The sequence below is a fragment of the Macaca thibetana genome, chromosome 1 (assembly GCF_024542745.1).
Source record: "Macaca thibetana thibetana isolate TM-01 chromosome 1, ASM2454274v1, whole genome shotgun sequence".
NCBI lineage: Eukaryota > Metazoa > Chordata > Mammalia > Primates > Cercopithecidae > Macaca > Macaca thibetana.
Window position 1 is genome coordinate 156160121 of NC_065578.1, and position 142445 is coordinate 156302565.

General features: G+C 44.8%; 5 protein-coding genes and 1 pseudogene across 13 annotated transcripts; 2 read left to right on the forward strand and 4 right to left on the reverse strand.

Annotated features, from left to right (window-relative positions):
• The first annotated feature begins 6220 nt into the window (after positions 1–6220).
• Positions 6221–24119, forward strand: PIGR (polymeric immunoglobulin receptor). Its single transcript, XM_050782108.1, has 11 exons — positions 6221–6351; positions 12028–12123; positions 13134–13478; positions 14862–15518; positions 16798–17130; positions 17888–18214; positions 19487–19667; positions 20080–20201; positions 20859–20990; positions 21106–21164; positions 22247–24119. The coding sequence occupies exons 2-11, from the start codon at positions 12081–12083 to the stop codon at positions 22340–22342; spliced, it is 2295 nt and encodes a 764-aa protein (XP_050638065.1). The 5' UTR covers positions 6221–6351; positions 12028–12080; the 3' UTR covers positions 22343–24119.
• Positions 24120–31714: 7595 nt separating this feature from the next.
• FCMR (Fc mu receptor) lies at positions 31715–67488 on the forward strand. 5 transcript variants are annotated; one of them, XM_050782118.1, is made up of 8 exons: positions 31715–32013; positions 39909–40244; positions 40966–41079; positions 42058–42280; positions 43714–43844; positions 44186–44329; positions 44510–44568; positions 48856–49614. In XM_050782118.1, exons 1-8 carry the CDS (start codon positions 31977–31979, stop codon positions 48982–48984), a joined length of 1173 nt encoding a protein of 390 aa, XP_050638075.1. In that variant the 5' UTR covers positions 31715–31976; the 3' UTR covers positions 48985–49614. The 5 variants fall into 5 exon arrangements, with proteins under 5 accessions (XP_050638075.1, XP_050638081.1, XP_050638089.1 ...); XM_050782140.1 differs by lacking the exon at positions 31715–32013 and adding an exon at positions 32027–32501; XM_050782124.1 differs by lacking the exons at positions 44510–44568; positions 48856–49614 and adding an exon at positions 67193–67488 and having other exon boundaries at positions 31821–32013.
• Positions 45780–46380, reverse strand: LOC126949366 (60S ribosomal protein L13a-like; annotated as a pseudogene).
• IL24 (interleukin 24) lies at positions 50123–54823 on the reverse strand. Its single transcript, XM_050782145.1, has 5 exons — positions 54496–54823; positions 53640–53702; positions 52338–52496; positions 51926–52000; positions 50123–51010 (listed from the first exon to the last, which is right to left on the reverse strand). Exons 1-5 carry the CDS (start codon positions 54745–54747, stop codon positions 50927–50929), a joined length of 633 nt encoding a protein of 210 aa, XP_050638102.1. The 5' UTR covers positions 54748–54823; the 3' UTR covers positions 50123–50926.
• Positions 67489–83622: 16134 nt separating the features above from the next.
• On the reverse strand, positions 83623–89517 carry IL20 (interleukin 20). Of its 4 annotated transcripts, XM_050785973.1 has the most exons (8): positions 89237–89517; positions 87426–87506; positions 87166–87305; positions 86845–87033; positions 86462–86527; positions 86186–86338; positions 85375–85449; positions 83623–84347 (listed from the first exon to the last, which is right to left on the reverse strand). In XM_050785973.1, the coding sequence occupies exons 4-8, from the start codon at positions 87001–87003 to the stop codon at positions 84270–84272; spliced, it is 531 nt and encodes a 176-aa protein (XP_050641930.1). In that variant the 5' UTR covers positions 87004–87033; positions 87166–87305; positions 87426–87506; positions 89237–89517; the 3' UTR covers positions 83623–84269. The 4 variants fall into 4 exon arrangements, with proteins under 4 accessions (XP_050641930.1, XP_050642563.1, XP_050643321.1 ...); XM_050786606.1 differs by lacking the exon at positions 87426–87506; XM_050785245.1 differs by lacking the exons at positions 87166–87305; positions 87426–87506 and having other exon boundaries at positions 84176–84347.
• Positions 89518–110438: 20921 nt separating this feature from the next.
• On the reverse strand, positions 110439–119085 carry IL19 (interleukin 19). 2 transcript variants are annotated; one of them, XM_050782147.1, is made up of 6 exons: positions 119047–119085; positions 116635–116780; positions 116418–116483; positions 113413–113565; positions 112342–112416; positions 110439–110893 (listed from the first exon to the last, which is right to left on the reverse strand). In XM_050782147.1, the coding sequence occupies exons 2-6, from the start codon at positions 116776–116778 to the stop codon at positions 110798–110800; spliced, it is 534 nt and encodes a 177-aa protein (XP_050638104.1). In that variant the 5' UTR covers positions 116779–116780; positions 119047–119085; the 3' UTR covers positions 110439–110797. The 2 variants fall into 2 exon arrangements, with proteins under 2 accessions (XP_050638104.1, XP_050638103.1); XM_050782146.1 differs by lacking the exons at positions 110439–110893; positions 112342–112416; positions 119047–119085 and having other exon boundaries at positions 112803–113565; positions 116635–116778.
• Positions 119086–142445: the final 23360 nt, after the last annotated feature.

Genomic DNA, 142445 nt, shown 5'->3' on the forward strand with positions numbered 1-142445 from the left:
ATGTTCCACTTCACTCCCCACTCCCCAGGGCAGGCTCCTTAGGGCTGGACACAGGCAATCTCAGGGGGCTCTTACCACAGTTTCCACCTTCACTCCTTCACCAGCCAAAACGAGAAAGGGCACCAACAACCTCCCCACGCCGGGAGCCCCAGAAGAAATGTTGTTTTCACTCTCTGACTGGGAGGCACCTGAGCTGGGAAAACAGGTGAAGGATGGGACATCAGGGCAGTGACACAGGGAAGCAGGTGGTCAAGGAGAAGGAGGCGCTTCAGTGTGTTCACAGAGGAGAGTGAAAAGATTTGAGCATTGCATGCATACGTTTGGCCAGTGAGTCACCTCTCCAACACCAACTGAAGACTAGAGCTGCTAATCTGACAGCAGCCTTCCTTCCCTCTTCACGTCCCTGCACCCCACCACCCAGCTTGCCATCCTTTGACTTCCCTGACTAAGGTTGTTCTTAGAATTGACATAATGCTGCCCATTTGTAGATGCCATGTGCCCTGAGCTCCTTAGGAAGGACCCTAGGAAGCCCCCAGAGAATCACCAATAGTCAGGGTCTTTCTAATGAACTCTTCCCTCTCCCACCTGCTCCTTAACAGGGAGACTCACCTGGGGAAAGGTTTAGGCCTTTAGACATAAATCTGGGCTCAGAAACTCCCAGAAAACATGCCTAAATGCAGCCAACCAGAACATTCAAGTTCCAGCTCCCCTAGTGGGATTCCAAGTAGCAGCCTCACAAGGAAGCATGTTACCAGCCAGCAGCATTGCCAACTGGGTAACAAGGGCAGTGGTCCCCACCCAGTGCTCTTCTCCCCCAGCCCAAAAGGAAGAACTGAAACAGGAAGAATAAACGCTGTGCTCGTGCCACTGAGTGACAGCTAGGGTCAGCACACTCCATATCACTATCTGCTAATGGGAACAGATGGCATGAATAATTCCAAACAGTCAGTATCCTTTAAAAGTGGGGAGAGTCTATTTAGCTTTGGCAGATTCAGTCACAATTTTATTCTTCAGTGGTTGATTCTAAAATAACTCGATATTTTAGGCTTGATGAGGAATGCTGGATTGCAGGGCTGGCTGGCCTGGGATTAAACATTGACTCCAGACAGGGGTTAAACATTGACTCAGCTGAAGATCTGTACACAGGAGCAGAGAGTTGGCAGTAAACAGCATTTCCTCTGTTCCTCTTATCTCATTTTTATGGCAAAAGCCACACTCAGAGGAACCATCCATGCAGAGGGATGCCCGCTGATCAGTGGAGAGTGAAGAAGGGCTATCTAGTCTCCCTTTCTCTGTTGGTGATTGTGTCAACCCATGGTCATGGAGCATGAAGCTAATGACAGTCTGAAGAGTTGGATTTGTGTCAGCCTGTGGGCTTGATCATCTCCAATATTCTCTGGCTAAACCAAGGGTATAAATGGACATCCCTTGCCGTCTGTAGAAATATCATCCTGACAGCAAAAGTTTTGGGAAGTGGAGGAAAATGCTTTCTGGAAAACCTTGGTTCTAGACCCATCTATGCAATGACCTGTGCAAACTGGGGCAAGTCATTTTCACTTTTCTGTTCTTGGTCCTTCATCATTCAGTGGATAATCACTCTGGTTACTCCACCATGTACTGGTACATGCTCCCAGTAGTCTCCAAAACTGCCTTAGCAGACAGTGTCAGACATGTATGCATGTACACACACACACACACACACACACACACTTGCCTTTTGCTGTCCCATTTATTTGATGCTGAATCATAAGCACCTATTAGATGCTAGTCACTGAACATATTATAGCTAATCTTTTTTTAGATTTGTATTTTGGGGAGATAGGGTCTTGCTCTGTCACCCAGGCTGGAGTGCAATGGTGCAATCATAGCTCATTTCAGACTGCAACTCCTGGGTTCAAGCAATCCTCCCACCTCAGCCTCCCAAGTAGCTGGGACCACAGGGGAGTGCCACCACACCTGGCTAATTTTTCTGTTTTTGTAGAGATAAGGTCTTGCTATCTGACCCAGGCTAGTCTCTAACTCTTGACCTCAAGTGATCATCCCACCTTGGCCTCCCAAAGTGCTGGGACTAGAGGTGTGAACCACTGAGCCTGGCCTATACTTAATCTTTATTACATACTTATACAGTATGTATAATTTTCCCCAGAGACATGAAATAATTTGTTCAAGGTCCCTTGGCTGGCAGGTGGTAAGACTTGGATGTGAACCCAGGGCAGTCGAGTTCCAGAGCCCCTGCTGTTTCCCCAAGGCTACACAGGTTCTCCATGCTTGCTACCTCCTGGCTTGTGTTGTTCGTTGACAGTGTTGCATGTGAGTGGTGACTCCTCAATTGTACTACTTGCCCTTGGGGAACAAGGGTGCATGCTCCTGCATGTCTCAAATCTCCCTGGACCTTGAGCTGGTCATGGTCAATAGGCTGAGAAATAACCCCCACCCCCCATCCCCCACTCCCCAAGGTTTGTCTATGTCTCAATCTGTGAAGCCTAGAAATGTAACATTTGGGAAAGAGTCTTTGAAGATGAGATTAAGTTCAGGATTTTGAGATGAGGACATCACCCTGGATTAGCTGGGTGGACCCTAAATGCTATCCATATAACAGAGAAACAGAGAGATATTTGAGACGTACGCAGAAGCCAACGTGACTATGAAGGCAGAGGTTGGAGTGACGCAGCTATGTGCCAAAGAACACTAAGGATGTCAGCCACAACCAGAAGCTAGAAGAGCCAAGCAACGGATTATCCTCTGGAGCCTGGAGGGTGGCCCTGCTGGCACCTTGATTTCAGGCTTCTGGTCTCCAGAACAGTAAGCACACATTTCTGTTGTCTTAAGCCACTAAAGTTGTGTTAATTTGTTATAGCAGCTGTTGGAAACTAATACAGTGCTCAACCAAAACACAGAATCCTAGAACTGAAAGAGCCTGGAGAAGCATTTGGCACTGTCCTCTGATGAAACAAACAATCCTGCAGACCTACAGGATGAAGTGATCTGGCAAAGGTCACTCAGCAATTAGAGGCAGAATCAGGAACAAAACAAAGGTGTTCCACAGTGACTTATGCTGAGTCCCAGAGTCAGGAAAGTCCAATGAGAAGCTGTCCTTCTGCTGGTGTATTTTCTTGTATGATTACTTTGAAAGAAGTGGGGAGGGTTGAGCAGATGAAGTGTTGTAAGTTTGGAAAGCATAATCACTGCTGTTATCATCATTATTATTGATTTGGGCAATAGACTCTCTTGGCCTGTTCCTTCTCCCACAGAGCTGGGAAATAGCACTATTTTAGGGCCACTGGGTTCCAGATGGGGAAACCACAGTGTGAGAGGGGAAGCGAGTGAGTCCAATCACACCACCGGCGTGTGGCTCAGCCCAAAATAGGACATAGGATTTTGACTCCCTGCCTTTTCCCGGGGCTCTACTTCTCATTTTCCCCTTTCTGTAAACTGGATCAGTAGGATCAGTGGGCTCCAGGTGTGTGTGTGTGTGTGTGTGTGTGTGTGTGTGTGTGTACGTGTGTGTCTGACATGGGTCAGCTAAAACAGTTTTGGAGACTATTGAAAACATGCAGCAGTACATGATCTAGTAAATTACCCACCGTCATGAAATAGCAAAGCAGGGAAGGAAATCTGCCGCCTGCCCTCCACCCCCACCAAGGCAGCATGAGAAGCAATGATTTAATGAGTGTTCTCCCCTTCCTCCCTGCAAGGCTTCACTCGTCAAATTTCTACGCTAGCGTTCTGTGAACCTGCCTTGACTTCTACTCCAGCCAGGACAACTGGATGCAACTTATTTCTTGCTTTGGGAAGGAAGAAACAAACCCTACAAATATTTTCACTACTGAGTTCAAATGGAGAGAGGTGTAAACCGGGAACCCTTTGAAGGGAGTTATAATCTGACAGAACTAGGCTTGTCTCATCGCTGGACCTGTACATCTTGTCTCCCCTCACATCCTCCCCCTAGACATTAACCCCAGAACTGGGGAGGAGAAAGACTGCTGACGAGTAAGAAGGAGAGCTTAGTTACTGATGTGTCTTGGTGCCCTCCCAGACACCACCATGGGGCAGAGTCCAGGCTACAGTAGGGGAGAGGGGATTAACAATGATAGAGTTATCCAGGTGGCCTTGGAAATTCCAGATTGAGGGGCCTTCACCTTTGCCCATCCTGTGTAGAACTTTGGTGGTCCACAATCTTGCTGATATCCATTGCACCCTCAATTGTACGGGAACACTGGCACACAGGAGGCCACAAGAGTGTTGAGGAAAATGCACCTCTGCCGCACAGGATCTTCCAAAGGCCTCAGGAGCCTGCGATCTGCCAAGCTCACCCTGCACCCACAAGGAGAGCAAGGAGAGGCTCAGGGCCTGGAAGACCCACCCCAGAGAGCTCAGAGCATGCACTAGGAGGGCACAGTGTGGACCACAGAGCCCTCAGGATGAGCAGGGATAAAGCCCACTGACCAAGCAGGGCAAGTCACATCTCAGTAGACAAAACAATTTCCTTCTGGAGCCCAAGGCCAGCAAAGCATCGTGACAAGGCAAGACCAAAATAATGGGCCACCCCCTTTCACTGCCTCAGCAGTAACATTGACCACCTCCTCGCCCAAGACCATTCTCCCCAGACTGGACCCCAGAGCAGAGAAGGGAGACAAAAAGGAAGGGAACTCCATAATGAGGCTAAATTTTAAATCTGGAGTGAAGTGACTGAGAGATCATTGAATTGGGCTGAGCTTGCCTAGAAGTGACTAGGTAACTTGTTTTCTTTTATCGGATTATGGGTTTAGGGTTTGAAATTAAGCCACATCTGGAAGCCATCATCCTCAGCAAACTAACACAGAACAGAAAACCAAACACCACATGTTCTCACTCATAAGTGGGAGCTGAACAATGCGAACACAGGGACACAGGGGGGGAAACATCACACACCGGGGCTTGTGGTAGGGGCCGGGGGAGGGAGAACATCGAGACTAATAGCTAATGCATGTGGGGCTTAATACCTAGGCGATGGGTTGATGGGTGCAGCAAACCACCACAGCACACGTTTACCTGTGTAACAAACCTGCACGTTCTGCACACGTATCCCGGAACCTAAAATAAAAAAAGAAAATCCAAATGTGCAAACTACAAAAAAAGAAAGAAACTAAGCTACATAAAGAAATTATGGGTTGTTTTGCTTGCCATTGAAATCTGTGATTAATACCCACAAGTGAGCCAGTGGTTAGCTAAAATAAGACCCAGGGGTCTGGCTGCCTTGTGTTTCTCCAGTGCTCTATTTCTCTATTTTTCCTTCCCCTTCTGGTGTTTGGCCTGTAGGACTCTGTAGTGAGAGCCTGGGTCAGCCCTGCACTGGTAGGATGGGGCAGCATTTCAGTGGGGGTTTACAGTGAGGGGTTGGGGGGCATACGTGTGTGTGTTGGGGAGTGGGCTTCACTTTTGTCACAGGACTGCCACGATCATTTGGGGAACACCTGGGAGTCCCAACCAGGTCATGTCTTGGCAACCCCCATGGACTGACTGACATAGGGAAGGAGGTGCTACTTCAACTCAGCAGGTCGGCACCCTCCTTGCTGTGGAGCCAAGCCCAGGTCCTAACAAGACTCTGAGGTCAGCCATGTTCAGGGGAGCCCAGAAGCAGCGAGAGTCTTTCATGACTCCGGGGAGAGAAACAGGAAGGGCGACAGTCCTGCCAGTTCCTGGAGCTCTGGGACTGGTAAAAGGGGCTTGGCAGGAGGTGTGTAAAGGGCATTTTTAGTCCAGGCTAAGTGACCTAGGGAGTCGGAGGGGGTTCCCGAGCAACTGGGGATATGAGACCAAGGATTACGAGAGCCACTCCTGCCACCTGTGCCCCGTCAGATGATGTCAACTTCAAATCAAGCATTGGTCCGGGTTTTTTGCAGCTAATATCTGGCTATATCCTCTACCTGTAGATTTGGTATTACCATCCCTCTTTTCCAGATGAAAAGAAATAGGAAGGTGACTTGCCTAAGGTCTTGCAGCTAGAAAGTGACAGAACAGCATCTTCACACTTGACATTCTGTCCCTCATCCTGAAGCTGCAATGATGGAGGATTCCCAAGTAATAGAGTCTCCCCAAGGTCAAAGGAAACCAAATGGAGCCAGCCAGGGAAGCTAAAATGAAAGGAAAGCAAGGGATCTGTGAAAGTCACGTGACCCTGGCTGGCCACGGTGCCTGTGGGAGAGTGGCCCTTTAAGAGCCCAGGTGTGGGTCAAACACTGAGCAGAGTTTCAGTTTTGGCAGCAGCGTCCAGTGCCCTGCCAGTAGCTCCTAGAGAGGCAGGGGTTACCAACTGGCCAGCAGGCTGTGTCCCTGAAATCAGATCAACGGGAGAGAAGGAAGTGGCTAAAAGTAAGTGTTACTGCTCTGGGATCCCCAGACGGGATGCTATCTGGAAAGGGCTCAGGACGATGGCTCAGGCAACCCCCTCCATTCCCAACTCCCAGTCTCCCAGATAGTGGGGTGAGAAGGACAAGGAGGCAGACTGTGACTGTGTGTGGTTGGGGAGTAAGCGTGCATATCCCAGTGGGATGAGTAGGGATACAAGTGTGTGGAAGCCCCCCATCCTTTTCTGAGAAATATCAGCAAGTGGGAAGGGACCGCTGTGGTCAGCATATGTAGCTGCATTCTTTCAGCTTGGTCTGTGCCTGGATTTCCTAACTCCTCACAGTTGATTAACTGTGTGGCCTTAGGCAAGCCACCTAACCTCTCTGATCCTCAGTTTCTTAATCTATAAAACAAAGACAGAAATAACACCTATCATTCAGGGTCAATGTGGGTTCAAATGAGAAAATACGTGTGAAATAGCTTTGTCACCTCTAGAATGAAATAGGAATTGTTTCATATTTTTCAGATTAGTTTAATTAATCAAGGATGTATTGAACACCAGACAGACCTGGGATTAGATAATGCGCATAAAGTATGGCACCTAGCAAGTCCTCTTCCAGTCTTTGAGGTTTCCCGCTTGTGGCTTTCTGGCAAAGGCATGTTCAGCTCCTTTTACTGGGCTTCCAAGAACCCCTGCAATCCTTTCCAATTCCACCTCGCTTTGCTCTAGCAGATTCCTGCCAGGGGAGACATAAGTGTGTGTCATCGCATCATCCTGCCCTTCCTAGAGGTAGAAAAAATGAGGTCCTCACGGGGTCACTGAGTGAGGTAGGGCTGAGCCCCACAGGCAGTATACTCAACTCCTGCTGCTCCTCCTGGCTCTGCAGCCAGCAGATCTCAGACATGGGCTACCCTCCCTTTGCCCATCCTGACAGCATCCCAAGCCAGCAGTGAGACCGTCCGGCACAAGGGCAGCAGCTGGTCAAGCTCTGTCCCCGACCCCCAGTTCCCTTTGTGCAACTGCCACAGTGCCTGGGGCCATTGAAGCTGCTCCTATTTTGTGCCATCACTTTCCCCCTTCACTAGGAGAATTATAGATCCCTTAACATCTGGAGAGGAGATGCCACTTTCAGGGGTTTAGGGGTCTGGTGCCTGGACGTAGGTCTTCCCAGAGCCAGATCTGGAATTCTCTCTCCATCCTTCTCTCTGCCCCTGGATGTGCTAATGTAACAGAAAGAACACTGAGCCAGGAGTCAGGAAAGCAACTCTCTCTGCCTATCTCCTAGCGCCTCTAGACCTCTGTGGCTTTAGGTGATAAAAAGTGGGGTCACACAGGCTTCCATTTAGTAAACCCACTTGCCCTGGGCTTTCACAGCTTCATCTCATTCTCCCCTGATACAAACGAGGAGGTAGGCAGGGCTGGTTTTGTGATACCATTCCCTAGTTGAGGAAACCAAGACAGCATGAGTCTATGTGAGTGGTGTAAAGTCACCAGCAAGTTTGAACAGTGAGGTTTTGGTGCAGCCATTTTGATACGGTCATGAGGACATTTTGATGTCACCTACAAAGCAAACTATCCAACTTAAAAAAAAATACCTATGCACTGTGCTCAGCAGAGACCTTCGCTTATGTCTTCCCTCTCTCTGGAGGGGCTAGGGCTGGGGTCCCAATGCCACTCCATGGTATGGTGGAGTGGAAAGAGGCTTTGGCGTCAACATGCCTGGTTATACACATGGTTATGTAACATATCCTACACGTGGCAGGTGCTAAATAAATAGCAGCTAATATTTTCCAGGAAGAAATTTCTCTGTTGGCACCTACCCCTGGGTCCAGGTGTCTCTTCATTTTTTAATTTTTTGGAGTCTTACTCTGTCACCCAGGCTGGAATGCAGCGGCGTGATCTCAGCTCACTGCAGCCTCCATCTCCTGGGTTCAAGCGATTCTCCTGCCTCAGCCTCCCGAGTAGCTGGGATTACAGACCCGTGCCACCACACCCAGCTAATTTTTACACTTTTAGTAGAGACAGGGTTTTACCATGTTGGCCAGGCTGGTCTTGAACTCCTGACCTCGTGATCCACCCACCTCGGCCTCCCAAAGTGCTGGGATTACAGGCGTGAGCCACCACGCCCGGCCCCAGGTATCTATAAGAACTGCCTTTTCTGTGAAAGGCAGAGAGGAAAGAACTGAACAAATTCTCTTCTCTAAGATTGGATATCCTGCTCCTTCCTCTCCCACTGCTTCCTCTCAACAGCAAGACCCTCCGAGGTACAGCAGAGTGGCTAAGGGCCTATGCTCTTGATCCAGAATCCCATCTAAGTCACTTACCAACTGTGCAACCTTGGGCAAATGTCTCACCTCTCTGTGCCTCAATTATCTCACTCATGAAATGGGGTTGCCCATTTTGTCCTATCTCCTAGGGTGGCTGTAAGAATGAAACACATTAACACATGTAAAGCAACTGGAAAGGACTCAGTATACGTTCTTCTAGCCTAGCCCATAGTGCTTGTCTCCTCTCTTATCCACATGGGTCCAACCTAAGTAGCTCACTCTATCTTTGAACGATGCCCAGCAAGCAGACTTCTACTCTCATATCAAGTCCAGGGGACCTTTCTTCCTCTGAAAAAGAGGGAAACCTGAGATTAGATGGACAAAGGTTTGGACTCCACACCATGAGAGCTGAAGTGCAGTCACTTTAACTGAATAGGAGCTTGTTAAATACATTTTATAAAAAGAAAAACTATTCTTCGGCACAGCTTACACCCCTGCCCCAATCCACAATTGTGGGGCCATATATTACAAATATGTTGGGACACTAACTTAGTAAACTGAAAACGATCTAGCACATCCTAGCCTCAGCAGTGAAAAAACAACTGCTAGTTTAAGGACCAGAAAACGTGCCCTCATGCATGATATAATGTCATATATATAAAACTCAATAAAGGAGGCCCCTCTGCTCATTTAAAGCGTGATAATGGGGTAGAGACCTCAAATTCGGATTCTGCTGTGAGTCTTGGGGTCAAGAATCCCTACAACCCTTAGATTTCCGACCTGTGTCATGAGGATAACAACATCTACCTCTTGGGTTGTTGTGCTGATGGATGAAGTCATACAAGAAAAGAACCTAGCAAAGCATTTGGCACAAAGTGGGTGCCCAACATTATGTTCTTTTTCTTCCGTCCTTAAGCAAATCCTTTAAATCCAGCCCCGGCCACCCAGTGGGGTGGGTCTCCCTGAGATTTGAATCCCCCAGGTTTGGAAGAAAGTCTCTGGTTTTGAGAGGAAGGGGTCTCTAATGATTCTGAAAGCTCGGGATCCTTCCAACTGTTACTAGAGAAATTGTGCTTCAAGTTTTAGCTTTGGGCAAAGAAGAGCTCCTGTTCCTGCAAGCAGGGGTATCCTCTCCTGCCAATCATCCCGTCTAGGACTGGACTGTGTGCATCCCGCCCATGTTGCCATCTGCCCGACCTGCCTGTGCATGCCTGATGCTCTCATCCCTGGCTTGAGACCATGCAGAGGGTAATGGGTGCACACACATGTCCCCTCTCCACACGAACATGCACAGTCACCCAAACATGTCACAAAATGAGAAGTCTGGGACAGAGGTCAGGGTCTTCACCTTGGAGAAGCTGGCATCTGACTCTCTGCAACCCAGGCCAAGTCCAGAAGAGGGCTGCTCAGCTTGTAGGAAGACCACTCCTGTCTCCCACAAATATTAGGCAGTTGCTTATCTAGAGGTGAGGACAGGAACAAGAAGCAAGGACAGCTGCTGCTGGTGTGGGTTCTTAAAAGCAGGCAGCATTTTGTCCTCCCACCTGTGACTGCACCCACCCTGTGCCAGCACAAGTAGCAAATGGTAGATCTCTCAAGTCTTTGCAGCCAGCCCATCCCAACTGTTGCCGAGACTTCCTGGCCTCCTGAAAGCTGCTCCCACCTGGGAGCATCTCCCATGGCAGCTTGCAGTGCTTACGCAGGTGATGACACCCCAGCCAACGTCCCCTGATTGCTTTCACGTTGGAGCTGACTGGTATTTGGCTAAGGCCCCACTCCAGGGATTAATCATTGACCTGGTAAGAAAGGTCTGGGGCAATTAACCGGACTCAAGAGAGCCTCGTCGTTGCCATCTGACACCCATATCTGTTCCCACTCCCTCCCCTTACTCTTCCAAAGAACTGTAGAAACAAAATACCTTTATATTCACAAGGAAATAAAAGGTTCCTTGCTGGGAAATTCCCCTGCAACAAAGAAATAACCAAGATAAACAACTCTATTGCCTTTGGCTCAAGCTGAAGGGAGTCTGGGAGCAGGAGCAGGGGCCAGGGTGGTGAGGGAGGTCTGGGAGATAATGCCCAGCTTCCTCCTGCTTACAGCATCCTTATCTTTATGGCACTCATTACTGCCCAAACTTAGGATCATTTAACACTCTCTTTGTCAAGATAACTCCAAAGTTTAAAGTCTGTCAAACTCTGGGAAAGTGGGAACTCCTCTCTCCTCCTCTAGGCTGTAGTTGGGGCCTTGATGACAGCTGCTGTCAGGCAGGCCCCTGGGACCCTCAGCTCTCCTCAGCCCTGGGCTTTGTCCACGGTGGTGACAAAGTCCACATGGGCTGCTCCATCTGAGTGGTCTTATCTTTGATTCTTCATCTTTGTCTGCCAGGTCTTACCAGGCAGGATTACAAAGACCCTACCACCTAAGTTTTTAAACCCCAATTCCATAACCAAGTTGCTGGGAAAACGTAAGCCTATCATTCAGCATCTCAAGATCTCAATGTTTTATCCATAAAATGGTTGGATTATACCTCTCTGTCTTATTTCAAGGGAACATACAAAGCTCAAATGAAATAATGTAAATGATAGTGCTTTCATAAGCAACAGGGTCTCTAAAAATAACATAAATAAGCATAAGGTAAAAGCATGCTCTTGTATTTGGGGTGCCATACAGCAGTGGAGAGGTTAAGCACATGGACTTTGCAGTCAGACAAAGATGGGCCTAAATATTCTGCACCCCCATTCTGTGTACCCCCACACACTTAACCCCTGTGTGCTACTTAACCTTTAAGCCTTCATTTCCTCCAATGTGAATGTGAATAAGAATACTAACCTTATAGGGTTGATATCAAGTCCATATGAGATAATACACATAAATTATTCAACACAGTGCCTGAGACAGAATAAGGGAGCAATCAATGGGGTTAGGACCATCATAATTACATTTACAGCCTTAATAACCATGACACCTCCTCTGTGGGTCTCAGTTTCCTCATCTGAACACACCGTGAAATATGTCAGCCTGCTTCACCTCCCAGGAATGTCAGGAATGTAGGGAGGGCAGCTGAAACAGAAAGATGGGGCCACATATTGGTAGGAACCAATCACCCAGCAAGCCGTTCCTGAGATCTTACAGCGTGCCTGGGACTGTGTCTCATGGGCAGGGAAACAGAACAAATGACACAATATCTCTATCCCAAAGGAGCTTGCAGCTTAGTTGAGAAGACAAAAGCTACTTATAGCTATTAAGGAAATGTAAGTGTTGAAGGATGATAAGACTTTGAGTTGTTATAGAAAAGGTGGAGGCACTGATTCATTCAACAGGATTTATGTCAATTGCTGGAGATACAAAGTCAAACAGATGTCACAGAAACTCTAAGGTCAACAGTCTTGGAAGACAAGGGGAGCTTCATCTCCTTGTGATTATTGTTTTCAGCATTGCACACGAGAAGTCGGCCTGAGTGGTGCGGCGCTCAGGACACACCAGCAATGCTGCTCTTCGTGCTCACCTGCCTGCTGGCGGTCTTCCCAGGTATGTCTGCCAGGTCCCTACTCCCCAAGCTCTACCCCTCCAGCCTGCCCGACTCCAGGGTTCATCTCCCTGGGGACACTAAAATCAGACTCATCCCCAGGGATGTCCCTCTCAAAGTTGGCACTCCCTTGAGGAAGAGTCATACAGAGACCATGTCTGTGAGCGTTGGAAATCAGGGACAGGAATGGCACTTCCTAATCTCAAGGCCAGGGGTCTGTGAAAGATCTTATTTGAGAATAACAAAGACCTTAACTTCAACCAAGCATCTCTATAACCCGCTGTGAAATCTGAGGGAAATCACTTATCCTTCCTGGCTCTCAATATTTTTATCTGGGGAAAAAAAAGACAAGAAAATCATCTACAAAGTGTTTTTAGAAATATAAGGAAATAACACATGGCAAGTGCAAACTTGTAACACCTTACGAAAGTGGTGTTATTGTTTGAAAAAACAAAGGATGGCTGGATGCTGGCTCACCGCTGTAATGCCAGCACTTTGGCAGGCTGAAGCGGGTGGACTGCTTGAGGTCAGTAGTTCAAGACCAGCCTGGCCAACATGGAGAAACCTTGTCTCTACTAAATAGAAATCAAAATTTGCCAGCATGTGCCTGTAGTCCCAGCTACTCAGGAGGCTGAGGCATGAGAATCACTTGAACCTGGGAAGTGGAGGTTGCACTGAGCCGAGATCGTGCCACTGCACACCAGCTTGGGCGACAGAGTGAGACTTTGTCTCAAAAAATATATATATATAAAATAAAAAACAAGGAATATCATAAATTTGTCATTCTCTTGTCCTTGAAATGGTTTTCATTAATGAATTACAATTAGAATTTAATCATGATTAAAACAGTCACTTTATATAATCTCAGCAATTTTCCAGCTGTAATATATGATAAATTATCAACAGAGGGCCTATGTGTCAGGTAGAAAACCACATCTCCTCACAGTGGATTATCTGGAACAGGCTGTGCCTCCCAAGGGCCTCAGAAAACCTCTCACTTCTGTACCCACAGCCATCTCCACGAAGAGTCCCGTATTTGGTCCCCAGGAGGTGAGTAGTGTGGAAGGTAACTCAGTGTCCATCAAGTGCTACTACCCACCCACCTCTGTCAACCGGCACACCCGGAAGTACTGGTGCCGGAAGGGAGCCAGTGGCCGCTGCATAACCCTCGTCTCCTCAGAGGGCTACGTCTCCAGCAACTATGCAGGCAGGGCTAACCTGACCAACTTCCCGGAGAACGGCACATTTGTGGTGAACATTGCCCAGCTGAGCCGGGATGACTCCGGGCACTACAAGTGTGGCCTGGGCATCAACAGCCGAGGCCTGTCCTTTGATGTCAGCCTGGAGGTCAGCCAGGGTAAGGATCCAGGCTCCTTGGGTTTCTGGGGGAATGTTAGAGGGAATTCTCTAAGGTGCATGGAGGGTTGGAGGAGGAACTTCCTGACAAGGATGCGTAGCCCGGCCGGGGGTCAGAAGGCTCCCCTCTACCCAGGCAAAGACTTCTTAGAACAGGAGGAGGAGACAGATAGGGCCTACTTGGGGGTGATAAGTGAACCCTTCTAGGACTTGGTGGCCTATAACATTTTAGGCTTTCTGGAGACCCCAGCTTAGAAGGGTATCAGGAGGACAAGTTTTCTCGTGTTTGCTACAGGTAGAAAGGGAAATCTGACATCAGGCTAAGGAGATAGAAAAGGCAGGGAGAGATTTACAGGGATCCTTAAATTCCTATCATTAATGCACCTTTCCATCAAGGTTTGGGCTGCCAAAAGGCTTCTTGTAAAATGTATATATATTTTTTTTAACCCAGGAACCCTTAGTCTTTCAGTATTATCAGGATAAACTAGATTATTAGTTCTTGACCAAAGACCAAGATCCTGAAAGGATGGGTTGCTAACAAGCCTATTCTAGTTGGAGAAAGAGAAAAAAAGAAAAGCTCTTTCTGACAAGGGTTTAACAATGAGGCCATTTTAGATAGTCAAGGACAACTCAAAAGAGAGGTCTTACAGAGGAAAGAAATTCAGGGGGACTCCCGAAGACATGTTCTGCTCCTTTGGAATATGCATACTATTGTCTGTGGACTAAATGAGGAGGTCATTCAGGTGGGGATGGAGATTCGAAACCACAGAATCTTAAGAGGTGAAGAGGGCTTAGAGTTTACCCTGTCCAGATGCTTAGAAGAACTTGCCGATGGTGGGTATGCAGCCTCTGATTAAGCACTTTAGCAGAAACTCACTGCTCCTCAAGACAGCCCATTTCACATTTACACTGTTGTAGTTTTTAGAAACTTCTATTGTATGCATTGAAATCCATCACCCTGCGTTTACATTCGTTCTGTTCATTTCAACACACATTAATTTGGCCACCTACTATGCAGAGGCATTGTGCTTGTCACAGCAGAGGGGTCAAACATGAGAAAAACATGCTCCTGCCTTCAAGGTACTTCCAGTCCATGGAGAACATAATTAACCATACACCAGATTGGATGTAATAAGCGATGCGGATGTATCAAGAAAGCATAGGGCAGGGAGAGATTAGTGTCAGCTTGGGGAAGGTTTCATGGAGGAGACGGCCGTCAAGCTGGGCCTTGGAAGACATATTCTGACAGAGTTCCTCTGGGAAGGAGGGCATTCCAGGTTATAAGTCCACCCACACCCTAATTAGGAATAGCAAATAGTCCTATGTTGCAAGAAAGTAGAATCACAGTTTGCCCGCCCCCTACCCTGCACCCCTCATCCTGCAGGTCCTGAGCTCCCAAATGGCACTGAAGTCTACACGGTGGACGTGGGCAGAACAGTGACCATCAAATGCCCTTTTAAGACTGAGAATGCTCCGAAGACGAAGGCCTTGTACAAGAAGATAGGCCAGTCCTCTGTGCTGGTCATTGACTCCAGAAATTATGTGAATCCCAACTATAAGGACAGAATACGCCTTCGTATTCCAGGTACTGGCCAGTTAATTTTCACCGTTGTCATCGACCGACTCAGGCTCAGCGATCATGGACTGTATCTCTGCCAGGCCGGGGATGGTTCCAATCGTGATGAGAAGAATGCTGACCTCCAAGTGCTAGAGCCCGAGCCCGAACTGGTTTATGAAGACCTGAGGGGCTCAGTGACCTTCCACTGTGCCCTGGGCCTTGAGGTGGCAAATGTGGCCAAATTTCTGTGCCGAGTGAACAGTAGGGAAACCTGTGACGTGGTCATCAACACACTGGGGAAGAGGGACTCAGCCTTTGAGGGCAGGATCCTGCTCAACCCCCAGGACAAGGATGGCTCATTCAGTGTGGTGATCACGGGCCTGAGGAAGGAGGATGAAGGGCGCTACCTGTGTGGAGCCCACTCGGATGGTCAGCTACAGGAAGGCTGGCCCATCCAGGCCTGGCAACTCTTCGTCAATGAGGGTAAGACCCTAGACAAGGAGAGGGAGGAGGTGGGGCAGTCTTGCAGGTGAGAGCCAAGCTCAGCTCCCTCTGAGTCTATTTATCAATAGTCATCAATCAGCCAATAGCATCCACTCACTGACCAGCCCCAAAGTGGAGGCTGTGTGGGCTGCTGCACAGGACAGCCAGAAAAAGCAGCCTCTGCCTGGTGGCAGCTCCTAATTACTCTTCTGTTATTAAAGTCCTTTTGATGGCTGTCCCTGCTTAACAAGTAAGAGGTGAGTAAAGCTCTTGATTGAGGCAGGACTTATAGACTGTGTTTCAGGGCTGTGGCAGGCTCTGCAGGGGTCCTCTGTCCCCTCCCCTGACCCCTGAACAAGAGGGGTGCCTCATCCCTCACATTCAGATGGAAAAAGGATTGGCTAATCTTGGTATCAATGCGTTCCCAGGAGTGCCCCAGCTTCTAAATGTTTCACTCCCACATTTTGTAGGGTTATTTGTGAATTTCAGCACCATCTGGCCCACTCAGCCCTACTCTAGTGAGCCATCAGCATAATGAAAGAATTAAATCCCAGCTCCGTCTCACCCCAGAGCACCCTGCATAGAGTTGCCCTCGCGAGAAGCAGCAAACCCGTACTTGCAGTTCCAAGTATCTGTGCTTGTGACTTTTTTTTTTAAAGGGGCTTATGTTCCCTGCACGCCATGTTCATGTCCAACTTAGGGTCCTCACCAGGACCCCCTGCATCTTTGGTCACCTGGTTCTCTCTGGACCTCGGCTTTAGCTGCCTGGAAAATGGCTATCGTCTTTGAGATGCCCCTTGGGGCCCCAACAATTAAGCTCACCTTTGCTACATACTTTATATTTTACATAATACCTTTCTAAATATATTTTCTTGATTTGGACATAATCCCATTTGGCCACTTTTGTGGAATACCCTTGTTAGTGTATAAAACAGACAAAACCTTATACAGAGGGAGAGTTTGTAAGAAGCCAAAGAAGAAGAGCTGATATTCTCTCCTTCAACTCCTTCCATTCTCTGCTCAGAATAATGTGGAGGAAAAGAACAACATGCCCAGGTTGACGGGGAGACTCCATGTCCCCGGAGTCTGGCCCTGGTGGCTCCAGCTGCAGGCTTTGTGACATTAGGAAAGTTCCTTTTCATTTTCTGAGGAGGGTAAGGTGATGCATGTAAACTTCTCTCCCTATCCTGGCTGAGACCCCAGGAAGAAGGCTTCTCAGGCCACGCAAGATTCTTCCTGCGTGGCCATCCTCCCATCCCATCTCTGTCTGTGCTTTCAGAGTCCACGATTCCCCGCAGCCCTACTGTGGTGAAGGGGGTGGCAGGAGGCTCTGTGGCGGTGCTCTGCCCCTACAACCCTAAGGAAAGCCAGAGCCTCAAGTACTGGTGTCTCTGGGAAGGGGCCCAGAATGGCCGCTGCCCCCTGCTGGTGGAGAGCCAGGGGCTGGTTCAGGAGCAGTATGAGGGCCGCCTCTCCCTGCTCCAGGAGCCAGGCAACGGCACCTTCACTGTCATCCTCAACCAGCTCACCACCCAGGACGCCGGCTTCTACTGGTGTCTGACCAACGGCGATACTCGCTGGAGGACCACCGTGGAGATCAAGATTATCGAAGGTAAGAGTTGAACAGGAAGGGAGAAAGCTCTAAGACCTCTCCAGCCAGCAGCAGCATCCCCAGCCACTCTTCCTCCTTTTTCACCCACCTCCACCCTGATGGGCCAGACCTCAGGAGGGAGCCCACCTATTCAGAGGTCACATTTTCATATCTGTAACACGCACCCTACACTCTGAATTACCATACATGGTACCTCCTACCATCAAGAACATGGGCCTCTTTCGCAGTGTGCAGGCATCAGCTGAAGTTGAGGATTGCAGATACCTCTTTGTATGGAGTCTAGAAGAGAAGGAAGAGTGAGGAAAGCAAACTGAAGTCCATGTGCAAAGATCTATGGGTTATGGTAGACTCTGGATTGATCATGGTGCTCATCAATAATAATTATTACCTAGGCACACAATTACATTTCTTATGTAGACAAAATAACATACTTATTTCTAATGCTATACGAAGAGGAAATGTCGACTGAGCATGGTGGTACATGCCTGTAATCCCAGCACCTTGGGAGGCCAAGACAGGAAGATCGCTTGAGCCCAGGAGACGGAGGCTGCAGTGAGCTATGATTGCACCACTAGCCTCCAGCCTGGGTGACAGAGAGAGACCGTGTCTCAAAAAAAAAAAAAAAAAAAGGAAAAAGGTTGAGATACATACATACATACGTATATATGACATGTGGACAGCGACACCAGAGTCACTTTCCTGCAGCATCTCCAAGTACCAGCTTCTGTGCTTATTTCTACCTCCCTCCCTCCTCCAGGAGAACCAAACCTCAAGGTACCAGGGAATGTCACGGCTGTGCTGGGAGAGACTCTCAACATCCCCTGCCACTTCCCATGCAAATTCTCCTCGTATGAGAAATACTGGTGCAAGTGGAGTAACACAGGCTGCCAGACCCTGCCCAGCCAAGACGAAGGCCCCAGCGAGGCCTTCGTAAACTGTGACGAGAACAGCCGGCTTGTCTCCCTGACCCTGAACCCAGTGACCAGGGCAGACGAGGGCTGGTACTGGTGTGGAGTGAAGCAGGGCCACTTCTATGGAGAGACTGCAGCTGTCTATGTGGCAGTTGAAGAGAAGAAGGTAGCAGGTGAGTCTCCAAGGGCAGGGCCTGCGCCCCTCAGACCCAGAGGCAGGACTTCCTGAAGGCCCCTGCCTAAGAGCTTCTCAATCAGTGCTGGCCCGTATGTTTGGCTGTAAGAGGCTGAAAGTGGAGGGCGGGAAGGGAGGGGATGTTTAGGTCCTATATAGCCTCATTAAGCCTTTCAAAAGGGACATCTCAAATAAACATACCAACTAAATAAAAATAGTGGGTTTGCAATTTAACCTTGGCATTAAGACAACTCCCAGCTGAATGTGGTGGCTCACACCTGTAATCCCAGCACTTTGGGAGGCCAAGGTAGGCAGATCACTTGAGGCCAGGAGTTCAACACCAGCCTGGCCGACATGGAGAAAACTCATCTCAACTAAAAATACAAAAATTAGCTGAGCATGGTGGTGTAATCCCAGCTATCTGGGTAGCTGAGGCATGAGAATTGCTTGAACCCAGGAGGTGGGGGTTGCAGTGAATGAGATGGTGCCACCGCACTCTAGCCTGGACAACAGAGCTAGATTCCATTTCAAAAAAAAAAAAAAAAAGACAAGTCCCATAGTTGCCACTTCAACCCAGATTGAAGTCTCTTCTCTATCTGGAAATATTCTTCTCTGTATAGAAGAATAATATGCATACATCACTGTCATATACAATATGTTCATCTCCCTTCCCCCTGCCAAAGCTTGCCCTCAAAAGAGGGCCGGGTACCTTCGTTTACAAGGTCTGATCAAGAAAATTAGGAAACATCTAGTAAATTTGCATTTCAAGTCCTCTTTTAAAATTTCACATGAAATGTTTCAGCCCTAATAAGGGTATTTCGTAGTCCCTCAAGAAATCCTATTGTGTCTGGACCCTGCCGTTGGGACTCACTGAGGGGCCCTTCGCCAGGCTACCTCCAGGGGGCAGCACTATCGCACCCAGTTGGGCAGTCCGGAAGCCTGGGGCCAGCGTCTCAGAGCCTTGAAAATCTCCCCAGCCTAAGTGATGGGTCAGCCTTAATGATAGGTCAGCCTTTATAGCTGATCTATGACACGAAGGCTTGAAGGTCCCCACCAGACGTTTGGTAGTAATGGGGCAGAGATCATCTGTGACAGCTGAAGAAGGCCATCACGCTCTGTTTCTAATGCCATCCTGGGTCCTACCCCAACAGCCTTGAGATTGAACCCTGACCCTGTGATTCCTCATGAAATCTCCCCAGACTCCTTCACCTCGAGGAGTAAGAGCATAGAGAAAAAACCACAACCCAGGCCCCACTCTTCCCTGTGGCAGGGTCCCGCGATGTCAGCCCAGCGAAGGCAGACGCTGCTCCTGATGAGAAGGTGCTAGACTCTGGTGTCCGGGAGATTGAGAACAAAGCCATTCAGGATCCCAGGCTTTTTGCAGAGGAAAAGGTCGTGGCAGATACGGGAGATCAAGCTGGTGGGAGCAGAGCATCTGTGGATTCCAGCAGGTGAGGAAGGATTCAAGGCTCCCCACTCGGAGAACACCCCAGAGCTGAGCACCTGAGGCTGGGCCACCAGGTCAAGGAGGAAAGCCTGTCTGTCTCTTGAGCACTGGGGCAGCCCTTACTACCTTGCTTATACAATAAGTGGAAGGGTCCCATGGTACCCTCTGCCCTTCTCCCACGGCTGGGGAGGTGTTTACAAGTCAGTTCAGTCTTCCGGGCCTGGGATGCAACAAGGCCCAGTGCTTGCCTTTGCCAGTCTGGGAAGGCTTCTTAGAAGAACAGAGCTAGGGAGCTGCATCAGCAGGATGAGGTGGATAAACCTGGGAGGACAAAGTAGCCGAGTCAACCCTGGCAGCACATCCTCGGGCCCCCAGATCTCCTTTCCAGGGATGAACTAACTTAAGCCTTCTTCCAGCTCTGAGGAACAAGGTGGGAGCTCCAAAGCGCTGGTCTCCACTCTGGTGCCCCTGGGCCTGGTGCTGGCACTGGGAGCCGTGGTTGTGGGGGTGGCCAGAGCCCGGCACAGGAAGAATGTCGGTGAGTCCCTGGGATACTCCCTGCCTCCACCTCCAACCCGAGCCCTCAGTCCTGAATCATCTACCCATAGAGGAAGCTGCCATTGTCTCTCCTTTTTCACGGGCTAAAACAAAGGATCCTGAGAAAGCAGGATGGGGAAAGATAAACCCACACATACTCGAAACTTAAATTCGGAGCTGCTGTCCAAATACTAACTCTGGAAAATCATCTGCAATTACCCAGGGTCTAGGTTCAGAGGCAGGGCAGCCAGGAAGAGAAGACTGGGCTTCAGGAGACCCTGGGCTTGGACTAATTGGATAACTAATGAGCTGTGTGACATTGGGCCATCCTTATGCCATGCCTTAGTTTCCTCATGGCTCAAGACAAGGATGATAATCACTACCTCACAGAGCTGATGTGAGGACCAAAGGAGATATTGTTCATTGAAAGATCCCAGAGTGACAAACAAAGATCAGGGATTACCAAGTCCTGATTACCCAGGAAAAGGGACTGGGGAGGAGACTCGGATCATTTCCATCCCCCTGGGTCATAGTCAGAGGTGCACCACCTCAGCTGTCCTGCAGGGCTACAGTGGATCTGCCTAGAGACAAGCAGCCCAACCTGGCCTTCTAGGTCCCAGCCCCTGTCCCTACACCAACTCCTCTTCCTCCTGGACAGACCGAGTTTCAATCAGAAGCTACAGGACAGACATTAGCATGTCAGACTTCGAGAACTCCAGGGAATTTGGAGCCAATGACAACATGGGAGCCTCTTCGATCACTCAGGAGACATCCCTCGGAGGAAAAGATGGTATGACCCTCACTCAAGGGAATGCACAGCCCCTAGGGAGAGCAAGAATTGGCCCCACATCTGGGTTGGGAAAAGGAGGCTAGTAAGGGCTCACCTACCCTCTTTCTTCACACAGAGTTTGTTGCCACCCCTGAGAGCACCACGGAGACCAAAGAACCCAAGAAGGCAAAACGGGTGAGGAGGAAGAAGGAAGGCCCACTATGTGCCAAGGAAATGCAGCATGAGGGGCTGCAGTTAGACTTCAGGAAGAACTACCTTAATATGGGGGCTGATCCCAAAATAGGGAGGATGGTATAAATAGTCCTTAGGAGTCCTCAGGACTTTTTGAGGAAGAACTGTATCTTACTGGTGGTGGAATGCTGATGTGGATAAGACCCAGGAAGGAGGTGAGCTATATGATTAGGCTGTAAAATGGCAAGAGGGAGGCAGGCCGGGAGATGAGAAAAGCAGGTACATAAAAGATGGGAAGCTCCAATGCCAAATCCTGGTGATTAAATGGATGCTCTTCCTGGGTTGGGGGATCCAAAGACCTTAGGCCACCCATCCTCCCTTAAGGGTTTGCTCAGGACCAGCTTTTTGCCTGGTCCTAGGAGACATTTGCTCGCTGTGGGCAGTTTGAGGCTAGAAGCCCCTGCTCACTTCTCTTGAAGCCCCAGTAGAGGCAACTCCTGCCTTTGGGTGCCATATACCATCCCCGCAATCTTCCCTAGGACTCAGGGGACCCAGAAAAATAACATCTCGTGCCTCTAATCCCGAGGTGATAGTTTTTGTTGTGGTGGTTGTTTTTATCATATCTACTTTTTCTTGAAACATCTCTGGCATTTAGCAAAGTTAGAACAAGTTATTCCTGGAGACAGCCTTCCCCTTTAACTCTGTGGTGCCAAAAAGCTACCTCTCTGGGCTGGTAGAGAAAGAAAAACATACACCACCGTGGTTGACCCCAGCCTAGGCCACCTTGCCCGTGGACTGTGTGGGCAGCTTCCGGGGACAGGCCCAGGCAACAGAGGCGGTTCCACTCCACGTATTAGAAGGAGGTAGTGAGACAGAAGGAGATATTTTTAGAGGCTGCAACTTTCCATTTCTCAAAATGCGTCCTGTTTGGTGAACATGGGGGCTGGGATGAGAACAGTGGGCCCCACAGGCTTGTGTTGCTTGGACCAAGATCATGAATTCAGGATATTGAGTACTTCCCCTCCCCCGACTCCACCCACTGAGCCAGTGCCCCCCACACTGACGCTTCTCCTCTTGTGCCTTAGTCATCCAAGGAGGAAGCCGAGATGGCCTACAAAGACTTCCTGCTCCAGTCCAGCACTATGGCCACCGAGGCTCAGGAAGGCCCCCAGGAAGCCTAGATGGTGTCGCCACCTGCCTCCTGCACCCATGACAATCACCTTCAGAATCATGTCGATCCTGGGGCCCTCAGCTCCTGGGGACCCCATTGCCTGCTCTAACACCTGCCTAGGTTTTTCTTACTGTCCTCAGAGGTGTGCTGGTCCCCTACTCAGTGACATCGAAGCCTGGCCTAATTGTTCCTATTGGGGATGAGGGTGGCATGAGGAGGTCCCACTTGCAACTTCTTTCTGTTGAGAGAACCTCAGGTATGGAGAAGAATAGAAGTCCTCACGGGTCCCTTGAAGGAAGAGGGACAGGGGTGGGAGAGCTGATTGCAGAAAGGACAGACGTGTAATGCCCCTCTGCACCCTTATCATGGGATGTCAACAGAAGTTTCCCTCCACTCCATCCCTCCCTCCCGTCCTCTCTCTCTTCTTCTTTCCTTCCATCAAAAGACGTATTTGAATACATACTAGAATTCAGGTGCTCTGCTAGATGCTGTGACAGGTATGCCACCAACACCGCTCACAGCCTTTCTGAGGACACCAGTGAAAGAAGCCACAGCTCCTCTTGGCGTATTTATACTCACTGAGTCTTAACTTTTCACCAGGTGTGCTCACCTCTGCCCCTGTTGGGAGAGGTCATAAAATTTCTCGAGTCCTAAAGCCTCAGGGGTCATGTATGATGAGCGCACATACAGGTAATTATAAACCCACATTCTTACCATTTCGCACATGAGAAAATTAGGGTTTGGAAGAGTGAAGCATTTTTCCTCTTTCTTTTTTTTTTTTTTTTGAGATGTAGTTTCGCTCTGTCGCCCAGGCTGGAGTGCAGTGGCACGGTCTCAGCTCACTGCAACCTCCGCCTCTCGGGTTGACACCATTCTCCTGCCTCAGCCTCCCAAGTAGTTGGGACTACAGGCACCCACCACCACGCCTGGCTAATTTTTTATATTTTTAGTAGAGACAGCGTTTCACTGTGTTAGCCAGGATGGTCTCAATCTCCTGACCTCGTGATCTGCCCGCCTCGGTCTCCCAGAGTGCTGGGATTACAGCCGTGAGCCACCATGCCCGGCCTCTTTTTTTCTTTTCTTTTTTTTTTTTAAGACGTAGCCTCACTGTGTCACCCAGACTGGAATGCAGTGACACAATCTCGGCTCACTGAAACCTCTGCCTTCCAGGTTCAAGCGATTCTCGTGCCTCAGTCTCCCAAGTAGCTGGGACTACAGATGTGGGCCACCACGCCTGGCTTTTTTTTTTTTTTTTTTTTTTTTAGAGACAGGGTTTCACCATGTTGACCAGACTGGTCTCGAACTCCTGGCCTCAAGTGATCAGCCCACTTTAGCCTCTCAAAGTGCTGTGATTACAGGCATGAACCACTGTGCCCGGCCCTGAAGCATTTTTCTCAAAGGCCGCCAGTGAGATAAACTAGATTTGGCGTCTTCTCTCCTGGGCCAGGGATCTCTCTACAAGAGCCCCTGCCCCTCTGTAAGGAGGAGGAGGGAGAAGAGAAAATGTAAAGGAGGGAGATCTTTCCCAGGCCCCACCATTTCTGTCACTCACATGGACCTAAGATAAAAGAATGGCCAAACCCTCACAATCCCTGGTGTTTGAAGAGTTCCAAGTTGAAGGGAAACAAAGAAGTGTTTGATGGTATCAGAGAGGGGCTGCTCTCCAGAAAACTAACATTAATTTCTTTTTCCCTCTGAGTTCTGTACTTCAATCAGCCTACAAGCTGGCACCTGCTAACAAATCAGAAATATGACAATTAATAATTAAAGACTGTGATTGCCACCAATGAGGCTCAGACTGTATTTGTCCCCAATACCTTCTGTCTCCCAGACAGCCCTTTCATGGCTTTCTTTTCTTTTTCTTTTTCTTTTTTAAGACAGGGCACTCTGTTGCCCAGGCTGGAGTGCAGTGGTGCAATCACGGCTCACTGCAGCCTCTACCTCCTGGTTTCAAGTGATCCTCCCACCTCAGCCTCCAGAGTAGCTGGGACTGCAGGCATCCACCACCACACTGGCTAACTTTTTGTATTTTTTTTTTGTAGAGACAGAATTTCGCTATGTTGCCAATGCAGGTCTTGAATTCATGGGCTCAATTGATCCTCCCACCTCTGCCTCCCAAAGTTCTGGGATCACATACACTAGCCACTGCATCTGGCTGCCTTTTGCTTTGGTCCCGCTTTTAGGCACCCCGGGACCCCCTTGTCTGTCAAGATCATTCCTAAGTTCTGGTGCTAAACCATGTCATATCCTATAAGGACTGCCCAAGCTGTCTGTTGGCAGCTAGCCCCCCCATCTCATCCCTAGACTCTTCCACAGGGCTTCTGTGTGTGGAGGGTTCTCTCTGCAAGAAAGTTCTCCCCAGTCTGCCATCCTGCCTGATGTGAACCTTTGCCTCCACCCAGGCCTTAAACATAATGCTGTGGATGCTATGAGCTTCCCAAGTCTACACTTTCCTGGACTCAGACTTCAGTCCTCTTTTGGTCTCCCCTCCAGTCCCACTAACCGCAGTACTCAGTCTCAGTTCCCAGGCCCTGACCTGGGTCAGAGCCTTGGGCTTCTATCCAGCCAGAAGAGGGGGAATCAGAAATGTTTATTTCTCTCTTCTGTGATGGGGATGCATAGCTTCTGGAATGACAGCAAATCGTTCCAGGAGGATCAAAATGACAAGATGTGTCAGAACCTACCACTGTCTTACCCTTTCAGGAAGCTGTTCTTTGACTCACCAAAGGGCCATGTTTATGGTAGAGGATTAAGGTGCAACTTCTGTATGAATGCCAATAACCAGCGAGCCAGTCCTGAGCTCGTGTAGCCTATCCCAGTCCTGAGCTCGTGTAGCCTATCCCAGTCCTTTGAAGCAAAGGTCAAGAAATGTCACTATAGCCAAAGGCGATCTTATATTATTCCTAAGTGATATTGTCAATACAGCCCAAAGTCCATCTGCTCCTCGTGTAGCATGAGAAACCCTTTTAAATAAGGAAGCTGGTTCATAGGTTCTGGTGGACATGAGTTTGGAGAAGATATGATTCATCTTAGTACAGGGGAGTGACAATAAACTGCAAGATTGATGATGATAAACCAATTAGCAATGGTCAGTGGCCCCGAGCATTCAAGGAACTATTTAAACATTTGATGACAAGGAAATCTTCCCCAAGTTCTTGAATTATCTTCATGTTTATTTTTTTTTAAAGTCCAATATGTAAAGATAGAACTATTATTAAGGCCCAACTATTATTAATGCTCAACCACTGCTGGGCATTATTAAGGCCCAAGAGTGGTTAGGAATTGGTTTTTTTTGTTTTGTTTTGTTTTTGTAGAGACAGGGTCTTGTTTGTTGCCCAGGCTGGTCTGGAACTCCTGGCCTCAAGCAATCCTTCTGCCTCTGCCTCCCAAAGGACAGGAACTACAGGCGTGAGCCAGTGCACCCAGCCAGGAATTCGTTTCTAGCAACTGATTTGTTTGTAAAGCTAAAAAATAGATCTCTGATTTAGACTTTCCCAAAACTCAAGACAGAACATCTCTCCTAAGAACATTAAACAGCAGCGAGAGGAACTGACTGTGCTATGGTCTATGAAACTGGCCCCCCAGGCAGAGAAACAAGTAGTTTCCCACCCCATCCCTCCCAGCTTTCCTAAAATAATTATCTCTCCTAAGGAGTCTGCACAACAAAAAATAAGAGATCATCTCAAAAAGGCTACCTGTCTAAGTGGACAGTGGACACGCTGAGAGGCAGGCTGTGAGACTGAGACCAAAGGTCCCAGCAGGCTGTGGAGCAAGGCAGGCACGGAGAGAAGATCATCGGTATAGGAGCCAAGCAGCTCTGGAGTTTCTCTTCCAAGGCTGATTCTCAAAAGGGCAGCCAAGCCACTCTCCCTAGAGCCAAAAATCTTTGGCCTAGATACAGGAACATGAATATTCTAAAATCCAGGTGGTTGCTGTTATGTCACATTGAAGTTGAACCAAAAGTCCAGCATGTTTGGGGTTTTAACCTCAGAACTCCAATAGGAATATGGCCCTAGTCAGGAAAGAAATCTTAGTTACCAAAATCCTACCATTTATTATCTTCAAAAAGTCACATGGCTGGGTGCGGTGGCTCACACCTGCAATCCCAGCACTAGCACTTTAGGAGGCCGAGGCAGGCAGATCACAAGGTTGGGAGATCAAGACCATCCTGGCCAACATGGTGAAACCCCGTCTCTACTAAAAATACAAAAATTAGCTGGGCGTGGTGGTGGGCGCCTGTAATCCGAGCTACTTGGGAGTCTGGGACACGAGAATCACCTGAACCCGGGAGGCAGAGGTTGCAGTGAGCCTAGATCGCGCCACTGCACTCCAGCCTGGGGACAAAATGAGACTCTGTCCAAAAAAAAAAAAAGTCACAAATGGGCTTATTGTTGTAAAGGTAAATCCTCCAAGGCCCTACTGCTGTGGAGTGGCTCACTCTGGGACAGGCAAGCCTGGGATCCTTTGGTGCTTGGAAGGACGGGACTACAGGGTGCCTGAGTCAGGTACCTCTACCTGGGGCGGGGGCTTGTTCTTGGTGAGTCCACCAGACAAGGAGATTTTTGTGATCTGTCATTGCAGAGAACAGCATTGGGTCAGGGAGAGGACCACCTGAGGATGGAGACCCTCAGTTTGGGAAGGCCCTGGAAATGGCCCTTCTAACTCAGCTATGTGGAGATGAAAGCAGAGAAATGCAATAACCAAGCAGAACCCATGACAACAACCTCCCCGCAGTGGCGGTGGCTAATGTCCACTGCACTCTGACCACATTGCAGGCTGTGTGTTGAGTCCCTTGTAACACTTACCTCATGTGATCCTCACAACGGCCTTACGAGAAATGTTCTTCTTAGCCCATCTGTAACACAGGGAGGATGGCAGAGCCCAAGCTAAAAGGTCATCATAGAGAGTGAATGAACACACCTCAAGGACTTACACTTTCCAATGAGGCATTATTTATTCCCTCCACCCGCTGTTGGGGGGCTGTGAATGTTTTCCATCAGGTTCACCCCTTCTGGCCTCTAGAGGGTGTTGGGCCATTGACTCCCTTGCCCCATGGTGTGCTCCAGCCTGGCAGACGCTCCCCTGGGAGTAGGAGTGCCAGGGCACCATGGCAGCCCTGTGAGTCAGAAAGGAGAAATTGAGTTTAGACGAGAAAAAAAGAGGAGAAAATAAGGATGTAAGAAATGTAAACTTCACAATTTCACCAGCAGTCAGTCTTCCCTTGGGCCCCAACCCCCATCACCCAAGGGCAACAACGGTAGGTAGATGGAACAGGCCCGGTTCTGGGGGTTTTGATCCCCTCAAACTCCAAACATTCAGCTCCTGCCCAGCAGTCCTCAGACCCTAACTCTTAGTCTTAACACCCTAACGGGATGTTTTCAAGGTTTCACTTCCGCCACACATGATGCAAAAGCTCCTCCCCACTCCCATCCCACACACCTTCCGCCGTGTCTGGCAGGCCCCAGCCTCAGCACAGCCACACACCACACACTCACACACTCATAATCACACACCACACACTCACACACTCATAATCACACACCACACACTCACACACTCATAATCACACACCACACACTCACACACTCCACAGAGCACACTCATGGACACACACCACACACACATAACCAGACACCACACACTAGACAATGCACACACACACTCATAGCCACATACCACACACTCACACACTCCACAGAGCACACACACTCATAGCCACACACCACACACACTCAACCAGACACCACACACACTCCACAGAGCACACACACACTCATGGACACATAGCACACACACACACATAACCACACACCACACACTCACACTCTAGGCAGGGCACACACACACACTCATAGCCACACACCACACACACTCCACAGAGGGCACACACACTCATACTCACCACACACACACTCAACCAGACACCACACACACACTACACAGAGCACACACACACTCATGGACACACACCACACACACACATAACCACACACCACACACTCACACACTAGACAGCACACACATACTCATAGCCACACACCACACACACACTAGACAGAGCACACACACACTAATAGCCACACACCACATACAACCAGGCACCCCACACACACACACACACATAACCACACACCACACACTCACACACTAGACAGAGCACACACACACTCATAGCCACACACCACATACATTCAACCAGACACCACACACACACACACACACACAACCACACACCACACACACACTAGACAGAGCACACACACACTCATAGCCACACACCACATACATTCAACCAGACACCACACACACACACATAACCACATACCACACACTCACACACTAGACAGTGCACACACACACTCATAGCCACACACCACACACTGACACACATAACCACATACCACACACACAACACAGAGCACACACACACAGCCACACACCACACATTTACATACACATAACCACACACCACACAATCACATGCTCCACAGAGCACATACACACTCACACACTCCACAGAACACACACACACTCATAGCCACATACCACACATTTACACACACTCATAACCACACACCACACACTCACTCCACAGAACACACACACACTTATAGCCACACACCACACATTCATACACACTCATAGTCACACACCACACACACTCCACAGAGCACACACACAGCCACACACCACACATTCACACACACTCATAGCCACACACCACACATTCAAACTTACATACAACACACAGTGCACACTCGTACTCATAGCCACACTAGAGCCAAAAATCTTTGTCCTAAATACAGGGACATTAGTAAGTTTTTGCTGATGTATCACATTCACACACACACACACACTCCACATGGCACACACTCACACACTCAGCCACACACCACATTCACACTCACACACAGCACACAGCACTAACACTCACATACTCATAGCCACACACCACACACTCACACTCATACACTTAGCCACACACCACACACACACTCTCATAGCCACACACCACACATTCACACTCACACACTCCACACAGCACACTCATAGCTACACATCACACATTCACACACACTACAAACAGCGCACACTCATAGCCACATACCACACATTCACACACGCACATACTATGCACAGGGCACACTCACACACTCACAGCCACACACCACACGTTCACACACACACTACACACATCACACACTCACAGCCACACATCCTACATTCACACACACATTACACAACACATACACACTAAGCCACACATCATACATTCACACACTCACACACCACACATCACACACTCACCGCCACACATCATACATTCACACAGACACACTACACATACCACATTCACACACTCATAGCCACACACCACACATTCACACACACTACACACATCACACACTCACAGCCACATACCACACATTCACAGACTCACATACTGTACACTCACACACTCCACAGGACACACTCACATAGAGCCACACACCACATATTCACACACACACACTACACACATCACACACTCACAGCCACACATCCTACATTCACACACACTACACAGCACATACACACTCATAGCCACACATCATACATTTGCACACTCACACACTACACACATCACACACTTACTGCCACACATCAAACATTCACACACGCTACACATAATACACTCACACACTCTTAGCCACCCACTACATGTTCACACTCTCACTACACACACACTATAGACACACCACACACACACACCACACAACACACATTGCACCCTCACACACCACACCTCAGTCACATACCACCCATACTTCACACGCTCAAACATCAGTCATACAACACACACCACACACTCACACATTCACACATATATTCATACTCACACACTCTTGCCCCCACACACATCATGTCCATTCATTCATATTCTCCTTCTCTGTCTCTCCAAGACAGCCCCAGGCCTCGAGCCCAGTTCAGGGTGAAGCCCAGCTGTGTGACAGCTCTGGGGCATTGGGAAGAGCCCACTAAGTAGGGCAGAGTGGGACTGATCCCAGCTCGGAGCTCTGGCACTCACTAAGCAGAGGCCCGAGGCTGCCCTCGGCCATCTTGGCCCATTTCGGGGCTGGAGGACATCACAACCACAGCTTCTCTGGGCCAGGGGAGACTCAGATAGGGATGGGGCAGGGCATGCTGCCCGCCCCCACACACACTTCCTCTGCACCTGCTCTGAGCCTCACATTCAACTTCCACCGCGGATGTTGTTGTTTTGGAGAACATGTGACAAGTCTGCTGTGTGGGGGCGAGCAGGGAGTGGCTTACATGACCACTGTGGAATCGGCTCTGTCAGTCACACCCTCCCCAGAAACAGTATGAGAATAACCTGGATCCTCCAGGGGCACAAGAGGTCCTTGCACCTGAGATTGGGCCCTGGGAACTGACCTCCAGGGATGAAACTTCCAGAAACAGAGCCCTGGGAATGCCCTTATAAGTAACACCCCTGCGCAGCTCACAATGAAGGCTGCTTAAACCACTTCCATGCCTGTGGGTTCTGCTGGGCCTCAGAAAAGCCATGTGAGGTGGGCAGGGCAGGGGCAATCCCTACTTTATCAAGGAAAAAACCGAGGCCCAGGGAAATTTGCCCAAAGCTAGAAAGTGCCAAGGCAGGACAAGACCTGAGGTCTTCTGACTTGCATCCAAAACTCTTCCCAAGATGCCCTGTGGCCTCAGCATCTCTCTCCATCAGTCATGGGCCTTACCCTTGGGCCCTTGGGGTCCTGGAGGAGGGCTCTACCAGGCTGCCGTGACTTCAGGCAAAGTGGCTGGATGACCTGTCATAGCCCAGTTCTTGTATTGCCCTGGTGGTCACTGGACAGAGGCCTGAGCCCTTGCCACAGGGCAGCACCTTGTGGGGACAGTTGGGGGAGACGAAGGGTGAGGGATGGCTGAGGTGCTGCGGAGCTATGGTAAAGTCCCCAGGAACTATGTTCTGCAGGAGGGAATGCCAGGGACCATCTAGTCCCAGCTTCATTTATTTCCTAGATTGAAGAAATTGAGGCTCAGAGAAAAGTAATGGATTGCTCAAAGTCCATAGTTAGTATCCCCACATAGTAGGTGCTCAAAAACGTTTGTAAAGATGAGTTAACTGGTGACTGGTAAGGACTACAGTCAGCATCTTCTGACTTCAGGCCCAAGCATCTGCCCATACAGCCTTTCTCAGGTGGGGAAAATTGGTGATAAGGCTCTTTTATCCTGAAGGCCAAATGAAAGCAAATGACCCCAGCTCGGAAACCAATGAGTATAAGGAAAGCATGGGAGGCCCTGCTAAGAAAAAGCACCAAGACAAAGGAATATCTGCTAATAGTCTGGAGGAACTTCCTAGATGCCTTCTGAGCAGGGTGACCCTTTCTTACTCCACATAACATGTTTTCTCAGCTCCTGACTTCCTCTGCGGTTTGTCAGCACTCTCTTTTTAGCCTAAGACTAGTTAGCAAACAAGGGAGGTTGTCATTTCCTCATCGTGAAGCTTTGTTCCTCGTGGGGGCTAGAAATCTCTTTCTAGCTCCAGATTGTGAAGGCTTCCTGAGTAAGCAGCGTGTCTCCATCCCCCTCTCTAGGGGCTCTTGGGTGGATCTTGCACTCTAGAAGGAACAATGGACCTCTGGCTTTGGTCACTTTACTTCCTGCCAGGTAAGTACTATGGGGAAACACTTCAGACCTCTGAATGAGGTTTGAATTGGCCACAAGTAGAAGAGTTGCCTGGTAGCTCTAGCTCTGATGTTTCTGGATGGATTCAGTTGCAAACCAACACCTAGGGTAGGACAAGAATGGAGGCCACGTGAGGTGTTGGATGCCCTCCTCACTCATTCCCAGGGCTCTGCTAATGCTCCTTTCTCCACTCCAGACACTCTCCTGTTTCAGTCAGGTGTTAACTCTGTCACCCAGGCTGGAATGCAGTGGTGTGATCACAGCTAACTGCAGTCTTATACTCCTGGGCTCGAGTGATCCTGTCACCCCAGACTCTCTAGTAGCTAGGACTACAAGTGCATGCCACCATGCCCAGCTAATTTTTAATTTTTTTGTAGAGTTGGGGTCTTGCTATGTTGCCCAGGATGGTCTTGAACTTCTGGCCTTAAGTGATCCTCCTGGCTCAGCTTCACAAAGCTCTGGGATTACAGGTGTGAGCCACTGTGCCCAGCCAGGTGTTAACTCTTAAGAGTTGAAGATGTCATCTCTCCTAAACGTATTGCGTATTATTATGGGATCTTGAAGCAAGTGTCTCCATACTTCTTTCTTCTTACCTCTATGCTCTTTCTATAGATCTTTTTCAGTCCTGAATTTCCAGCTTTCAACCCTAAATGAAAACTCTGTAATCCATTCAGTAGCTCTAATCTATTTCCTGAATTCCATATCTCAATTTACAGCTGTCTCCTGGGCAACCCCTACTTCAATATTCCACTGAGATTTGAAATGTAGCCCACCTAACCTTACCTCAAACTCCTCATTGATCACCATCTGAACCAGCTATTTCACCTGTCTGAAGTATCTCTGATCATCAGCCACAAAATGCCAGAATGGCTAATTACCACCTCTTCCGATTTATCCTCATTCAGACCTTGATCCAATCAATGGCCAAATCGTGCAGTTTCTAGATCCGTATCTACCGGGATAAGAAGCAGCAGCAATTGACATTAGGAAGGTAACAGAGGAAATGAACAGGAAAAGAACACACAACCCCCTCTTAACTATCTTTCCCACTTCTTCTAACTCAGGATGCCTGCAGCACCAGATTAATTTTCCTAAACTTGACTTCTAATCACAGGATTACCTCTCCCAAGAACCTCTAATGACTTCTACTGCCTACTGAAGTCAATGTACACTCCTCCCTGTACCCCCCTTTCATACTCTGAGCCTACCACACTCCCCAACACTTTCTTAACCTCCGGCCAATAGGACTTCTCCTTGAACACAAGCCATACACTCCTGCCACCATGCCCTTGCCCATGCTGTGCCTTCTGCCAGGACCAGGAACACCCTTCCTCTCACCTTCACCATTCTTTTTTTTTTTTTTTTTTTGAGACAGAGTCTCTCTCTGTCGCCCCAGCTGGAGTGCAGTGGCATGATCTTGTCACACTGCAACCTCCGCCTCCTGGGTTCAAGCGATTCTCCTGCCTCAGCTTCCCAAGTAGCTGGATTACAGGTGTGCGCCATCGTGCCTGGCTAAATTTGTATTTTTAGTAGAGATGGGGTTTCACCATGTTGGCCAGGCTGGTCTTGAACTCCTGACCTCAGATGATCCACCCATCTTGACCTCCCAGTGTGCTGGCATTACAGGCTTGAGCCACCACACCTGGCCACCTTCACTTTTTATGGGTTCTTCAAAGTTCATCTCAAACTTCACCTCCTTCTTGTAGACATTCCTGAGGCCCCTCTTCTGAGCCCAATAGCTGCCTTGTATTATGTTTAATGTGTGTCCATCTTAATTTGGTTTATTCAGTGACAAGTTCCTTGTGGGTTGAAATGGCTTCCTATTGATGTCTGCTTTCTTTGCGATGTCTTGAGTATGAAAGAAACGCAGGTATTTGTTGAGCTGAAGATTGAAAATCTCTAAAAGTCCAGTGGAATGGAGTTTACATGAAACATCAAACACTGTGAGAGGCCGTAGGACATAGGAGGGTATGGTGGATGGTTAACTAAACTTAGGCCTGAGGAGGAAGAGGGGATTTGGTGGGGAGTGGAAGACCTAAAGGCATGAAGGATCCTCAAATTGCACGACTTCAGTCTGTCCTGAGAAGTACCCCCATTCTAGGTGGGCCAAAAGGGATCTCACTATGGGCCCCACCCTCCTCCAGTCATGCCCATGCCCACAGGGTGAGGAGTTCACAGGCCAGGGAGATGCATACGCCCCAAGCCCACACCCAACCCCACTTTTTTGAGACAGGATCTCACTCCTGTCACCCAGGCTGGAATGCAGTGGTGCAATCACGGCTCACTGTAACCTCAACTTCCCAGACTCAAGTGATCCTCCCACCTCAGCCTTCTGAGTAGCTGGGACTACAGGCACATGCCACCACTCTTGGCTAATTTTTGTATTTTTAATAGAGATAGGGTCTCACCATGTTGCCCAGGCTGGTCTCAAACTCCTGGACTCAAGTGATCAGCCTGCCTCAGCCTCCCAAAGTGCTGGGATTACAGGCCCCAGCCAGCATGCCCTACCCAAACTCTCTTTTAGAACTAGAATTCCCTGTCCACATGACTGTGGGCCCCTTTTCAATGATGGTGCAAGCTTCTATCCTGGGTCTTCCTCTTGAGATTGACCCCTGGCCTATAAAAGGTGGCCACAGGTGGCTATTTGGGAAGAAGGTGGGGAGTGGACAAAGACTGTACTTGCAAGCTGAGGTATCTACTATGTATATACCAGGACCCCTGTGCTGTGGGCAGGAGGAAGGGATGAGAAGGAAGGTGGGCAGAGGCTGGGGGCAGGAAGCTTGGGGTTGTTTTCCCTGCATGGCCACGGAGTAGAGTGAACATCCAAAGAGGGTGCATTTGTCAAGCTAGGTAAGTAAAGCGAATTTTATTTAACAGTTCATTCACTTGATTTATAACTTAAAAATATTCAGATATACGGTATTTGGGCCTTAATTTGTACTCCTACCCCAGGTCCTGCAAATGCTGGGGTGGGCCTCCCTAGGGCCTAGTACATGAGGCACAAACTGTAGGCCACTTTGCCTGGAGCCCTGTCTAGAGCTCTTTAATAAAGCAAGGCAGTGTCATGCAGTGTGAGCTTTCAAACCTTTTTACCTTGACCAATACTACATACATACACACATACATACATACAAACATATATACATACATACATTTGATGCTGGGACCCAGCGCACGCGCGCGCGCGCACACACACACACACTTAAAATTTATTCTTTATTCTTTGACATGAAGGTGAGTTCTAGGCTTCAGCAGTTGGGTGGATGATGGGATCATTGGAAGAGTATGTGAGGGTTTTGGAAGAGAAATCAGTTCTTTCTTGGCTGTCCTAAGTTTGGCATATATCGTACACATTCAAGTAGGGTCCGAGTGGAGACGTCAGAGGCAAGTCTGGAGCTCAGAGGTAAAACTGGAGATCATGTTTTGATGGAATCTATAGCATTAGCCATAAAAGCCATGGGAGTCAATGAGCGAGTGAGGGCAGAGAGGGAGGGAGGACAGAGAAAAGAACAGGTGCAAGGCACAGGCCCTAGGCTAGCCCAGTATGGAGAGGTGGGAGAGAAGGAGAGGAAGAACGCAGGTTGACAGGGAGCCACCACTGAGGGTGTGCACTGGGGAAGCCACACCAAGGGTGTGTTTCAAGATGGGCCGGCTCCATTCTGTCAACCGCTGCTGAGAGGATGAGGGGAAACAAAGATAAAGAGGCAACCATTACATGTGGCAACAGGAGAACTTCAGTGACTTGACAAGAGCAGTTTCAGCGGAACACTGGACACGAAATTCTGATAGGAGTGGATTGAAGAGAAATTGGGAGGTGTGGAAGTGAATCTGATTTAGCAAATTTGATGACTGGTTTGATAAAGAGAATAAAGAGGTGTGTTGGCAGGTGAAGGGGAGGCAAAGGTCAACTGGGGAGTTTTTAAAGATGGGCAAAGTCAGGCACGGAGGCTCATGCCTGCAATCCCAACACTTTGGGAGGCCGAGGTGGATGGATCATTTGAGCTGGGATTCAAGACCAGCCTGGGCAACATGGTGAAAGCCCATCTCTACCAAAAATTTAGCCACGTGTGGTGGCAGGTGCTGTAATCCCATCCATCTACTCAGGAGGCTGAAGTGGGAGCCTCAATTGAGCCCAGGAAGTGGAGACTGCAGTGAGCCAAGATTGCACCACTGCACTCCAGCCTGGGCGACAGAGAAAGACCCTGTCTTAAAAAAAGAAGAAGAAGAAAAGATGGGCAATAGCAGGACATGTGTGTAAGCTATGGCAATGCTAGATGAGAAGGCCATTTTTCTCCAATAGCCAGAGAAAGAAACAGGATCATTGCAGACAAGAAGAACTAAAAGCTATGTGAATGATGGACTCAGGATACAGGTGCAGGGGCTGGCCTTTGAAAGGAGATGGACACTTCATTCGTTGTGACAGGCTGCAGGCCTGGACACACCCAGGCTACTGTATTTGGAAATAAGAAGCTGAGTGGGATGTTTCTCATCCTTTTAAAAAAAATCCATGCCCCTTTTGATAAACATAAAAATCACAGGCCAACTCTCCTCTTCCTGAGATCTGCTCTGATTTGAGTTGACTAGGTCCTCATTTGCACTTCCACTGGAAAATCACCCCTAAGTGGGTGCCAGAGTCCCTCTCCAGAGCTCCCCAGCCACCAAGGACCTATGAACCTTGACCTTATTTTGTATGGTGAAAATGTTTTCCCATTTTCCAATCATGTATTTACATCCACTTATATATTGAGAGTGATTCTTAAGCCACATTTCTCCCTCTTCCCTATCATAACCACTGAAAATCAAGTCACCAATTTAGAGATTAATGTCACTTAGCAGCCTCTCAAAAATATTACTATTGAACAGGTTGGTTCCTTTCGAAGCCTTCTCCAATTCCTCCTTTTCTTCTCCGGAATCATTTGTAAATGTTATATAGCCCAGGATTGCAGAAATGCAAGGGCACCTGGGACACTTGTTGAAAAACACATATTTCTAGACCATGCCACAGATACATGTAATCACCATTCCCAAGCACAGGATCAGGTCGTCTGCATTGTAGCCATTCTCCTCAGATGAGTCTCATGCACACTGTGCTACTTTAGATGCCTAAACCAGTAGCTTATATCTGTCTTTTCTCTGTTTTCAAAATCTGCTTTACTAAGTCTTGGGAATAGGTTAGAAGCTACCATGAACTTGAGGAGAACTAGTTTCTTTTTCTTGGGGTCTGGTCATTTTCACATCACCAGCTACTGCTTCCTTGTGGACCAGAGCTCAGCCTAGCCAGTAGCTTTCCTTGCACTTCATCCATCCAGGGTCTGCACAAGGAGCTGAACAGGCAAGCCAGGGATTTACCGAAAGCTCAACCCTGGGTAGCCTGAGGCTGCTGGAGGTTGCTACATAAGTGATGACCCCATTTCTGCTATCCTCCCCCTGCCCATTTTGTACCATCTTGCTCTGGGGAAAGTGGCATTCACACCTCCTTCCTGGCTGGGTTAGTCTCATTCAAACACTTCCATGTGCTTCCACCCTCGGCGTTCAGCTTCCCACATAGGTGGGGGCTGTCTGGATGCAAAAGGTGATTCCTCCAGACCTCCCTTTGATTGTATCTTTGTCTGTTGATTGACACTTTGTGACAGGTCACCTTTCCATTGCAATGTCTAGTCGTGAAGCTACCTCATGACTCGATTTCCAGTGGGTTTAAAGCTGTGCTGGGTTTTTCATGTGAGGGTTTCCATGTCAGAGTTCATGTTTTTGGCTGGTCCATCTGCCTTAGTTGGCTATTAATCAGACATGGCCTTACCCTCTTCTGTAGTCTTTACCACGTTTATGTCAGCTACACTTTTAGATCTCAACATGCTCCCGTACATCCTCCCTCTCTAACCCTCCCCACCCTTCCCAACCCCCTTTTCTGCTCCCACAATTGTTTTTACCTCTTTACCATTGTCAGAATTCTTCCCTTTGCCCAGCATGTCTTTATCCCAAAGTCTCAATCCCCACCTGTTTCCTAAGCTTCCCCTGACTCTCATTTGACTAAACTCCCTAGTGCTCTTCTTAATGCATGCCCTGTGGATAAATCTCAGTACGTTTGCAAACTTCTCTCCGCCCATGGACATGCTATGTTCTCTCTCATATCCTGGTCTTTTAGGGGACTGTTCTGGCTGTTTGGAAGACTCTCTTCTCTTCCACTTCAGCCTTCCAGCCCCACCTCACCACACACGCACACGCTTTACCCTATGAACTTTCTTCCCAGAAATATGCAGACACTTACGGGATCCACTTAGTTGGCAATTACTCAGGCATGGCCTTACCCTCTTCTGCAGCTGACTCAAGTGCATTAGACCTGACCTCTCTCACTCAAAGCATAAGCTTTATGATGTCAGGGACTCATGAACCATATCTTTTATCCCTCCCCATCACACATACAGTGTGTGCACACCTATGCACACATGCACACACACCCTCAATTCCCCTTCTATGTCCCCCGCCTCTGTGATGAGCATCGTCACTCTCAGTTGCCCTCCATACCCATTCCTTCAGGTCACAACTCAGACATCGCTTATTCCAGAAAGCCTTCCTCCAACCACGCCACCCCCTGCAACAGCCTACATCAGGTGCCCGGGTTCGCTCCTTCCAGGGAACCCCGTGCGATCTCTCTCATGGGATGTATTACACTGCTCACTGGCCATTGATTGGTATCACTCACTAAATGATTTGTTCCTGAGGGAGGAATGCCGGCTGGTTTACTGTCACAGGAAAGACATTCAATAAACGCTTGTTGAATGATTTAATAAATAGAGCTGCAGACGAATGGTTGGATGGATGCGGCTGAGCGAAACCAAACTGGAAAGGAAAACCTGTTGCAACACAACCGCACCATGCTGCCAGCACCACGCTGAGGTCACATGGGGGCTGTATGCTGTTTGGGGTCACCTGAGGCATATTATGTCTCCTTGGAGTGGGAGATATACTTTTGATTATCATCTCAAGAGTTTCGTGTCTGGCTCCTTATGGGTTTGGGTTTGGTGGTGAGGCCACAGTTGAGGGTTAAATTAAGGTAACACTAGGGCATAGGATTGGGGGTGAACATAGAGCTGGCTTGAGGTTGTGGGTAGGGTGGGGGATGGGACGAGGCTGAAGTTGAGACTAAGGGTAGAAATGAGAATAAGGGTCGGGCACAGTGGCTCAATCCCAGCATTTTGGGAGGCCGAGGCAGGCAGATCACTTGAGGCCATGAGTTCGAGACCAGCTTGGGCAACATAATGAAAACCCATCTCTACAAAAAAGACAAAAATTAGCCAAGCATGGCAGCATGCACCTGTAGTCCCTGCTACTTGGGAGGCTGAGTTGGGAGGATTGCTTGAGCCCAGGAGGTTGAGGCTGTAGTGAGTCATGATCACACCACTGCTCTCCAGCCTGGGTGACAGAGTGAGATCCTATAAGAGGGAGGGAGGGGGAGAGAGAGAGAGAGAGAGAGAGAAGAAAGAGAGAGAGAGAGAGGGAAGGAGGGAGGAAGGGAGGGGAAAAGAAAAGAAAGAGAGAGGAAGGAAGGAAGGAAGGAAGGAAGGAAGGAAGGAAGGAAGGAAGGAAGGAAGGAAGGAAGGAAGGAGGGAAGGAAGGAAGGAAAAGAAAGAAAGAAAGAGAGAAAGAAAGAAAGAAGAAAAGAAAGAAAAGAAAAAGAAAAAAGAAATGAGGATAAGGCTGTGGCTAAGGATAGGCTGAGGCAAGGCTAATAATGGGGACAGGGCTAGATCTGGGGATGAATGTGAGATTAGGCTGGGTCTTGGGCTATGGTTGGCGAGAGAGCTGGAGCTGGGAAATGGATGGGGCTGGGATATAGCTAGAGATGGGGCTCCCTCTGCATTAATCTCTTCTCCCTGCAGTATCAGGGGCCCTGAGGATCCTCCCAGAAGTAAAGGTAGAGGGAGAGCTGGGCGGATCAGTTACCATCAAGTGCCCACTTCCTGAAATGCATGTGAGGATGTATCTGTGCCGGGAGATGGTTGAATCTGGAACATGTGGTACTGTGGTATCTACCACCAACTTCATCAAGGTGGAATACAAGGGCCGAGTCACTCTGAAGCAATACCCACGCAAGAATCTGTTCCTAGTGGAGGTAACACAGCTGACCGAAAGTGACAGCGGAGTCTATGCCTGTGGAGCGGGCAGGAACACAGACAGGGGGAAGACCCAGAAAGTCACCCTGAATGTCCACAGTGGTAGGTTCCTCTGCTGATTGGAGGCTCAGACTACCCAGAAAATGGGAAGACTGGGACAGTCATCTAACTGTAACAGTCCCCTAGACTCTGACACTGTTGCCATATAAGCCACATAATGATTGAGATCCATATGAAACCTCGTAGTCAATTAACTTCATGGTCCACAGAATTTTCTACCCAACATGGACGTAAGGAACAAGATAGGCACTCTCTTTGTATTGTCCATCCTACCCAGGGCATGAGGGGAGTGGGGGCTTGAGATTGAGGAGACGCTCTGAGATGGAGGAAATTGGAAGCAAAGTGACATAACTATCCTATGTAATTGTCCCATGAGAAATAAAGGAAAGACACTAATTTACCCAGCCACACTTATAGACCAATCTTATTACTCTATGACCTGATCCTTTATTTCTCTGGAATCCTGCCTTTCTCCTTTCCTCCACCGAGTTCCCCACACATATGCAACAGTAATTTAACAGCCTAGAATCCCAATGACCTCTGCTGATTTTGCAGGGAATGTTGACTGGACTAGGGGAACCAGTATTTCCTCCAGGGAAGCCCCCAACCCAGCTCCTGTTCTGCTTCTTTCAGTGGACCCTGCCCTCATCCCCTCACTGTCATCCACTTTGGCTGAATTAGCTTCAGTTTACACCAACAGACCCTTCCCCAAGCCTCAGTCTCCTCCTAGAGATCACCAACACATTCTGCTTCCCTCCAATAGAATACGAGCCCTCATGGGAAGAGCAGCCAATGCCTGAGACTCCAAAATGGTTTCATCTGCCCTATTTGTTCCAGATGCCTCCATATGCCAGTTCTTCCAAAGTCGTAACCAGAGGTCAGTTCATCATAGCGAGGGTAGGAGAGGTGGGTGAGATGCTGTGGCAGTGTGAAAATGGAGGAGGGGGTCTATGTTCAGTTCATAGAGTGGCTGGCAGAGCTGAGCTGAGTCTTAGGTGTGTATTCCCTGCCTTTAGAGAGGGTACATACCTCCCTGAGATCTGCTGTCCATATCCTTCAAGCCTGTCCGACAGTCAGGTCACCTGGTCCTAGCTGCAGAATTTATGTACTACCACCAGGTGGCACCACAAGCAATGACGTTTGTGCTCCACTCACAAAATCCAGCTCTTTTATGAATGACTGCGGAAACCAAGACTGGGCAGACATTTCCCAGCTGGAGATCATCATGTCTCGTGCTCCCCGTAGGGCTGTCTTCTACCTGCTGGCATCTAATGATTTTTAACTCTATTTTGCAACTAAAAGATTAAGGATGTTCATACTAATGATACCTTTACATTTTGATATCATTGTCCAGTTTTAAATGCATTTTGACATGCAATATTTCCATCATATTATCCCATATGCCGATGAAGTGGATACATTAATTGAACAACATTACACTAGGTAACCGCACTGAGAGCCAAGAGGGATAGTGTAATTGAACAGATCGTGTAGCCAAGGTTGTGACTGATAGGTGTGAGATGGGGGAGAACAGATTAGCACACAAATACAGCACAAGGCACAGTGGGAATAGAACTACAAAAAAGCTTCTCCCTCTGCTCAGAGGGGGGCAAGCTCTTCTACCTCAGAAGTCAGGGAAGGCTTCCTGGAAGAAATGGTATTTGAAGCAAATATACTTGGAATTGACTAGGCCTGGATAGCATGTTAAGAAGGATTTTAGTCCACGAGGACTGCAAGAACAAAAGTAGTCTGCATAAAAGGGAAGGGTATGTTGTGGAAAGAAGTGGTGACCTAATCCTGTTGGAGAATAGAGTATATAAAAGGAACATCATTTTTTTCCTGCTACCTCCTGCAGTTACCACACCAGCTCAAAGGACCAAGGTTCCTCCAGTCCACCACTCCTCCCCCACCACCCAAATCACCCACCACCCTCGAGTGTCCAGAGCATCTTCAGTAGTAGGTGACGAGCCCCCAACCTTCCTGCCATCCACTACAGCCTCAAAGATCTCAGCTCTGGAGAAGCTGCTCAAGCCTCGGACAGCCAGCTACAACCACCACACCAGGCTGCACAGGCAGAGGTAAGAGAACACTGTCCAGGATCTAGATGTAGGCTGGAATTAGGAGATCCACTGAAACCCACTGCAATGCCCATTATTAGACACCCTCCTTGGCTTTGTCTCTAGGCCACTGTGAAATATACCACCTATGAATATAGCTCATTAACTCATTAGCTCTTTTAACAAAAACACACTTGTCAATGCCCCAGCATTGATCCTGTAGCAACTAGTGAGACCCAGCTCTTCCTGTCACTCAGATTCATTCAAATCTATTTTGATGGGGAAGAACTAAATGAGAATAAAAATAAACTTAACTATTAAACTAGTAATATAAAATTACTTTCACTCATTTCCTTTTACTGTTTTAATGTGGCTACTAGGAAATTTAAAATTACATATGTGACTCACATGTCTCCTGGACAGCACTGGTCTAAAGGCTGGGGTGCAGTCCAGGGAAGTACTGCAATATACCACTAGGGGGAAGCATTATAGCAGACTCAAAAAAAAAAAAAAAAAAAAAAAAAAAAAAAAAAAAAAAACCCTACAATAATCAAAACTGGTTTTGCATAAGCAAAGACAAAGGTGTTAGTGAGAAACAGGACCTCCAAAATCATTTGGGCTCTATAGGTATGAGAAACTGGGGTCATGAGAACCAAGTGGTTTCAAATAGAACCAGGACTCCTGATTCCTAACCTATTAGTAGGGAAAACATCAAGTCCAACCAGCATTTTCTTACTCTCTACTATGTGGCGGGCATTGTGCTATGTCCTGAAGATACAAGAAGATGACAGTATGCAATATCCAGATCTTACTAACATAAGTCTGACTGTGATAAAGCCTGAAACAGCCATGACCACAGAATTGGAAACCCAAAGCACACACACACACAGACACACACACACACACAGAGTCTGGCTTACCACAATTAGGAAGAAAAGAGGACTTACACAACGTCTTTTAAGAAAAGTAAGATTTCAATATGTAGAGAAAATTGAGGGGAGAATTTCTAGGCAGAAGGAGCACTATGAGAAAAACATCCTTTTCCCCACCATTATAAGGAACTAGCCCAGTCAATATCTGCAATAATCTCGTGAAGAAACTGACGTGCTGAACATTGGAAGGTGCGTTAAATTCCTTATATCCACTCTTATTTCATCCTCATAACAGTTCTGCAAAATAGATTTTACTATACCTATTTACGAAGAGATAAGGCTCAGAGAGATTAGGAGACTCATTCAAGATCACACAACCAGTAAAAGGCATAATATGAATTTGAATTCAAGTTTCGTGACTCCATAGGCAAGTCTTTTTGAGCGGGGAGTGGAGTGAATTCTGTTAACAAAAGGACAAATCTGTAAGTCATCTCCAAAAACGCTGGCCACACAGAAGCACGCCCTGAACCTACCTCCTTTAATAATCTCTTCCTCCCTCTCTACCTTTCCTTCCCTCCCCAGAACATTGGACTATGGCTCACGGTCTGGGAGGGAAGGCCAAGGATTTCACATTCTGATCTCGACCATCCTGGGCCTTTTCCTGCTGGCACTTCTGGGGCTGGTGGTGAAAAGCGCTGTTGAAAGGAGGAAAGGTGAGTGGCTGGGCTGGGGGCTTGGGGAGGGAGAGCTGAGCTGCCCAAAGAGCCCAGAGCATTCGGAACCCTCTTTTGAACTTCCATGGGAAACTCAGAGAGCTTTTGATGAGCAGCCTGGGGTGTAGGGAAGTGGAGGCCACTGGTCTGAGGAGGACAGCGCCCCGGGCCCTTTGGTCTTCAGGGCAGGGCGAGGCGGTGCCTCGTACATTCCCCACGCTTGGAGCATCTCCAGGTCAGACACTGCCAAGCCCGAGGGAGGAGGCAGCCTTTCGTTTGGGGAAGGTGGCACGGGCCTCTGATGCCATTTTCCTCCCTCTTCCTGTGACTTTGCGGGGAAGCCCTCTCCAGGCGGGCCCGCCGACTGGCCGTGATGATGCGCGTACTGGAGAGCTCCCAGAGGACTCGCGGGTCGCCGCGACCGCGCTCCCAAAACAACATCTACAGCGCCTGCCCGCGGCGCGCTCGTGGGGCGGACGCTGCAGGTGAGCGGCCGGGCGGGCCACGGGGAGAAGCGGAAAGAGTGCGCTGGCACCGGGAAGGCCGGGCGCCTCGGGTCACGCTCCTAGTGTCAGGGCTTCCCGCAGGGTGGAGCTGGGGGCGGTAGCACGAGAGTGGGGCGAGAGCCTCGGCCACCGCCTCACCCCGCCCTCGCTGTTCCCTAGGCAAGGGAGAGGCCCCCGTTCCAGGCCCCGGAGCGCCGTTGCCCCCCGCCCCGCTGCAGGTAAGCTCTGCTCCTTCTGGGATTGGCAGCCGCAGCCCGACTGGGCGGCCCCAGCCCTGGGGTGGGACCCGAGTGCGGCTTCCCGCGCCGCCCCCGCGATCCGGAGAGCGGGTTTCCCAGCAGCTCCTGGGCCCTGAGCCCAACAAGTTGTTTTAGTTTCGTCTTTCTTTGGTGTCAGGAGGTTGAATACCGGGAACTGTGGAAGACCTGGTTCCGTGGCTTCTAGCCAAGCAGTTGTCATGGGATACGTGCGTGCTGGATGCCGCTGGCTTAGCTCCACAGTTCTGTGAAAGGCTTTCTAGTGGAGGAGATTAGATTTCTAGGAGGTCCTAGGGAGGTGGAAGCTACCTAGACAGTTTCACCTTCCTGTGCGCGAGAACTTTCTAGTAAACTTTCGAAGGTGAGAGGAAGTAATTTACCCTTCACTGGAGGCGGTTAGGCCTGGTCTAGAGGAGACTTGGGAGAGATGTAGACAAGGTTCAACACATTGAGTGAGGAGGATTCATCTTTAAATCTAGACTGGACGGAAACTCGCGTTTCCATTCATGGCCACTGATGGTTGGGTGGAAAGCCTTTGTCCATTCATCTTTGTTTAAGAATTGAGATGAGAAAGCTTTTTATTCTCTAAAGCAGCCTACAGTGTCCAAAACACGCAGAACCCAGAATAAAGTTTTTTTTAAAAGGGTGTGGTAAAATCCCTGTTTTTTTTTTTTTCTTTAAAAATAATTTATTTGATTCTGATTACAAAATACAGGTGAGGAGCACGGGCAATGCCTGTAACCCCTTGGTCGCACATCTTCCCAGTCTATGCTGCTGTAAATACCCATCGTACAACAGCAAGCTCGTGTTGTCCCCAAGCACTTGCACATTCTAACAGCTGCAGAGTTATATGACCAGGTGGAAAGTTAAACAGATGCTCCACTCACAAGGTAGGGCCCCTCCAATTAGTCTTCCGGCTCCCTTTTGCTAATAGTAACTGGTTGCTCTTCCTATTGGTCATAGATATATGACACCTGCACAATTCTCCGCGTGCTTTCAAGTAACCTCAGAAAGCAGTGACTAAGCCCCCTTTCCTTGCTTCCAGCTTCCTATGTCCCAGGCTGCCTGTGGCACCTGGACTGCTGCTGCCCCTGGGTCCCGCACATTCCAGGGCCACGATGGAGGAAGGGCAGGCCAGGCCAAGCATGAAGAATTAACTGTCTTTATTGGGCTCAGACCAGGAGGCTGTGGGTCTTGACCACTGTGTGTCAGTTTTCTTCTCCACGTTCTCGGCCTGTTTCCGCAGCTTCATGAGCTGTTTCTTCTTCCGTAGTGAATCTTGACCTTCTCCTTCCTCTTCTCCTCCAGCGTGGCTGTCATTGCCTGGTACTTCCAGCCAACCTCGTGAGCCAGGCGCCCCAGATAGGCAAACTTTCTTGTGAGCTTCAGACGCACGACCTTGAGGGCAGCAGGAACCACCATCCGCTTTTTCTTGTCGTGGGGTGGTGGGAGGCCGTCAAACACCTTGAGGTGGTCCGGAGCCGCCTGGCCTCACTTGGTCTCCTGGGGCAGCAAGCCTTGCACGGTCTGCCAGAAGATGAGACTGGGGGCCGGAAAGTAGAAAGGGCCTCGGGAAGGGTTGGTGTTCATCCACTTGCAGGGGAAAGCCAAGTACTTCAACTTGTTTCTGTAGAAATTGCCAGAAATGTTGATGCCCTCGCAGCGTACGACCACCACTTTCCGGCCCAACAGTACCTAGTTAGCCATGATGGTCGCCAGGGGTTCCAGGAGATGGCCTCGACCATCAGGCACCAGGACCTGCACTTCCGCCATCTTCGGCAGCCGCCTGGGAAAAGAAAATCCCTGTTTTAATTCGAGCGTAGACTAAGCTAATGCAGCACAGACTCCAAAAGATAGGGCCCACACGGTGGAAGCCTACTTCCCCTCCCCAAGTAAAGGCTCAGACACAAAGGGACAGGAAGAGGTGGCCCGAGCCAGTGAGCCAAGAGGTCGTCTCGGGACTGAAATTCCCTCCGTCTGGTTGCTGCACCATCCTCTGGAGTCTTATCAGCTCCATGGTCAGTACTTAGGCACCAGGACCGTGTGCACGTCCCAGCTTACAGGAGAGAGGAAGAGAATGCTGCTTCTTAAGCCCATGACCCTGACGTTTCCCACCATTTCCACTTGCATCCTACAGGCTGAAATTTAACCATGTAGTGACCCTCCCTTCAGGCAGGCTGAGAAATTTAATCCCCAGCTGGTCAATCGTGGGCCTGGCTACAAAGGGAACAGTAGTACCCAGCAACAAGAGGCAGTTCTGTGCAGTCCCCTCCGGCTTCTCCAACTTGCCCTTCCCCACTCCCGCTAGAGAAGGTTCACACCTGCATGGCAGTGTTCAGCAGCCTGAACGTAGTAGGCATTCAGTAAGTACTCATTGAAAGGAACTTCGGTATATTTTGTACTTTACTAAAGAGGGAAGCAGCAGCAGCTTGCTTCAGAAATATGTGCGCACGGTCCTAGTACCTATGTACTGACCGTTGAGCGGGCAAGACTCCAGAGGATGGTGCAGCAACCAGTCCGAGGGACAGACAGGCGCGACACTGTCTGTCTACTCCATCTTTCCAGCAGCTCTTTTCTCTAAAACTGCCCTATGACCACACAGACCCTCACCTGGGCCTGCACTTTGTTCCAAGCTGACCCTGCCTTTTTACTTGAAACTCTCATTCCCACTATTAGGGGCAAAAAACTTGATGGAACAAATTTACAACAAGGTGCCTATGCTTAGTGACTCATTATTATAGCCTTTAATAATGGGGAGCGTTTCCATTTCTTAAGCCAAATAAGTTAATCTCAAATTATGAACTATAACAGGCAGTGAAAGATAAATTTTTGGGGTTTTTTTAAGCAAATCTAAAACCATCTCTATTATCAGACAAAGAAAGTTAGTTAAAACATAATAGAAGAGATAGTGTGAGAAACTAACAAAGGGTTTGCTCACTTTTTTCAAAGTTCATTTAATTTAACAAAAACAAAAAACCATGTCATACATCGAGGATTCCCTCTGCCTCATCCTCTTGCCCATCCTCAGCCTCATCTTCTTCCCCATCCTCAGCCTCTTCTTTGGCCTCTAAAGGAAGCTCGGATATTACTGCCTTCCTTCTCACCCTGGAAACTTCATCTTGATCATCTCTCTTTTTACTCTGTGTCACCTCCAACTTCATGTATCATTTCTCCTATTGTTATGTGCTGGTTAATTTGCTTCAGGTTGACATCTTGAGCTGTTCTGGGATCCAGGCCTTTCTTGACCAGTCTTACATCATCTAAGTTTTAGGAGTGCTACCCATGTGTGCTTTTTAGCTCTTTCATTGATTACTTGACTGAGTTTCATCCTCACTGACATTTACACCAGGACCATCTAATTTTGTTTCTTAGTTTTCTTTGCTCTCACTGTTACTTTTCTTTTCAACCTTCTCTTTTTTCTTCTTTTCTGTTTTGTGACTTCCTACTTCCTTGACTGATGGAAGACGTATTTTCAAAGCAAGCTGCTGCTGCTGCTTCCCTCTTTAGTAAAGTACAAAATATATAAAAGTTTCTTTCAATGAGTGCTTCCTGAATGCCTACTATATTCAGGCTGCTGGAAGTCTAATTCTCAGAGCTTGTGTTTAAATACATTACCGTCCCCCTTGTGGCCTTCTTCAGTGGATGCAATAGTAACTATGCCATGTGGGGGTCATTGGCACAGTCCTGTCCTCTAAGAACTGACCATCCTCAAGGTGGATGATCCTGAAGTTTCCCTCTGGGGAAAAGGAGCACCAGTGTGCCCTGTGGGCTGCCATCTTATCCCCTTCACCACCCATCCCCTTCCTGAATGCACTGTCACGACCCCACATCACAGCATCTCTGAGCCCTTACAGAGGTGCTGAGGGTGACTCACTCTATTTCTGAATAACTCCCTAAGAAGATGCATATTTATTCCATAAGTCACAGCATCTTATCCCCGAGGGGATACTTCTCTGGCAGCTGGATCTCTTTCAGGCCCATGCTTAGCCACATGATTTTACTCTGAGCCCTATTTAAGGCATTTCCTGCCCACGTTAGGTCTCAGTGTTTTCCAGTTATCTCGGGTGAGGCACTACCCTGAAAATCCCCAGGGCTGCTCCACTTGATGGAGCTGAGCCATCTCTGTGTCTTTGCCTTCTGGAACTCAGCAGCCATGCCCATGCTCCATTGCCCACTATGAAAATCCACCTGGGGAGATATTAAAATCTCCCTACCCAGATCCAGTGATGCTTCTTTCATTGTCCCCAGGTGTCTGAATCTCCCTGGTTCCATGCCCCATCTCTGAAGAGCAGCTGTGAATATGTGAGTCTCTACCACCAGCCTGCCGCCAAGATGGAGGACAGTAATTCAGATGACTACATCAATGTTCCTGCCTGACAACTCCCCAGCTGTCCCCCGACCCCAGGCTCAGACTGTGGTGCCAAGGAGTCTCATCTGTCTGCTGATATCCAATACCTGCTTCGTGTGTTCTTAGAGCCCTCATCACTTCCCATGCCCCATCTTGACTCCCATCCCCGTCTATCTGTGCCCTGAGCATGGCTCTGCCCTCAGGTCCTCTTGCACACCTTGGCAGCCTCCTGTAGTTGACAGGTAAGCTGTAGGCATGCAGAGCAATTGTCCCAATGCCACTTGCTTCTTTTCCAATCTAACAGGCTGTGGGATTTGCAAAGCATTTCTTCCATGTCTTTGACCACAGGGTTGTTGCTGCCCAGATTCTAGACCACATGGCATCAGGCTGGGGCAGAGGCATAGCTATTGTCTTGGGCATCCTTCCCATGCTTGGGTCTTACACAAGTAGAAGGCTGTTGCTCTGAATTATGTGGACATGCCTCAGCCCCATGGACTAGGCAGGGGTCTAGTATAAAAACACTCCCGGAAACGCCTTTGCCCTGATCCAAAAGTTAGCACTTCTAGTGAACCTCTACTTATCTCAAGTTCTATGGTAAAGGCAATTTATCTTGATGTGATGAGGTATTCTAAATTTCAGAACCAAGCTTGTTAGCGAGATATGCATATATATCCATAAACTCTCTTTACTTTGTCTCCATCACTTGATGCACGTAAGTGCCCTGACCTCAGCATCTCTCCTCAAAAAAAAAAGTATTTGTCATCTCTTTATCTTTCTTCCATAGCCTGACACTGATGTTTGTGCACTTACCTTAACTTTTATCTATTTTAGTCATCCAAAACTATTACATTTCTTGGCTTTCACAAATGTTGCCCATTTCTTAGGCAGTTCCAGACAATGTGGGGAAGGAAAGCAATAAGAAATTCCTGGGTAGCACTTATGTCATGGAAGAAGAGATATCCCACCTCCTACATATACTATTTGTCTAAGTTTTTGGAACAAGGTCATAGTCAGACATTATATCTTTAGATTGATGTCGACCACAAAGTTCAGCCAGAGCTTGAGGCTAGATGCCGAGCTTTGCTGCTGGGAAGAAGGCCTCTTCTGGCTATACTGCACAGTCTCACTGGGCATTCATCCAGAAATAGAGAAGAAAGGCTGCCAGACTTGAGTTGTGTTGTCTTTTATTAGCAGGGAATGTCATCACAGATTGGATGGTACATCCAAGTGCAATGTCACCATCAGCAAGGTCAGCTTGACACTCAAGTGGCACATTAGGGAAGAATGACTAGGACAAAAAAAAAAAGGAGGGCACCAAGGGAAAGGGATGATGGGGTGGGTTGGTGAGTGTGGGTGGGAAATGAAATGTTTAGTGAGGATCTGCTTTGTGCTGGGCACTTTAATCCACATTTTATCATTTGCTTTTCAAACCGATGCACCTTACCCCCACCCCAATGCTCTGTCCCTGCAGATATCAGAAGACAGTGTGATTTTCACACTCTAAAGTTCAGTTTTACATGCCATCATCCCTCTCTGTTTTTTAACAATCCAAAGACAGACCAAAAAAACCACCACAGTTTATTAAGTACTTACTGAGCACCCATCCACTGCCCCACATTGTGGCAAGGATTGTGAGGGGTAAAGAAGCATGGGGCACAATATTCTGCTGCCTTCATGTAACTTACAGTCTCACAAATAAATAGAACTTCAGTTGAAATACTGACATTAATTAAATAGAGTTGTAATAAATACAGGAATCTTCTTTGTAGACTCTTCACAGCATCCAGAGGCACCTTCCCTGACTGTCACTGGGGCTGCTTAAAGAATGACTTCTTTGACAATAATCCTGGGCCAAAAATGGGACCCATGGCCAAGGGTATGAAGTGTCCAGTGAACAGCATAGGAAGGGAGACTGTTTGAAATGACACAGGGAATGAACCAGTGGGGGAAGGGGGGTCCTGATCTAGACATTCAGAGCTTGTAGAATTGCTGCATCCAGGTCAGAAGAATGTCCACTTCCCCAAGGGCTTTGGTCAGAGCTGCTTCTATGTCCAACTAAAGGGAAAAGAGGGTTGAAGGTCAACCATGTTAGCTATGAGAATAGTCTTTCTTCTAACCCGCCATGGCTAAAATAGACCTGACTCCAATCCATGGGATGGGTCACCTTTGGGATGGCCTCTGATGAGCTCACCTGCTTGTCACTTTTCCTCCATCTACATGTGTTTGTCTGCTTCAGGGGTGAGGACAAACAGGCTAGTGAGTATCAGTGGGCAAGGAACAAGGAAAAGGCACATGGCACGCCTAACAACAGGAACCACAAACTCCAGTATAAGGTGGATGTGTCCCACCACCTGAATCCACTGCACAGGTGAAATGAGCCCAGGTGGCCAGTCTCCATCAGATGTTATTGCTCTTCACCATTTATTTATAGGCTGATGCATCTCTTCCTCAAATAAAAAGTGATCAAAATCATTTATGTTCTGAGGGGAGCTGGGAATGGTATTTGGGTTTTCTTTGTTGTCATAATTTTGGAAAAGCAAATATTTTTCTTTGTTGTCATAATTTTGGAAAAGCAAATATAATTTCCCGTAATTGTTTTTCACAACTAGACCAGTTGAGCATCATGGAAAATACATGGAAAATATGGGGTAGGGATGGGGTGTCTCCCTCTCTTCTGACTTCAGTTGCCCAGCTCAAGTACCCACAAAACACAGGGAAATTTCCTCTAGCAAAATCATCTTGTAGGAAAATATAAAAGCACTTTAACTTGAAAACTGGAAGAAAAAAGACCACTTAGTTTATGATGCTTCTGCAAATATACCTGTGCTCGTGCTAAGTCAGGGGGCTTTGGGGGCAAAGCTGATGCGTCCCCTGCATTACATTCTGCATTGGGTCTCTGAGGCGCCCTCATGTGATGGTTCAGAATAGTCTATTCTACTGGATGGGCAAGCTCTCAGCTCTTGGCCTTACCTGTTTGAATGCTCTCCGGAATAGCAGAAACCGCCTGTGTGCACTGTCTCTGATGGAAAACATCTCATTTTCCTGCTGCATAACATGGGAAAAGAAGTTGTGCCAAGTTTTAGGTAGGAGCAGATGCAAGCTCCCTCTCACTTTTCCCTCTCACTTTTCCCAAAAGCCTGAGAGCCCAAGGCTGAATCCTGCACCTCCAAGGTAGCCAATTCCAAACTCCCACCTTGTGAAAGGGGCTGCCTCCTTTAATTCTCGCAGCAATCCTGCCAGGCAGGAGTGGTCATCCCCATTTTACAGATAACAAACTGAAGCCCAGGAAAGTGGAGGACTTTGCAGAGGGCCACCCAGCAGACTGGAAGCAGACCTAGACTTGAACCCAGAGTTGCCAGTATCCAGAGCCTGTGCTACTCACACTGGGTTGCAGTTGTGACGCGATGAGAACAAAGTTGTTGGCCAGAGTAGAGAATGACTTCAGAGTCCTGACTTCAACTGTTCTATTGTGGTAGTTTTTGAAAACAGTTTTCAAGTAGAACTCCAGCAGGGTGTGGACAAGGTAACAGCTCTCAGCATCCTGGGGAAGGTCGGGGTCACTGCTGAGCCAAGGCCTCTGGCCACCCTGACCCCCTGAAGGAACAACCCACATGCCACCCAAGGCAAGATAAGCACAGCAGAGATAGGGATCGTCTAGGAGGTGATGATGAACCTAAGATCTGTAGGAGCCTTCAGGGGCCATGGAGAGCAGCATCTTTGTTTGACAGGAGGAACCAAGACCCAGGGAGATAAATGACCTGCCCCAGGTCACACAGTCAGTCAGTGGCAGACACAGCCTAGCTCTCAGGATTCCTGACTGCCCATCTGGTTAATATTCTCTTTCTTCTATGCCACATGGTCTCTTTAACAGCTTTGGGGATGTGATGGGCCCTGAAAAGGGCTTGAACTTGGACTTGGTGATAGAGAGTTGGCTAGAAAATGACTGAGAACAGAAGAAATGAGGAGAAACTAATATCTTTGGACACAGCAATTGCACTCTAACCCCCTCAAGCTCCTGAAGTGCCACATCTTTCAGGGCTCAGGGCTCAGGGCTCAGGGCTCAGCAGGTTTGTGCTCATTAGATGGGTGATGAGAAGATGGTGACCCATCCTTGATAACATACTCTACCTGATCGTGATGAAAGAAAGGATGAATCCTTTTGTTAGGTATTATTTTAAGTCATGAGCTCACTTCGCAAAGAGAAAGAAAAGTTGTCTCTGGGTTAGGGGGCAGCATAGAAACCATCTCTGCAAATATGTGCTGCTTCCCTAGACCCCTAAATCTATCCAGTCTGTGAGATACCAAAAGCCAGATGGACCAAAGGAGGACCCAGGAAAATGGACACAGAGAAAAGCATGAAAATGGAAGAGGGGATATGAACCTGAGTAGATGCCCATTGGGCCTACAGAAGTAAAAGAGAAATATATAATTCTCTGGCTAAATGGAGAAAGATGTTTACAAGCCTCCACCCTCTCCATCTCCCAGTACCACTGCACACACATACCACATAGCAGTAACCCCAGACACTGACTTCCCTGGCTCACAGCCTAGCCCTGTCCTGTGTAAGGTCAGTCCAGGGAAGAAGTGAAGGGCTTTCATCAACCTCCCCTAAGAAAACCTTGCACTCCCACCCACACACAGTAGACCAGATGCACAGAGGGTGGTGTCCCCGAGGTCTGATTACCGAGACATTCTGCAGAACCTCTTGCTGCAGCAGCCGGACACTCCTGATGTTATCCTGAGATTGCTTTGCAAACAGAAAGAAAAGACGTCTCCATGTTAGGGATCAGCATAGAAACCAACTCTGCAAATATGTGCTGCTTCCCTAGACCCCTAAATCTATCCAGTCTATGAGATCTCCAAGGCCAGAGAGACCAAAGGAGGACCCAGGAAGGGCTGGGCTGAACTGGCCCATGGGGAGGGGAGACAAGGTTGCAGCCATGAAAATAACTAAGCTTGGCCCCCCAGGAGCAAATGGAGTCCCAGGAGTTCTTCTTATTCTTAGAGCCTGAACACAGATTTGATAAGGAAGTGGTTTGATGCCTCTGGTCATTTGACATGGGAGGAAATAAGCCTATCTGCTTTGAGAACCACTACGGGCAGGATTTGGGCTCCATATTGCACATGGCGAGGAAGCAGGATGTGGGGGAGGACAGCCTGTATGCCAGAACTGCCTCTCTTGCCCTTGGAGCTTCCTCCACAGCCCAGCCACTCATTCCAGTTCTCAGATTTAGAGCCGAAGACTCCATTCGGGATGAAGCCTGGATGAATCTAGCTCTCTTCATGGTTTCCCTTGGGCTCTGTTTATTTCACAGAGCCCCAATTTTTTCTGCTCACATTTTTTCTGAGCCCCAATTTCCTCATGTGTAAATGGGGCTTGTGGTGCCTTCTGACCTCACAGAGTTATCACATGGGAAACTGGAAACTGATTAGGAAGCTGCGAAGGACTCAAGAATCATAAAATAGCTTCCCCCCTCACCCCACCGGCCCACTGCCCCTAGGAACCCCCACAGCTGAGTCCAGAACAGCTCTTTACTCACCACAGTGTCTTTCACAGCCCAGAAGGCTTCCCACAGTTTCTGGGGAACAACCCCCTTCACTTGGCAGGGCCCAAATTGGAATTCTTGGCCCTGGACCCCTGGCACCTGGCTCCAGAGAAGCAGGATAAGACCCAGGCAAGGGAGCACAGCCATCTGCATTTGGGAGACGGTCGCCAGCAAAGGAGGGCAGAAGGGTCTGCTGAAAGAAAGGGAGGCAGCCTGTGAGGCCGGCCCTGTGACCCAGAGTGACATACCCTGGGAAAATGCTTTGAGAGTGTCCCCAGGCCAATCCTGGGGGCTCTCCAATGGGAAAGTTGAGACTATTGCAAACCGGCAGCCTTGCTAGGGTGCACTGAGGGTGAAGCAGGGGTCTTCCTGCCCCTCAGACTTAAAGCTGCTGGTCTTACCATCAGTCCACCTGCTCTTCCCCACCTTGCCCATCCACACCCGCACGCCCTGCACCTCCTCCTTCTCCATCGCAGTTCTCTCTAGCCTCCAACCTACAAGTCAGAATTTGACCCAGAAGAGTGGAGAAATGGGAGGTTCTAATGTGCCTCGTCTGGGGAGCCCAAACCTAGGAAAACAAAGAGCTGAACTAGACATGTGCTTGTCCAAGTTCTGCCCTGAAGTCACTAGGCACACATAGACAGCAGGTCTTTTTCTCCTCCCCAGGAGACGGCTGTCCCTCACTCCTCATCACAAGGGAGCAAGGGGTTAATCCTGGTCCCAGGGAGGGACACAGAGGGCAGGTCAGGGTCATACACAGACTCTGCCACCTCCACTAACCACTCATTCTTGAGTCTAAGAATTCACTTTTTTTTTTTTTTTTACCAAATAAGAGAGAGGCATCAGATTTCCCAATGAATCATCTCTAAAGCCTTCCTCTGAAGTGCTGGTTGGGAAGGACTGTGTGCAGAACCTCCAAGCTGGGGTACCTAACGCCATTATGTATTTATTATAACCGATGCATAGAATGTCTTTCCACCTGCCTTCTTTGCCCTTTGCTCTTTCCCTCCCTCTCCCTCCCTCCCTCCTTACCTTTCTTTCTTCCTTCCTTCCTTGCTTTCTGGCTCCCTCCCTTTCTCACTTTCTCCCTTTCTTTTGTGCTTCTTTACACAATCATTTAAGAACCTTTCTTACTCCAGGCACTGGTCTGACACCTAAAGAAACTGCCTCCCACCCCTACACCAGGAGGAAGACCAGAGAAGACCCGGTTCTGCTGGTCTAGGGAGGCAGCGACCCCTGGGTTATGGGTCACGGGGCACAGGGGCTATGCTTCAGCATCTCTCACAATGTCTTTTCATTCTGTTCTTTCAAAGTCCACAGGCTTTTTTTTTTCTCTCTCTCTTTTTGACAGGATTTCACTCTGTCACCCAGGCTGGAGTCAAGTGGCATGATCTCTGCTCACTGCAACCTCTGCCTACCAGGTACAAGTGATGCTTATGCCTCAGTCTCCCAAGTAGCTGGGATTTTTGTATCTGAAAATATCGAAAACACATGCCCAGCTAATTTTTTTATTTTTATTTTTAGTAGAGACAGGGTTTCACCATGCTGTCCAGGATGGTCTCGAGCTCTTGACCTTAAATTATCTGCCCACCTCAGCCTCCCAAAGTGTTGGGATTACAGGCACGAGCCACCGCACCTGGCTAAACTCCACAGGCTTTGCAGCCTCTGTTGAAAATTCATCTCTCAGTCTCGCGTTCCTCCCGGCCTTCCTCCCAAGCAGCCTCAATTCTTCTTGGTGTTAAATTGGCAAAAGCAGCTCCTCATCACAGTTATGTCTTGTCCCTACATCAACACTCAAAAAATTGACTTCTGCTGTCCCCACCTTGACCCCCTTTCACAAATAAAGCAGAGGTCTAGTCCTTCAAAGAAAAGTACCCAAGAATCCCCATGCTCACCTCTGGTCCTGTAAGTGATGCTTGAGGGCTGGCTGCCTGGAGAGGGCTGGTTCTCTTTGCAGAAAAGAAAAGTTGGACAGGCACCCTCACCATTCACCAATCAGAGGCGTAGCTGTGGGTGGAAGGTTCCCGTCCCAGCCGTGGAAGTCGTTTCGGAAGTAAATGTTTGCAGGCAAGCAAGGCTTTGTGGAGATTTGGGCATATATATGGGGGCTGAGGGGGGAGGGGTGGAGGAAAAAGAGGGAGGTGGAGAAAGGGAAATTGGTCATGCTTTCCTAGCGAATTACTTCATTGCCTAGTCACCCATCACTTTAAGACAATAGGGCGATGGGGAAAGCAGCCCCTGAGGTGAGATGAGACCTGGATCTGAGTTCAGGCTCTACCACAGGCTGTGTGGGCAGGGGCAAGTCTCTTAGCTTCTCTGAGCTGCAGTCTCTGCATGTATAAATTTTTAAAAAATCTGTCCCACCTCCCCCCAAGGGCAAGTGTAATAAACAAATGCAAAAACAACACAGAGGTCCTAGGTAAACTGTACACATGTTAATACATTATTACTGTGCAGCATGCACCAGTCTCCTTCCTGTCAAAATAATTCAATAATGATGCCTTATTCATGCTGGGACAGTAGTCCACAGAGAAGGAATCACCTGTAAGTACCTCTCCTTTAATCCGTCAGGGCCAGGAAGTTGAGGAGTGTTTCCTGACATGCAGCTACCCTTGGTCCTTAGGTTATAATCACTCAATCAAAATGTGCCTCTCCTTAGGTTCTGGAAACCTGGAAGAATAAGGAAGTGTATGCATGGACAAGCCCAGAAAGCTGGAAGGCCTGGTGTTCTGGTGGGCTAGTCTTGGCCTGTGTGGCTCTGAACCACTCAGGGGACACCGAAAGTGTGATGTGTCAAGAGTGCCAGTGCAGTCAAGAGCTCTGACCCTATCTCCAGCTAGCAAGGCACTCAGCTCTAGATTCTACCATGTGCCCAGTGAGAGCATCAAGCAGAGCACTGTTTCCCAAAGCACAGTCCTCAGACTCTAGGCTTGAGGAATTCTGGTCTTGCAAGATCCTCCATGAAACAGATGAATCCTAATGAAGTCAGTTAGAGAGCCCTGGCATGTGCTAGCCCGTCCTGGAAATGTCTGATGCTTCTTAACTCTGTTTAATCCAGCATTTCCCATAAGTATTTGCCCACATCCCTGAGGAATACATTTTGGGAATCAGGGATTGGCCAACTGTAGGTCACAAGCCAAATCCAGACTGCCACTGCTAAGCTGAGAATGGCTTAACTTTGCGACCTAAGAGTACTTTTTACATTTTTTAATGATTGGGGAAAAAATCAAAAGAAAGACATTATTTGCAGGTTTCTGTATCCATAAATAAAGTTCTCATGGGTCACATATGTTTGTTGACATATTGTCGCTAATTGCTTTCGTGCTACAGAGGCAGAGATGAGTAGTTGTGACTGAGACCATATGGCACACAGAGCCTAAAATAGTTCCTGTCTGGTTCTTTACAGGAAGAGTTTGCCCAACCTGGGTCCAGGCATGGGAAACAGGAGTAGGAATGTGATGTGGGGGACAGGATAACTGCCTCCAGCTCAGTGGAGATTAAAGAAAAGAGGAGAGTGAGTAGAACACTCTCTTGGCAGATTCTTCCCAATCTCTCTGGCACCAACACCCCCTCCCTCCATCTCATACTCAGTGTTGTTTATTTTCTTAAGCAAACAAAATACTCCTGTGTAATCCCTGGCCAGCATCCTGCTCGGCTATAGCTGCCACCACCCAGAATCCTTTGTTCCTGGAGGGCCCGAGTCTTACCCTCCAGAAGTAGGCACAGCCGCACAGCACACTCTCTTTCCCCACTCCCCTCCGCCTGCCATAAGGATTTAGGGCATTACCAAGAACCCCTAACTAACTACTATGAGATAAAGATGTCAAGAGGCAGTGATGAGACAGAAAAGACCAGGTGAGAGTGCTGGAATAATAGGTGAGTGGGAGGCAGGAGACGGCTAAGGCAGGAAGCTGAGAGGGAAAATGAGCCCCCGGGGCAGCTGCAATCCTAGACTACCGTCTGCAGATAGGCAGGGAGGGCAGGCAGGTGGGATGAGCTGTCAAAGGGCAGGCTGGAACAGAGGCATGAGGTCATGGATACACCTTGGCTGGCCTCAGGATACACCTGGGATCGTGAGTAGCTCACTCTGTCTGAGGAAGGAATCATATAACATAGATAGTTCAGGTAAACACGTGCCTGGGCCTTAGCCTCCGATGAGCTTATCATAGCATCATTACTTGAGAAGGAAGGTCAAGGAGAGAACCTAGGCACCTTGGCCCAACATCAACTGAGAATCTAGTTATGAGCACCAGCTTTGGAGGCAGGCAGACCTGGGTTCAAAATGTGATCGAGCCACATATGAGCCCTCTGAGCCTCAGCTTCCTCATCTGTGAAATAGAGTCCTCATATGACCATGAGGATGTGATGACCTGCAGCTTTGCTCACTGAGTGTGGCCCATGAGCCAGCAGTAATAGCATTATCTGGGACCTTGTTGGACATGTAGAATCTTGGGCTGGGTATAGTGGCTCACGTCTGTAATCCCAGCACTTTGGGAGGCCAAGGTGGGAGGATTGCTTGAGCCCAGGAGTTTGAGGTCAGCCTAGGCAACATGGCAAGACCCTGTCTACAAAAATAAATAAAAATTAGTTGGTTGTGATGTCACATGCCTGTGGTCCCAGCTACTTGGGAGGCTGAAGCAGGAGGATCATTTGAGCCCGGGAGGTCAAGGCTGCAGTGAGCCATGATCTTGCCACTGCATTATAGCCTGGGTGATAGCACAAGACCCTGTCTCAAAAAAAAGAAATAAAAGTAAAGTAGAATCTCAAGCCCTTACAAAAAAAAATGACTGAATTAGAATATGCAGTTTAAGAACCTTCCAAGGTGATGCTTATGTTCATTACATTTTGAGAACCATCAGCATAAAACACATGAAAGATTTAATTCAGTGTCTTCTCTGTGGAATGCTTAATAAACAAGAGCCCCAGATGAAGGGAGAAAGGACTGGTTTAGGGGATCTCAATGAGGTGACTTTATACTCAGGGGACACTGGGCAACGTCTGGAGACATTTTTGGTTGTCATAACTTGGAGGTGCTATTGGTATCTAGTGAAATGGCCTGGGAATGCTGCTAAACATCCTATGGGGCACAGGACAGCCCCTCACCACAAAGAACAATATGACCTAAGGTCAATAGTGCTGACGGTAAGAAACCCTGGATAAGAAGGAAGCAGTGGCTATGGGGGAAATTGCTGCAATAGGGACAGAGGAAGAGAAGAACATGACCTTTATTGGGAAGGAAGGCAGTAGGCTGATCAGATGATCAGGGGAGTGGGAAAAACAAGGTGGCAAGTTGGAAGGTAGTGCCCAAAGGCCACCAGGTGGAAACGGTGGGGAGGCCTGGCTCACTGGTCCACCTCTAGGGAAGCCCCAAGTCTCAGACTTCAAGAGGTTGAAGGAAGTGGGGCTGGCTCTTTTGTCCAGATTCATATATTTTTATCCAAACTCTCTCCTGTACCAGACCAAGGTCTGGGGCTCTACTAACCTCTACGAAAGGATGGAACTTGGGGAGTTTTACAAAAATATTGGGTGGAAGAAAAGTTTATCTAAAGATAAATCTTCACATGCAAGACCGTTTTTTTTTTTTTCTCCAAAATATTCCTCATTAGATTCAGAGGTTTTATTCTAATAATCTCATCCCATCTCTGTCCTGTATATCTCTCTGTAGAGCCTGAATTTCACATTTGAGAAATAAATATAATTATTTAGAATTAGAGTATATTCTAAATAAATATACTCACATTTAGAAGACTACAAAGTCTTCTAAACCTAAAGGGAGAGAAAGGGACTGAGCCACCATGGAGTTCCTCCTCCACTACCACTTCTGTGTGAGGCAATAAAGAGCTCACTCTTAAACCTGAATCTCCCCTTTCTGATGGATGCAAAGGCCCTGCAAAACACAAGTAATTAGCATATTAATTAGAATTTCCTGAGAGCAAAAAGATAAGAGGAAATTATATCATCATTTTTCTTCCAGTGAATTGAGTTTAATTTTCACTTGAAAACAGATTTTTATCTCCCCATTCAGCTGGGAAATGTTTGTGAACTGTACACTTTAAACAGATAACCTATGGTATGTAAACTGTATCTTTAAAAAGCTATTTTAAAATAAATTAAGACACAGTCCTTGTGCTTTAATGACTCAGTAGAGTGGAGATACACTTGCAAACAGATAAATGGCAATGCTGTGTCATGGGTACCCCTATGGTTTGAACATTCCCTCCAAAACTCATGTTGAAACTTAATCCTCAGTGTGGCAGTATTGAGAGGTGGGGTCTTTGAAAGGCAGTTGGGTCATGAGGGTTCTACTCTTACAAACTGACTTCTCTATTCACGGATTAATGGGTTATCATGGGAATGGAACCGGTGGCTTTATAAGAAGAAGAAAAGCTGAGCTATCACATTCAGCCCCCTTTCCATATGATGCCCTGTGCCACCTTGGGACTCTGCAGAGTCTCCACCAACAAGAAAGCCCTCACCAGATGTGGCTCCTTGACCTTGCACTTCCCAGCCTCCATAACTATAAGAAATGAATTCCTTTTCTTTATAAATTATCGAATTTCAGGTATTCTGTTATAAGCAACCAGAAGCAAACTAAGACAGGTGCCATTAACAGAAGGATGGAGCCTGTAGCAACAGCAAGGTGAGGCAGAATCTCCCTCAGTGCTGGCACAGTGCTGGAAGCTGTGGAAAGGCTTTCCAATAGAACTGACATTCAATCTGAAGTCTGAAGCCTGACTAGGTGTTCACCAGCAAAAATAAAGCCAGGAGAGGTGCTTGCTGGAGACCCCGGCAGCTTTCACATTCAGCATCCATATAGTTACTGGACGGGACCAAAGAGAAGGCGGTTCTGGAAGCTGCTAGAAGAGAGAGGACCACTGATTGTTCTTTCGTGTTATAATTTGTGGAAATCAATGGCAACAAGCTATGTAAATACAACTTCAGGGGTCCCAAGGAGACCTAGGGTGCTACTGACCCCACAGGACTGCAGACAGGAATGCGGAGGGGAGAAGAAGAGCCAGGGTATCAACTTTCTAAGCCAAGCCTCCTGTACAATTGCCGGAAAAAAGAACCACAAGAGAAGGCAAGTTCTGAACTGCAGCTGCCTCCCAAGAGTCAGGATCCTGTACCTTCCACGACCTGTAGAACATCAACTTTGAGTCACAAGGACATGAGTATTCAAATAAATACATGGCATGGTACATGTTGGGGAAATGGTAGCTACAGAGTCTTCAGAGTAGATCCAGGTAAAGGATTGTGGTTCATTTCCCCTGCGTCACCCTGTCCCCCTGTCTCATATCCAGGGTTGCTTTTTTTTTTCCTGAAGGAGAATTTTTTAAAAAGGAAGAAAGAATGGAAGAAAGGAAAAGGGCTTTGATGTGAATGAAATAACATCCCATTCTCAGGCATTAATCAGAATCAATACAGTAGACCTCCCTTAACCATGAGAGACACGTTCCAAGACCATGGATCAGCGGATCATGCCCAGTAGATGCCTGAAACTGCAAATAGTACCAAACCCCACGTATCTGATATCTTTTCCTATACATACATATCTATGATGAAGTTTAAACACAGAAAGAGATTAACAAGAATAACAAATAGTAAAATAGAACAATTATAACAATATGCCAGCATCACTACTCTTGTGCTGTGGGGTCGTTACTAAGTAAAATAAGAGTGACTTGAACACAAGCACTGCCATACTGTGACAGTCAGATGCGCTGGACAACGGGAGGACTCACGTTCCAGGCAGGACGGAGCGGGATGGCCCGAGACTTTATCACGCTACTCAGAGCAGCACGCGATTTAAACTTATGAATTGTTTATTTCCGGAATTTTCCATGTAATAAATATTTTCAAACCACCGTTGACGTCAGTAACAGAAATCACAGGAAGTAAAACCACAGATAAAGGGGGGACTACTGTACTCTTAAAATCGCACCCTCTCTTTCCTCCTATCCAAGTCCATTCTCCACACCTACAAAGAGATTTTCAGATTCCTGGACAGTGTTAATCTCCCCTCTCCTGTGCTCCTAGGCTCTCCTTTGATGGCACCCAGGCGATCCTTCCCTGCACCCTGGTTGTGTCTCCTTTGCCAAGCTGTGAACTCCCTGGGCACCAGAACTGAGTTTTGTCCATCTCAGAATTCCCCTCAGAACCTGGCACAGGACAGGAGCTTAGTAAGCATCTGTTGAAATAGTTAATTTTATTTGGCTGGTGTGACATAACCCTCTCCCTTTCTTGGCAGCTTTTAAAACCCTTGGAATCTTACCAATGATAGTGTCTTTTTTATGCTAATTCGTGACTGACGGCTGGGGGTTCCTGGATAGCCTAGGGATGGGGGCTGTTTGCCAGAGAATCAACCATGAGATGAGAGGGTTGTAGCTTTCAGCCCTACTCACTCCATCCCACCCCACCCCATCCCACCTCCAGGAAAAGGAGAGAGACTGAAGGCTGAGTCAATGATCAATGGCCCGTGATTTAATCAGTCATGTCTCTGTAATGAAACCTCCACAAAAACCATAAAGGAAGAGGTTTGGAGAGCTTCTGGGTTGGTGAACATGTGCAGCTACTGGGAGGGGGGTGCCCCAGAGAGTGCACGGGGACTCGGTGCCCCTTTCCCCATACCTTGCCCAATGTATCTCTTCCATCTAGCTGTTCTTAAGTTGTATCCTCTTATAATAAACTGGTAATCTGATAAGTAAATTATTTTCCTGATTTCTGTGAGCCATTTTAGCATATGATCAAACCAGAAGACAGTGTCATGGGAACCTCCGATTTATAGCTGTTTGGTCAGAAGCACAGGTGATAACTGGGAATTGTGGTTGGTGTCTGAAATGGGAGCAGTCTTGTGAGACTGAACCCTTAACCCGTGGGATCTGATGCTATCTCCGAGTAAACAGTGTCAGACTTTAATTGAGTTGTAGCCATCCATTTGGTGTCCACCGAGAACTGGAGAATTGGTTAGTGTGAGAAAAAAGCTCACACATTTGGTGGTGGAAAGTATTGGTGTGAGTCTAGTAGTATAATTACTACTATGAAATTAGACTGGTTCACAAATCTAATTATGTACAAGGTCAAATTATCTCCCAGGCTGTTTGCCCAGAGATCTTTGCCAAATATTTCTCATATTTGCTCAGGCAATGGCTACAGGCTGAGATGTGGCCTGCATCCAATGGCATGCATACATATTAAACACTGATCCACTTTGCACGTGCTCCCAATGTAAGAGTAAAAATCCACAAGTGATGCCATGACCACCCATCTGGACATAAAAAGCCAGGGAAACAGAATCTGCGAGTAGGCCAGCACAGGACAGAGTTCTGGGTCTGTGGATGAGGATATCATAGTCTTATCCCTAGAGCAGCCATATCCTGCTACCTTGAACAAGTCACTTACTTTCTCTGTGCCACCTGCCTCATTCTGTCCAAGAAGGAAAATGATCCCTATCCCATCTATCTTATAGACTCCCTTCCAGTTTCATTCCCCTTTAAAATCCCTCTCCCTCATTTAGGAGATTCTTCTAAATGCGCAAGTCTGATCATATTATTCCTCAACCCCTAAATCATTTTTGGTTTCTGATAAGGAAAGTTTCTTCCTCCTCTCTCCACCACCCATTGCTCTTTTGTCCTACTTTTGCAAACCCTCCCCACACACAGCACACTGGGTGGGTGGGAGGGGTTTATAGAATGTATATGTTCATGAAATTCATGTTCATTAAATGTTCATGAATCAATTTTTAATTTCAAAACCAGGTAAATGAAGTGTATTTAAGGAAGAGGATAATTCAATTGCTTTTCCTTTTGTGTGATCCTTAATCAGTTATTTCTATGGGCAAAAGTCCATGTAATAGAATGCTATTCCACCACTCAAAATAATTTATATTTATATTCTTAAAAAAACTTTTATAAAATTTTAGGTTTAAAAAAATCAGGTTACAGATGGCATATGCAGTAGGATCCCACTTTTGTAAAAGATAAAATGGGCACAAGTGTTGAAAATGATCTAGAAATAAAAATGCTGAGATGTTAACAAGATTATCTTTGAGTGGTGAGATCATGGGAGTTTTCCTTCTCTATAGCTTAACTGCAGTTTCCAAGTTATACAAAATGCGAGGCTTTTAGAAAAGTTATTGTAAATTTAAATAAACCTTTAGTTTCACTATTGCCCACTGAAAATTGTTGAAATTCTGCCACCTGGCGCTGCACATTCTCTGAGACCCAATCCATTCACCTTCCCAGCTTTCTCTCTTCCACACTTCCACACACCATGATGTCAGCCAAACTGAGAAGTTCATCTTCACCTCGTGCTTCTATGCCTTTGTTCAACTGGATCTGTAATGATCTTGCCAGCAGCCAAACACTAGCCACCCCTTTATTATTTCAACATAGAAACATGGCATATGTTGCTGACTGTCAAAGGCAGATTACATGTATATATATGTATATGTGTATATATGAATATATAATCATATATGTGTGTACATATGTGTAATGCACACTCACACACACACACCTTTTTAAGGATGCTTATTTTGAAGGAATAAGATTGCAGGCTTGGCGGGCTTTTATTTTCATCTTTAAGCTGTTTTGTATTTGCAAAAAAAAAGAATAAAAGAATTCTACAAACACCAGTTTAGAAAGAGAGGTTGAGACTTACATCAAAATTTTTTTTAGCAGTACTTCAAGGCTGATTCCTTGAAGCCATTCCCAAAAGCTGCAAGGAATTTCTGTCACCTCTAAACAATGTAGAATTTGAACTTCTTTTCTGTGGCACTAGTCTTCTCTCTCTCTTTCTCTCCTGGGCTAAGATCATGGGAGGACAAAGGAACAGATCTGATGTTCCTCTCTTTTGCCCACACTGCTCAGCACCGTGTAGCAGCTTGTTAAATAAACAAATCGTGAGTAAGATGCTCGATGTGAGAAGTGTTCGGGATGACTTGAAATCTGCATTTGGCAGGTTAATATCACCGCAGGAATAAAGACTTTTAAACCTGAAGGTATTCAAGGCTGGATATCCACTTAAAGGTATGATAGACATTGCAGTTGTTCCCTGACATTTATAGTCTTCCACTTCCTGGAACACAGGAAAATTGCACTACACTGTTCCGTTGAAGTTAGACATGGCCATGTGGCTGTTTAGACCAATGAAATATAAGTGAAAGAAACACGTGTCATGCCTGGAGGAAGCATTTAAGAGCCAGCACACAATTGTCCACACTCTCTCATCCCCTGCCATGTTGAGATGGCAGCATTATTACAGGATGGTAGCATTTCCTGTAGCCTGTCCCTGAGTACCCATGATGAGGAGAGTCCCCATGCTAACATCTATTCCATATATAAAATAAGTGAGAAATAATTTTTGTTGTAATATGCTGCTGAGAGACCTTAAGGAGTTGTTTGCTACTACAGCATAACTTAGCCTAACCTGACTAATGCAGAAGGGATGTTAGAAGGGAGAAGGATTCTAAATACTTTACGTGTTTAGAATGAATTTAGACTTTGCTATGAGCAAATGAATTTAGACTGCTCTGGATAAAGTTCTAGAAAGCTCAATGAATTTAGACTCTGCTATAGGTAAAACTTTGATTCTATATGCTATTTAGTCAATCATTATAAGTCACAGAGATTCTCAAATTCCTTCTTTAATGGAAAGCATTGCTTTCTCCTTGAACACAGAGTTAGTGATGCATTCAGCTGGGTGAGATTAGGTTATAGCATGATGCTGACCACTTTAGGATTTAGTAATGGGCTGCTCAGTTCACTTAGGGGTCACATAATGAGAAGAAAGCTCTGGAAGGGATGATGGATGGAAGACTGAAAGCTGACCTGCGGAAAAGCTTCTTTCGCTCCTGGTAGGAGTGATGGAGAGCAGCAGTCTGCAACCTTTTTGGCCCCGAGGACCAGTTTCATGGAAGACAATTTTTTTCCACAAACAGGAGTTGGGGGATTAGGTTTCAGGATGATTCAAGCATAACATTTATTGTGCACTTTATTTCTATTATTATTATTACATTGTCACATACAGTGAAATAATTATACAACTCACCATAATGTAGAATCACTAGGAGCCCTGAGCTTGTTTTTCTGCAACGAGCCTCATCTGGGGGTGATGGGAGGCAGTGACAGATCACCAGGCATTAGATTCTTATAAGGAGCGCACAACCTAGATCCCTCACAAGCACAGTTCACAATAGCGTTTGTGCTCCTATGAGAATCTAATGCTGCCACTGATATGATAGGAGGCAGAGCTCAGGTGGGAATGCAAGGGGTGGGGAGTGGCTGTAAATGCAGATAAAGCTCCACTCACTCAGGCACCACTCACCTCTTGTGCAGCCTGGTTTCTAAGAGGCCACAGATGGATGCTGGTCTGTGGTCCAGGAGTTGAGGACCCCCTAATGTAGAGGGCCTTCTACTGGCAGAAGCCTAAGATGCCAGTAAAAGCTTTAGGATGAGCCAGCAGCCACAAACACACACACTCATACACACGAAGACTCACAGCACACACTCACTTACTACATGGATTTTAAAACTGGCAAAGAAAGGCAGGCTAAGGCCTGGCAGGTCCAAGCTTGCCCCAGAATAAGAGCAACTAGAGTTTGTGTCCTGAAAAAGCTTACATATGGTACTTGAAATGCAAAATGACTTGGGTTCTTACACTGAAATCTCATCTTTTGGCTTCTCATCTCCAGCCTTTGCCCGCCGCTAAATAATCAGATCCAGGGAAGCATCAAAAGTCGAAGAAAGGATGAAGAGAAGTTGCTTCCAGCAGCAGTGGGTGGGGCTTTCCATTTAAACTCTGCCTTCAACTTCCAAAAAATATCCTCTTGGAAAACGTATTACTCATGAAAATGAAGAGAGGGTGTTTTCCTCCATGGAGTAATCTCTGCCTTGAAACGCCTTCATCCCTCTTCCCAGCCCAGAGAGATGATCCCACAAGGAAGTGGATTTTGTTGCTTAATCCCGGTTGACTGAATTCTGTTTTCCCACAATAAAATAATAAAAATAATTTGGAATAGCATAACCTGAATGTTCATATTTCCACAGCCTGTGATTAAAAATTAGAAATGAAAAATCTTGAAATTCTGTGGTTCCATCTGCTCATATAAACATAGCAGGTTCTTGCAGAGTCTCTCCCTAGAGTGTTCTGAGAATTCTCAAAGGGATGTTTCTTCCAAGCCCATGATGCAGTCTGTGCTTTCAGGGCTGGCTGAGCGAGCTATTGCAAGCTCCATGTGTGACCCCACTGGTGGTGAGAAGTGAATTCTCTTCAGCAGCTTCTCAGTGCTAATTTGCTCCTGCCAAAAAATTTTGTGAGGTCACATTCACCCCAATAAGGAGATTGAGTTCAAAGTGTTGCAGAGTTCAGTGAAGCAGCTTTCTCAATGTACACTCTGAGCCATTCTTGGCCTCAGGATGCTCACATACCTCCATAGTAGTTGGTTTGGAGGAGTTTCTGGTAACATGGGACCGGAATTCATCAATATCAGTGACATTGGTTCCTGTTACTGAGCACAGTTCACCACGTCACACTCCTTTATTTCTCAAGGTGTATCCTATTTAAGGGGTAGGGGTTGCCATTAACCCCCTGTAATCTGGATTCTGTATTCTCTGATCTATCAGCCATGTCTGTGAGTGTTGAATCCCAAGTATGAATAGAGTTCAAGCCTTTTCCCCAGAAAGTTCTTCAGCCCCTCTGTAATTCAGTGGAGGCAAATGAATACTTGTAGGGGAAGGGGAGCTAGCTCTACTGGCTGGGTTTCTTTGAGGCAGGGAGCAGGGGAGTTTCAGCTCTAGTCCAGTGAGCTTTACAAAGTACTTCCACAATTTGATATCCATAAAAACCCTATAAGATAGAGTAGATATCATTATCTCTGTTTTATGATTATAAAACCAAGGCAAAGGGAAATTTGGTGGTTTGCCTAAGCCCATAGAACTAGAAAATGGAACTACCTAGAATTCATTCCAGATCTCTGACTCCAAGTTTAAATACTTGGGAGGCAGTACAGTGTTCTGGAAAACATGCAGACTACGGAGTCACTCTGTGTGTTTGTATTCCTGGCTCCGCAACTTACTAGCTATGTGACTTTGAACAATTATTCAAATAATTGAATAAATTACTTGATTCTTCTTTGATTCGGTTTCCTCATCTGTGAAGTGGGAATAACAGTATCACCCACTTCATAAGTATTTATAAGAGTTAAATGAGAAAATACAGGCAAAGCACAGAGAAGAGAGCTGGACACATTAGTAAGCACTAGAAAGAGTAAGCTATTATTGTCTGGGAGTGGTGGCTCATACCTGCACTTTGGGCAGACCAAGGTGAGCAGATCCCTTGAGTCTAAGAGTTTGACACTAGCCTGGGCAACATAGAGAGACCCTGTCTCTATTTTTTTAATACTTAAGAAAAAAATTAAAATTAGCTATTATTAACAATTGCTCATTTTATTTTTATGTATTCCTGTGCCACATTCAATGCCTTTCCCTAACAAAAAGAGCCTAGATCAGAGAGGCTAGACAATCACAAGCAACTTTTCACCCTGTAACTGTATGATTTTTAAAAGATAACTACTCGATAAAATGTTCATAATAGTAACCCAGATAGAAACAACAAAATATACTGTGGTTAATCCCAGTTCTTACCAGTCTGTTTCAGCAGACTGTAAAGTTGCTTTAAAATGATAACAGGAGTCTAATACCAAAACAAGTCATAAGAGAATATGACATGAAAACTTCAGGACCAAATTCATTGAGCAAGCTCTTTTTTGATTAACAATAGTAATGAAAGTAGATGTGAATGCAATCATTTTCTAACAAGCCAAATCATTTTGTTCTAAAATCATTGCAAATTAAATAACTATTTCTACTTTCCCCTAATGTTTGATGATCTGAAGATGTTTTTATTTCATCTTCATTTTTAAATAATAGCTTTATTGGGCCATAATTCACATACCATAAAATTCATCCTTTCAAAGTATACAATGGAGCAGTTTTTAGTAGTTTCACGGAATTGTGCAATCAGCATCACTAATTTCAGAACATTTTCATCACTCCAGAAAGAAGCCTCATACCCATTAGCAATCATTCCTGACTCTTCCCATTCCTTAGTCGCTGGAAGTCTGGTTCACTTTTTGTCCTGTTCTGAATGTTTTGCCTGTTCTGAATGTTTCATGTAAATGGAATCCTACAATACATATTTCATATAAATGGAATCATATTATAAACATTTCATATAAATGGAATCATATACTATGTAGCTTTTGTGACTGGTTTCCTTCACTTAGCTTAATGTTTTCCAAATGTATCCATGTCGTAGCATGTATCAGTTCTTCATTTCTTTTTATTGCTGAATAACATTCTATTGTATGTATGTACCACATTTCATTATACATTCATCAATTAAAGGATTTTGCATTGTTTCCACTTTTTGACCATCATGAATAATACTGCTATGAACAGTTGTGTCCATGTTTTCGTGTGGGCATCTCTTCAATTCCCTTTCAATACCTGGGAGTGGAATTGCTAAGTCATATGGTAACTCAATGTTTCACATTTTGAGAAACTGCCAGACTGTTTTCTAAAGTTTCTGCACCATTTTACAATCCCACAAGCAATGGGATTGTAAACCAATGTATGAGGGTTCCAACTTCCCTACATCCTTATTAACACTAATTATTGTCTATGTTTTTATATTTGAGCCATCCTAGTGGGTGTGTAGTGTTACTGCATTGTAGGTTTGATTTGACTCTCCTTAATGACTAATGATGTTGAGCATCTTTTCATGTGCTTATTGGCCATTCATATATCTTTTTTTTTTGTGTGTGAGATGTCTATTCAATCTGAATTGTCTTTTTATCATTGAGTTTTAAATGTTCCTTATATTTTCTGTAGGCTAAGTTCCTGTATCAGGCTATTCTTGTGCTGCTATTAAGAAATACCAGAAACTGGGTAATTTATAAAGAAAAGAGGTTTAATTGGTTCACGGTTCTGCAGGCTGTACAAGTATGGTGCTGACATCTGCTTGGCTTCTGGGGAGGCCTCAGGAAGCTTTTATCCAGAGCAGGTGAAGCAGGAGCAGGCACTTTACTTGGCAAAAGCAGGAGCAAGAGATAGAGAGCTGATGGGGAGGTGTCACACACTTATAAACAACCAGATCTCGCAAGAAATCACTCACAGTCATGAAGACAGCACCAAGCCATGAGAGAATGCTCCCACAATCCAAACATCTCCCATCAGGTCACACTTCCAGCATTGGGCATTACAATTCAACGCGAGATTTGGGAGGAGACAAATATCCAAACTACGTCAGTTCCTCATCTAATATAATTTGCAAATACGTTCTTTCATTCTGTCAATGCCTTTTACTTTCTTGTTGTTGTCCTTTATTTATGTGTGTGAGATGGAGTCTCACTCTGTCACCCAGGCTGGAGCACAGTGACATGATTTCAGCTCATTGCAACCTCCGCCTCCCGAGGTCAAGCGATTCTCCTGCCTCAGCCTCTAAAGTAGCTGGGATTACAGGCACAGGCCACCATGCCTGGCTAATTTTTGTACAAAAAATTCAACTAAAAAGTGGAGATGGGGTTTCACCATATTAGCCAGGCTGGTCTTGAACTCCTGACCTCAGGTGATTTGCCCGCCTCAGCTTTCCAAAGAGTTGGGATCACGGGCGTGAGCCACCATGCCCGGCCAATGGTGTCCTTTAAAGTACAACAGTTTAAAATTTTCATGAACTCCAATTTATCTATTTTTTTCTCAAGTTGCTTGTGCTTTTAGTGTCATACCTAAGAAACCTTTGCTTAATTCAAGGTCATAAAGAATTACTGCTTTCTTATATAAGTTTTATACCTTGGGTTCTTACTTTTTTTTTTTTTTTTTTTTTTTTTTTTTTTTTTTTTTTTGAGGTAGGGTCTCACTCTGTTACCCAGGCTGGAGTGCTGTGGCGCGATCACAGCTCACTGCAACCTCACTCTCCCGGGCTCAGGTGATCCTATCACTTCAGCCTCCTGGGTAGCTGAGACTACAGGCACGTGCTGGCACCTCTGGCTACTATTTTATATTTTTTGTAGAGATGGAGTTTCACCATGTTGCCAAGGCTTGTCTCAAACTCCTGGGCTCAAGCAATATGCCTGCCTCAGCTTCCCAAAGTGCTGAGATTGCAAGAATGAGCCACCAGACCCGGCCATTTTGGTCAATTTTTGTGTATGTTGTGAATAGGGGTCCAGCATCATTCTTTTACTTGTGGATATCCAATTGTCCCAGCACCATTTGTTGGAAAGACTATTATTTTCCCCATTGAATAGTAATGTCACCCTTGTTGAAAAATCAAGTGACCATAAATGTAAGGATTTATTTCTGGGATCTTAACACTATTTCATTGATCTGCATGTCTAGTCTTTTACCAGTACGACCCTGTCTTAATTACCGTAGCTTGGTAATAAGTTTGAAACTGGGAAATGTGACTCTTCCAACGTTGTTTATCTTTTTCAAGATAATTTTGGCTGCTCTGGGTTCCTTTAATTTCATATGAATTTAAGATCATGTGATGTTAATTTTATGTATCAACCTGACTGGGTCACAGGATATGCAGAAATGTGGTTAAACATTATTCTGGGTATGTCTATAAGGTGTTTCTGGATGAGGTTAACATTTGAATCAGTAGAATGAGTAAAGCAGATTTTCCTCCCCAGTGTAGGTGGGCCTCATCCAATTTGCTGAAAGCCTAAATAGAATAAAAGCTCTGAGGCTGGGCACAGTGACTCATGCTTGTAATCCCTGCACTCTGGGAGGCTGAGATGGGAGGATCACTTGCACTCAGGAGTTCAAGACCAGTCTGGGCAACATGGTGAAACTCTATCTCTATAATAAATATAAAAAATTAGCCAGGTGTGGTGGTGTGAACCTATAGTCTCAGCTACCCAGGAGGCTGAGGTGGGAGAATCACCTGAACTGCTAGGAGGTCAAAGCTGCAGTGAGCTGTGATTGCACCACTGCATTCCACCATGGAGTGAGACCTTGTCTCCAGAACAAAAACAAAAACAACAAAACAACCCTGAGCAATGGAGAATTCACTCTCTGCCTGACTGTCTTCAAGCTGAGGTATCGGTTTTCTCCTGCCTTCAGACTTGTACTCACACTGGAACTTATAAAATTGGCCCTCCTGGTTATCAGGCCTTTATATTGAAACTAGAACTATGCCATTGGCTTTCCTGGGTCTCCAGCTTTCCAGCTGCAAATCTCAAGACATCTCAGCTTCTACAATCCATATATACTATTTGTTCTGTTTCTCTCGAGAACTCTGACTAAGACAGATTAATTTGTTAATTTCTGCAAAAAAAAAAAATATGCCAGTTGAGATTTTGATAGAGTATATTATATCTGTATTCACCATCATTTATGAAGCATATCTCCTCTGGTTATAGAACTTTAGGTTGACAGTACCTGTTTTTCTTTTTAGTTGTTTTTCCTCCCAGCAATTCAAAGATATCATTTCCTTATTTTATGGCTTTTCCTGTTTTTGTTGAGAAGACAGTTGCTAATCTTAGTCATTTGAAATTAGTTTTTCTTTTCTTCTGATTGTTTCTGAAATTATATTTTTGTCTTTAATTTTCAGTAGTTTTACTATAATGCGATTAGATGTGTTTTCTTTGTATTTTGATTGGCTGGGGTTGTAGAATTTTTAAAATCTGTGATCTTATACCTTTTATCAGCTTTTTAAATTTTCCAGTTATTATCTCTAGAAATATTGTTTTTGCCCCACTTTCTTTGCCTCTTTTTCAGGGAATTCAATTACATGTATATAGACTTCTTCACTGTGTTCCCTATTTTTTGTATGATTTTCTATATTTTCCATTTCTTTGCCTCTCTATTTTTTTTCTGGATATTTTCTGTCTTTATCTATATCTAATCTCTGTCAAGTTTCATCCATTGAATTCTAAATTTGTATTATCTTTTCAGTTCTAGAATTTCAAATAAGTTTTTTTATAGTTCCCAGTTCTCTGTTGAAATGGTCTTGCTTTTTATTCCCTTACATATATTTTTCATAGCTACTATAAAGCCTATATTTGATAACTCTATTATCCACACTCCCTGTATACCTATTTCTATTGTGTTTTTCTTTGAAAAATAACATTATTTTTTCCATTATTTTGTATCACATTATTTTGTCTCCTCATATATTGTCTTTGAATTCCAGATATTGCATATTAAAAATTATGAAAATAATGTTAAACTTGGATTAACATTATCTTCCTCTGAGATGGATTTACATTTGCTTCTGGAAGGAAGCTAGGGGTTTAGTAATCCCATATTACCTTGATCTAATCATAGACTGAGATGATTTAAAGCTGGTTTTCTGTTCCTGGTATAACTAGCCTATTTATGAATTACCATTTCTCCTGTTACCACCAGGTGGGTTTTTCTTATCTACTGCACAGATAAAGCCAATTCACCAAGACAGTGATATTGCAGCAGAGAAAGAGTTTAACAATCATAGGGCTAGATAGCCAAGCAAATGGATGGGAGGAATTATTGCTCAAATCAGCCTCCTCAAAAACTCAGAGGCTAGGGCTTTTCAAGGATATTTGGCAGGCAGGGGTCCAGGGAATGGAGAATGCTGATTGGTTGGGTCAGGGATGAAATCATAGGGGATCAAAGCCATCTTCTTATGCTGAGTCAGTTTCTGGGTGGGGGTCACAAGGCCAAATGGGCAAGTTTCTTGGTATGGGTTACTGGTTCAGGTGGACCATCAGCTGGTCCATCAAAATGCAGGGTCTGGATAATACCTCAAATACCAATCTTAGGTTTGACAACCATAATGTTATCTATAGGAGCAATCGGGGAGGTTACAAATTTTGTGACCTCTGGTTACATGACTCCTGAACTATAATTCTAACCTTATTGCTAATTTTAGTTTTGCACAGGTAATTTCAGTCCCTGAGCAAGGAGTGAGTTAGTTTCAGGAAGAGGGTATTATCACCTTTGTTTTAAAGTTAAACTGTAAACTAAATTCCTCCCATAGTTAGCTTGGCTTATGCCCAGAAATGGACAAGGGCAGCTTGAAGATTACAAGAAAGATGGAATTAGTTATGTCAGATTTATTTCACTGTCATAATTTTTCTATCAGATTTCTCTCGCTATCATAATTTTTGCAAAGGCAGTTTCACTCCTAGGTTGTAGCACTTTGAGATCCCAACTCAAAACCTGGAAAGGAGGTTACCAGAGCCTTCTTTAGCAGGCTGTGAGAAAAATACCTTTATTCACAGCCTCTCAGTCTTCCAAACTTACATTAATTTTTGTGAATTTAGATTACATCCCTAGGGGAAAAGCATCCCCCAACACTGGGCTCACTTCTGTGGGTTTTCATCTCCCAAACCTTGGCCCTATAGTTATGCCTGTCTTGTTACCTCTCTAATACTTTCAGATTTTTTTCATATTGTAATAGTATCTTCCTCTGAGGTGGATTTACATTTGCTTCTAGAAGAAAGCTAGGGGATTAGTAATTCCATATCACCTTGATCTAATCATAGATTGAGATGATCCAAAGCTGGTTTTCTTTTCTTTTCTTTTTCTTTTTCTTTTGAGATAGAGTCTTGCTTTGTTGCCCAGGCTGGAGTGCAGTGGCACAATGTTTGCTCACGGCAAACTCCACCTCCCAGTTCAAGAGACTCTCCTGCCTCATCATCCCAAGTAGCTGGAATTTCAGTTGTCCACCAGCACACCTGGCTAAGTTTTGTATTTTTAGTAGAGATGGGATTTTGCCATGTTGATCATGCGGGTCTCAAACCCCTGGTCTCCAGTGATCTGCCCACCTTGGCCTCCCAAAGTGCTGGAATTACAGGTGTAAGCCACTGCCCCGGCCCCAAAGCTGGTTTTCTGTCTCTGAAAAGAATTTTTCAGATTATTTCTGCATCCTTCTCAGTGAAAAGATTCATTTAAAGACCAGCAGCGGTTCCCTCCTTTATGTAAGACAAAGATGCAGCTACTTCCATATATTAACCATCTCCATAACAGCTCCAGAAATCACTGGTCTCTGCCATCGGTTGTAAAGATAGGCCCACTGTTCAGAGTATGGGAGGTTTGAATGAGAGAACCTAGACAAAGTGCTTGGTAAGTTGTTCCTTTTTTCTTTTCCTTTTCCAAGTTGTTGGAAAGAATACTTGGTACTTGTTGTAATGATCATGCTTCTCTCTTTGTTCCATCCTTTAGAAAGTTCAGAGCCAAATTTTAATCCTTCTACCAACTTATGATTCAGAACCTTATCATATATCCTTTGTGGAATGATCTTAGCACAATTTCATTATATTGTCTGTATTCCAAGTGTTTCATCTATTTGCCTTAACTCTTTTTGTATTGCATGTGTTCATATAAGTCTCTCTCAATCACTTTCATAGGAGATGGTACATAAAGAAGCAAATTAAATGATTTAAATAAAAGTATTTTGAACTACTATATGCTATAAATGTGATAGGGAATATTGATATTAGTTCAGGATTGAGCCACTTCCCTGGGCTAGCAGGACTTCAAAGTCTCTGTTTTCCCATGCCACTCACTGACATCAAATTGGACCTTAAAAGTCCAATCTAAGGAGCCATTTTTCAGAAAGCCTTCCCTGACCTCCCTGCATGAACGTCTTGCCTTAATCACATTGGGCCTTGTATTGCTGGACAGTGACTGCCCTACCACATACTGTCTTTATGCATTTGTAACATCTGCAATACCTAGAAAAGAAATTATCTTGAATTGAATTTTTCACAGCTTTACTGGGCAATAATTAGCATGCAATAAACTGCACATATTTAAAGTATACAGTTTGATAAGTTTCAACATATGTATACACCTATAAAACCTTCACCACCATCAAGATAATGCACATATCTAAGGCAATTAGTTAATTCACTTGTTAATGACATTAAGATTGTTTCAAATTGCTGACTTTTAAAAATAAAGCTGACATGAACATTCATGTATAAGTGTTTGTATGGACATATTCTGCCTTTTCTCTTGGATGAATATGTAGAAGTGGAATGGTTGGGTCATACAGTTATTTAAGAAACCACCAAACTGTTTTCCAAAGTGGTTGTGTTATTTTACATTCTTATCATCAGCACTATAAGACAATTTTAGTTGTAGAGGACTATGTGCTCGCAAACGAGGCGTTCCGGATAAGTCCCACTCTTGCAAACGAAGCAGGGCACTGGGGGCTTGTTTATGTGCAAACATCTTGAAAATCCAGAAAGTCAGGGAAAGGTCAGAAAAAACAACAATGTGTCTTGTGACTTGGCAACATTCCACAAACGACTGTATAAAATAAAGCAGAGCGCGCCATTCGAGGTGGCCACCATGTTTGTCTTGTCTTGTGTTGTCTTGTGTGTTCATTCCTTTGTTTAGGAAACACGCGGACCCCAACATTTAGTTCTTCCACAACCTCTCCAACACTTAGTGTGGTCATTCTTTATAATTGTAGCCATTCTAATAGGTGTGCTATCTTATTGTGGCTTTAATTTGCACTTACATACTGACAAATGATGTTGAGCATCCTTTCATGTGTTTTTTGGGGGAGGGGGGAGGTGGAGGCAGGCATTTGTTTATCTTTATTGATGTCCCAACTTTTTACTCATTTAGAAAATTGCATTGTTTTCTTGTGATTGAGTTCTGAGTATTCTTTACGTTTTCTGGACACAAGTTGTTTATCATATACAGGATTTATAAATGTTTTCTCCCTGACTATGGATTATCTTTTCATTTTCTTAGATGTCTTTTGAATAACAGAAATTTTTAACTTTGATGAGGTACAACTTATCAATTTGTTCTTTTATAGATTACACTTTTGCTGTCATATCTAAATAATTTTGACTAATCCAAAGTCACAAGGGTTTTCTTTGAGAAGTTGTATAGTTGTACATTTAGATCTAGGGTCCACTTTTAGTTAAGTTTTAATTATGAAGTGAGATATGAACCCAAGGGTTTTTGTTGTTGTTGTTGTTTGGTTTTGATTTTGGTTTTTGGGGGGTTTTTTTGTTTTTGTTTGTTGGTTTTTGTTTTGTTTTGTTTTGTTGCTCTTTGGCTACCCAACTACTATAGCACCATCTCTTTAAAAGACTATTTTATCTTAACCAAATTGCCATTGTACTCTGTTGAAAATCGATTGTCCATATATACATGGGTCTTTTCAAGACATTCTATTCTGTTTCATTGATCTATTTGTCTATCTTCTATCTTTACATCAATACTATACTGTCTGAATTGCCATAGCTTTATATAAATCTGAAATCAGGTAATATTAATCCTCCAACTTTTTTCTTTTTAAAAATTGTTCTGGCCATTTTTAATCTGTTTCATTTTATATTCATTTTAAAATTGGTTTATAAATTTTACCTAAAACAAAGCTTCTGGAATTTTTATTGTGAATGCCTTAAGTTTATATATCAAGTTGGGGAGAACATCTTAATAATGTTGAATCTTTTAACCCATTAATATGGTATATATTTATTATTTAGATCATCTTTAATTTCTCCCAGCAATGGTTTGCAGTTTCCAGTAGAGATCTTTTAAATCTTCTGTCCCTAATTTATCCCCAAGTATTTTCATTTTTTTATGCTATTATAATTAGTAATCTTTAAAAATTTCAAGTTCCAATAGTGTATTGTTGGTGTATGGAAATACAATTTGTTTTGGTATATTGATCTTGTATTCTGCAATTTCACTAAACTTTCTTATTTGTTCTAGTTGCTTTTGTTGTTGTTGTTGAGACTGGGTCTCCCTTTGTCACCAAAGCTGGAGTGCAGTGGTGGGAACACGGCACACTGCATCCTCGGCCTCCTGGGCCCAAGCAATCCTCCCACCTCAGCCTCCTGTGTAACTGGGACCACAGATGCTTGACACCACACCTAGCTAATTTTTTGTAGAGATGGGGCCTTACCCTGCTGCCCAGGCTGCCTCGAACTCCTGAGCTCAAGTGATCCTCCTGCCTTGACCTCTCAAAGTCCTGGGATTACAAGCATGAGCCATTGCACTTAGTTTGCTGCTTTTTCTAAATTCTACTGGTTATTTCTACCTAGATAATTATGTCATCTATGAATAAATACGTTCTTCATTTGTAATCTGGATAACATTTAGTTCTTATTGAATTGAACTGAGGTTTACTGGACGTGGAAGTACAGGGACTTGAATTTTTTTTTTTTCCTGAGGCTTACTCTGTCACCCAGTCAGGAGTATAGTGCAGGATCAAGGTTAAGTACAGCCTTAATCTCCCAGGCTCAAGAGATCTTCTCTCCTAATTTTATTTTATTTATTTATATATTTTTTTCTTTTGTAGAGGCAAAGTCTCACTATGTTGCCCAGACTGGTCTCAAACTCCTGGCTCAAGCAATCCACCCCCTTCATCCTCCCAAAGTGCTGGGATTACAGGCATGCGCCACCATGCCCAGCCAGGAACGGAATTTTATTGCTAACTCGGCCATAACTCACTGTATAACCTTTGGCAAATCACTTTTCCTCTCTGGACCCTCGAAAATGATCTGCGTATTCTCCATGTAGATCTGCATATTCTCTATGACCGTTCTCTCCCACTTCTAACATTCTATAAGACTAAGAGTGTACACAGAAAGGTGTGAGCACTCTTACAATTCATGGCTTCCTGCCTCCAGGCCTCTGAGTCCTACTCTCTTCCCGTTAAGTGATTGACTCACTGTGCTCCTGAGAGTTGAATTGAACTGGCAAAGTCACTTTTTTTGTTCCCAATCTCCCAGTGAAATAAGGGAGTGGCTATATTCAGTCATTCTTTTACCATTTATTGTACTGCCTCTCGTGAACAAGGCCCAGTTTGCAGAGCAGGGTTGATTATCTGTTTTCTAACAAAAGCCAAAGGCCTTTAACTCATGAAAAAATTAGCTAACAGCCATTTACAAATAAAAAGCAATTACATTTGATATATTTTTTAAAAACACTTTCCATTATCTTGCTTTCAGATTCAGTCTTTATTAATAATGTAGTATTATACTGTGCTGAGATGGGGTAGGGTGTGGCAGGCTAAAAAGCTAAAAAGACAACATAGTTCTATCACCAGGAACTTAAGAGTCCAGCGAGGAAATGGTTCATTTGTTCTCCGTCCATATGGAGAGGGACAGGCAGACAAAGTTACAGTGGAGTATGTTAGAAAAGACCTGAATCTTCACAAATAGGGAATCTGAGCAACCCCAAGCCATGGTGGAAATGAGGGATACAGTAGACTTTTTAAAGTCTTTTTGGTCATCTGGGCATGGACCTCATTCCTAAGTTTGGGATGTCTCTCCTTTTGAGAAAGAGCCTGTCTCTCATCAGAGGAAGCTTGTCCAGCCTTCTTGTCATCCAGAGTACATGACCTCACCTCAGCCTGTGCAATCAGATGCATTCATCGAACTCTGAATCCAAAGCTGTGATACAGATACGATGCAGGTTCCTTTTCGCCAATGGAAGGCAGTGGTGGCAGCAGCTACATCTGGTTCCCTGAGACAGTGGTAACACATCTAGTTTCTAGAACCCAGAATCATCTGTCCCAACCCTGTCATTTTACAAATGCAGTGTGGAAATAATTGAAAATCACCCAAATGAGAACAAGCAAAGTCTGTTTATTCAGAGCTTCCTCTAGCGAGGGAGTCAGCTATCATCACCTGCATTTTGGCAGAGATGTCAAGGCAGACAGAGGAGTAGGAAAGTTTTAAAGCTGGATGAAGAAAAGCTTCAGGTATCCCCTGACTGGAGGCTGTTTGCATGGAGAAGTTGTAGGCATGCTGACTAGAAGTGAACATCCTATGTGATTGGGGTTTATATATTTTACTCTCTCTGGCCGATCCTAAGTTGAAAGCAGGGACAAAAATCAGGGAAGCTGTCAATTATTAATCAAGTCCTGCCCATTTGGGGGCAATTGTTAAAGGTGTTATTGCTTCCAGGGCTCATTGCTGGTGACAGTGATCTTACTTCCTGCGAGTCTGACATAGTGAGAGCAGGCTGGCTTCCTAGACTGGTTACTGTAGATAATGGATTGGTTTCCTGGGCTGATTGTTGCAGATTGTGCGTCAGAGTTCTATTTTTAGATATGGCCTGGCCACTATCTGTTTGTATATTCAGTCTCTCAGCAGAATATGTACTCCTTCCAGAGAAGGGGAGTGGCCTATCTAAGGTCTAACCGCTAATATTAACCAGAGCTGACAGGTCAACCTGAGATTTAACATGTTTATCTTGTCATCTCCAAAGGAATTTATGCTCTGCTTGTTGAAGAAACAAGATTTGAACCCATAGAGAAACAAAATTCAGCACAGATGTCACAGAGGTAAGTTGCACCAGGAAGTTAATTGTTAGTGCTGTAGCTTGGTAGGAAGCCTCGTCATTTGCCTCTGATAATGGCCAAAGCTGCTACTGGTCAGGGACTTTCTATGTACTGGGCATTCTACCCATCCAGCAGAGTCAGGGGGTTAAAAGCATAGCTCTCCATTCTTCCCACCTGCATTCATATTTTATCTCCACCATTGGTAGTTAGTGAACTTGAACATGATATTTTACCTCTCATCTTCAATTTCCTCATCTGTAAAATGGGAATGATAATGGAAATATCTCATCATGCTCTTGTGCAAATTAGATGGGTGGATATTTGTAACACACTTAGAATACTTACATTATAAGTACTGGTACAAATTAGCTATTGCAATCTCATTTAGTCCTCATATCCATTCAGTCTGGCAAGTAATATCCCCACCTTGCAGATAGTGAGAGTCAAAGTCAGAATGTTTACTCATGTCTCTAAGAAACAAAAGCTCATTATTCCTTTCTGCTGTGCTTCTGAATACAAGATGCCATTGCTGGGAAAAAGGACAAGAAAGTCCAAAAGTATGTAGGGCTGTAGTATCAGACCACCCACATTCATATCTTGGTTCTGACTTCTATTAGCTGTAAAACCTTGCACAAATTACTTACCACTTGTGAGCACACTGTCATTTGCAAACTGGTAATAAGATTAGTTGTTTTAATAAGACTAGGGTTGTTTTAAGGATTAAATAATGTACTATATGTGAAGTTTCCATTACAATGCCTGGCACATGCTAAGTGCTTAATACTTGACAATAATCGTTTTGGTTATTGTAATCAGAAGTGACTACCATAAACCATTCTTCAGCGTTTGTCCTCAATGGTCCCATCTTCGTGCAGTTTTCCCTTAACCTCCAGTCTAGTTTGATGTCTCCATTGTTGAATTCCTCATTATTCAACATTGTTGAGTTCCCTTATGTAGTGCTACAGTAAGTCAAAGAGAAGAGACAAATGACTCAGAGGAGAAGATGGGTTCTGCAGGGAAAAGGAATAGACAGGCAAAGAGGTAACAAGTCAGTGGCAACATACTGACATGGAGTCCCCAAAGACCAAGGCTTCCTATCCTCCAGACTTTCAGAGAGTCAAAAATGCTTCCTGAGGCTGGGCATGGTGTCTTCAGTCCTGTAATCTCAGCATTTTGAGGAGGCCGAGGCAGGTGGATCGCTTGAGCTCAGGAATTCGAGACCAGCCAGAGCAATGGGCTGTCTCCACAAAAAATACAAAATTGGCTGGGTGTGGTGGTATGCACTTCTAATCCCAGCTACTCGAGAGGCTGAGGTGGGAAGATTTGTTGAGCTTAGGAGTTCAAGACCAGCATGAGCAACAGAGCAAGAACTGTCTCAAAAACAAACAAACAAACAAAAACAGGTTTCCTAGGAAGCAAATAGAGTAGCTGTGTCTTTAGCTCTGTGGTCAAACTCAGACATGGCCATCCGGGAGACACCACATCCTTAGCAGATGAAAGCAGCTTCCTCCTTGCCATGTAGCATCCCTTGGAGGTGATGCTACATGTGTTCTAATTTTAGCACTGAGTTCCATGCAGTTGACCTCTCAACTCTGTTTCTTCAGAGTTGAAGCCGAGTTGTTTATCAGATTGGTCAGAGAGAATCAGGAAACATGCAACTGAAAAATCTGATAGATAACGAGTGAAAAGGGTAAAAACCTGATCAAAAACGGGCAACAATAGTGGGGAGTAAGAACTTAACAAAAGCAAGGGAGTAAATCAACGGAACATAAAAGACCACCTCTTCCGTCACCCTGTAAAGTAGATATTACCATTCTGTTTCCCAAAGGAAGAAACTAAGTGCAAATAAAGTTCAGTTTTGCCCCCACAAATTGCTCAGGTAATGAGAGCTGAGTCATGATTTGAACCCATCACAAAAGATCTGGAAAAAATAAGTGTAAATGTTAAAAGGTGGTTGTCTGCGGGTGGTGAGATTATGGCGATTTTAATTTTCTTCTTTATATTTCTGTTTTCTTCCAAAATTTTTTTCTGTTGGGCAGTTGTTACTTGTATAATGAGAGTTATTAAAAGTTAAAGTCATTGAATCTATATCAGGGCCCGGACTAAGAACAGGGAGTAGAAATTAAAGCAGTAAGGAGAGTTATCTTTAGGACCCAGGGAATCAGCCTGAGACTGTTGTTTCTGAGACTGAGAAAACTAAGCACCTAAACTGGGGGTGCACTTCAGAGTGAGGTGGGGGAAGAAGGAAGGAACCAGGCCAGGCCAGAACTCTGGCTTCTCGATGTCCAGGGACACTTAACCGGAAGTGGGCCTGGAAAGAAAACACTGACATAATAGTTGGACACAAAGATAAGGACTTGATCTGGTAACAACCTAAACTCTGAGGCTCGACAGAATCCAAAATGGGAGGGCCCCAAAAGGGGGCTCATACACCCTGGGCAAGACTCTAGACCTACACTTTGTACCTGTGTGTTTTTAACCTTTATAATAGAGCCTCATGCCCGTTGTAATTTGTGTTGCAAGAGTATGGGGTGAGAAAGAAAACAGAGGTATAGAGAGGTCAGTGCTCCAAGCTAATGAGGTGAAAGCAGAGATGGCTGAAGCCCTTCACTGTCACAGTCGTTTTGAGAGGAGGGCAGTCATGGGGTCAGAGCAGTGTGAATTAGGAGACAGAGCTGAGGACGAAATCTGCAGGAGAGGGAAGGTTCCTACATCTTCTTCCTCAAAGGAGCAAGAGGACCTGGGGTGAAATGAGATTCAAACTTACCCTCAACATGGTCTCTGCTCTTGAAACATTTGCAAACTCCAAACAGATGTTATGCAAAGAAAACTTTATTGGTAGAAATACATGCTGGCCATGCAGGATTCCTGGCTGGAAGATATACAATTATGGGACTGGGGAGTCTACTGGGGATGGTCAGTAATTGTAAGGTAGATGTGCAATTCCACATCAAAACTTATTCCACGACCCATCCTGAGAAGTCATTGGTTCAATTTCAAATATCTCACACAGCATCAGCAATAAGTAAATATGTCCTTAACTGAATACAAATGAATAACCCTCCTAGCCACTCTTCTAGAATTTACAAGTTTTTGTTTTACTGTATAAAAATACATCACCTGCTCTAGTCAGGTTATAAATATAATCTGTGAATTTTTTTAAAGTCTCATGCCCAAGTACAAAAATAAATACATTAAATAGCAAAAAATAAATAAATATATTAACTAATAAATATATCCAATAGTAGAAAGATATTACAAAAATCTTATACAAGTATGGTCTCAATTAAGATGGGGGATGCATAAAGATAATCACAAAAGGAGACAATACACAAATAAGATACACTGTGACCAGTACTAGACTAATACAGTAAAGCGATGGTGGTTTGGGGTCATGCCTCTGCAGGTATTGAGGACTGGAGCTCTTGACCTCGAATACTCTTAGCAGCATCATCACTTTCCTCCTATTCTGTCTCCTCCATCCATTGCAGAAGAATGTCTAGTTCCCCCAAAGCCTTCACAACTGCTGCCTGAGGCTCCAGCTGAAAGAGATACACACCCATGTTGTTAGCAACTCATGAGACAACATTTGCTCCACGGTTAATTCTCTCTTTTATGTATAGGTCTGCTGACAATTGTGAGCAGAGCATTCTTTTCAAGATGAAGCCCTTGAAGAAGTTATAGAATCTCAAGATCTCACACAAGGAAGGGAAATCATTGAGCTCATCACCCTGGTCTTATGTACAGAAACTGAGGTGCAAAGGGATAGAGAAGCAAAACTGCTACCTAAGACTCTTGTATCACAGAGATCAAAGTAATCAAGCTATTTTCTTTAAGAAATGTGTGCGTGTGTGCACCTGTGTGTTTGTGTGTGTGTGTGTAGGGGTTGCCTACTGTGCATACATCAGTTGAACTGATATTGATTATGCCAATCACCTGGCTGATGGTTAGAGATGAAAAGGTGAATGGCACAATCCCTATCCACAGTTGAGTGAGATTGGCAAAAACAGGCAACTAAAATGTAGTGTGGTGAATAAAGGGATGAAATTCCCACAGGATGATGTGGGAGGCCTCTAACTCTGAGAGAAGGAGCCAACACCTTCCTGAAAGTGATGCCCAGGCTGAGTCTTTAAGGATGAGTAGGATTTAGTCAGTGAGGAGTGAATTCCAGGCCTTCCTGGCAGACATGAGAAGGTGGGAAGGTGAGAAATTGAATGGCATGGGTGTGTGTGAAATTGTGAGGTTTCAAAGGTACGTACAAGTGTGTGAACATCGAAAAACTATTGCCTCTGGTTTGTGCAGCTAAAAGATCCAAATGTCACTGTAGTGGCTTCTGGAATCATGGCCATTCCCTTTCCATTTCCAGAGCATCACCCAGAGAGGGTACTCTTCTAGAGCCTGGATGGGTGTCCCCTGGGTTAAAGCAAGGGCTGGGCATCATGATTTCAGAGGGCTATGAACCTGAAGGCTACAGGATGTCTAAGAGGTGTCTGCAATATCCATCCCACCCACCTATGATCTCAGTTCTTAAAACACACCCATCCCAATCAATGCCAAAATTGCACATACCTCTTCAAAGTGACTCAGAATCTGGCCGTATTTCTTCATTGCTTCCTCCCCACAATGGCATGTCATGTGGGCATGCTGGGAAGGACCCAAAGAATAATAGATTATATTACAGATTCTGATTTTTTGCCCTTGCCATTGACATGAAGCAGGTAGAAATTATACTCTTTCACCCACAACCCTGAGGATGCTTATTCCTATAGAGAAGCTCTTTCAGACCTCACATTTGGAATCATTAAGTTCATCATCAGCTAGGAGAGGAAGCTACCTTTTAGGCTCAAACATGGAACTCATTGCTTCTTTTTTAGAAACAGGCAGGCAGTGCTGAAGGCATTTGCCGTTCCCGTACCCCATCTGGCCTCCCCACAACCCCCAGCTGTACTCTAGGAGCTCTATCCCAGAGCTCTTTGAGTCCCCATGAAGGAAAAAAAGAAATTTGAATTCCTAGGTCAAGTTCAATGGTCTATTAATTGACTGCCTAGACAGAGGATGCACTAATATACTGTAGAATACCTCACCTACAGGAAAAGTATAATTTCAAAGATAATAGAGTTATCATTAATATCAAGTAGCACCTTATAGTTCTTTAGACTTTGCAAAGAGTACTTTTTGTCCAGAGCATATACCCAAAAGTCAATAAAACTGAGTTATTATAACCTATATTATAACCTGTGTTATAACCTCAACACAGATTATTAGAATTTTTGGACTCAGTTTCTCCCTCCATTAAATGGAGGCAGGAAAGAGAGTTTAGTTGCTAAGCCATTGAAGCTGTGTGCTGAGAGGCATCCTGTTACCCAAGATCCACACTCACACAGAGCCGGAGGTCCTTCTTGATGGTAAGAAAGGAATTGGCGAGGCTGCTGATCTTCCGGAGAGTATAATGGTCAGGGGTCTGGTAGTTTTTAAATACTCTGTCCAGATAGAGTCGTAGCAAATGGCGTAGAAGACAGCACTGATCCGCAGGCTGCAAAAAAAAAAACACAGGTGTGCTGGTGAGGGGAAAGGGGAGAGCAGAGACAAGACCAGGGTGATGGAGATGCTCCCACTCCACACCTCCTCCCAGAGTTGGTCTGGGCCAAGCGCATACCTTTGTGTCTTGCAAAGACTCAGTCCGCCTTAAGATTCTGATGTCAATGTTTCCATCTTTGGCTTGCTAAACAAAAGAAGACAAAGTGAACAAGGATGAGTCAGTGACTGCTGCCAGGGTCTTCAATATCAAGACTTCTCATCCACTGCTTGCCAAGAACTAGTGGGAGGTGTCCTTTCCCAAAACATTTTACATATTTGAACTACAGTTATTTCTTGGGAATACACCCACACCCCCCCCCCCGCCCCCCCCCCCCCCCCCCCCGCCGGGTAAGGAGTCCCCAGCCTGCCTCTTTTCATGATTACACTGTCAGGACTGCCAGGAAAGAGAAACGGACAAGGAAGGAAGAGGCTTCCAGGAGAGGTAGATACCCGCTTACGTACCACACTGCCCCGTATCTCAGAAAATCCATTTTGTATTTCCTGAAGGTTTGTGGCGATCACACAGCTTCCCAAATTGAGTGTCTTCAGTCCAGTGGAAGGAGTCCATAGGAGATAAAACGCAGCAGAGAGAAGGCTGAAGGCAAGACTAGAGGCTTTCATCTTATGCTTGAATTCTGGAGACCACAGGAGCTAGGAATTCAAAGAGAGCATGACTTACTGATTTCCCCTCCTCCAAGTGTCCACGGGGTGGAGGGTAGGGGGACAGGGGAACAGAACAGCCTTATCTGGCCTCAAGCAGTGTGGCCCATCCACGTAACTTACTAAGAAAAACTGCCGAGCCTCCCGTGAAGAGAAGCTTTCAGATCTGAGTTCAGAGTCTGAGTGCAAGTTGGTGCCACAGGTCGTGGCTCCTTTATTCTGTCCCCATCCTGGCTCCGCCGTTAGTGCCCAGCAGGTAAGGCCTGGAACAGCAGGCACTTGCAGTGACTAGACAGAGGATGACATTTCAGGGGAAAGGTCAAAACTTGTTTTAGGGGATTGACGCATATAGCCTCCCCTTCCGGAATGCCAACGTAGCTCACCCTTCTGGTCCCCTCAGACCTACAGGGGAACTGGGGAGAAACGGAATCTCACTGAAGCTGTGGCTGCGCCATGGAAAACACCTGGGGGGAAATTGTCTGGATTTTATGGCCACCCACAGGGCAAATAAACTGAGCTCTCTTTGGCATTTGTCTGAGATCAGATAGGTTATTTGAGAATAACAGATTCGCTTAAGCCCCAGAGGCAAATAGAAAGTCAATGATTTCATAACAAGCCTACTGCCAGGGAAAGGCAAGACGTGGATGGGCAATCAGCCTGATTCCACCTAACCCTCAAGTGTCTGGGACTCTACAGCATCCTCTGAAGGAGGACTGTAGTCAGGCACTCCTGGGTGGATTCGAGAGTACATCCTTTCCTGGCCCTGCAACTCAGGTCCTAGACCAAGCAAATGGTCCCAAAAGTCAGAGAAGAAAGGCAATGACGGAACTCTTTATTCTTGTGTGAGGCTCCTCAGTAAGAGAGCAGGTTAGGGTGTTTGCTGAATTTTAAGATAAAATGATAATGGGCTGGGGTTAGGGTAAAACAATTGAGGCACTCATTTTGGGTGCAAAATTTAAAGGAGCACTAAAAAACCTCAGTAATCAAGGTAAAAATGTTTTAATGCAATATCAAAATGAATTTAAAAGTTTATGAGGAACAAAATATCAAAATTTTAAATAAAGACAAAATTCGACTGTGCCATGCTGAGCAATATTGAAGCAAAAGGAAAAATATGTACCGCTATTCACATGTTTTCATGTTTCATTCTTAATGGTTAACTTTGTTTCTCAAAAGTATATAATGAAAATATTATTGATGAGTTTCTTTCCCTTAAAACCAGGACAGTAAAATTATAATAAATTTTGTTTGGGGCATAAATAAAATATTTAAACTTAAAGTCATGAGTTGTAATAAACCTACTTTTTAATTTTTCAATTTTTTCAACTACTTTAATATTTTTGAAAGAAATAACATACATAAAATGTATAAAGACATATATATACATACACATTATATATATATATGTATGTACACATCCATATATATATGACTGGCTCCATAGCTTGGCACAGCACTGATAATCATTATCACTTACTGAATTTTTCCTATGTGCCAGGCAATATGCTAGACATTTTTTACATTTGTGACCACTCGAGATACTGTCAAATGTAGGAAAAGGAAAAAAGCGAACCAAACCCAAAAGAATCAGAGAGAACTCTGTGTTTGGAGACAAGAGAGCTGGGTCCAAATAAATCCTTGCTTTACTAGTTCCCATTGATGTGGGTCATTCCAGTTTACCCAGGACTGAGGTTGGGGGGTGGGGAGTGGTTCCTGAGATACAGAAATTTCAGTTTTAAAACTGGAAAAGCCACAGGTAAACTGAATGAGTTGGCCACCCTACCTCTGTGTGATCTTGGACAAGTCAGCTCACCTCTGAGTTTCATTTTCTTAACCCCAAAATGGTGATAATTAAACTTAACCCAGAAATTGTTTTGACATTTAAATAAAATAATCTATGATTTATACACTTAGTACAGAGTAAGTGATCAATTCATTTTAAGTAGAGATCGATATTAGTTGTCTTGAACTAACAATTTGATGAGCATTTAATGAGCACCCACTGTCTTGAATGTTGTGCTAGGTACTGAAGTACAAAGATAAACATGATGATTATTTGTCCTCAAAGAGATTTTGTCCTCATGGAAAATGGTCCTTTAGATGTAACCTTGAACAAACCTGGGTAAATGATTGGGAGAAGTAGGTGATCCCCAGAACAATGTGAGCAGTGTCAGTAGAGGGTAAGGTCTCTTACCTGAGCTCAGGAAGGGCTGCTGCTTCTGGTCTCCTAGAAGCCTGTTTCAAGTTGAAAGGCTTCCAATTGTTTGTATCTATATATATATATGTCACATGAAGGAAGTGAGCTCAGGCAGGTGAGGGCTGGAACTCCCTTGGAATTTCTCTGGTGGCATTGCTCTTCCTTAAGCGCTGCAGCAGCTTAATTGCAGGAGAGATTACCCCAACACCTTCCTCCTGGAAGAAGCACTGCCTGAGGGGATTACTGGTTGTACTGTGGATAAAGTATGTGCCTCCTTCTGGCTCCACCTTCCTGCTTGGTAAAATGATAGGATAGAGAAGATCTGAGTTACTGAACCAAAAAGAATTCGGGGGATTCTCTTGCCCTCTCCTGTAAACCCAGTTCCCCTTAACCAAGTTTCTCCGCAACTCCAGACACTTTGGGCTCATTCCTGCTGTTTTTCCTCAGCCCTTGCTATCCCCACCATTGCTCTCCAACATGGCCACCCTTCCCTCTAGTCATCATTAAAGAGGAGACCCAAATCTTTTTTCCTGAACAACTCTGGGCTACACCAATCCCTCCCTTCTCTGACTTTCAATAGCACATTTTTTCTTTGGCAGTGAAAGCATCTAATGTTGTCCTCTGTTTCATGGAACTTGGTCTTTTCTCCCAAGTGACAATGGAAAATTTTTTTAGGTTGGGACTAGTCCATCATGTAGGACCATGCTCCTGGACAAAATTAAATTCAAAGAACCTGGGATGAATTACAGACAACACTTTGGAAATCATAAAAGTGGTAAAGACCATGATATGTTCTTTATCTACTTTTTAAAAATTAAATATCTAAAACTCTGAAGTCTTATATTTGAGTCCAAAGATTCCACAGTTTAAAGGATGGCTTTGACAAATGATTGTGTCTTTCTGGATCTCAGTTTACAAATCTGTAAAATGAGAGAAACAGACTAAACAGTATGCAATGTCTTTTCCTGTTCTGACATTCAGTGACTCTTTGTGTTTCTACCTTTTGGATCAGAATGTTCTTTTCAGCATCTTTTGATATCTTCTTAAAGTTTCCTGAAAATAAAGACCAAGGCTTTTTATTGTAATGCTTGATAAATGTTGAAAATATGTACAAATAGCTAATCTAAATATCTCTTAAGCTACTTAAGCTCATGCCTATTTTTTCCATCATTGGTGCCAAGTCAACCATTTCTCATGATCATTCTTAAGTGTGATTAAAGTAAAATTGGGAGATGTGGTCTGATGAGAATAGTTGAAATCAAGATTTTCAGTAAATCTAGGTTTGTATAAGCCAGTCATGTCAGTCAATTCCTTTTCATTACCTGAGAAGAACCCAATTGCATTGTTTTAAATTACCTGTAATGATTAATTAAACTTAGTATTCACACAAAATCCCAATTCTATTTTTTTTTTTTTTGAGACAGAGTCTCGCTCTGTCACCCAGGCCAGAGTGCAGTGGCGCTATCTCAGCTGACTGCAAGCTCCACCTCCCGGGTTCATGCCATTCTCCTGCCTCAGCCTCCCGAGTAGCTGGGACTACAGGCACCCACAACCACGCCCAGCTAATTTTTTTTGTATTTGTAGTAGAGACGGGGTTTCACCATGTTAACCAGGATGGTCTCGATCTCCTGACCTTGTGATCTGCCCGTCTTGGCTTCCCAATTCTATTTTAATCATCAAGTCTCCCCTTTTCCTACCTCAAAATACTTTTTTTTTTTTGAGGTTTTTTTTTTTTTTTTTTTTTTTTTTTTTTTTTGAGACAGAGTCTTGCTCTGTCGCCTGGGCTGGAGTGCAGTGGCGGGATCTCAGCTCACTGCAAGCTCCGCCTCCTGGGTTTACGCCATTCTCTTGCCTCAGCCTCCTGCGTAGCTGGGACTACAGGCGCCCGCCACCTCGCCCAGCTAGTTTTTGTGTTTTTTAGTAGAGATGGGGTTTCACGTGTTAGCCAGGATGGTCTCGATCTCTTGACCTCGTGATCCGCCCGTCTCGGCCTCCCAAAGTGCTGGGATTACAGGCTTGAGCCACCGCGCCCGGCCTTGAGTTGTTTTTAAGACAGGGTCCCTCTCTGTCTCCCAGACTGGAGCGCAGTGGCACAATCACAGCTCACTGCAATTTCCTGGGCTCAAGTGGTCCTCCGTCTCATCCTCCAGAGTAGCTAGGACTACGGTGTGTGCCACCATACTTGGCTAAGTTTTTTTTATATTTTGTAGTGATGGGGGTTTCACCATGTTGCTCAGGCTGGTCTCAAACTCTTGGGCTCAAACAATCCACCCTCCTCAGCCTCCCAAATTGTTGGGATTACAGGTGTGATCCCACACCCAGTTCAAAATACTTCATTCTTTTAAAATTCACTGCACACATTCCATATCACATTCTGTACAGATACCAGCTTACCTCATCTCCTCTGCAAAACTTCCCCTGCCTCACCCTAATCTCTCTCTTCACCCCCATTTCCCAAGGCGAAACTGATTCCTCACACCGTTTCACATTTACTTTACCTTGTATATTGCTTTTGTATTTATCACAGTCAATTACAATTTTTTAGTTGCGTGTCTCTATCTCTCACAAATAGAGAGCTCCTTGTTCATCTTCTTGGTCCCAGCACCCAAACGCTCCTGGTAGGTGCTCAGTGAACATTTGATGACTATGGAATGAATATATTGATTTCTCACTCTTCCTTCTTTCTGCTTTGTTCTAAAGCACGAGCTCTAATTTTAACTTATGAGGGGACCCTGGGGCTCCCCTGACACACATCTTCTCCAGTAAGTCCTGGAAGGTCCACAGATTTTTTCAATTAAGGAATTCTACCTCAATGGCTAGAATTCCCTTATCTAATGATAGACTGTTCCTCCTGGACTGTTAGAGCAAGAAGTGAGTTTTAAGAACAAGTCTAATTCCTTCATTGTATAAATGGGGAAACCATAGTTCAAAGAGGTGAAGTAACTTGCCCAAGGTCATTCAGCTGGTAAAAGGCAGACCCCAAAGTTGTATTCAGCAAGTGTTCATTCCACTACATGACACTCTTAATGCATGAGAAACTCCTATAGTAAATAGCTTTTCTTAAAATGAGACTGAGAAGGAAGCTTTTTCCATCTCATAATTCTGGTAGAAGAAATGAGGCTTCAGTGGAAACAGGGTAGAGGGTATTAGCACTGAAGATCACATGGGACCGAAAGCCAGAAGACCCAGTCCTAATACTCACTTTCTCACCAATTTTCAGGGTGAACTTGGGTGACCCAAGTCTGGTTTTTACACCTTTCAGGAATTCAGAGTTTCATTAATAAAATGGAGATAACACCTACATCATCTGTCTGGCTCATCCAGTTGGCCGGAGTTTTTTTTTTATATATATATATATGCATATTTATATAAACCTATAAACACAAAAGATCATTTTTATCATCCTTGTGTCTGATAGATCTTAAAAGCCATCTTTTCAATAAATATTTATTAAATGCCTACTATGTGCAAGACACTGTGCTGAATGCTGTAAGGATTGCAGAGATGCCCCAGGCAGGTCTCTGGCCACTGCCTGCCTACAGCCTTGGAGGATAAGTGGTATGCTTGCAGAACCAAGATCAATACTGCTGAGCGCATAGAAAGTTAAGTGCCAAGGGGCACAGAGGAGGGCACTATCACATAAGAGAGCTTGAGATGAGCCTTGAGGGGTGGGCAGAATTTAAATGAGCAGAGATGCTGGGGAGGGGTAGAGAGGAGGGTGACGTTGAACAAAGGACATTCAGAATAGAAATGAGAGGACAGAAAGACCCACAAGGTACTTGAGGACTGGCAAATAGATTTGTTAGGCTGGAGCTCAGTTTCATGGGGAGAAGCCATGGAGAATAAAGTTGGAAATATGGCTGTAATATTAACGACCAAGAATACCATACCAAGGAATATGAATTTGACCTGGGAGTCTAGAAACTTAAGTTCTAGCTCTAGCTTTACCTTCACCTCATTGTGTGATCTTGGTAAAATCACTTCCTTTCCTTATCTGTAAATTATGGGAAAATAAATTAAATGATTTATTAAACCCCTTTCTACTTGGCTTTCTTAATTCTGTAATTCTTGACTTTTCCCCCTTAAGGCCATAGGGCCACTAAAGACTCTTACAGTGGGGGAGAGATGTGGGAATAGCTGTGCATGAACCATGGGGTCTTCAAGGGCAGCAAGTGCTTGGCACCTTGCTAGTGCTCAAATGGAACAGATGGGGGATGCAGCTGTGTTAGAGAAGCCAGGGGTACATTTCATGGGCACTTCAAGCCAACTTGAGAAAGTGAGGTTCCAAAGCCGGGAGTCAGGCTATAATCAGTGCCAGTGGCATTGTAAAGGTAAGCCGGGCAGAAGGAAGAGAAGGAGAATCCCTTCCTAGGAAACAAACTTAGCTTCCTAACCAAGCCATTTTTGGGCAGGAAACAATTTTCTAGACAGCAAGGAGAAAATCCAGCCGCTCCTTTTTTTCCAAAGCAAGACCTGAGTTTGCAGTGCAGGGTTTTCCCTGTCTAGGACGTCACAGTTGCTGACATCTGAGCTTCCTGCCCAGTTGCATCACTTTGCAGGGAAGTACATGGGCCTTCAGTTCTGCTGGAGGAAAAAAAACCTCAGTTCACAAGGTGGGCAGGTGAAGGCCCTTGCCACTCCCAGGCTGGTAGTGCTGGGAGCTTTGCCCCGCCTGCAATTCCAGCTACCTTCCTGGGAGACAGCAGGGTGGGATGGGCGGGGTAGCTGACTATCAAAAGCGTACATTTTCGGTTCCTTGTCCTCAAAGCTGCCAGCATGAGTGACGTCATTTCCCTTTCCTGCGTTTTTTCATCATGCTCTGTTTAACCAGCTCAACTTGTTTCCAGGCTTTCTCCTGAGACTTCCTCTGGCATAGCCGGATCCCCAAAGTTGGTTAATTCCTCCCGCCCCCTGCCTGCAGAGCAAGAGACACTGGGCATTTATTTCCTCCTCTGGAATTGGAGTTGGGAACAAAAATCCAGAGAAGGACTTGATTTAACAGTTTCTTCACCCGAGAGAGTAAGGATGTACCAGTTACTTTCCTTTTATTTTATTAATTTATTTTTTTGAGAATGAGTCTCACTCTGTCACCCAGGCCGGAGTACAGTGGTGTGATCTCTGCTCACTGCAACCTCCGCCTCCTGGGTTTAAGTAATTCTCATGCCTCAGCCTCCCAAGTAGCTGGGATTGCAGGTGCATGCCACTATGCCTGGCTAATTTTTGTGTCTTTAGTAGAGACAAGGTTTGACCCTGTTGCCCAAGCTGGTCTCAAACTCCTAGGCTCAAGGAATCCACCCGCCTCAGTCTCCCAAAGTCCTGGGATTACAGGCGTGAGCCACCACGCCAGGCCAGTTCTTTTCCTTTCAATTTCACAAACAAGCACAGAGAGTCTCCCATGTGTGAGCACTAAGCTGGATTGACCGAAGGGCTACCAAAGTGGAAAAGACATGGTCTCTTGGGATCCCCCTCCATGGGACCTCATAGTGTCATGAAGGCAACAGACGCTCTAAGGCAGGAGTTCTTAACTTGGGAGAAGGTAGATGGGAAGACACTACATCTTTTCTTTTTGCTAACCCCTAATTGAAATTCAGCATTTTCTTCAATTATAAGCATAGGCAACAAATACAAACCACAATAATATTAACAGTACCAATGACTTTGTCACTGATGGAAATCACAAATATTTTTGTATCACATTACAGTGGTTTCAGGTTCTCAAAATATCACTTATAGTCATTACTACTTAGAAATGTCAGCAGTTCGTAGGCCTACTGCTAGATCATGCATTAATGCATTAGTAAAGAAGCACATATATATTACCTATTTGTCATTTCCATATTTTGATAGCTATATTTTACTACTACTAGTTTCCTTTATAACCCTACTTCTTTTATTTTATGCATTTAGAAATATTATTCTGAGTTCATAAGCTTCACTGGCATGCCAAAGGAATCCGTGGCACACAAAAGGTTAAGAGGCCTTGCTGTAATACCTGTGGGCATGGTGACCACAACTCCCCAGTTGTGACACACAGTCTGAAAAAAATGAGATGACATTAAGGGGATGATGGGAAGGAATTTGTTATCAGGACATTCCTAAAAAATTCAGAGTCTATGTTCATAATAGGCATTTGGGTGAGGAGAGGAGAAAGGCACTGAGATTCCTTCTGAGGGACAAGGAGGGTATCTGAGATTTCTTAGAGAAAGTTTGGTTTGAGCAAGGCCTTGACAGACTAATGGGTTTGTGAGCTTTGAGGATGGAGAATGTGGCAGGGTCAGAAGAACGCTTACTCCTTCCAGCAAGAAAAGATGGCACAAAATTCCTGAGGCCAGAGAGCCCTTCTACCTCCCGTACCTGAGGGATGGTGACTCATGGATGTTGGGTGGGGTTCAGGAGCAGGTATTGAAGAGAGTTGAAAAAAATGGTGGAATTGCAATGAACTGTGAGCATGAACTTGAGAAACTACACTCTGAGACGTTCTAAGAATCAGTGACTATTTTCCTTTGGTAACCCACTCAGAATCTAGGCCAACATCATACAACACAATAGGTCAACTGACTTGCTTACTGATATGTGTCCCTAATTTCAAATTCAAAGCACCCTTTTTTTTTTTTAGAGGGAGAGACATATAGAGACAGGGTCTTGCTTTGTCATCCAGGCTGGAGTACAGTGGTGTAGTCATAGCTCAATGTAACCTCAAACTCCTGGGTTTAAGCAACCCTCACATCTTAACCTCCTTAGTAATTAAGACTACAGGCATTCACCACCATGCCTGGCTAATTTTTTATTTTTGTAGCCATGGTGTCTCACTATGTTGCCCAGGCTGGTCTCAAACTCTGGCCTTCAAAGTACTTTTTCGTTCACTGGTTTCCTGCAGAGACTGAGCTCTCTACTATCCAACAACTTTCACATTAGACACCATTTCTAGCCACCTAGTGGTACTGGAAGGACCCTGCCTGCACTCTGCCTAAGGGGTATCTTATCTAGACTTACACCTTGCTCTTCTTGAGCCAGGTGTGAGGGACATTTTGGAGCCATTGAGGAGGTGAGGAAGAAGAGGTGAAGTCTTGAGTTCTTTCTCCTCACTCATAGGGTGGCTGGTCTGAAAAAGCTGAGAACCTCTGGCCCAAGTGAGAAGGTGCTGCTTCTGCTGCTGCTGACCTTGTTGGAGCAGATGATGCCCTCTAGCCTGCAGACTTGGGACTGCACCACTCCTAGGTGAGAAGGGCCCCAGTTAGCAAGACACGCAGAGCCCTGGCCAGCCGAGGAGTTGAGTGGAGACATTAATCTTCAGGCTTCAGGATGTGAAGTTAAGGACCATAGGACAATAATCAGGGGTGAAAGAGAAATGAAAGGCAAGAAGGACAGACAGAAAATTGACTCCTTTGCCATGGAGCTAGAAACAAAGGACGTGGAACAGAGGTAAAGGATGCGAGTGGAGGATAAAAGGAAGGCTGAGAGGTTCCAAAACCAACGACAAAGTCACAGGCTTCCTTTAAGTGGGCTCTGCCTTTGCTTCATGCATGCATTCATTCATTCAATGAACATTTATATACTGAGTGCAGCCATTTACAAAGTAGCTGTGCCCTCAGAAGCTCAGAATATGGAGATAGGAAATGGATACTGAGATATCTCTGACTTGTCAAGAACTGGAAAACCATTCCAGGTCCCAAGGAACACAACTAGGAGTGGAGGTAGAGAGGAAGGAGCAAGAGGAAGATTGCTTTCTGCCCTGGGGGAAGGGCTGCAGTTCTTGGGAAGTTAAGCCTGTGATGGGGGTAGAGTTAAGATGCACTAGAAGGTGACCACAGGCTCTTTTGTTGTTTGTTTGTAGCACTTACTGTGTGCCAGGCACTATGTACTTCATGAAATACTAGTTCCTTTAATTCTCATGCAACCCCATGAAGTATATGTGCTTATTCTCTTCATTTTCCAAATAAGGAAATTGAGGCACAGAGTGCTGTTAGAATGTCTAGGGAAGTGATCAGCAGAGGCATCCAGACCAGAGTGTGCTGAGTCATACTTATCTCCTGATATGAAAGCTAGATTCTGAACCCACTCCCACTCCCTAGTGCTGGATCCAGCCTCATTTACAGCACTTGAATCTTCACTGAAGGTGGTTCTGTGGCAGAGCTCTGAAACTGAACTAATTGAATATCTTTCAGTAACAGAATGTGAAGTATATAGACGTCTGTAGAATGCTCTAGAGCAGGGGTCCCCAACTCCCAGGCCATGGACCAGTACTGGTTGGTGGTCTGTTAGGAATGAGGCCATAGTAGGAGGTGAGCTGCAGGCCAGCGAGCATTACCACCTGAGCTATGCCACCTGTCACATCAGTGATGGCATTAGATTCTGATAGGAATGTGAACCCCAGTGAACTGTGCATGTGAGGGATCTAGGTTGCACTCCTTATGAGAGTCTAACTAGTGCCTGACGATCTGAGGTGGAACAGTTTCATCCCAAAACCATCCGCCCTCCCCACCCTTGACCTGGTGGAAAAATTGTCTTCCACAAAACCAGTCGCTGGTGCCAAAAAGGTTGGAGACTGCTGCTCTAGAGAATTCTCTATCTCGGGCCGAGTGCTGTGGCTCACACCTGTAATCCCAGCACTCTGAGGGGCCAAGGCAGGGAGATCACCTGAGGTCAGGAGTTCAAGACCAGCCTGGCCGACATGGTGAAACCCCGTCTCTACTAAAAATATACAAAAATTAGCCAGGTATGGTGGCACACACCTGTAATCCCAGCTACTCGGGAGGCTAAGGCAGGAGAATCACTTGAACCTGGGAGGTGGAGCTTGCAGTGAGCCAAGATCACACCACTGCACTCCAGGCTGGTAGAGAGAGTGAGACTCCATTTCAAAAAAAAACAAAACAAAAAGAACGCTCTATCTCTGGAATGCCTTGTCTCGCTGCTTAAGAAACAAAAACAAACAAAAAAAACCCATGCAACTTGAGCTCATAGCAACTTTTAAAGAATTTATCCTCTCCCAAAGGCCTTGGCCAAATGTGATATGCTGACCCCTACTGTAGACCTACATCCAGGAATAATTGCTTTGCCCTGCTACCCACAGTCAGGCATTGCTCATGGCTGCATGGGAGGTATTGAGTGCATCTTATGTGCCAAGGGTTATTCTAGGCATGACAATCAGTGCTGAACAAAGCAGGGATCCGTATAGAGTCAAGGGAAGAGTCCTACACTGATGAGTACTGTGACAGAGGAAGAACAGAGCACTGGGTCAGCCTGCAGAAGGGGTACCTGAGTAGCAGGGAGAACCAGGAAGGGTACCTGGAGCCTGGCTGGCCATGCAGAAACTGCAAGAGCCATTGCCAGGATGCGGCAGAGAGCCATCTGGAGATGCAGACCTCGAGGAAAGTACAGCTGCCCTGGGCCAGAGTCTCTTGCCTTCATACTTGCTAGTTATAAATAAATAAATAAGTAAATAAATGTACAAGTAAAACTCTCCTAAAACAACATTATTATGTGGGAAATAAAATCATAAAGTTGGGAATCATTAAATACGAAAATCATCTTTTATTAAAATGTTGATTTTTTGTGAGTACACAGCAGGTGTATATATTTATGGGGCACATGAGATACCGTGATACAGGCATACAATGTGTGACACCCATATCATAAAAAATGGGGCATCCATCCCCTCAAGCACTTATCTCCCATGTTACAAACAGTCCAGTTATACTCTTCTAGTTATTCTAAAATGCACAGACAAATTACTATTAACTATAGTCACCTTGTTGTGCCATCAAACACCAGGTCCCATTCATTCAATTTTTTTTGTTGTTTTTACCAATTAACCATCCTCCCCTCCCCCCAAACCCCCTACTACTCTTCTCAGCCTCCGGTAACCATGCTTCTACTCTCTATCTCCATGGGTTCAATTGTTTTGATTTTTTAGTCACACAAATAAGTGACAACATGTGATATTTGTCTTTCTGTGTCTGACTTATTTCACTTAACATAATAACCTCCAGTTGCATTCAGGTTGTTGTAAATGACTGAACCTCATTCTTTTTTACGGCTGAATAGTACTCCACTGTGTATATGTACCACATTTTCTTTATCCATTCATCTGTTCACAGACACTTAGGTTATTTTCCAAATCTTGGCTATTGTGAACAGAGCTACAGCAAACATGGGAGTGCAGATATCTCTTCAATATAATGTTTCCATTCTTTTGAGTACATACCCAGCAGTGGGATTGCTGAATTGTATGGCAGCTCTATTTTTAGTTTTGTGAGGAACCTCCAAACTGTTCTCCATAGTGGTTACTAATTTACATTCCCACCAACAATGTACGAGGGTTCACTTTTCTCCACATCGTTGCCAGCATTTATTATTGCCTGTCTTTTGGATATAAGACATTTTCACTGGGGTGACATGATATCTCATTGTAGTTTTGATTTGCATTTCTCTGATGATCAGTGATGTTCAGCACCTTTTCATATGCTTGTTTGTCATTTGTATGCCTTCTTTAGAGAAATGTCTATTCAAATTTTTTGCCCATGTTTTGATTGGGTTATTAGATGTTTTCCTAAAGAGTTATTTGAGTTCCTTATATATTCTGGTTAATAATCCCTTGTCATATGGGTAGTTTTAAAATATTTTCTCTCATTCTGTGAATTGCCTTTTCATATTGTTGATTGTATTCTTTGCTGTGCACAAAAACTTGATGTGATCCCATTTGTCCATGTTTGCTTTGGTTACCTGGGCTTGTGAAATATTGCTCAAGAAATTTTTGCCCAGCCCAATGTCCTGGAGAGTTTCCCTAATGTTTCCTTGTAGTAGTTTCACAGTTTGGGGTCTTAGATTTAAGTCTTTAATCCATTTTTATTTGAACTTTGTATATGGTGAGAGATAGGGGTCTCATTTAATTCTTCTGCATATGGATATCCAGTTTTCCAAGCACCACTTATTGAAGAGACTGTCTTTTTCCCAGTGTATGTTCTTGGCACCTTTGGCAAAAATGAGTTCACTATTAGTGTGTAGATTTGTTTATGGGGTCTCTATTCTGTTCCATTGGTCTAGATGTCTGTTTTTATGCCAGTATCATGCTGTTTTGGTTACTATAGCTCTGAAATATAATTTAAAGTCAGATAATATGATTTATCCAGTTTTGTTCTTTTTGCTTAGGATAGCTTTGACTATTCAGGGTCTTTTGTGGTTCCATATAAATTTTAGAATCGTTTTTCTGTTTCTATGAAGAATGTTTATATTTTGATAGGGATTCCATTGGATCTGTAGATTGCTTTGGGTAGTAAGGACATTTTAACAATATTGGTTCTTCCAATCCATGAACATGGAATATCTTTCCATTTTTTGGTGTCCTCATCAATTTCTTTTAGCAGTGTTTTATCGTCGTCATTATAGAGAACTTTCACCTCTTTTGTTAATCCCTAGGTATTTAATTTTATTTGTGGCTAGTGTAAATGAGATTACTTTCTTGATATCTTTTTCAGATTGTTCACTATTGGCACAGAGAAATGCTACTGATTTCTGTATGCTGATTTTGTATCCTACCACTTTACTGAATGTGTTTATCAGTTCTAATAATTTTTGGTTGAGTCTTTAGGTTTTTACAAGTATAAGATTATGTCATCTGTAAACAAGAATAATTTGACTTTTTATTTTCCAATTTGGACACCCTTTATTTCTTTCTCTTGCCTGATTGCTCTACTAGGACTTCAAGTACTACATTTAATAACAGTGGTGAAAGTGGACATCCTCGTGGTGTTCCAGATCTTAGGGGAAACGCTTTCAGTTTTTCCTCATTCAGTATGATACTCGCTGTGAGTATGTCCTATATGGCTTTTATTATGCTGAAGTGTTTTCCTTCTATACCCAGTTTTTGGGGGATTTTTATGAAGGGATGTTAAATTTTACCAAATGTTTTTTCAGCATCAATTGAAATAACCATATGGTTTTTATCCTTCATTCTGTTGATATGATGTATCACATGGATTTATTTGCATATGTTGAAACATCCTTGCCTGCCACGGATAAACCCCACTTGGTCATGATGAATGATCTTAATGTATTGTGAAATTCGGTTTGCTAGTATTTTGTTGAGGATTTTTGCATCAATAGTTATCAGAGGTATTGGCCTGTAATTTTCCTTTTTTGAGGGGTCTTTGTCTGGTTTTGTCTTTAGTGGTCCATAGTAGCCACTAAATGATCCTTTGAATTTCTGTGTTTCAGGAGTGTATTGTTTAATTTCCATGTGTCTGTATAATTTCCAAAATTCCTCTTGCTATTAGTTTCTAGTTTTATTCCACTGTGGTCAGAGAAGATGCTTGATATTTTCTTTTTTTTTTTTTTTTTTAATGTTTTGACTGGTTTTGTGACCTAACATTATGGTCTATCCTTGAGAATGAGCCAAGGATAATACTGGCCTCATAGAATGAGTTTGGAAATATTACCTCCTCCTCTATTTTTCAGAATAGTTTGAGTAGGGTTGGTACTAGTTCTTCTTTAAATGCTTGTAGAATTCAGCAGTGAAGCCATTGGGTCCTGGGCTTTTTTTTTTTCCACTGGAGACTTTTTATTACAGCTTTAATCATGTTACTCGTTATTGGTCTGTTCAGGTTTTAGATTTCTTCAAAAGCTTGATAGTTTGTATGTGTCTAGAAATCTTTTCATTTTTTCATTTCTTCTAGATTTTCCAATTTGTTGGCATATAATTGCTCATAGTGACTCACTAATGATCCTTTGAATTTCTGTGGTATCAGTTGTAATGTCTCCTTTTTCATCTCCAATTTTATTTATTTGAATCTTTTTTCCTAGTTAGTCTGGCTAAAGGTTTGTCCATTTTGTTTAACTTTTCAAAAAACCGACTTTTTGTTTCATTGATCTTTTGTATTGTTTTCTTCATTTCAATTTCATGTATTTCTGCTCTGATTTTATTATTTCTTTTCTTCTACTAATTTTGGATTCGGTTTGCTCTTACTTCTCAAGTTCTTTAAAATGCATTGTTCGGTTATTTAGTTGACATTTCTCTTCTTTTTTCATGTAGGCATTTATAGCTATAAACTTACCTCTTAGTACTGTTTTTGCTGTATCCCATAGGTTTTGGCATCTTGTGTTTCTGTGATCATTTGCTTCAAGAAATTTTTCAATTTCCTTCTTCATTTACCCGCTGGTTATTAAGGAGCATATTGTTTAATTTCCATGTATTTGTGTAATTTCCAAAATTCCTCTTGCTATTAGTTTCTAGTTTTATTCCATTGTGGTCAGAGAAGATGCTTGGTGTCTCAATTTTTTTAAATGTTTTGACTTGTTTTGTGACCTAACATATGGTCTATCCTTGAGAATGAGCCATGTGCTGGGAAAAGAATGTGTGTTCTGCAGCAGTTGGATGAAATATTCTGTAAATATCTATTAGATTCTTTTGGTCTATAGTGCAGATTAGGTTTTTTTGTGGATTTTCTGTCTGGAAGATCTTTTCAATGCCAAAAATGGGATGTTGAAGTCTCCAGCTTTTATTGTATCAGGGTCTATCTCTCTTTTGTTCTAATATTTGCTTTGTATATCTGGGTGCTCCGGTATCAAGTGCATACATATTTAAAATTGTTATATCCTGTTGCTGAATTGACCCATTTTCATTATGTAGTGACCTTCTTTGTCTCTTCTTATAGTTTTTGTCTTGAAATCTATTTTGTCTGATTTAAGTGTAGGTTTCCATTTGTGTGGAATATGTTTTTCCATCCCTTAATTTTCACTCTGTGTGTCTTAATAAACGAAGTACGTTTCTTGTAGGCAGTAGATCATTGGGTCTTTTTTAAAAAATCCATTCAGCCACTCTATGTATTTTGATGGGATCATTTAGTCCATTTACATTCAATGTTATTATTGATAAGTAAGGACTTACTTCTGCCATTTTGTGATTTGTTTTCTGGCTGGTTTGTGATCTTCCCTTTCTTCTTTCTTTTCTTCCTGTCTTCCTTTTAGTGAAAGTGATTTTCTCTGGTGATATAATTTAGTTTCTTGTTTTTTATTTTTGTGTATGTTTGTGTATCCATTGTATGTTTTTTGGTTTGAGGTTACCATGAGGATTGCAAATATGATTTTATAATCCATTGATTTAACTTGATAACAACTTAACACTGCTTGCATAAACAAGGAAACAAAAATCAAGCAAAAAAAAAAAAAAAAAAGCTAATGAAGATTCTAAGCCTTAACTTTGTCCCCAAACTTTTTAACTTTTTGTTGTTACTCTTTATATCTTATTGCACTGTCTGTGTCTCTAACACTTGCTGTCTTGAAAACTTGTTCCACTCCTCAAGTGGAAGTTATTATTTTTCATAATTTTTCATTTCAAGATAAAAGTAGTTTATACACCACAGTTACAGTGTTATAATATTCTGTATTTTTCTATGCACTTACTGTTATCAGTGAGTTTTGTACTTTCAAATGATTCCTTACTGCTCATTAATATCCTTTTCTTTCTGATTAAAGCACTCCCTTGAACATTACTTACAGGACAGGTCTGGTGGTGATGACCTGAAGGACAGGTCAGCTTTTGATCGTCTTGGAAAGTCTTTCTTTCTTTTTCATGTTTGAAGGCTATTTTCACTGGATATGATATTCTAGAGTAAAAGTTTTTTTCCTTCAGCACTTTAAATAGGTCATGATGCCACTCTCTCTTGGCCTACAAGGTTTCCACTGAAAAGTCTGCTGCCAGATGTATTGAAGCTATGGTGTACGTTATTTGCTTCTTTTTTCTTCCTGCTTTTAGGATCCTTTCTTTATCTTTGACCTTTGGGAGTTTGATTATTAAATGCTTTGAGGTAGTCTTCTTTGAGTTAAATTTGCTTTGTATTCTATAAACTTCTTGCACTTCAATATTAATATCTTTCTCTGGACTTGAGAAGTTCTCTGTTATTATTCCTTTCAATAAACTTTCTACCCCTACCCCTCTACTTCCTCTTTAAGGCCAATAACTCTTAGATTTGCCCTTTTGAAGCTATTTTCTAGATCCTGTAGGCATGCTTCATTGTTTTTTATTACTTTTTCTTTTGTCTCCTCTTACTGTATATTTTCTTTTTTTTTTTTTTTTTTTTTTTTTTTTTTTTTTTTTTTTGAGACGGAGTCTTGCTCTGTCACCCAGGCTGGAGTTTTCAAATAGCCTCACTTCTGCTTGATCAATTCTGCTATTAAAAAACTCTGACGTGGCCGGGCGCAGTGGCTCACGCCTGTAATCCCAGCACTTTGGGAGGACGAGGCAGGCAGATCACGAGGTCAGAAGATCGAGACCATCCTGGCTAACACGGTGAAACCACATCTCTACAAAAATTACAAAAACAAAATTAGCTGGGCATGGTCGTGGGCGCCTGTAGTCACAGCTACTCTGGAGGCTGAGGCAGGAGAATGGTGTGAACCCGGGAGGCAGAGCTTGCAGAAAGCTGAGATCGCGCCACTGCACTCCAGCCTGGGTGACAGAGCAAGACTCCATCTCAAAAAAAAAAACTCTGATATATTCTTCAGTGTGCCAAGTGTTTTTTTCAGCTCCAGAATTTCTGCATTATTTTTCTCATTATTTCAATCTCTTTGTTAAATTTATCTGAGAGAATTCTGAATTCCTTCTCTGTGTGATCTTGAATTTCTTTGGGTTTTCTCAACACAGCTATTTTGAATTCTTTTTCTGAAAGGTCACATATCTCTGTTGCTCCAGGATTGGTTGGTCCCTGGTGCCTTGTTTAGTTCACTAGGTGAGGTAATATTTTCCTAGATTATCTTGATACTTGTAGATGTTTGTCTGTGTCTAGGCATTTAGCTATTAATTGTAAGTTAGGTATTGTAATCTTCACAGTCTGGGCTTGTTTGTACCTGTCCTTCTTAGAAAGGCTTTCTACATGTTCAAAAGGACTTGAGCGTTGTGATCTAAGCTCTATCTGCTTTAGGGGGGCACCTCAAGCCCAGTAACAGTGTAATTCTTGCAGACTTGTAGAGGTACCACCTTGACAGTCTTGGACAAGATCCAGAAGAATTCTCTGGATTACCAGGCAAAGATTCCTGTTTTCTTCCCTTACTTTCTCCCAAACAGTCTCTTCTCTCTGTTTTGAGACATGTGGAGTTCCGGGTGGAGTGACACAAGCACCCCTGTGGCCACCAAGGACTGTGCTGGGTCAGATCTGACGCCAGCACAGCACTGGGTCTCACCCTTTCTGTAACCATTCCCTAGCTACCGCCTGTTTGCTTAAGGCCCTGGGGCTCTACAATCAGCAGGTAACAAAGCAAGCCAGGCCTCCGTCATTCTTTTTTTTTTTTTTGAGACGGAGTCTCGCTCTGTCGCCCAGGCTGGAGTGCAGTGGCCGGATCTCAGCTCACTGCAAGCTCCGCCTCCCGGGTTCACGCCATTCTCCTGCCTCAGCCTCCCGAGTAGTTGGGACTATAGGCGCCCGCCACCTCGCCCGGCTAGTTTTTTTTTTTTGTATTTTTTAGTAGAGATGGGGTTTCACCGTGTTAGCCAGGATAGTCTCGATCTCCTGACCTCGTGATCCACCCGTCTCGGCCTCCCAAAGTGCTGGGATTACAGGCTTGAGCCACCGCGCCCGGCCTTTGGCCTCCGTCATTCTTATCAGGGGGACAAGTTCCCCCAGGTCCCCAGAGGTGCTATCTGGGAGTCACAGACTAGAGTCAAAAATCTCAGGAGTCTATCCTGTGTTCTGTGTTCTATTGTACTGCACCTGAGCTGGCACTCAAATCACAAGATGTAGACTTTCCCACTCTTTCCTCCCCTTTCCAAAGGGAGGAGAGCCTCATCGGATGGCTACCACCACCCCAAGCCCACAGAGAGTACTGCCACACTACTGCCAATGTTCCCAAGGGCTCTTCAGTCAACTTACAGTGAATGCTTCTAGGCCTGGGACTCACCCTTCAGGGCCATAGCCTCCATTGTGCCCCAGGGCAGGTTTAGAAATGTCATCTAAGAGCCAAGTCCTAGAATCAGGGACCCCAGGAGCCCAGTTGGTGCTGTACCCCATTGTGTCCAAGCTGGTACCTAAGGTGAAAAACAAAGTCCCCTTTACGTTTCTCTCCACTTTTCTCAAGCAGAAGTCTCACCCCATAGCTACCATAGTCGGGAATGTGCTGAGTCTCATCTGAAGCCAGCAAGTCTCACAGTCTCACCCAAGGCCCTTGACATAGTACCTGGATATCATTGCTGGTTATTTAGGCCCAAGGGCTGTTCAGTTAGCCAGTGATGAATCCTGCCAAAACTGGGTTCTTCCCTTCAAGGCAACCGGTTCCCTTCTGACCCATGGGGTGCCTAGAAATGTCAATTGAGAGCTGGGATCCGGAAAGGGGGCCTCATGACTTACCATTGCCCTATCCTGATGTGGCTGAGCTGGTATTCAAGATATAAGTCAAAGTCCTCCCTACTCTTTTGTCTCCACTCCTCAAGTGGATGGAAGGAGTCTCGTTATTTTGAACCATCAGTTGTGCAGCGTGGGGTTAGAGGAGGGGTAATGCTGGCACCACTTTAGCTGCCTTGGTTGGTGACTCAGTATATTGTGTGCCCTCACACCCTAGTCTGCTGGCTCTGGGCCCAGTTCAACACTAGTACTTGCCTAGGAGTTGCAGTCCTTGTGGCCTAGACTGAATTTCAAGTTTACTGAGAACCCCAGAGCACTTCAGCCCACAGTGGTAAGTCTTGCAGAAACTCGAGTTCTGACTGTTGGGGTCAGTGACTCCCCTCTGGGTAGGGCTGGTTTAAATCTCCCTCCATGGGTGGGCATCAGGTGAATGTGTTCCAGTTTTGCTTTCTTCTATCACAAGGACAGTACTGATTTCAATGCCTCACAATTGCTGTGCTCTCCCTCTCCCCAGCACACAAAACTGCTCTCTGCACCACACTGCCACCGCTGGGGGATTGGGGACAGGGTGACATCAGTGATTCAAGACTGTTTTTCCTACCTCTTCAGTGCCTCTTTCAGCAGTATGAAGTTTCAGTAGTATGAACATGTGGCTGTTAACAATTTGCTCTGGAAGATGGAAGGAGGATAGAGCATCCCCAGGAGGAGCCCAGGCCTCAGCTGGGCCGGGAACATCGCGTGACATACTCAGAAGTTGGCCTCTGCTCCTTTGCTCTGTGTTGGTCCATAAATTCGTGGGTAACTTCAGAAGTTTGTGGCTAGTTAGTCCAAGCCCCTTTTGGTGCATCTGGGTTTACTTATCTGCATTCCTGGCATTCAGCATAGTAACCTGGGTCCTAGGTTATACAGTCTTGTCCAGGATGAAATGAACTCCCCTAGCAGCAAGAGGAGAAGGCACCAAAGCCAGGAAGATGGGGCCTGGATTCATTTTCTGGATCTGCCATCCCAAAGCTATGTGGACTTGGGCAAGCTCCCCCACCTCCCTGAGCCTAAGATGCCTTCACTGACCATGTGAGGATAAGAACTCCAACCCCCTTGGCTTCCTCTGAGGCTTGAATGAGGTCCTATGTGTAAAGTGCCTGTCATGGCCCTGGTACGTGACATGGGTTCCCTTCCCTTGCACCTTAGCAGTGGAAGTGAGCTCCACATTTTTCAAGGGTACCTACTAGGGACTGACAGAGGACTCAGCATGGTTTGGGAGATAATATTACTCTTGGTTTCCTAGCATGTATTTCTTAAGCACCAGCTCTGTGAAGAAACACACACACACCACTATGCCAGAACTACTGTGAACTCAAAAAGCATTGGGACATATTCTTCAAGTCTGAAAAAAGAGAAAGGAAAGGTAGATAAGGAAAGCAAGCAAACAAGAGATGTAGGAGAGTTTCAAGCAAGATACCAGCCATTTCAGAGAGCATGAGTGAGCTCTTCTTCAATTATCTTCCTCCTGCTCCTCCTCCTCTTCTACTAGTACTTCTATCACCATTGATAATAACAATATTTCCTGCAGGTGCAGGTCATTATTGCCAGTAAATCACCTTCTCTTGTGGGCTTCTTGCCACATGAGCAAGATGCACAAGCCACAACAAACCATCATGATGGAGGACTCAGGCTTTGGAGTAGGACACCCGGAGTTGTTATATTGTCAAACTCACTAATCTCCAGATGTTTTTGTTTTGTTTTGTTTTGGTTTTGAGATGGAGTCTGGCTCTGTCGCCCAGGCTGGAGTGCAGTGGAACAATCTCAGCTCACTGCAACACCTGCCTCCCCGGTTCAAGTGATTCTCCTGCCTCAGCCTCCCTAGTAGCTGGGATTACAGGCGCCTGCCACCATGCCCAGCTAGTTTTTCTATTTTCAGTAGAGATGGAGTTTCACCGTGTTGATCAGGCTGGTCTCAATCTCCTGACCTAGTGATCTGCTCACCTCGGCCTCCCAAAGTGCAGACTTCTTCACCTTATAATTATAATCTTACCTTAGAGAACTATCATGAGGAGTAAAGGAGGAGCCATAAGTTAAGTTCTCACCTTGGTGCCTGGCACTTGATGAACTCACCATATGGACATTATTGTGGACATTATAGTTCATTCTGGAATGTGGCTGCCTGGATTGGAAGCTCAGCTCTTCTACTTATGCAACGTGTGGCCTAGGGTAAGTTAGTTAACCTCTCTGTGCCTAGTTTCCTTCTTAGGGTTTAATTATCTGTACTGCTAGCAATCAACGAGGTGGCCTTTTTCATTTTATTTCATTCTAAAAACCCTAAAATAGGATCGTTGTGAGAAGTAAACGATATATATATATATATCATATACACTTATGTTATATTACAAGAAGTATATTTCTTAGACTGTCAGCTTGCCTATAGGAAGCACTATATATGTGTTTGTGGTTATTCACATTTCTTGAATAAATAATCTGGGTGAATTGTGAATTTAACACCTACTAAGTGCCAGGCAGTGAACAAACTAAACCATCCCTACACTCATGAAGCTTACATTCATATGGAGAAAGAGCTAATAAACAAAATAGGATGCTAGATAAACAGAAAAGTGGTATAAGGTGTGCTGAATGTGGAAATGGTGGGTTATCCTCCAACAGGAGACCTTCGGAGTGAAGGTCTGAAAGATGTGGAGGTGCAAGCCATACAGGTGTCTGGGGAAGCACATCCCAGGGCAGTGATAAAAGATCAAAAATGCTATAACTACCATCATCCTACCATCACCCAGCCTGCTCAGGGTGGGTGCCCATCCAAGGTCACTTTGGAAAGGTTAGGTGCTCAGCAAACAACCCTGCTCCCTAATAGCCTATGAATCCCATTAACGCATAACGTGTGGAGGGTTTCTTTTATTTTTTAACCCTACCTCAGTTTATGACTGTGCATGTACACAAAGAGCAAAGGCTGTATGGTGAGAACATGCCTGGTGTGTTTGAGAAATACAGAGCCAAACACTATGGTTGGGTCAGAGCGAGCCCGGGGAAGCAGCAGGGGCACAGTCGAGGGAAATAGCCAGGAGGGGTGTGTGTGCAGATATTGGGATTGTCAAAGCCCTCATAATGACTCCGTCTTTTAAATGATTATATAGAGGCAGGTGTGGTGGCTCACGTCTGTAATGCCAGCACTTTGGGAGGCCGAGGAGGGAGGATTGATTGAGCTAGGAGTTTGAGACTACAGTGAGCTATGATCATGCCGCTGTGCTTCAGCCTGGGTGACAGAGTGAGACCCTGTCTCCATAAATAAATAATCATATGGAGCAGGTAGTACAGAAGGGTCAGTATCCACACCACCAAAAACTAACGACCAAAGCAATGTACTGACCTGCCCTGGGAAATTCATGGCAGGAGACGCCTTAGAACCAGAAGGTGGCCCCTGAATCGGCAGTCTTTATACTGCACTGTGCTGTCTCCCACCCTGCTGAGGTCATGAGAGACCTTTTCCTCACTCGATGCTCACAGCAACGCTACAGGACTGGTGTTAATATCTTCACTTTACAATAGAGGACACTGAGTCTTAGAAACGTTAAGTGCTTTGTTCGAAGTCACATAGGATTGGAACCAGATCTGTTGGACTTCAGAGGTCTTGTTCTTTCCATTAAAGCATGTGATATGAAATCTGAAAGACAGGCATTTGTGCTCTGAATCATCTATGCGGTGTCCATCTGGATGTTGGTGCCCTTTTTGGCCCCTCTACCCAGTGGCCTCTCCACTTACTTGTGGCTGCGCTTGTTCAGCTTTGTCACCATGGCAACCATTCCTCTGTCAGAAATGCCCTGTCTTCAGTCTTGACTGACTCTCCCTGAATGAAAAGATCCTTCCATTCATACGTAAAATACAGAATTTATTCAGAAAAACCAGTCAGTACAATGTGTACTACAGGATATCACACTCGGCTCACATCACACACATGGACTATATGACTTCACAATAAATTAGAGGGGAGGCAGCCGTTTACTCCCAGGAGGTCCTGCAGGCCCTTTCAGCAGATAGAGTTCAGTATCGATACGACAGTAGACTTTTTGACTATTTTCAAGTGGAATCAGACAGCCTGAGGCCAGCCAGTGGGACTGTCAGCTGCAAGGGGCCTTCCCCATCTCCTTCCCCTTCAAGGTGGGCCGTCTCCCACAGTAAACCGCACAGGGGATGTTCGTCACTGGATCGCTATACAGGTTCCTTGTCATCAGGCCGAGGACGTTACTTCATGATTCTTAGCAATCCAGGCTAGAAAGATGTCGAGCTCTCCTAGGGATTTCACGGCAGCAGAGCGGACCTCCAGCTGAAATCAGAGATCATTGTAAGAACCCACCTTTTTAGACCATGTAATGGTTTTCAAGTCACTTTCTTCACATGCTGGTCCCCACAAGGTTTTGTTTTTTGTCGCGAAATATATTTGCATAACATATAGACTCAGTATTATTTTCCTCGCAGGCAACCAATTTTTTTCCCCACAAACAAGCAAGTAAATCATGTCAGCTCCTTATAAACAAAACTTTCAAATTCTTCATTCTTTTCCCTCAGGTTTTTTTTTTTTTTTTTCCTCTGTTTTTCACAGGAAAAAAAATCTGCCTTACTGGCCAGTTCTGCCGATTTTCTTCTCCACATCAGCTTGCTTTAGTGCTTCTGTTATCCCAGAACATCTTCGTCCCTGTGGTGCTGGACAGCGGGTAGGGAGAGCATGTTGTCCCCATTTGACATATTAGAGCACTAAAGCCCCTAAGAGCAAGTGTCCTACCCAATGTCACACAGCCAGTTAGTAACAGAGTTGGAACTGAAACCCAAGTCTCCTGCCTTATTCCACCTCCTTCCCCAGCAGACTGAGTTCATGCTTTTAGCATGTCCTGCAGAGCCAGCCAGCGTGGGATTGAATCCTCCCTCTGCCATGCAATTGCAGTGTGAACTTAGTTTAGTTACTGCACCTGCTCGAGCCTCAGTTTCTTAATGTATCCAATGCAAATAATGCCTCATAGCATTGTTCCGAAGGACAAATGTGTAATACTTGTTGTGTGCCTAGAACAATACCTGGCTTATAGTAAGAACCATGTAATCCTTAGCTATTTCTATAACATTATCTTACAGAGGCTCTCCACAAAGAAGCAGAGCCCATAATAGGCTCCCCAACTCCTTGCTATTCAAAGCATTGGCATCATTTGACAGTATGATCTAAATGCAGAAACTCAGGCTCACCCCAGCCCTGCTGAGCCAGAATCTGCATTTTAACAAGATCTTCTGCTGATGCCCATGAAAAGCACTGCTTCTCCCTCTACATCCACGTGAGATGTGCATTTTACACCAACATTAACATGAAAAGTGCCGTGTCTTCATCACTACACACAATATGGGGGGGGGCGGCGCAGGTAGTGATCGCAGTGACAGCATGCAGGTAACACGTTTTATGCATGATAGCTCACATTTCATGGGGGATCTTTGCTCCCTCTGTGTCATCCCATCTTAAGCAGTGGGCGCTTTCCCCAAATCATACAGGTCAGGCTTGATATACGAGGGTATGAGAAAATGCTGGAGGAATGATGGAGATGGGGAGCCCAGGAGGTTAGCAAATGAGGTAAGATCAAAACTCTCTTTACAGACACAGAGAATTGAGGCCTGCCCACAATGACTGCTTATAGAGTGAATGTATGAATTTAAGTGGAGAGGAGGCTGAAGGACTGGCACCCTCCTGATCTACCTCTCATCTTCCATCTTCCCCATCCTCTTCCCAGATCTTACCTGATCATAGTTGTCGTGGATGACTCTGGTGACATTGGTAGCTTCCTGCCTGCAGTGACACTGCCTCTGTTCCTGCTGTGATAAAGTGGAGGAAGCTCCTATCAGAGGACATTTTCCACTCGGGCCCTCTCTTATTCCTACCTGCCCGCATGAGAAGTGACATTTCTCCTCCCTCCCACAGTGAGAGGCAGATGAGTAAACTCAGGTGGGAACAGCCATGGAAGAAGAGAGCTTGTTTGTAGAATCACCTGCATCTGCCCACGCCTTTTGTTTTTTCTGCATTTAGAGCCCATCGGACTGTCAGCACTAGCAAAGCAGGCACCATATCTGTCTTATCACCACTCTGAGTGCTGCCTCCCACAGGGTAGGCACTCAATGAACGTTTGTTAAATATTAATTAGATAATTAATATTTAACCAATTATTAATTAAATAACTGGTTAGATGAATTCGTTTGAGTCTATTATCATATTAATGCAAGTAGGGCAGGGACCGTCAACCCTTCTAACAATTTCAGAATCTGAGGCACAGAGAGGTGAAGTCACTTGACACAAAGTCTCACAGGAAATCATTAGCAGGAATGGGGCTAGAGCCCAGATTCTCTCCTGGTCTAAGTTTTTGTTGCTTTGTGTTGGTTTTGTTTCTGATGTTGGATTTGAATAGATTGCAATGAATTTCTAGGTGACCTTTAGGGATAGGCCATACCAAGGACCTACCCAGAAGTTTATTGATGTAAAGACACCAAAGGGCCAGAAATAAAGAAACCAGGGGTATGCTTATAGTAGAACTGGTGTCCCTGCCATGCCTCTTACTAAGGAATATGTTGACATAAGTCGGTCACCCCAGGAGGGTTATCTAGGAGGAGACCGTCTAAGGAGTTGTCAGCAGGCAGGGAGCCCTGGGGAAGCAATGGCCACTGGGAGAGGTTCTCAACAGTTCTCCATGTGGATGTGGGCAGAGAATTTCCTTTGACTCCAAGCACCATATCAGGAGGCCAATGGGGGCCAGCACATCCTGGCCTCTCCCGGGGCAGAAGGGGAGCAGATGCTGGAATCCTGACCCAGTGACTCACACATTGCCGCAGAGTTTTCTGCATGTAGAGGAAAGAGTTGGCAATGCTGCTGATTTTTCTCAAGATTTTGGGGTTTGGCTCCTGATGATCCTTGAACACCCTGTCCACATAGAACGCCAGGAGGTTCTTGGTCACGCAGCACACATCTAAGGGCTACAAACACAAATTAGAGAAACACTGGAGGCCTATTCTCTCATTATGTTAGAGACCAGGGCAGTCCATTTGAGTGGGGTCAGCAGCACATGAGAAAACTAAAAGTCATTTTGGAAAACTTCATAATGGTCTCAGAGTGTTCATCCTCTCTTATTCCCAGCAAAACTACTTATGACAAAAATGGTGAGAAGAGATTCCAGTTCTCCCCGTTCTTTTGTATGGCCGAGAAATACATTTACCAAGGATGGGGCCCAGAATCCATCATAGACTAATTCTCTCTACAGTATCCCTAGCGTGTCATCACTAACTTCCACTTAAATCTTTCCAGGAACCTGTTGCCTCCTTTTTAAAAGCACTGATGGCTGAGCAGCTTTTTGGAAAAGGACTTCCTTACATTACAGGGGCTGAAGTCGGCCTCTCTGTTACATCTTCTGTCTGGCAACACACAAGGGCTATTGCATGCCAGTCATCCTGCTAGGTATGCATTCCTCCAACTGTAATCACACTGCATTCACTCTGGCCACCTTACTCTGGGCCACGCTGCTTAGCTCTCCTCTAGTCTGTCCTTTTACAACCAGAAGGAGCACTGGAATGAGGCTGAGATTCGCAAGAAGGGAGACCGACAGCTGCAGAAATGGGCATATTTGGGTAGGTCTGCAGCCTGCAGAGTGCAGATGTCCCAAAAAGATAGTCTCTAAATTCCCAGGCACAGCCCAGAGAAGTTGGCTAGACAGTTTCCTTCTAGAAGTTTGCCTGCCATCTGCCCTGAGAGCCAGTTACTCTGCAGAAGATAAACTGTTCAGTCTAAGGAGGGAGTGTTTAACGGTGGGACAGCACATCTGTCTTCATTCAAGAAGCAAAGCCTCCTTGGCCCCAGTGGCAGCTTTTCCTAGATGGCAACACAAAAACCCTTCTCCTCCTTCACTTTTGCTGATTCCCTTAACCAGAAGGGCAAAATGTTACACTCCTCTGCCCTATCAAAGACTGTGGTACTGGAAAAAGGAACACTGCAGAAAAAAGGAAGGTGGGGCTGAGAAAGGAAGGGAGGGAGAGAGGAAGGGAGGGAGAGAGGAAGGGAAGGAAAGGGAAGGGAAGGGAAGGGAAGGGGAAGGGAAGGGAAGGGAAGGGAAGGATAAAGACCTGAATCCTTATTGACTCCTTTTCTTATTCCACATGAGCTACTTCCCAACCTTGAGAGGAGAAAGAATCTGAAGATGGGGGCATACACTTGGGAGTCTATTCCTAGCTCTGCCACTAACTCGTCATGCTCCCTCCCAAGGTCTCACTGTCCTCATTTGAAAATGATGGTTTTGGAATAGATGATCTTTTGGGTTCCTTCCAGTTGTCATATCTTATGTGTCTATAATACAGTTGGCTAGAATTTTATTTAGTAAGTGGCTACATCTCTTCACCACAAATAAATCACTGCTTAGAAGAATTATGAAGGGGTGTGTGTGTCTCTCTCTCACGTATGCAGAGAAACCTGAGAAAAAAGTAACTCAATACAAATATACCTCACACTCTGTCATATAAAATCCCCCCTAAAACTGGTCTGTCTAGAATACTTCCCAGGACTAGAGAAGCTCACTTTTAAAGGCATCTCTCATGGGCCTTTTTGTAAAATGAATGATCACCTGATAAGCCAGCTATTTTGTAACATACTCTCGTCACCTCCTGTCTAGATGGTTGGACCGATCTTCTCACTGGCTTTCCTGCCTCACGTTGTCCATTGTAAGAACAGCACCAGATTGTCTTCCTAAAACAATGTATGATCATATAACTTTGGGCTCAAAAATTTCAGTGACTCTTTATTGCTGCTATTATTTTCTTTTATTCTTTTATACCTCCATGGAGCCTTCCAAAATTACCCCTAAGCCACAGAAATCCTAATCCCCTCTGAGCACTGGGCGCCCCCAATCACTCTCTAGGAAGTGGCACTTCTTTGGGTGCTTCAAGGGGTTCCAAGTCCTTGGGACACTAGTGTGCCCTAACACACATTCTTTTATTCTTTATGGGCATCTCAATCTGGCGCCCAGGCTGGAGTGCAATGACACAATCATGGCTCACTGCAGCTTTCACCTCCCAGGCTCAAGCAATTCTCCCATCTCAGCCCCCCAAGTAGCTGGGACTACAGTTGCATGCCACTATGACCTGCTAATTGTTCTGTTTTGTTTTGTTTTGTTTTGTTTTGGAGACGAGGTCTTTCTATGTTGCCCAGGCTGGTTTCAAGCTCCTGACCTCAAGCAATCCTACCCGCCTCAGCCTCCCAAAATGCTGAAATTGTAGGCATAAACCACTGCACCCAGCCTATTGCCTGTATTATAAGCCTGAGGCTCAGCCTGGCTCCAGGGACCTTTATAAAATGACTCCAAGGTATTTTTTTGCCTCATCTCCCACCACTCACTTACATGTCCTTCGGGTCACAAACCTGGTCACCTCTCTGTCCAGCCTTCACTGATCTTACAGCCATTATCTTAACTTGCCCAAATACCTTCCTCCTTCTTATCCACTGATCTATAACCTCCTCAGGTTTTAAGTCACTGTTTTCTTAGCTACCTCCATGGGACCTTCCAAAATTAGCCCTAAGCCAGAGAAATCCTGTCCCCTCTGAGCACTGGGCACCCCCAATCACTCTCTAGGAAGTGGCACTTCTTTCATTCCTCCCAGGGGTTGCATGTCCCTGGGACACCAGCGTGCCCTAACACATCATCTGACAAAGAAGAAGCCTGATGCATTTAGAGAACATTGGAGATTAGGAAATAGAAGGTGACAATGTAGGGATTTCCTTCTCAGCCCAGAGCCATTTAGACATGAAGATAAAAATATTAGAAAAAGCAGACATAGGCCAATACCTTAATAATCTGCAGAGTCTCCAATGTGGACAGGATAGTGACATTTGGGAAGGTGTCCTTAGCTTGCTATGGAGGGAAACATAAGAACAGACATAAGCAATCAGTATCCTATGTTCTTCTGAGATGCAAAAGGCAATGAGAAAGAACTCATTTTCAAGCTAAGATGTAAGGGGAGGTATACCCCATCACCCACACCTTTACACCAACCCATACTCACGATGGCTCTTTTGATTTCTTGGAAACTGTCTTCTATATGGTCCATGTCTGTGGAAATCAGACATCTCCTGAGACCATGGTTGTCTACTGAGCACAACATCAGTATTGTACCCAGGAGCCAAAGGGAAACACACTGTAACTTCATGCCTGCACAAAGGAGAGGAAGTCAGCTGTCCAGCCAAGAGTGGAGGACAATGAAAGAGAAGACCCCTGATTGACGCCCCCTTCCAGCCCCAAAGGCAGGCCAGGTGGAATACAAGAAAACAAGACTAAATACTTCAGCCTTGAGGAGTTTCAGGGGTATGTGTCTCCTCTGGTTTTCTTGAGTCAACTGGATATGAGTTCTTCCCCACCCTTACACCATGCCCCCACCTCCACCCCAGAAAGTATGATACACCACTCTCTTAAGTCCCAGGAAGCATACTTGTGTGCATATCACTCTCCTATGACTCAACACAGCCTACTTTGTCAACAGGGGTGAAAAGCATTGTTTTTAATAAATTAAGTAGGAAAAGCAGGGTTGGTAAAATGCCCTAGGAATTGGGCAACAGATGTGAAAAACCATAAAAACACACTTGGTTTTTTATGTTTACCCCCAAAATAAGTAACACCCTTTTATTATAAACCTCAAGAGTGTATCTGCTTAAAATCATTTGTTTGAAGCCAGCTATGGAGATTTCATCTTCTGGAGAGGATGGGAAAGGGAGACACAAGGCATCTTCAAGAACTAATTAGCCACAACGAGGAGCTAGGGGAAGATGCCAATGGTAGAGGGCAGCTTGGCAACTTCCCGTCCGTCACCCGCTGAGCCAAAGGGTATAAGCAGCATGTTTGCAGCTAGCTGCTTCATAGCCAGGGCCAGGCCCTGAGAGGTTTGCCGCCTCTTCTCATTCTCTTACCCTTCTTGCCTCTGTCTTTCTTGCTGCCTCTTCATTTAACCACTTTCTATTGTGCCATATAATGCACACAGAGAAAAGTGCATAAAATATAATGGTACAGCTTATGGGGTTATCTCTGCTTTCACCCACATTTCCCAAGCTTATAAATAGAGCTTAGCCTTAACGCATGTCTTATGACAACACATGTGACGAGAGCAGCCCTCTGCTATGCACTTTGCATGATGCCCACTGAGATCTCCCATTTACAGCTGTGTGTGCCAAGGTAAGTGTATCATGTGTGGCCATGGAGGAGAGGAGGGCATCAGACCCAGGGAGCCAGCTGCGGGGACTGCAGAGCTATAGTTAGAGCTGCTGTAACTCATACATGTGAGTGTGAACCCCAGCTGCCCCCACTCCCTATGCCTTCCTCAGGATTCCCAGCTCCTTCTCTGGAAAGTCAGGAAACAGGAAATCCTGTTTAGAAACCATTTTTGCCTTGTCTCTCCGTAACTGGGCATCATTCCCAGGAAATAGACAGGTGTATGCTGAGACCTTACCACGTGGCAGGCATTAGGCCAAAGAGCTCCCTTCCTCTTTTATCAACCTTTCTTTCTGGCTAAACAAAGATGGGCCCCATTGCCAGGGAAGTTTGTAGAGAGTCCCCCAGAGCTCTGTCCCCTCGGAAGGCTACTGGGGTGCTTCTAGAAAGCCAAGAAAGAGAGTGCAGTTTTTCTTCTGACAAGACAACTCTCAGAAGCAGTGGGATACTGCCTGCTCATCCCATGCTAGGAGACTTGCGCATTTTATGGAGGAGAAAGATGCCTCCCTTAGCTTGGTGAGGCAATGCCAGACATCTTGGCTATTTCAGATAGTAGTAGTAGGTAACATTTATCCTGCGTGCCATGTGCATTGGGCACTGTCCCAAGAATTTTACGTAATTTTCTCATTTAATGCTCACAACCACCCTGTGAGGTAGGCTCTTTTTCTGTTCCCATTTTACCAAGAAAATGAAGTAACTTGCCCAGGCCAGGGTTTGAGGGAAGGCGGGCCAGTCCCTGAGCTGGCTCTCTTTACTGCTACTCCACCCCACTAACAACACTGTTTCCCTCTGGCATCACAGCCTGGAATCCCAGTAGCTCCCCTGACACCAGACAGACAGGAACCCATTTATGAACCGGTGGTGCTCCTTACATTTAAAAAGACATTTAACGTTGCGAAGGATTAAACAATGATAACACATTACAAAGTGCCCAACACAGTTCTTGGAACAAAAAAGCAATAGTAAAGACATTAGATTCCTTACCTTTCCTTCCTTCCCTCCTTCTTTCCCACCCTCTATCTCTTCTCATTGAAACTAAGATACTAGAAAATTCACCTCTTCTATAGAGTATCTCTTCCCGTTCTATCAAATGCCCAGCATCTGGAACATCATAGCCACACACAATGGTAACAGGTCACCTCCCTGCGGCCATGAAGGAGGAGAGCTAGCATGGCGGTGCATATGAGCTCCTGACGATGGACAGCATGAGCCTCACCTCTCACTTGGTGCTTGCGGGCTGCTCCTTGTGTCTCCTCTCAGTGCTCTCTGCCATTTGGAAAGGGCTGGTCATTTTTATTCAGGTGGATAAGAGGAAATGCTGTCAAGGTTTGCTGGGTGGATCCACCTTGGGGAGATTGTTTTTTCCCTTGTTTTCTTAGTATTGTATTTCCTTAATTGTTTTCTTTCTTCTTTAAGATATAGCTGATTAATCATTATTATGAAATGCCTTTCTTCTGGGTCTTGACATGCAGCTTCTAGGAAAAATAAACTCCCCATTTCCATGCAAATGAGAATTTTTTGCAATTCTGTGTCCATCAGAAAAATCCAAGTTAGGTCACTTTCCTGAGAGCTGTGGCACGTTACCAACTGTACCCTGCAGGCCAACTCATGAAAGCACTCTCAGTCAGCCACACCCTGCAGCAGCGAACCTGTGAGGCTCTGCAGGTGCCTCTGGCTCCAGCATGATCCAGCTCTCCAATGCCTCCGGCAGCTATGAGTGTCTGCCATGTGCCAGGTGCTAGCTAACTGCTTTACCTGCATTATTTTGTTGAACTTCAGGAGGAACAGTTTTTCCCCTCATAAAGCAAGGATTTCTTTGCACATCATCTCTTTCACCTTCGTCTTGTCCCCTGGAGAGTTCTCTCATTCTTGATTAATGCAGAGAGAGAGAAAATGAGACTGGAAAGAAGAGAGGTTTAAGAGAAGCCAGTGGCAGAGCCAGGACCTGAAATCCTTATTCTTGGGCTAGAAGACTCTCTATCTAAATTACCTTTTTACATAAACTTTTTACCATGAAGTTCTCTAGGGATCAGGGTTTGGGGCAATGAAAAGACAGGGTGTAAACAGTTTATTCCCATTAAATAAAATTTCCAGGAGGTGATTGGTTTGGACTGAGTTACTGCACAAGGCCAATAGGCCAAACCGAAATGGAATCACTCATGCTGAATGAAGTTCCACACCACCAAGCTGAAAGTAAATTGTTTATCTAACCTTCTGAGAAATCAGGAGAGAGAAAGATAATAGCCAAATCCTCAAGCGAGCCAGTTTTAACCAGCATATAAGGAAGTCTCCTCTGCTCTAACCTTTACAAGGAAAGTAGCTTTAAATGACCAATCTGCTTTTTGTTCTCTGTTTCTGCTTCCTGCAGCCCTTGTCTGCCTATAAAACCACTCTCCTCTGTCAGCTCATGGGGCCACTACTCATTCTATTTCTATAAAATGGGATGTTGCCTGATTCTAGGATTGCAAATAAAAGCCAATTAAGATCTTCAAACTAAATGTGTTGTAATTTTGTCTTTTGACATCCCCAAACACAGACTCTCAGAATAAATGGAGCTTGTTTTTAACCAAATGAAGTGACCTTGGGATGAAATGTGATTGTGAGACCCCATTGGGGTGGTACAAACCCTGCCCCTGCAGCCAGATTCAGGAGACAGAGAGGGCGACAGGGCACCGGAAAGAAGGAAAAGGGACAGGAAGGATTGGGGTCTTTTATGGGACAGGTGCAAGGGAAAGAAGCCCCAGGGACTTGATGTCTTGTGGTCCAGCATCTTGGACATAATAAAATGATAAGTGTTGAGGGAAGTGGTAGACTGTAGCAGTTCACAATGTAGTTCTGAATTTAAACCCTGGCTCTCTCTCTTCTCTTCTCCCTTGTCTCCCTTCTCTTCTTGGTAGCATGCCACAGCTCTCAAGAAAGTGACTTAACGTGGATTTTTCTGTATGAACAAAGAATTGCAAAAAAATTCTCATTTGCATGGAGATGGGGAGTTTATCATTTTTCCTAGAAGCTACATGTCAAGACCCAGAAGAAAGAGGCATTTCATAATAATGATTAATCAGCTATATCTTAAAGAAGAAAGAAAATGATTAAGGAAATAAGATGAGGGTATGGCCAGGTAGGTACCCTCTCTGCCTGGCTCAGAGAGGGCACCATGCCTGTTGCCTTCTGTGGGAATGAGGCTTCATGGAGTTGAGCAATATGTGGCCCTATTGCAGAGTCTGGATAAAATGCATTAGGTCTATAGACACTGGACAAGCTACTTAAAGCCTTTCTGAAGCTCCATAAAATAGGTAAAATAAACTGTGAGGATTTCAATGAGCTAATGGACCTGTATCATAGTAAGTACTCCTTAATAAATGTTATGTTGTTCTAAGCTGTGTGCCAGGCACCTGGAAAACGAGAAGACATCTTTGCTAGGAGCTAATGGACATCTTTCTGCTCCTTTGGAGAGGGGCAAAGAGCCACTCTTGACATCGGGAATCTCCCCTATCCCCACCCTTGTTTCCCCCAGAGGGGTCAGATGGAGGGAGGTCGGTGCTGTTTTCCCAGCAGGGCCTGAGCTGCCTGGCTCAGAGTCCCTCTGCACATGTGAAAAGAGCAGTTCAGAGCCCAGCCACACATGTGAGAGGATTTGCAACACTGTCCTTGCTGAGTCTCACCCCACATTCACCCCTTGTGCTCAGACTATATGTTCTGACCCAGCTTTCATTTCAGGGCAAATATGTCATACCAGGAAGCTTGCAGGGGAAGGGAATAAGTGATGTGTTTATAACTCCGCTTCCAGCATGCAGTGTACCATAATCGCCGGTACTGGAAGCTGGGTTGACTGGCTCTACTTTCTATGGCTGTCAGACTGAAGGCAAGCCACTTAATCTCAGTGCCTGTTTACTCATCTGTCAAATGGTACACATCATGTCTACTGCACATTCACCATGTAGGCACAGCATGAAGGTAAAGTGATTACACGTAAGTCCTCAGCACAGTGCCTGGCACATAATAAGCACTTTGAAAATGATGACATTTATTATCAATTTTACAATTCCCTTTAGAGTTCCTAAATCAGGAAGAAGGAACGATAAGAAATAAGTTCTCTTCATATTAAACCTTGCTACCTGACCCCTAATATCAAAAATAAAATATAGATTGAGACAGAATGGCATCTTTCCCAGGATTGCAATTAAATTAAGAATCTGGTCTCCAGACATATAGTTGCATCTCGCCTTAGAATTGGGACTTCTGGTACCAATGGACCCACCATTGAGATATCAGAGCTCAATTTTCCACTTGTTAAGTAGGAAAGCAGAAAGAATGTGAAGCAAGATTGGCGAGCCAGAATGGAGAATGCTCTGAGTTTGATATGTTCTGGACACAACTCTCTCATATCTTCCAATTCCTTATCCCCACCTAACATGCACTCCAACCTCATGAATTTTTCATAGTGATGCCAAGGCAATTTCCTTCCCTTAAAAGAGTTGATTCTGGCCATTCCTAAGTACTTAGTCCTGGAGCGCATACAAAAATCGCATAATTCCAGAGGGTACCATGCCTATTGCCTTCTATGGGAATGAGGCTCCATGGAATTGAGCAATGTGTGGCCCTATTGCAGGATTTGGATGAAATGCATTAGATCTATATGAGTAATTTTGGTTAGATTTGAGAAAGAACCTGTCATTATGAGGACTATAAAACACTAAGAAGTATGACTGAGAACGAATTTGTAAAAGAAAGAAATATAGGCTGGGCACAGTGACTCACGCCTGTAATCCCAGCACTTTGGGAGGCCGAGGCGGGCAGATCACGAGGTCAGGAGATCAAGACCATCCTAGCCAACATGGTAAAACCCCGTCTCTACTAAAAATACAAAAAATTAGCTGGGCGTGGTGGCAGGAGCCTGTAATCCCAGCAACTCGGGAGGCTGAGGTGGAAGAATGGTGTGAACCCAGGAAGCAGAGCTTGCAGTGAGCCAAGACCACACCACTGCACTCCAGCCTGGGTGACAGAGCAAGACTCAGTCTCAAAAATATATATATACACACACTATATATGTATATATAATATATGCATATATTATATATATTACTGATAATGATGGATGGGTATTTTATTTGGGAAACTAATAGGGATTTTAAAACAGAATATATAAATGTTTAGATGTCTTGGTAAATATATCTAGATCATAATGATGTGTGTGAACTTGAGTGTAGCTTTGAAAATAAAACCAAAAAAAAGATGAGAAAAAGAACTGGGAAATTTAAACCTAAAAAAGTTTCTCCTTTGTTTTGTTTTTGTTTTTTTATCTTTTGTCTCTCTTTTATTCTTCATTTTCAGTGGGGTTGGCTCTCCTTTGTTGTGATATTTGGAAATGAGAGTCAGAAAATATAACAGAGAACTCAATTCAATGTTCGCATTACAGGGATGAAGAAATAGAGAAGTGAACCAGTCCTCCATGGCACAGCAAGGAAGTGGCACGACTGCTCTCAAACTTCCCTCTCCTCACCTCTGGCTCAGCACCCTTTCTAACCCCATGCTGCCCTTTCACTCTGGGATTAGGTGGAGTGGAAAGGAACCTAGACTTGTGAGGGACCTCAAGCCCATTCAGCAGGGGAGGTGACGTAACTCTCCCAAGCCACGCTGTTCTGACTTGTCATTACCCAGGAAAGCTGATGACCTAAGGAAATCCAAACTGGCCACACCTGTGCTCCTGGGGAGGGAAGCACAAATCCACATTGGGCACTTCCTTCAGCCTGGACTTCCTTCTCCTTCTCCTTTTTTGCCCACAGGGCTCTCAGTCAAAACCTGTTCAAAGCCTCAGGCCCCGGGTGACATATCTTATGTCAATGGCTCTGTAGCTCAAATGTTGTGAAAGAGCCCCAGTGGAGATGGGATGGAGGGATAGGTAATGGAAAGAGCCCAACTGATGCCTCCCCATTCCTCTCCTGAACAATCCACTCTTCCCTAGGCAGGTGGACTTTCTAAAATGCAAACCCAGTCTTGGAACTCTCCAGTCTAAAACTCCCAGCATAACGCCCTGGGGCCTCCCAGTAGCAGAAAATCTGCTCCCCACAACATCCAGACCCATCGCAGCCTGGACCTTGCCTACATTTTCCACCTCATCTCTCTTGCAGGTCTCCTACACCTCACAGGCTCATCTCACCTAGAAAGCCCTCCCTGGCTCTTCTACCTTGCAAACACCAACATAACGTCAAGATCTAGCTCCAGTGTGACTTCCTTTGTTAAACTTCTCCCCTCTTCCTTTCCTCTCCCCACTTCCCACTTCCCTCCTCCTCCCCACTTCAACTCTGGTTGAGTTGACCACTACTTTCGTTTTTTATATTCCCACTAGATACAAGATGCACATTTAACTTTGAATTTCAGACGAAAACATCTCAGTGTTTATCTACCTGAAATTCCAAGTTAACTGGGGGTCTTGTATTTGTATTTGCTAAATCTGGCAACTGCTACAGCTCAAACAATTGGGTGGGGAGGGTCCTTTTAAGAAATTGAATTCAGGCTGGGCACAGTGGCTCACACCTGTAATCTCTGCACTTTGGGAAGCCGAGGTGGGAGGATCCCTTGAGACCAAGAGTTTGAGACCAGTATGGGCAACAAAGCGAGACCACATCTCTTAAAAAAAAAAAAAAAAGCTGTGTGTGTTGGCACATGCCTGCCTGTAGTCCTCGTGCACACCTGTCGTCAGGAAGTCGGAGCAGGACAATTGCTTGAGGTCAGGAGTTGAAGACTGCAGTCTGCTATAATTGCACCATTGCACTCCAGCCTGAGCAACAGAGTGAGACCCCATCTGGGGGAAAAAAATTGAATTCAAAAATAGAAGTACAAAAGTAGAGACAAAAGTAAATGTTTATTTAGAAAGAGAAATTACAACAAATTACAAATTCATAAAAGTTAACAAATACCACAAACACCATAAAATCCAGAAAAAAACATTTTTATTCATTAACTTCTGACAACTTTTTGTTTCCTTCTTCTATGTGAATACTTTTTTTATTGTTATTTTCTATAGAGAGAATAAAAAGATGTTCAGTCTGTCCTTTGCTATGGTTGTTTCCATCAGCTTACCCCAATGGAAGGTTAAGATTTAATTCTTTCATAACACTCCATATACAAACCTGTTATTTCTTTCCCCCATCCCACCAACATAAACGTATCACAACGGCACCTCTTTCTAGGCAACGTGTCACCCACATTGGCCCAGGAAGGTATCAGCTTTGGGAGAAGGCAGAGTCCTACTCTCCTGTAGCCTTGTGTCTCTGGGAGAACCAGAGAATGGTATTGAGTCCACATGTTTATGTACCTTTCACTCCAATTTCTAACATTTCTCATGGTCACATACTCAAGATGTTGCCAGAAAAGAGAATCCCAATCTAGACCCCAAGAGTAGGTTCTTAGATCTCACACAGGAAAGAATTGGAGCACAGAGAAAGAAGCAAATTTATTGGAAACTACTCCATTAGAGAGTAGGGCATGCCCAGAAAGCAGGAGGAGGAACCCCTGTCCTTTAGGAACATCTCTGCTTATAAGAAACTGTAAGGAGCTATGATTAAACTTGGAATGTGCAGATGTGCTCACTAAAGGTACGGGTTGTTGGTGCTCTAGTGACCATTAATCCTTCAACCTAAGTCTGCTCATTGATGTTATCTCTGAGTAAAGTGGGCTGTACTCGGGACATCTGGACATTCTGCAGGCTTGGTGGGAGATGTCCTATATGGCCATCAGTCTTCTGTAATTATAAGTGGTGGTCAGCTTAGAATGTGGCTATTTTCAGACCATAAAGCATTAACCCTCTAGGTGCCTTGTGAGTGCCTAGCCTACTCACTTCAGGATGGAGTCACTCCAGTCATGTTTTATTAAACCAAAGGCCTGGTAAGCAGGAGTTCCTCTAACAAGATTCATAGACTGAAAGAGTAGATTCACACTAATAGCTAACAAGTACTGAGCACATTTGCTGCCCCAGGGTCTGTGTGAAGCATCTATATGCATGGTCTCTTTTCATATTCACACCTATTCCATGGGGTCAACACTATTTCTGTGTCCATCGTTTTGGATGAGGAATATGAGACTTGGAGCTACTAAGTACCTCACCCAAAGACACCCAGGTGGGGTGTGGTAGAGCTGGGTGCAGTCATAGGCAGCCCACTCCAGCGTTTCATTACATCAGACATGAAAGAGCATCTGACCCAGCCTTCTCATTTACAGATGAGGAAACAGCTGAGGCCCAGAGAGAAGCATTTTGAATTTGAAAATTGAATTCAAAAATAGAAGGACAAAATTAGAGGCAAAAGTAAATATTTATTTAGAAAGAGAAATTACAACAAATTACAAATTCGTAAAAGCTAACAAATACCACAAACATCATAAAATCCAGAAAAAAAAAACAACATTTCTAATCATTAACTCCTGACAACTTTTTGTTTTCTTCTTCTATGTCAATACTTTTTTTTACTGTTATTTTCTATAGAGAGAATTTAAAAAAATCAGTCTGTCCTTTGCTACAGTTGTTTCATCAGCTTACCCCAATGGAAGCTTAAGATTTAATTCTTTCATAACACTCCGTACAAACCAGTTATTTCTTTCCCACATCCCACCAACATAAACATATCACAACGGCACTTCTTTCTAGGCAACATGTCACCCACATTGGCCCAGGGAGGTATCACAGATTTTTGTTTCTTTCTTCAGACAACTGAGTAGTGGTGGAGCTGGGACCGGAGGCCACATCCCTGAACTCTCAGTCCAGTGCTCTTTCCATTCACAGAATCTTTGTCCCCTCTTCTCACTTCCAACTTCCTCCCTATAGAAATAGGCATCTCTTCCCTCCAAGCGAAGGAACAGCAGAACGGCAAATGGCATAGAGGATGGCTTGAGAGTGTCCATCCCAGCTGGCAAGTCCCAGGCGTGTCAGGAGGAACTCTTATTCTGTGGAAATCGGATGTGGTTTTTGTCCCTTATTGTTAAAATAAATCATGTCAGTTGAAAAGAGCTTCTCCCATCGGTACTGGGAGCCAGGGAGTTCCTGGAGAGGGCTTCACCCCAGAGCCCTGGGAGGAGGAGAGGGTGGACTGGAGGCTGCTGGCCTGCTGCAGAGTTACAGAAAGCAGGTGGCAGAGTGAGAGCTGACTCATCTGAAATACTAAAGCGGTAAGGGCAGGCCAGGGACAAGGACTGCATCTTGCATCCACATTGTTTCCTGGAAGAAACCCCACCCAGCTGCCCTCTCCCCTACTACCTTCCCAGCTCCTCAGATCCTGTCCATTCAGAAAGCTAGTGGTGTAGTTCAGACTTCGTTTCCTAGAGGATTTTCCACCCTGGGTTGTCTAAATCTCCATCATGTCCCGGGGCCAAAGTCATTCAATATGGCAGGTCAAATAGAAGCCAGCTGTCAGTATCTACTTAGAATTTAGCTAGGATCTGCAGCTTAGGGCTAAAATTCAAAGCAAGGTGCAATTCCTCTAAGAATCCCTCTCTCACTGCCCTCACTGCATTATCCTCTCCTTGGTCTCCCCTCAGCACTTGAGGACTTATTTTGAGCTCTGTTCACTTCCACTTTAGATTGTTTGGGCCGCTCTGAAATCTCTCTCCTATCAGACTTGAAGGTGGAGGAGGGCTGAGACTGTGTCTCCCAAGCGGAGGGTGCATAACAGTTAGTGGCCAGATGGCCCCTTTGTTAAGTTGGTCTCTCAGTGTGAAGGTCAAGCTCTGGTTTGAATATAGACTCCACAAGGGCAGGGGTCTTGTCTGTGTTGTTCATCACTTTATCCTCAAAATGTAGCACATACTGGGTGCTCCAAGTTTGTTGACTGAATGAAGGAATGACAGGGAATGAGACCTTCCAAAGGCAGGGACAGTCGTGCAGTTCTTTGGTGTTTCCTCACACCCACCTGCATGGGGTTTTGGCGAGTTCCATGTGAACAACATGCCTGCTAAGCTGGGTTCCTGGTGGGAAGGAGCCCCTGAATCCATGCTATAGAAACATTATTCTTCTGTGCCTCTTTGGTGAAGCTCTTCCGGAGAAAAATCAGAAAGGTCAGGCCCAAAGAGTCTACCTGCTTCTCTCCCAGTATCCAACATAACTAGATTCAGAAGCGGGTGGAGACAGGCAATCCCGGCTGTTAAAGAGTTGAATTATAGTTTTTTTTCTTCCAGGGTACGCACCTAGGTTGAAGATTAAACAAACTGTGGTATCAGAAGAAAGAGTGTTGATCTTGACATCTTACATATACTGAAGAGCTATTAAGCGGGAGAAAGAAAAATTAAAGTTGGCCAGCTGCATCAAAGGCAAATCAATCATTTTGACTAACAGCCTTGAAGCGCAGTAACAATTAAGTACATTTTAAGTGCCCAAGTAACTTGCTATCACTGAAGCTTTTCTTGTAGTATATCAATGCTTAAATACAGAAAGAGTTACTTATGCACCAACTACAGGTCCAAGATTTCGGATTCATTTATTTGAGAAGTTGATTCAATATTTGGAATCCCTCTCTCCCCAAAAATGTACACATATGCAAACCTTCCTTCTGATGTCTTTCTGAGAATCCCTCAGGAGTCCATGAACCCTAAATTAGTAACATTAAAAGACTTGGATTCAGGGGGCCTGGCACAGTGGCTCATGCCTATAATCCCAGCACTTTGGGAGGCCAAGGTGAACAGAACGCCTGAGGTCAGGAGTTCGAGAACGGCCTGGCCAACATGGTGAAACCCTTTCTCTACTAAAAATACAGAAAACTAGCGGGGTGTGGTGACAGGCACCTGTAATCCCAGGAAGCTGAGGCAGGATAATCACTTGAACCCAGGAGGCAGAGATTGCAGTGAGCTGAGATCGTGCCACTGCAACTCCAGCTTGGGCAACAAGAACAAAACTCCATCTCAAAAACAAATAAAGACTTGGGGACTCAGGTCTAACTTTGACACTTGCTGGCTCTATAACTTCAGACAAATCAATTAATCTCTCTGTGCCTCAGTTTCCTCATCCAGAGAAACAAGGGTGATAATTCCTCCCCTACTCTTACTAGCTCTGTGATCTTGGGAAAACCAGGTCAGTGTATCTTTCATTAGCCCCAGTTTTCTCATATATAACATGTGGCAAATGAGGACCAGACAGTATAACATACAGGAAGCTCCTAGAAGAAGGAGGAAATGCCATACATGTTTTTGACTCGGCAGATGCAAGAAACATAAACTTAATCACTGAAAAGAGTCCATGTTTTCCTCTATTCCACCAAATACTTTTCTCATTCACAAATAGCGCCTGTCCATCACTTTATGTTCTCCAGGGCATTTTCACATATAGTATTACTTCACACTCAGAATTCCATGTCAACAGGGAAGATGTTCCATATCACTAGGGAAGATGTCCTCCTTTCTTCAGATGGGAAGGCTAAGGCTCAGTGATTGAAGGATCATGCAGCCAGCTAGAGCTAGAACTCAGCCTACCTGGGCATCTTAACTCGGTCTGGGCCTCCTCTCTGCCTTCCCCCTGGGGCAGCAACTAGGGTTGCCCTCCATCCGGGGGCCCCAGACCTCTAGAGAGAAATAATCCACTGATATCAAGTAACAGTGCTGGGGTGAGCAGCAGGAGCAGCAGTTTTGCCCCTCAAATGATACACTCAGTACCATTTCTTGGCACAAGATTCATGGTTGAGAACATTCTTTCCCTCTGAAGACACGGTGATCCTATTAAAACTGAAACTTGCCCCAGTCACATCCTTCTTAAGATGGAGGGAAACAGGGCCTCCACCCCCATGGCTTTGAGCTTTGAGAATTCCCTTGGCAGGAACAGCTTGTGAAACCTCCAACAGGCCTTGGAAGGCTGAGAAGCCTTCCCATCACATACCATTTATTCCCTGCATTTCTTACCCATTCATATCTTTCGGTGATGGCTCCTCCCCTCCTGACAATGGAGAGTGTTATGTTTGTTTAATAACTTTTTTTTTCTCAGCCATTAGAAAAGTAATCCTTGCTTTGGTATGGAAAAATTATAGAGAATACAAAAATAAAATAGATAATGGAATAAAAACTAGAAAGAAAGAAAAATGGTCATCCACACTTATTCTACCCAGGAATAATCTTGGTGTCTTTTTTTTTTTTTCTCGCTCTGTCGTCCAGGCTGGAGTGCAGTGGCGTGATCTCAGCTCACTGCAACCTCCATCTCCCAGGTTCAAGCAATTCTCCTGCCTCAGCCTCCTGAGTAGCTGGGACTACAGGCGCATGCCACCACGCCCAGCTAAATTTTTTTTGTATTTTTAGTAGAGACGGGGTTTCACCATGTTGGCCAGGATGGTCTCAATCCTTGAGCCACCACGCCAAGCCATCTTGGTGTCTTTTCTAACTTGGATCACCCAGAAAAAGAAAATGTTTAAGCCAGATGCGGTGGCACACACCTCCCAGCACTTTGGGGGGCCAAGGCTAGTGGATCACTTGAGGTCAGGGGTTTGAGACAAGCCTGGCCAACATGGAGAAACCCTGTCTCTACTAAAAATACAAAAATTAGCCAGGTGTGGTGGCATGTGACTGTCGTGCCAGCTACTCAGGTAGCTGAGACAGGAAAATTACTGGAACCTGGGAGGCGGAGGTTGCAGTGAGCCAAGATCACACCACTATACTCCAGCCCAGGTGACACAGTGAGACTTCATTTCAAAAAAAAAAAAGAAAAAAGAAAGAAAAAGAAAGGATCCGTGCAGTGAAATATAACCCTAGAGCCTAACCCCCACAAGCGCTGCAACCACCTGAGCCCACCCTGGTCACTTACACATTCATTCAACTGGACCCCTACAAGCCAGGCCCTGCACTAGATTTGGGGGACACCAAAGTGGACAGCACAGTCCCGGCCCCACAGATCTCACAGTAGCAGGAGAGACTGGCCACTAAACAGTTGTCATGATCGCTCTCACCAGTCAAGACTTGGGCTCCGTGCTAAGTATTTTCAATATATTAATTTATTTAATCCTTACAACCTTGTGAGAACGTACTATCTTCAGCCACATTACACAGATTGATAAAACTGAAATTAAAAGAGTTTTAACACTTGGACAAGGTTGTCGAGCCTGTAAGTGAGGAGCTGAGATCCGGACCCACGGAGACTGACTCCAGAATAGAATGAGGGTTATGAGGATCAGGAAAGGTCTCTCTAAGGGAGTGAGGTTTAACCTGAGACATGGCGGAGGAGCAGAAGTAGAACATTTCAACCCCATTCTTTCCCCTGTATCACCCACCAGCCTCCAACATTCTCCTCCAGGATTCCTGCACCAACTTCGCCCATAGCTGTGGCTCTTCATGGGCCCTGCAGCTGCCATTCCCACTTGTCGTGCTTCTCAGCCCTTCTATGCAGGGGTGTTTCCCCCATCGTCCTTCTCCATTTCCCCCTTTATGCAAGCCTCTTACCCAGGACCCAGACCTGCTCATTCTCTCAAGGGCATTTTGGAAATTCCCCTTTCCCCCTTGCCCAGAATAACTTCAGGCTTAGCCCAGAACCCCCAGTTTTCCCAGCACCGAATATTAATCACAGTTCAGGCTAAAACTGCGGTGCTCAAGTTCCTCCAGATTCCAGGCAGGGTGGTGCACGGACATGATGAGAGAACTCTGGGACTTTTCAGCTTCCGGCTACCCCAGAAAGGCAGGGCAAGAACAAGGCCTGTGGGAACTTGAAGAACCTGAACACCTCCCCCAAATTAAGGTGCAGACCAAACCCTCTCCCACAGTGTAAGGAGCTTTCATTTCAGTGGGTGGCTTTCCTTCCAGCCTTCCCACAAAGGACATCCTGGGGGACTGTAACTGTTGATCCCAGGGTGGTGGCACACCAGAGCACTCTGTCCCTGAACTCACTTCTCCCTTTCCTTAACCCTGCTGTGCCTGGGGAAGCTTAGAAGCACCTGGCAGGTGGTGATCCCTGCATCCACCTGTTGCAGTGGAAGCCAATAGGAGTAAAGCTGATGGCACTAGAGCAGGGACTGAGCCTTTGCCAAGAGAAAAACACATGCAGATTCTGTCAGTCTTGAACACACTTTCTCTTCCAGATGATTCCTCACAGGGAACTCCCAGAGGAGGAGGAAGTGCCAAGGTCGTCCAAGGTCCCTGTTAAAGAAAATCCCTAATGGGAGAGCAAAAAGAACCTTTGGCAAAGACAGCTCTATACCTGAAAGCCGCAGGCATCGTAACAATGATAATAGCAACAACGAATTCTTATATGGCGCTTACTGTGTGTGAGACACTGCTCCAAATGCTTTATGGACTTGAACTCATTTAATCTTACATCCAGTAGAACCTGCTTCACTGCAGCTCTTTACAGGTGCCAGGTCCTATTGCTAATCTGGTATTTCGATAACATCGTTTTAACTTCCAGAACCTGTCATCATCATATCACTCATTGATTCAACAGATTGAGCACCTACTATATCTTACACACTATGCTATGGTCTGGGAATGCAAAATGACAACAATTTCGTCCCCTGAAGAGCTGCTAATCTCGTGGGAAAGACAGGCAAACAAAGAGGATAATCCATTACAGTGAGATACGTGCTTTGAAAGGGGCAAATAAAGTGTGCTATGGAACACAGTAGAGAGACAGTAATGCAAACCAAGTTGTGTGGGGGCAGGGGATATCAGGGAAGGCTTCTAGGTAGAGGTGACACCTTGGCTGAGTCTTTGAGGATACATGGAAAAGGACAAGCACACTGGATGGAGCCCTAGAGATGGTCAATTATGGCACATTGTGGGAAACACATGTTGGTCAATACGGGCAGAGTTTGAAAGCGGGGTAGGGAGGGGGCGGCATGAAGCCATGAGAAAAGCTGACAGGACTCTCAGAGTTGTGCTAGAGGAGACTCACTGTGCCAGTCCCCAGCTGTTCTTTAAGCTCAGCCAATGCCACAGTAAAGCAGATGCCCACTGTTCTCACCCAGCCATGCCCACATTTCAAATTCATCAGTGAATAAATGATTGCTATTGTTTGAAGCCACTGTTGTGGGATGGTTTGTTTTTTAGCAACAAATAATCAAACAACCACTTTAGAGGTGAGGGCAGTAAGAAGGAGGGCTAAGTGGAAATGACAAGCATCAACACTGGTGCCAATATCTTGATCCTTCTGGCCCTTACGTTTGGTTAGAAGCAAACATTGTTTGTCTAACATCTGGAAGTCAGTTACAACCAGAATATGATTCTAGATGGTGCTAGTAGGTCTTTAGGCTCCAAATACAAAACATATCCCCCAGAATCTGGAGATAAGAACAGAAATGGGTTGGTATGCTGGTATCTTGAAGGTTACAGACTGGTAAACTGATATCAACCTCAAGTGGGAGAGTTTCTAATAGCCGACCACAGGCCTTCATCCTTTCCCTTGTCTTAGCAATGATTTTTATCGATCACTCAGATGAAGTTTAGGGGGGCCATATTTATCAAAGTCACTAAATACATGAATCTTGGAAGGAGAGAGAGAATATGGAATGACAGGATGAGGATCCTAAAATATTTTGACAATCTGGAGCAATAAGCTTAATCCAACAAGATAAAATTTAGGAGGGATAAATGTAAGACTCCGTGGTTGAATATGAAAAGAATCCTCCACAAGCATAGAAGGAAAGGGGTGTGGCCTCGTCACAGGAGATATGAGACGCACCTAAGAATTCAGGCTTTGGGGTTAGATAGACATAGGTTTACATGTTAGGTATACCAGTTAGTAACTGTGACCCTTGGAAAATTATTCAAGCTTCTCTTAGTCTTTCCTTGCAAGAATTAGAGATAATTCATATAAAGGACCTGGCAGTTTCTGGCAAAAGTAAGTGCTCAACAAGTGACCCGTGAAAGATCTAAGTTGCTTGTAATAGTGCTGAGTCTCTACATAGCCCAGGAAAAAGCTATCCAAAAGAACTTTCTCTAATGGCAGAAATGTTCTATAATCTGAATTCTCCAATATGGTGGCCACTAGCCACAAAAGGCTATTGAGTTCTTGGAATGTGCCTATTGCAACTAAGGACTGAGTTTTACTTTTTTTTTTTTTTTTTTTTGGAGACGGATTCTTGCTTTGTCGCCCAGGGTAGAGTTAGTGTCACATCTTGGCTCACTGCAATCTCTGCCTCCCAGGTTCAAGCGATTCTCATGCCTCAGCCTGCCGAGTAGCCGGGACTACAGGCACACACCACCATGACCGGCTAATTTCTGTACTTTTAGTAGAGATGGGGTTTCACCATATTGGCCAGGCTGGTCTTGAACTCCTGACCTCATGATCTGCCCGCCTCAGCCTCCCAAAGTGCTGGGATTACAGGTGTGAGCTACTGCACCCAGCCCAGTTTTACATTTTAATTGTAATTAATTTAAATTTGGATGGCCACTTGTGGCCAGTAGGTTATTATATTGAACAGTGTGGGTTAAGATGATGTTAAGAAATGCTAAACTCTGAGACAGGAGGATTGCTTGAGCCCAGGAGCTTGAGGCCAGCCCAAGCAACACAGCAAGACTCATCTCTTAAAAGAAAAAAAAGTCTGGGCGCGGTGGCTCATGCCTGTAATCCCAGAACTTTGGGAGGCCGAGGCAGGCAGATCACGAGGTCAGGAGTTTGAGACCAGCCTGGCCAACACAGTGAAACCCCGTCTCTACTAAAAATACAAAAATTAACTGGATGCAGTGGCGGGTACCTGTAATCCCAGCTACTTGGGAGGCTGAGGCAGGAGAATCGCTTGAACCTGGGAGGCTGAGGCTGCAGTGAGCCAAGATCATGCCACTGCATTCCAGCCTGGGCAACAGAAGTATACTCCATCTCGAAAGAAAGAAGGAAGGAAGGAAGGAAGGAAGGAAGGAAGGAAGGAAGGAAGGAAGGAAGGAAGGAAGGAAGGGAAGGGAGGGAAGGGAGGGAGGGAGGGAGGGAGGGAGGGAGGGAGGGAGGGAGGGAGGGAGGGAGGGGGAGGGAGGGAGGGAGGGAGGGAGGGAGGGAGGGAGGGACGGAGGGAGGGAGGGAGGGGGAGGGAGGGAGGAAAGAAAGAAAGAAAGAAAGAAAAGAAAGAAAGAAAGAAAGAAAGAAAGAAAGAAAGAAAGAAAGAAAAGAAAGAAAGAAAAGAAAAGAAAGAAAGAAAGAAAGAAAGAAAGAAAGAAAGAAAGAAAGAAAGAAAGAAAGAAAGAAAGAAAGAAAGAAAAAAGAGAAAGAAAGAAAGAAAGAGAAAGAAAGAAAGAAAGAAAGAAAGAAAGAAAGAAAGAAAGAAAGAAAGAAAAGAAAGAAAGAAAGAAAGAAGGAAGGAAGGAAGGAAGGAAGGAAGGAAGGAAGGAAGGAAGGAAGGAAGGAAGGAAGGAAGGAAGGAAGGAAGGAAGGAGAGAGAAGAGAGGAGTGAGGGAGAGAAATACCAAACTCTAAACCTAACAATTTTCGCTTTTCTTTATAAACTTCTAATTGTGCTCTTTATTGTAATGAAAGTGTACAATTTAATAAGCTTTGGCATATCCAGACACCCATAAAACCATCACCTCAATTAAACTGTGAACATACTCAGTGGCCCCAGCAGTTTCTCCTGCTCCATTTTAATCCTTCTCTCCTGCCCTCTCACCCACATCCCCACTCCAACCCTGCTCAGGCAGCACTAATCTGCTTTCTGAAAGTATAGACTAATTTGGGTTTTCTAGTGTATTATGTAAATAGAATCATACAGTAGGTAGTCTTTTTTGTCTGGTTTCAACTAAACATAATTATCTTGAGATTTGTCCATGGTGTTGCATGTATGACCAGTTCATTTCTTTCTAATGCTTAGTAATAACCATTACGTCGCTATGCCACAATTTGTTTGCCCATTCTCCTTCTGATGGACATTTGAGCTATTTCCAGTTTAGAGCTATTGCAAATAAAGCTGCTACAAACATTTCTGGAGAAGATTTTTTTTAATAGACATATGCTTTCCTTTCTCTTGGGTAGATACCTTGGAGCGAAATTGCTGGATCATATAACAGATGTCTGTCTGACTTTTCTTTTTTCTCTCTGTCTTTCTTTTTTTTTTTTTTTTTTTTTTTTTTTTTTTTTTTTTTTTTTGAGATGAAGTTTTTCTCTTGTTGCCCAGGCTAGAATGCAATGGCACCATCTCGGCTCACTGCAACCTCTGCCTCCCAGGTTCAAGCGATTCTTTTGCCTCAGCCTCCCGAGTAGCTGGGATTACAGGTATATGCCATCATGTCCAGCTAATGTTTTTGTATTTTTAGTAGAGACAGGATTTCACCATGTTGGTCAGGCTGGTCTTGAACTCCTGATCTCAGGTGATTCCACCCACCTCAGCCTTCCAAAGTGTTGGGATTACAGGCGTGAGTCACTGCACCCGGCCTGTCTGATTTATTGTTATTATTTTTTTAATTCTCAATTAGGATATGAAAGTATTCAGCAATGACCGGGTTGCTCACTATAGGGTGCTGGGCCAAGGAAGTCATGGTCAGGAGTGCAGAGTACCCCTCCACACTGACCCCTCCTTAGTGCTACTTGCAAGGCTACTCATGTTTGAGTCCCTTGTAAGAAAGGCGTCACTGAAAGGCACTAAGCTGATGGCACCATAGAAACTCTCCAGTGATGCTTGTCTCTTCACAGTGACATACTAATCTCTTTGAAACACTTCAACAATGCCTTTAGGGGTGAAATTTTGCACCAATATCTAGCTTGGTGGCTTCCCTAGTGAGATATCCATAAGTTCTTTCTCCTTCATGGTATGACTGACACCATCTGGGAGTCCTGTTGGCTGCTGTCTGATTTTTTTAAGAAACTGCCAAACTCTTTTCCAACATGGTTGTAACATTTTACTTTCCCACTGACAATGTTGTAAAAGCCCCTGTTCCTCTTATCCTCACCAACACTCAATGGGATCAATATTCTTAAATTTTAGACGTTCTAATACATTTCAATGTCGGTGTATCTTGTAGCTTTAATTTGCATTTTTCCCTAATGACTCAGATCATTGAATAACTTTTCGTATGTTTATTTGCCATCTGTATAACTTTTCTGATGAGGTGTCCAATCAAATGTCTTGCCCATCTTTAAGACTGAGTTGTTTATTTTCTTATTATGCAATTTAGAGAATATATTTTCTGGATACAAGTCTTTTATCAGATATATGCTTTGCAAATATTTTCTCCCAATCTGTGGCTTGTATTTTTTTTATTTTATTTTTTATTATACTTTATGTTCTAGGGTACATGTGCACAACATGCAGATTTGTTACATACGTATACATGTGCCATGTTGGTGTGCTGCACCCATTAACTCGTCATTTACATTAGGTACATTTCCTAATACTATCCCTCCCCCCTCCCCCCACCCCACAACAGGCCCCAGTGTGTGATGTTCCCCTTCCTGTGTTCAAGTGATTTCATTGTTCAATTCCCACCTGTGAGTGAGAACATGCAGTGTTAGGTTTTCTGTTCTTGCGATAGTTTGCTGAGAATGATGGTTTCCAGCTGCATCCATGTCCCTACTAAGGATACGAACTCATCCTTTTTTATGGCTGCATAGTAATCCATAGTGTATATGTGCTACATTTTCTTAATCCAGTCTGTCATTGATGGACATTTGGGTTGGTTCCAAGTCTTTGCTGTTGTGAATAGTGTGTGGCTTGTATTTTAATTCTCTTAACAGTGCCTTTTGAAAAGCAAAAGTTTTAAATTTTGGCCAAGTCCTATTTATCAATTGGTTCTTTTATGGATTTTGCTGTTGATGTTATATTTAAGGACTTTTAGCCTAAGCCAAAGTCGCAAAGATTTTCTTCCATATTTTCTTCCAAAAGCTTTATAATTTTAGATTGTACATTTAAGTCTATGATCCAATTTTAGCTAATTTTTGTATATGGTGTAAGGTAAAGATCCAAATTTTCTTTTTAATATAATATCCAATTGTTACAGCCCCATTTGCAGAAGAAGCTGTCCTTTCTCCATTGATTGCCTTTGTTGAAAATCAGTTGTCCATATGTGTATGGGCCTATTTCTGGCCTCTATTCTGTTTCATTGATCCATTTATCTGTCTGTATTTGCCTTGATTACTGCACCCTTTGTAGTACATCTTGAAATTAGGAAGTGTTAGGCTCCAACTTTGTTACTCTTTTTTTTTCAAGACGGAGTCTCCCTCTTTCCCCCAGGCTGGAGTGCAGTGGCCGAATCTCAGCTCACTGCAAGCTCCGCCTCCCGGGTTTACGCCATTCTCCTGCCTCAGCCTCTCAAGTGGCTGGGACTACAGGCACCCGCCACTTCGCCCGGCTAGATTTTTGTATTTTTTAGTAGAGTCAGGGTTTCACCGTGTTAGCCAGGATGGTCTCGATCTCCTGACCTCGTGATCCACCTGTCTCGGCCTCCCAAAGTGCTGGGATTACAGGCTTGAGCCACCACGCCTGGCCAACTTTGTTATTCTTTTTAAAAATGGCTTTTAACTATTCTTAGTCCTTTGAATTTCTACATATTTTAGAATGAGCTTGTCAAATTCTACCCACACACAAAAAACTTTGGGATTTGTTTTTTAATCTGTAGATTCAACAAATAACAGTCAAAATATCAGCAGACTTTTTCTTTTCTTCTTTTTGAGGCAGGATCTCACTCTGTTGCCCAGGCTAGGCACCATGGCTCATCCCTGTAATCCCAGAACTTTGGGAAGCTGAGATGGGAGGAACACTTGAACCCAGGAGTTTGAGACCAGCCTCGGCAACATGGTAAAGCCCCATCTACAAAAAAAAAAAAAAAAAAAAAAAAAAAAAAAAAATTGGCCAGGCTTGGTGGGGTACTCCTGTAGTCCCAGCTTCTCAGGAAACTGATTTGGGAGGATCACTTGAGCCCAGGATGTCTAGGCTGTAGTCACCACTGTACTCTGGACTGGGGAACAGAGTGAGACCCTGTCTCAAAGAAAAAAATAAAATAAAAAGTCTACTGGGATTTTGACTCATATTTGTTGAATCTATAGATCAACAGAATTGCTATGTTAACTATTTGAGTCTTCTGACTCATGAACAAGGTGCATCTCCCTATTTATTTACATCTTCCTTAATTTCTCTCAGCAATGTTTTATAGTTTTCACAATACAGGCCTTTTATAGTTTTTGTAAAACTTATTAGGTATTTCAAATTTTTATGCTATTGTAAATAGTGTTTTTAATTTCAGTTTCTGATTGTCCATTGCTAGTATACACGACTTGATTTTTTTTTTTTTTTTTCAGATGCAGTCTTGCTCTGTTGCCCAGGCTAGAGTACAGTGGTGTAATCTTGGGTCACTGCAACCTCCACCTCCTGGGTTCAAGTGATCCTCGTGCCTTAGCCTCCCAAGTAGCTGGGACTAGAGGCGTCTGCCACTATGCCTGGCTAATTTTTGTATTTTTAGTAGACATGTTGTTTTACCATGTTGGCCAGGCTGGTCTTGAACTCCTGACCTCAAGTGATCCACTTGCCTTGGCCTGCCAAAGTGCTGGGATTATAGGCATGAGCCACTGTCCCCGGCCTCAAACTTGATTTTTGTATATTTTTAAACAATCATTTTTTATATATTAGTTTTGCATTCTGCAACCTCTCTTGACTCACTTAACAATTTCAGAATTTTTTAAAGATTCCATAGAATTTTCTATATAGACTGAATAAGGATAGCTTTACTTCTTTCTTTCCAATCTGGATGCCTTTTTTGTTTCCTTGCCTTATTGTTGTGGTTAAAATCTCAAGTACAATGTTAAATAGAAATGGTGAGAGTGAACATCCTTGTATTGTTTGTGATGTTAGGAAGAAAGAGAAAGTTTTCAGTCTTTCTCCATTAAGTATTATGCTAGTTATAGACTTTTCATAAATGCCCTTTATCAGATTGAGAATTTTTTTCTAATATAGGCATTTGGTGTTATAAATATTCTCCTAAGTATTGCTTTAGCAGCATTCCACAAATTCTACATATGATATTTTCATTATCATTTGGTTCAAAATCCTTTTTTTTTTTTTTTTTTTTTTTTTTTTTTTGAGATGGAGTTTTGCTCTTGTTGACCAGGCTGGAGTGCAATGGCATGATCTTGGCTCACCGCAACCTCTGCCTCCTAGGTTCAAGCAATTCTCCTGCCTCAGCCTCCCAAATAGCTGGGATTACAGGCATGTGCCACCACACCCGGCTAATTTTGTATTTTTAGTAGAGATGGGGTTTCTCCATGTTGGTCAGACTGGTCTTGAACTCCCAACCTCAGGTGATCCACCCGCCTCAGCCTCCCAAAGTGCTGGGATTACAGGCTTGAGCCACCATGCCTGCTGTTTCAAAATACTTTCTAATATATCTTTTGATTTCTTCTTTGATCCAAGGGTTATTTAGAAGTATGTTATTTAGTTTCCAAATATTTTGGAATTTTCCAAATATCATTCTGCTATTGATTTCTAATTTAATTCCATTATGTTCAGAAAGCCTACTTTGTATGACTTGAATCCTTTTAAATTTACTGAGATTCATTTTATGGCCTAGAATATGGTCTATCTTGGTAAAGATTCTGTTTGCACTAAAAAAAGATGAACATTCTAATATTGTTAGGTAGAGTGTTCTATATATGTTAATTAGGTCAACTTGGTTGACAGTGTTATTTAGGTCTACTACATCCTTGCTAATTCTGCCTACTTACTCTAAGGATTATTGAGAAAAGGGTATTGAAATCTTCTACCATAATTGGCCTAGCATGGTGGCTCATGCCTGCAATCCCAGCACTTTTGGAGGCTGAGGCAGGCAGCAGATCACTTGAGGTCAGGAGTTTGAGACCAACCTGACCAACATGGTGAAACCCCATCTCTACTAAAAATACTAATATTAGTTGGTAGTGGTGGCACACACCTATAATCCCAGCTACTCAGGAGGCTGAGGCAGAAGAATTGCTTGAACCCAGAAGGCAGAGGTTGCAGTGAGCCAAGATTGCACCACTGCACTCCAGCCTGGGCAACAGAGAAAGACTTTGTCTCGAATTAAAAAAAAAAAAAAAAAAAGAAATCTTCTACCATAATTGTAAATTTTTCTATATCTCCTTGTAGTTCTATGAAGTTTTATCTACTTTAAAGCTCTCTTATTAGGTGCATAAACACTTAAGACTGTTATGTCCTCTTGATAAATTTACCTGTTTATCATTATGAAATGACCTTCTTTATCCCTGGTAATATGCCTCTCTGATATATGTGTGATATAGATACAGGTAAGATTTATACCTCTAGATAAACAGGTAGGCATATATGATAGCCAGTTTTCTTTTGACCATTATTAGTGTTACTGCACAAAAGTGGCTTGCTGCTGGATGTGCTAGAAGCCAATATTATGACATTGAATTTTTGAGAAAAGAAAAGCTTTACATTGTGAGTTGACTCACAAGAAAATAAGAGTGTCAAGCTCAAATCTGTCTCGTTGTGCTGGCTTCAAGGCAATATTTTTATTAGGAAAAGTTCAGGGGGTGGATTCTGAGATTAATAGGTGATTGGTGGAAGAAAAGGGGAGGTCTGGAAAGTCCTTAGGCATGTGCAGTTATCTCTTCATGCTAACTCACAGGTCATATGTGCAAATTCGGGGGAGTTAGTATGAAACATAGGGTGGAAATTTAGGCTGTGATGTCAGCAAGCTCGTTCTATGCAAACTCTAGTAGGCTATCTCAGTTCCAACTGATTTAGTCAGTTTTTTTCTTGATATCACAAGCCAAGGGAGTTTCAGCGTTGTAGCAAGTTGCTTCTTATCTGATATCCTGCCAACTCAAGAATTTCTGTTACTGGTTTCTTACTCTTTGGTGCACAGTTTCAGTTTCAGCTTTTCAGCAAGCTGTTTCTTTTCTTACCTGCTATCCTATAAACCCAAGAATTTAGTCATTGGTTTCTCTAACTCATTGAGGGACAGTTTCATTAGCACAGTATATCTTTCTCCATTTTCTGCATTCTTTTACTGTTAACCTATTTGTGTTTTTAAAGTATGTTTCTCATATAGTTTGTACCCATGTATTTTTTTAAAAAATTCAATCTGATTATGTCTGCTTTTTAATGGTCATATTTAGGCCATTTGTATTTAATGTGATTATTGATATGGCGAGGTTTGGGGCTATCCTCTGGCTATTTGTTTTCTATTTGTACTATCTATTTTTTTAATACATTTGCCCCCTTTTTCTGCCTTCTTTTGATTTCATTAGGTATTTTCATTATTCCATTTTATCTCCTTTGTTGACTTATTATATATAACTTTGTTTTATTATGTTAGTGGCTGCTTTAGGGTTTTGTATATACCTTATACTTTTAACTCACCACAGTCTGCCTTCAAATCATACTATATATATCATGTAAGGTATAAAAGCCTTATGATAGTGTACTTCCATTTCTTCACTCCCAGCTTTTATGCTATTATTTTCATACATTTACCTATACCTATTTTATAAATTCCACAATACATTATTTTTTTAAATAATTATATTTTAAAGATTTTTTAAAAATCTTATACACTTACCCATGTAGTACCATTTCCAGTGCCCTTTATTTATTTGTGTATATTCAAAATTCCATCTGATATCATTTTCTTTCTGCCTAAAGGACATTAACATTTCTTGTAGCGCAGGTCTGCTGGTGATGCACTTTTTCAACTTTTATATGCCTGAAAAGTCTTTATTTCCTCTTTATTTTTCAGAGATAATTTCACTGG

Coding starts and splice junctions, on each gene's coding strand:
- PIGR (XM_050782108.1), top strand. CDS start 12,081: ATGCTGCTCTTCGTGCTCACCTGCCTGCTGGCGGTCTTCCCAG. Junction 12,124..13,133: donor CCTGCTGGCGGTCTTCCCAG/GTATGTCTGCCA, acceptor CTGTACCCACAG/CCATCTCCACGAAGAGTCCC. Junction 18,215..19,486: donor TGAAGAGAAGAAGGTAGCAG/GTGAGTCTCCAA, acceptor TCCCTGTGGCAG/GGTCCCGCGATGTCAGCCCA.
- FCMR (XM_050782140.1), top strand. CDS start 32,174: ATGCCCTCCTCACTCATTCCCAGGGCTCTGCTAATGCTCCTTTCTCCA. Junction 41,080..42,057: donor TTCCAAAGTCGTAACCAGAG/GTCAGTTCATCA, acceptor TACCTCCTGCAG/TTACCACACCAGCTCAAAGG. Junction 42,281..43,713: donor ACCAGGCTGCACAGGCAGAG/GTAAGAGAACAC, acceptor TTCCCTCCCCAG/AACATTGGACTATGGCTCAC.
- IL24 (XM_050782145.1), bottom strand. CDS start 54,747: ATGTCACTCTGGGTCACAGGGCCGGCCTCACAGGCTGCCTCCCTTTCT. Junction 53,703..54,495: donor GGGCTGTGAAAGACACTGTG/GTGAGTAAAGAG, acceptor CTGTTTGCAAAG/CAATCTCAGGATAACATCAG. Junction 52,001..52,337: donor CGTCACAACTGCAACCCAGT/GTGAGTAGCACA, acceptor CATGTTATGCAG/CAGGAAAATGAGATGTTTTC.
- IL20 (XM_050786606.1), bottom strand. CDS start 87,003: ATGAAAGCCTCTAGTCTTGCCTTCAGCCTTCTCTCTGCTGCGTTTTAT. Junction 86,339..86,461: donor AGTCTTTGCAAGACACAAAG/GTATGCGCTTGG, acceptor TTTTTTTTGCAG/CCTGCGGATCAGTGCTGTCT. Junction 84,348..85,374: donor TTCTGAGTCACTTTGAAGAG/GTATGTGCAATT, acceptor TATCTCTTTCAG/CTGGAGCCTCAGGCAGCAGT.
- IL19 (XM_050782146.1), bottom strand. CDS start 116,778: ATGAAGTTACAGTGTGTTTCCCTTTGGCTCCTGGGTACAATACTGATG. Junction 116,484..116,634: donor AAGAAATCAAAAGAGCCATC/GTGAGTATGGGT, acceptor TTCCCTCCATAG/CAAGCTAAGGACACCTTCCC. Junction 113,566..116,417: donor AGACTCTGCAGATTATTAAG/GTATTGGCCTAT, acceptor TTGTGTTTGTAG/CCCTTAGATGTGTGCTGCGT.